At 47.7% G+C, this 121,896-nt stretch overlaps 1 protein-coding gene across 2 annotated transcripts; it reads right to left on the bottom strand.

Moving 5' to 3' along the window:
• Positions 1 to 208: 208 nt before the first annotated feature.
• Positions 209 to 117,820, bottom strand: LOC140211963 (atrial natriuretic peptide receptor 1-like). Of its 2 annotated transcripts, XM_072282258.1 has the most exons (23): positions 117,528 to 117,820; positions 116,284 to 116,991; positions 98,350 to 98,537; positions 82,567 to 82,680; positions 81,603 to 81,738; positions 79,369 to 79,463; positions 77,903 to 78,038; positions 77,219 to 77,306; positions 70,798 to 70,918; positions 69,467 to 69,541; positions 65,385 to 65,462; positions 50,760 to 50,864; positions 50,512 to 50,583; positions 44,588 to 44,747; positions 41,871 to 42,023; positions 39,881 to 40,043; positions 37,373 to 37,519; positions 33,904 to 34,027; positions 31,204 to 31,272; positions 23,135 to 23,309; positions 16,143 to 16,241; positions 15,038 to 15,129; positions 209 to 2,582 (listed from the first exon to the last, which is right to left on the bottom strand). In XM_072282258.1, exons 2-23 carry the CDS (start codon positions 116,984 to 116,986, stop codon positions 2,520 to 2,522), a joined length of 3,156 nt encoding a protein of 1,051 aa, XP_072138359.1. In that variant the 5' UTR covers positions 116,987 to 116,991; positions 117,528 to 117,820; the 3' UTR covers positions 209 to 2,519. The 2 variants fall into 2 exon arrangements, with proteins under 2 accessions (XP_072138359.1, XP_072138349.1); XM_072282248.1 differs by lacking the exon at positions 117,528 to 117,820 and having other exon boundaries at positions 116,284 to 117,315.
• Positions 117,821 to 121,896: the final 4,076 nt, after the last annotated feature.

The following is a 121,896-nucleotide window of genomic DNA, read 5'->3' as shown; positions in this document are numbered from 1 at the left end:
AACATGTGGAGAATGGATGGATATGGACCCTGCGTAGGCATTTAAATACTAGTTTAACACACAACGTGCTGAAAGAACTCAGCAGGTCAGGCTGCATCTATGGAGAGGAATAAGCCGTCGATGTTTCAGGCTGAGAACCTTCCTCTCCAGTCCTTACAAAAGGTCTCAGCCTGAAATGTCGACTGTTTCTTCCTCTCCATAGATGCTGCCTGACTTGCTGAGTTCCTCCAGCATTTTGTGTGTGTGGCTCTGGAATTCCAACATCTGCCGAATCTCTTGTGCTTTTAGGTACTTCCCACAATATCATGGGTCGAAATCTATATTTCACATCCCCCTACATGTGGTTCTAAACTACTGACCCCTCAATTCCAAAGAGCACCATAGGCCAAAACCAACAACTTTCAGCTAGTCCCCAATCTCCTGTTGACCCCTGTGCCCCTCCCAATCACAAGTGGGTGGCTCCAAACCTCTTGCCCCGTCTGCTTGCTATTCCCCACCTCTCTTCTCCCTCTGCTGCAAGGACTTAGCTCGCACTAACCTTCCTCCTCCTCAGCCCAAGGGTGTGTTGGAGAGAGTTGTGGGGATTTGTGGGAGGGAGTTGACGGGGTATGTGGTTTGCAGGGGTTTCTAGGAGAGAGTGGTGGGAGTATGCAGGAAAGTGTTGTGGGGGGATATGGGGGACTGTTGTGGGGAATGTGGGAGAGCGCTGTGAGTGTATGTGGGAGAGAGTTGTGGGGGAATGGCAGAAAGAACTGTGGGCAATGGGGGAGAGAGTTGTTAGGGATGTCAGAGAGAGTTGTTGGGGTAAGTGGGTGTGAACTGTGGAAATATGTGGAAGAGTTGGGGTATTTGGGAGAGATTTGAGGAGTTGAGGGAGGGAATTGTTGAGGTATGTGGCAGAGCATTGTTGGAGTATGTGGGACAGAGCTGTAGGGGTATATGAGAGAGTTGTGAAGGTCTGTGAGAGAGGGTTGTGGGGGTATGTGGGAGATTGTTGTGGGGGTATGTGCAAGATTGTTGTGGGGGTATGTGGGAGGGGTTGTGGGGGTATGTGGGAGATTGTTGTGGGGATGTGTGGAGGGAGTTGGGGTATTTGGGAGACTGTTGTGAGGGTATCTGGGAGAGAGTTTTGGGGTTATGTCAGAGTTTTATGGGGGCATGTAGGAGAGAGTTGGGAGGTATATGGAAGAGAGATGGGGATGTGGGAGAGAATTTTGGGGGAATGATGGAAAGAATTGTGGGGCAATGGAGGAGGGTGTTGCTGGGGAATGTGGGAGATGGTTGTGGGGGTCTGTGGGAAAGAGTTGTGGGAGTAGAGAATTGTAAGGGTATGGTGGAGCGAGTTGTGGGGTATATGGGAGAGAATTGTGGGAGATTGTGAGAGAATTGTGGGGATATGTGTGAGTGGTTTGTAGAGGTATGTGGCAGAAAGTTGTGGGGGTCTGTTGGAGAGTGTGGGGTTTTGTGGGAGAGATTTCTGAGGGTATGTGGGAGGGAGTTATGGGTTTATATGGGAGTGAGTTGTGGGGGTAAGTGAGAGAGGTGTGGGGCTATTTGGACAACATTTGTGGGAGTATGTGGGGAAGATTTGAGGGGTATTTAGGAGAGAGCTGTGGGGTATATGGGGGAGAAAGTTGTGGGGGTATTTGGACAAGAGTTGTGGGTAATGAGGAGATGATTTGTTGGCGCATGTGGGAGAGAGTTGTGGGGTAAATGGGAGAGTTGGGTGGGAATGTGGAAGAGAGTTGTCGTGGTATATGGGAGAGAGTTGTTGGGTGAGAGTTCCGGCAGTATTTGGGAGAGAATTGTGGGGGTATTTGGGAAATTGTGATGGGGGTATGTGTAGTAGAGTTGTAGGATTATGTGAGAGAGAGTCTTGGGGATCAGTGGGAGGGAGTTGTGTGGGTATGTGGGTGAGATTGTGAGGGTATGTGGAAGAGATTTCTGGGGGTATGTTGGAGTGAGTTGTGGAGGTTAGTGGGAGAGACTTGGGGTATATAGGAGAGAATTTTGGGGGTATGTGGGAGAGAGTTGTGGGGATTTGTGAGAGAGTTGTGGGGGTAGGTGGGAGAGAGTTGTGGGGAGAAATAGCTGGCTTTGAGAAAGGATGGGAATTGGAGAACGTAGACATGGGCACAGGAGGAGTTTGAGAACAAGGTGAGAAGAGAGTGTGATAACACAGGTGTGGTGGGTGGTGATAGAGAGGCTGTGACACACCTTGTTGACAGATTCATTTCGCTGGTTTTAATATCAACAAAAGCAAACAGGATCCACTCGTCGACAGTTGCGAATGCCTGACCAACACACGTAGAGCCACGACAACAATGATGAGTCTGAGAGAGTCAGAATTGAACGGAGGGGCATCTGTGCCTTCTGCCCCAGAGCAGTACCAACTGCACTCCTGAGATGGGGCACAGAGACGGGCTCCCCATAACACCGAGATTCCCAGTCACAGGCTGTGTGAGACCCAGAGGCGGAGGGAGGGTGGTGGGGGGGGGGGGGGAGGAAGCAGCGAGCTCTCAGCCCTGGCCACTGGCAGGGCGCTCTCCCAGCAGCCAGTACGTTCTCATCTTCCCTTTCCCCTGAAAAACAAGAGCACATGGCTTTAGGCTTCGCTTGCCCCAGGATGAACCGGGTTATCCCACCTGGCTGCATCACAGCTGGTAATAACAATTTCAAAACACACAAATGCAACACGGATAATATGAAGGGAACTTCACTCTGTGTCTGACCCCGGGAGTGTGTGATGGGACGGTGTAGAGGGAGTTTCACTCTGTGTCTGACCCCGGGAGTGTGTGAGGGGACAGTGTAGAGGGAGTTTCACTCTGTGTCTGACCCCGGGAGTGTGTGGTGGGACAGTGTAGAGGGAGCTTCACTCTGTGTCTGACCCCGGAGTGCGTGATGGGACGGTGTAGAGGGAGCTTCACTCTGTGTCTGACCCCAGGAGTGTGTGATGGGATGGTGTAGAGGGAGCTTCACTCTGTGTCTGACCCCGGGAGTGTGTGATGGGACGGTGTAGAGGGAGCTTCACTCTGTGTCTGACCCCGGGAGTGTGTGATAGGACGGTGTAGAGGGAGTTTCACTCTGTGTCTGACCCCAGGAGTGTGTGATAGGTCAGTGCAGAGGAAGTTTCACTTTGTGTCTGACCCTTTTTTTAAACAAAATATCTATATTATAAATACCGCAAATATCTCTACTTAACAGTGCCTAACACAATTATTCAACAAACTGCATTAGACTTAAATATTCTCAGTGATGGCACTAATCCCCGAGGAGCCCAACAGTCCTGGAACTGTGGTAGCCATGGACAGCACATGTTCCCTCTCATCGGTTACCCAGGCATGGATATACCCCCTAAACATTGCCAGGCAGACCTCCCGGGCAGATCTCTTTGCCACCCACTTCTAGGACCCACGGATAGCTGTTTTAGCCAGCCTCAGGAGCAAGTGCACAAGGACATCCTCATCCCTCCCTGCCCCCCCAGCCCCTGCTTATATACATGGGGTGGGGCTAAAATGAATTGAATTAACTTTATTTCTTACATCCTTCACATTCATGAGGAGTAAAAATCTTAACGTTACATCTCCATCTAAATGTGCAATCATCGTAATTTATAATAAATAGAACAATGTAACATAGAAAAACACTCAAATCAGTCAGAGGGCCTGCTGGAAGAAGCTGTCCAGGAGCCCGCTGGTCCTGGCTTTTATGCTGTGGTACTGTTTCCCGGATGGCAGCAGCTGGAATAGATTGTGGTTGGGGTGACTTGGGCCCCCAGTGATCCTACGGGCCCTTTTTACACACCTGTCTCCGTAAATGTCCTGAACCGTGGGAAGTTCACAACTACAGATGCGCCGGGCTGTCCGCACCACTCTCTGCAGAGTCCTGCGATTAAGGGAGGTGCAGTGTACCCTTAGGATCTGGGGGCCCACACCAAACTTCCTCAACTGTCTGAGGTGAAAGAGGTGCTGTTGTGCCTTTATCACCACATAGCTGGTGTGTACAGACCACGTGAGGTCCTCCGTGATGTGGATGCCAAGGAACTTAAAGCTGTTTACCACAACCCCAGATCCATTGATGTCAATCAAATGTAACCAGGTGAGGAGCAACCCTTGTGGATATGGGGCATCGAGTCTGCTCCACCAGTCCGTCATGGCTGATCCCAGATCCCACTTAACCCCATACACCTGCCCTCTCACCATATCCTTTGATGCCCCATCCAATCAGGAATCTATAAACTTCCACTTTGAATATACCCTCGGACTTGGCCTCCACCGCAGTCTTTGGCAGAGCATTCCACAGATTCACCATGCTTTGGCTAAAAAAATCCCTCCTTTCTTCTGTTCTATAAAGTCGCCCCTCAGTTTTGAGGCTGTGCCCTCTAGTACTGGATACCCCCACCAGAGGAAACATCCTCTCCACATCGACCTTATCTAGTCCTTTCAACATTCAGTAGGTTTCAAAGAGATCCCCACACATTCTTCTAAATTCCAGTGAGTACGGGCCCAAAGCTGCCAAACGGTCCTCATATGTTAACCTCCTCATTCCTGGAATAATCCTCATGACCTTCCTCTGGACTCTTTCCAAAGACAATATATTCTTTCTGAGATAAGGGTCCCAAAACTGTTGACAATACTCCGTGCAGCCTGACTAGTGTCTTATAAAGCCTCAGCATTATCTCGCTTTTATATTCTATTCCCCTTGAAATAAATGCCAACATTATATTTGCCTTCTTTATCACTGACTCAACCTGTTAATTAACCTTCTGGGAGTCTTGCACAAGGACTCCTAAGTCCCTCTGTGCCTCCGAAGTTTGAATTTTCTCCCCATTTAGCTAATAGTCCGCAATATTGTTCCTTTTACCAAAATTTTATCATACATTTCCCAACACTCTATTCCATCTGCCACTTTTTTGCCCATTCTTCCAATTTCTCTGTCCTGCTTCAATTTCATTGCTTCCTCAGCACTACCATCCCTTCCACCTTATCTACATATCATCTACAAACTTTGCCACAAAGCCATCAATTCCATTATCCAAATCATTAACAAACAATGTGAAAAATAGTGGTCCCATTACTGACCCCTGAGGAACACCACTAGTTAATGGTAGCCAGCCAGAAAAGGCCCCTTTTATTCCCACTCGCTGCCTCCTGCCTGTCAGCCATTCCTCTACCCATGCCAGTATCTTTCCCGTAATGCTATAGGATTTTATCTTGTTAAGCAGCCTCATGTAAGGCGCTTCATTAAATGCCTTCTGAAAATCTAAGTAAATGACATCCACTACCTCTCCTTTGTCCACCCTGCTTGTTACTTCCTCGAAGAATTCTAACAGATTTTTCAGGCAAGATTTCCCTTCACAGAAACCATGCTGACTTTGACGTAGTTTATCATTAGTACCCAAACTAAGGGACTTGCTACAGGGCACCGCTCTGTGCAGCACTGGGGTCCCCTCTTGACCCCAGGTGGAAAGACAGCCCACCATGGCATGTCGGGACGGTGGCCAAGGGTTAGGAAGTGGAGGGTGTAGAGCAGCAGCCTGAACGGGATTGTAGGTGTCATTGAGAGACGGCTCAGATTGTGTGGGCTCGGCTCCCAGATAAGATTCCGAGGCTTGGGTCCGACAAGCAGCTCCGGTGGAGCAGAGGTGAGTCCGGCTGGAGTTACTCCACTCACCTGAGCCGCACTGATATCCGTTGAGGTAGAGCAGGGGTCGCCCAGGATTCTGCCCTCTGCCAGAGGAGGGGATTCCTGGCCTGAGGCAACCATGTTCCAGACTCTCAGTAGGTCCTGATAGAAGCCGGGCAGACTCCGCAAAGCAGCATGGCTGATGCCCGGTGGTGGTAGTCGCATCTCTTCGTGAAGACAGCAGCCCCTCCGGAGAAAGTGCGTCGCCAACACGTGCCACCTGGGAAGGTGCTCAGTGTACAGGAATCTCTGTGGGGTCCTGAGGCGGAGAGCCGCCAAATGCATATGGACACACACCAGAGGCTGTCTGCCCTCTCCCACTGGGAGACTCTGGACTACTGCAGCGACCCAGTATTTCCTGTTGCCCTGGAAGAAGTCCACTAACTTCCTCTGCATCCTGGCGACAAAGGGGGCAGGTGGGGCTAAGGTGACCATCCGGTACCATAACCACCACCAGCCTGCCCCGATAGGAAAGCACCTTGAGAAGGCCTGACCAGCGCCCCAGCCGGGCCATGACTTTCATCTCCAGGTCCTGCCAGTTCGCCAGCCAGGTCTCCCCAGAAGGACTCAGGTAGACTCCCAGATAAAGGAGATGCCTGGTGCTCCACTCAAAAGCTCTCATCTCCTCCGGCAGGGAGTCCACCTGCCACTGACCCACTAAGAGTCCGGAACATTTTGCCCAGTTGATCCTAGTGGAGGACGCTGTGGAGAAAACATCCAGGCACTTGTGTGTCCTCTGCAGGTCACTGGGATCTGTCACCATCAGGAGAACATTGTCGTGTGTAAGCCAAGAGGACGACATCCATGTCCAGTTCACACAGAACCAGACCCGTTAACCTCCACCGAAGAAGGCACACAGATGGCTCTACACAGATGGCATACAACTGGCAGGTCATGGGGCACCCCTGACCTACTCCTCTTCGAAAGGAAACGGGCCTTGCCAATGATCTATTGACCTTGACAAGGCTCTCTGTGACAGAGTATAAGAGACTAAGCTCAGGCTACAAGGTGTAGTCCGAGGCCAAATGCTTGCAGAGTGCCCACCAGGAAACTGTGGTCTACCTAGTCAAATGCCTTCTCCTAGTCGAGAGAGAGAAACGCTGCTGGGGACCCAGTCTCCCGGAGCAGGTCTGGGATGAGATTGACATTGACCTGAATGGAATGGCCCAGGACTGTGTAAGATTGGTCTGGATGGATTGCCTGCCTCAACACCAAGCGAAGATGACTGGTCATTGCCCAGGTGAAGATCTTGTAATCCGCACACAAGAGAGAACGGAGGCCAGTTCTTCAGCAGGTGGAGGTCTCCCATCTTGGGCAACAGGACCATGACAGTTCTCCGCCATGTGGCTAGGCTAGGCTGTTCTCTAGGGCAAGACTGTAGTAGTTCCCCAGGGCGTCCCAGAAAGCAACTCTATGGTCAGGTCTTCTAGGCCAGGGGACTTGCCCCTCCAGAGTTGCCAAGCAGCTGCAGACAGCTCCGTCCGAGTCAGGAGAGCGTCCAGCCACTCTACGTCCTCTGGGTTGACCATCAGCAAATCTTTCCAAATCTCACCGCATGCATCCGCAGTTGATGGGTCTGGCGAGAACAAAAACCCTTGGAGTTGGTTTCATCAGGATCTGTGACGGAGGAGCCTTCAGCAGCTAGTAACTCCACCCCCTGCTTTTGGACTTCTAACCACTTCTCCAAAGAGTAGAAAAAGGGTGAGCCATGGGCTAAATCCTGCAGTGTTTGGATCCGTGACCTCACGTATGCACCTCGGGAGTGCTGGAGCTGCAGCTCCCTCAGTGAGTCCTTCTCCTGACGTTATTACCATACCAGTGGCTCCCCAGCAGTCGGTTCAAGACAGGACTCGAAGTCATGCAACTCTCTCTCAAGCCACTCAATCTCAGGGCCTTGCTTTTTTGTTGACCCCCTAGTGTACTTCCAACATAGAAACTGGATGTGGGCTCTGCTCACATCCCATCATAGCTGCAGGGAGCAGATATCCTCCCGTCTCTCCATCCAGGTGACCCAGCATGCCTGGAACGAATCTCGGAATCCGCTTTCTTCCAGCAGCCAGTTGCTAAAGTGCCAGTACCCAGGTCCCACCCGAGGGTGCAGAGGAGCAAATTCCATCCACGCAAGGTGATGTTCCGAATACAACACTGGCTGCACGGAGGATGCCGACACAGGGAAGGTGCCTGAGAGATATAGAGGCGGTCTGCGGGGGCACTAGAGTCAGGGTGGAGATTCCACCAGGAGCTCCTTTAACTTCTGCTGTGTCATACTGGAGAAACGAACAATGCTCCACCTCGAGAGGACAGTTCTAATCTCCCCAGAGGGTCGATGGAGCTTATCAGAGTGGACAGCTGACAGAATACACACGTCTGCAACACCTGTACTAGGGGCCTACATGTTAATGAAGTGCAGCGGTACACCATCCAAGCCCACGGCCAGGTGGAGCACACGGCTGGGAACTATATTTTGGATTTTTGTGATTTCCAGCTGGAAGGTAGGGGTCAAAAGGATTGCCACCCCACTAGAGTTGGTGTGGAGGTGGCTCATATAGACCCCTTCTTGCCACCCCAGGAACCAAGTCTCCTGGCATGGTATGGGTTTCCTGCAGGAAACTTACTGCATAACTCCCGTCCATGAGGACTGGGAGATTGTTAAACCTGCGGAGAGAAGCCCTGCTACCATTCACAATGTCGTTGTGGCTATCCCTCGAGGTCGAGGATGATGGTCTTCATTCTGAAGAAGTGGCCCACAGAGCGAAGACGCCTGTGTGTGTATTTGTTTAACTTGTACCCGACGTTGCACTCCAAGAAGCACATGATACTTCACAGATCAACCAACTGATTCCAGTGGCATGGAAACCACGACGATTGGAGCTGATGGATTTGTTGCAGTCTTTATCCGCCTTCTGAGTTCGAAGTAACTTCGTCCGCCTGTTCCACCGTTGAGGTCTTGGTTGGATTGTTCTCTGTCAGGGACCTCACCCTCGACCTTACCGCCATGGGTGACCCTACCAGGAGCATAGCTCCAGACAGCATCACTCTCGGGATCACAGGACCACGCAAGCTTCTCCACCGCGACAAGGTGACAATCCACGGAGAAGCCATTCACAATGAGACTAACTATGGTAAGCTTCATGTCGGGAGTACACTACGTCCCTGCACCAGCACCCAACCCAGGGAGAGTGGAGCTGCCCTCAACCTTACTCTCCCCAAAAAGAGGAAAAGTGCTCTTTGCTCTCCGGGTTCGAGTGGTGCCAATACCACCTTGTGACCTGCTGTCCCCTGAAGGAGGGGAGGCTGCTTCCCACTCTGACGTCTCCCAGCAGGTCATCCAAGGATTTAAGCTGCTGCCTATCATTCCTCTTCCCCTTCCCCTTCCATCCGAGGATGACACACAAGGACTTAACCAGTGCAGGAAGGCTATCTTCAGTGGATGCCTCACCCTCAAGGGTGAGAACAATCTCTTTGATTTCCTTGATGGGTATCAATGGGGACATCTCAGGAGGGGGTGATTTCTTCTTGCCCCAAGGAGTCATTCCATGTCTGACCCCGGGAGTGTGTGATGGGATGGTGTGGAGGGAGTTTCACTCTGTGTCTGACCCCGGGAGTGTGTGATGGGACAGTGTAGAGGGAGCTTCACTCTGTGTCTGACCCCCGGAGTGTGTGATGGGATGGTGTGGAGGGAGTTTCACTCTGTGTCTGACCCTGGGAGTGTGTGATGGGACAGTGCAGTGGGAGCTTTACTCTGTGTCTGACCCCTGGAGTGTGTGATGGGACGGTGTAGAGGGAGCTTCACTCTGTGTCTGACCCCTGGAGTGTGTGATGGGACGGTGTAGAGGGAGCTTCACTCTGTGTCCGACCGCGGGAGTGTGTGATGGGAGGGTGTAGAGGGAGTTTCACTCTGTGTCTGACCCCGGCAGTGTGTGATGGGACGGTGTAGAGGGAGCTTCACTCTGTGTCTGACCCCTTTTTTTTTACAAAATTCTTTATTACAAGTATCAGTGCTATACAATATATACAAAACAGTGACTGACACAATTACTTCACTACAAATAGGCAATACACATTAAACTAAAATGTTTCCATCTCTATCAATGAAGGCATTTACACCTCGCAGAGCCCAACAGTCCCGGAACACCTCTATGGTCACCGTGGACAGCGCGTGTTCCTTGTCAATATTTACCCGGGCATGAACGTACCCCCTAAAGGTTGCCAGGCAGTCTGCCTGGGCAGATCCTCCTGCCACCCTTTTCCAGGAGCCACGGATAGCTATTTTTGCCAGCCCCAGGCGCAAGTTGACAAGGACATCCTCATCCCTCTGTGCCCCCCTCCTTACTGGATGACCATATATGAATAGGGTGGGACTGAAATGCAACCAGAAGGCGAGAAGCAGCCCACGCAAATACACAAAAAGGGGCTGCAGCCTCACACACTCCACGTACATATGGTACACGGTCTCCTCCAGCCCGCAGAAGTGACACGCGGCTGGGAGATCCGTGTACAGACTAAAGAACTTATTGCAGGGCACCGCTTTATGCAGCACCCTCCAGCCGAGATCCCCAAGGTGCATGGGAAGGACTCCCTTGTAAAAGGACTTCCATTGGGGACCCCCCCTCACCTCGAGGTGGAAAGACAGACCGTCATGGCATGTCGGGCCGGTGGACAAATGCTAGGAAGTGGAGGGTCTGGAGCAGCAGCCCATACAGATACCTCCTACTTGCATCCCTGAATGGGATTGTGGGTGTTGAGGAGAGGCAGTTCAAATTGTGTGGATTCGTCTCTCGGGTAAGGCTGTGGGGTCCGGGCCCGACGAGCAGCTCAGCTTGAGTCGATCCACACACCTGAGCCGCACTGACATCCGTTGAGGCAGGGCAAGGGTCGGCCAGGACCCCGCCCTCTGCCAGAGGAGGGGATTCCCGGCCTGAGGCAGCCATGTTCCAGACTCTCAGTAGGTCCTGATAGAAGCCGGGCAGACTCCGCAAAGCAGCATGGCCGATGCCCGCCGGTGGTAGCTGCATATCTTCGTGAAGACAGCAGCCTCTCCAGAGGAAGAAAGTCACCAACACCTGCCACTGGGAGGGTGCTTGGCGTACAGGAATCTCTGCAGAGTCCTGAGGCGGAGAGCCGCCAGTCGCATACGCACACACACCAGCGACTGTCCGCCCTCTCCCACTGGGAGACTCAAGACTGCTGCGGAGACCCAGTGTTTCCTGTTGCCCCAGAAGAAGTCCACTACCTTCCTCTGCATTCTCGCAACAAAAGGGGCAGGAGGGGCCAAGGTGACAATCCGGTACCACAACATGGAGGCCACCAGCTGGTTTCTGACCACCACCCTGCCCCGATAGGAAAGCACCCTGAGAAGGCCTGACCAGCGCCCCAGCCGGGCCATGACCTTTGTCTCCAGGTCCTGCCAGTTCGCCAGCCAGGTCTCCCCAGAAGGACTCAGGTAGACTCCCAGATAGAGAAGACATCTGGTGCTCCACTCAAAAGCTGTCATCTCCTCCAGCAGGGAGTCCACCTGCCACTGACCCACTAAGAGTCCGGAACATTTTGCCCAGTTGATCCTAGCGGAGGATGCCGCCAGAAAACTTCTTGGCACTCGCGCATCCTCTGGCCCTTTCGGCCGCACTGCCCCAGCGACCCGACAACATAAAAACAGAAATCGTAAGAGTCCAAGATGTTGTGCCCAGCCGTCTGCTCCACCTGGCTGTGCGCCTGGATGGTGAACCTTTGCATTTTATCAATGTGTACGCTCCGAAGCGCGGTGTGATGCACACGCGCCTTTTCTGTCAGCTGTCCACTCTGCTGAGCTCCACCGATCCTGGGGACTGCGTCATCCTCGGGGGAGACTTCTATTGTACCCTCAAGGCAGAGGACCGCTTGGGCCTCCAGCGCGACCCAGCATCGGCAAAAAAGTTAAAGGAGCTAGTCGGCTCCTTTGACTTGGTGGACAGCTGGCAGAATCTTCACCCCGACTCTAGCACCTTCAAAGGAGTCTCCCTCCAACCCCTCACTGCAAATAGATCCCCCATCTTCCTACTAATAGGTGGCTGCACTTGTAACCCACACTGCGCAGCGGGTACCTCCCTCACACCTGCTCACTCCACCGTCGCATCAGTCTTATCCACAGTTACGACAATGGAGGGATAATCCCCAGGGACTCCCTGCAGTTGATGGGGCCGGCATGCAGAGTATACCACCCTCCCTAGGAGACAGGTATGAAGGGGACCCCAGCATCCCTGGTCCAAGGGATTCACCGGCAGCCTGATGCTGACAGTGAGAGAGCTTGGTCTCCTCCCCTCTCATTTTATTCAATACACTTGCCTCTAGGGAGGTGCCTACTACTGAGTCCTGGGTGGAGGGCTCCAGGTCTGTCTCATTTGTGCAAACAGGCTCGGCACCAGCTTTCTACACAACCACACCACCTACCACAGGACTGGTGGCTACATCTGGGGGTTCAGGGTTAGAACCAACCTCTACCTGGATTCCCACCTCTTCCTGGGACTCCCCCGCATCTACATCCCCTGCCCTCTTTAGGGAACCTTCCCTTCTCCTCTTCACGCCGGAGGAGCATACAGGTGCAGGATTCACTGATGGGGCGGCACTCTACACTTCCAACACCCTGTCCACCTGCGCACCTCCCCGTGCCTCCCGCTCCACTTTAGGGCAAACGGGCGTGAGCTCTGTGTTCTTGGGGGCCAACTTCTTAGGGTGTTTGGATTTCTTCTTTGCTTTCTTGCTCCGCACAGGCTCCTCCCCGTCCCCCACCTGAATCATGGGCAGGAGCAGGGACTGAAACAACCGTAGGAGTAGGGACAGGGGTAGGGGCAGGGTGAGGGGTCGGGGCAGGATCAGGATCAGGGGCAGGTGCACGCCCATGAATAGGGTCAGGGGCAGAGGTAGCTGGGACACTGGTGCCCGAAGTGGACTCCCTCGGGTTCCGGGTGGTAGGACAGTCCCTCCGAAAGTGCCCCACCTCCCTGCACGCGTGGCACCATGGGCGTTCGGAGCTCCAATACACCTGATAATCCACCCCCCCCACCCCCCGTGCTGGACGGTAAACCAGCCTTCAACATCGTCCTCCCTTTCCAGCTGCATGAATACCTGACGCTGGAAAGAGATTACGGTGTGGACGGTGTGTCTCTTAAGTTTGTGTCGGATAGCAGTTATCTCCGACCTTCTTGTCCCAAATGGGCCAGTGGGAGAAGCAGATCCTCACTGGTGATGAAAGGCTTAATGTGACCGAGGACGATGCGTTGCGTGGGGGCCGTCACCAGCTCCACCTGTAAAAAGATGTTTTCTACCGTGACCCCCCTGCTTAGAGCCCGGTGCACTAACTCATCATTCTCCAGATAAAACACTGCTTTCCCGAACTCTCTTGGTGGCCAAAATACCACATTTCCCAACCAGGTCCTCCATGGCCTCCACACACTTTTCTAGAGTCATTCCAGGGTGCAAAATACATTGCACCCCACGTTCCACCTTCACCGACCGAAACAGGGCGTTGTCCGAGGCCGGGGAGGCAGCCGCCCTTGCGTAACTCCCCGAAGGCCCACGACTCCCTGGAGACCGGTCCGGTATGCTGGCGCTCTTTCCAGTCTGCGACTTTTACAGCGGTGCCGGTTAGAAGACATGGAGCGAGTCGAGTAACTGGCCGGAAAAGTTTGTCCTCGACAATACCCTGCTGGCTTGGCGCCAGAAATTCCAACGCCAGGAAAGGCTCCATGGGTCCCGAAGAACTCCCAGACCATGAGAGGTCGAGACGTCTCAACAGATGCTCCGGCTCCTACACCGAACGAGAATCCAGAAGATAAAGCAGGGGGGACGTTGCCCCGATGTTAGTGCGGGAACAATGGTGTTTGCCACCGGATTTTGGAGTGAACCGGTTTCCTGGCGAGTTGCCAGTGGCCGCAGCTGGGAGCTACGCAGTTAGCAGCCGCCAATGAACCCAGTCCAAACTGGCAGAAAAACTCCATACGAAGCTTCCACACTAACCCAGTCACTCACTTAGATGTCCAAGAGACTTTTTGAACCACCTCCAAGTATCTCACGAAACTTTATGCAGTACTTTTCCTCGGATTCCTCCCAGCTGAATCAGAACAGCTCCTCGCTATGTCTGACCCCGGGAGTGTGTGATGGGACAGTGTAGAGGGAGTTTCACTCTGTGTGACCCCGGGAGTGTGTGATGGGACAGTGTAGAGGGAGCTTCACTCTGTGTCTGACCCCGGGAGTGTGTGATGGGACAGTGTGGAGGGAGCTTCACTCTGTGTCTGACCCCGGGAGTGTGTGATGGGACGGTGTAGAGGGAGCTTCACTCTGTGTCTGACCCCGGGAGTGTGTGATGGGACAGTATAGAGGGAACTTCACTCTGTGTGACCCCGGGAGTGTGTGATGGGACAGTGTAGAGGGAGTTTCACTCTGTGTGACCCCGGGAGCGTGTGATGGGACAGTGTAGAGGGAGCTTCACTCTGTGTCTGACCCCGGGAGTGTGTGATGGGACAGTGTAGAGGGAGTTTCACTCTGTGTCTGACCCCGGGAGTGTGTGATGGGACAGTGTAGAGGAAGTTTCACTCTGTGTCTAACCCCGGGAGTGTGTGATGGGACAGTGTAGAGAGGCTTCATTCTGTGTCTGACCCCGGGAGTGTGTGATGGGACGGTGTAGAGGGAGTTTCACTCTGTGTCTGACCCTGGGAGTGTGTGATGGAACAGCGTAGAGGGAGTTTCACTCTGTGTCTGACCCCGGGAGTGTGTGATGGGACAGTATAGAGGGAACTTCACTCTGTGTGACCCCGGGAGTGTGTGATGGGACAGTGTAGAGGGAGCTTCACTCTGTGTCTGACCCCGGGAGTGTGTGATGGGACGGTGTAGGGGGAGTTTCACTCTGTGTCTGACCCCGGGAGTGTGTGATGGGACGGTGTAGAGGGAGCTTCACTCTGTGTCTGACCCCGGGAGTGTGTGATGGGACAGTGTGGAGGGAGTTTCACTCTGTGTGACCCCGGGAGTGTGTGATGGGCCAGTATACAGGGAGCTTCACTCTGTGTCTGACCCCGGGAGTGTGTGATGGGACAGTGTGGAGGGAGTTTCACTCTGTGTGACCCCGGGAGTGTGTGATGGGACAGTATAGAGGAAGCTTCACTCTGTGTCTGACCCCGGGAGTGTGTGATGGGACATTGTAGAGGGAGTTTCACTCTGTGTCTGACCCCGGGAGTGTGTGATGGGACGGTGTAGAGGGAGTTTCACTCTGTGTCTGACCCCGGGAGTGTGTGATGGGACAGTATAGAGGGAACTTCACTCTGTGTGACCCCGGGAGTGTGTGATGGGACGGTGTAGACGACCCTGGGTTCAAGGCACTCACCTTCATTTCAATATCGCCTCGCAAATCAACCACAAAACAGCTGAACTGTTCCAGCACATCCTTTGTGGCGGAGGAAATGTGGATCTTCAGGGCTGGAGAGAAAGAGATGAGACTGCGTTAAAGGAATTACCTCTGTCTCTGGCGAGCTGGGTGTCTGACTGGAAGGACACTGGATCAAGCCTGGTTCCAGAGGAAGGAGCTCGCACACGGCGTAGGAGTGAGGGATCATTGCACTGTGGGAGGGGGTGAGGGGGGAACACTGGGTGAGGGAGGTGAGGAGGGAACGCTGTGGGAGAGGGTGAGGGGCGAACGCTGTGGGAGGGGGTGAGGGGGGAACGCTGTGGGAGGGGGTGAGGAAGGAACGCTGTGGGAGAGGGTGAGGAGGGAATGCTGTGGGGGTGAGGAGAGAACACTGTGGGAGGGGGTGAGGAGGTGAGGGGGGAATGCTGTGGGCGGTGAGGGGGGAAGTCTGTGGGAGGGGGTGAGGGGTGAATGCTGTGGGAGGGGGTGAGGGGTGAACACTGTGGGAGGGGTGAGGGGGGAACACTGTGGGAGGGGGTGAGGGGGGAAACGTGGGAGGGGGTGAGGAAGGAACGCTGTGGGAGGGGGTGAGGAAGGAATGCTGTGGGAGAGGGTGAGGAGGGAATGCTGTGGGAGGGGGTGAGGGGTGAACACTGTGGGTGAGGGGGGAACGCTGTGGGAGGGGGTGAGGGGGGAACTCTGTGGGAGGGGTGAGGAGGGAATTCCATACTGCAAGGGGCAGAGAAGAGGGAGGACCATGCTGTTAAGAGTGAACTCTCTGGGAGGGGCAGAAAGACGGGTAAAATACTGTGAAGTGGACCTGCCGAGGGAACACTGCCCTGTGTCTTCAGAGGGCAGCACCATGTCACCACTGTACCGACACCGAGGGAGAGGGTATCTCATTCCTGAGACCGTACGTCCCAGCCAACCCCCACCCGGACTGAATGGCACAGGTTCACGGAACGGGAAGGAAGACTGAGGGAGCTCAGCACAACTGGGTGGGGGCAGTGCAGTGGTAAATGGCGGGAGACGCTGTGTGTGGGGGAGACAATGTGCTGGTGGGCACCGTGACCGATTGCCGTACCTTCGCCGTTGGATTCCATGCGAGAGGCCGTGTTCACCGTGTCCCCAAACAGGCAATAGCGAGGCATCTTTAACCCCACCACACCTGCGCACACTGGCCCTGCAAACAGAACACAGGGGCTTGAACAACCTTTAAACACCTGACTAATCAATAACCCATCAGCCTCTGCTTTAAATGTACCCAATGACTTGGCCTCCACAGCCGTCTGTGGCGATGAATTCCACAGATTCACCACCTCTGGCTAATGAAATTCCTCCTCATCTCTGTTCTAAAGGGACGTCCACATCCACTCTATCTAGATCTTTCAGTAGCTTTCAATGAGATCATCCCTCATTCTTCTAAACTCCAGCAACGGCCTGGAGCCATTAAACCCTCCTCATACATTATCCCTTTCATGCCTGGGATCATTCTCATAAACCTCCTCTGGATTCTCCTATGAGATAGGGGCCGAAACTGCTCACAATAGACCAAACGTGATCTGACCAACACCTTAGAAAGTCTCAGCACTACTTCTTGCTTTTATATTCTAGTCCTCTCGAAGTGAATCCTAACATTGCATCTGCCTTCCTCACTACCGACGGAACCTGCAATTAACCTTCAGGAAATCCTACACGAGGACACCCAAGTCCCTTTACACCCATTTAGAAAACAATCTATGTTTTCTGAAGGGAGATGATACTGAGTACAGGGCTACGGTAGGAAACTTTGTCACATGGTGTGAGCAGAATTATCTGCAGTTTAGTGTGAAAAAGACTAAGGAGCTGGTGATAGACCTGAGGACAGCTAAGGTACTGGTGACCCCTGTTTCCATCCAGAGGGTCAGTGTGGACATGGTGGAGGATTACAAGTACCTGGGGATACGAATTGACAATAAACTGGACTGGTTGAAGGACACTGAGGCTGTCTACAAGAAGGGTCAGACCCGTCTCTATTTCCTGAGGAGACTGAGGTCCTTTAACATCTGCCGGACGATGCTGAGGATGTTCTACGAGTCTGTGGTGGCCAGTGCTATCATGTTTGCTGTTGTGTGCTGGGGCAGCAGGCTGAGGGTAGCAGACACCAACAGAATCAACAAACTCATTCGTAAGGCCAGTGATGTTGTGGGGATGGAACTGGACTCTCTGACGGTGGTGTCGGAAAAGAGGATGCTGTCCAAGTTGCATGCCATCTTGGACAATGTCTCCCATCCACTACATAATGTACTGGGTGGGCACAGGAGTACATTCAGCCAGAGACTCATTCCACCGAGATGCAACACTGAGCATCATAGGAAGTCATTCGTGCCCGTGGCCATCAAACTTTACAACTCCTCCCTTGGAGGGTCAGACACCCTGAGCCAATAGGCTGGTCCTGGACTTACTTCCTGGCATAATTTACATATTACTAATAACTATTTATGGTTTTATTACTATTTATTATCTATGATGCAACTGTAACAAAAACCAATTTCCCTCGGGATCAATAAAGTATGACTATGTCTTTATTCCTTTTACCATAGTTTTGCACAGCTTCCCAGCTCTGCCTGCCCATGAGAGTGACCGAGGTGAATGAGGCAGTGACCAAGACCGTGAGAGGGCTATTCCCGTGACTGCCCGCTCACACGATGAGCTCCCCCAGGTGATTCCAAGGGCTCTTGGCAGCTACTGGGAATCCCTTCAGTTGGTTGGTGGTGTCATCTACACCAGACTTTGAGGCGAGTGGTCCTGGGTTCGAATCCGGGCAGCTCCTTGGACTCTTTCCATCCGTGCTGGGTTGAATGTCGAGCTAGCAGCTCGGCCTCGTGTGAAACAGTCAAATACCAAAGAAACAGCAAGGTTGCAGTCACAAGGTGTGGAAAGGAACAACAACTGAGAATCCCCCCGAGAGCCTGGGCTGAGCTGAAGGGAACTTCAGCTGAACTACAAGGAGAACAGCCAAGAGGGGTACAGTGGCATGCAAAAGTTTGGGCACCCCGGTCAAAACTTCTGTTACTCTGAATAGTTAAGGAAGTAAAAGATGACCTGATTTCCAAAAGACATAAAGCTAAAGATGATACATTTCTTTAATATTTTAAGCAAAATTACTTTTTTATTTGCTCATTGCGGCCAAAAAGTCCTAATTTAACTTCATCAGTCCACAGGATTTGTTTCTAAAATTCATCAGGCTTGTTTAGATGTTCCTCTGCAAACTTCTGATGCTGAATTTTGGCTGCAATGAGCAAAGGTATGTTTGGAGAAAAAAGGGTGCAGAATTTCATGATAAGAACCCCTCTCCAACTGTTAAGCACGGGGGTGGATCGATCATGCTTTGGGCTTGTGTTGCAGCCAGTGGCACGGAGAACACTTACTGGTAGAGGGAAGAATAAATTCTATTAAGTACCAGCAAATTCTGGAAGCAAACATCACACCGTGTGTAAAAGAGCTGACGATGAAAAGAGGATGGTTTCTATAACAGGATAATGGTCCTAAACATACCTCAAAATCCACAATGGACTACCTCAAGAGGTGCAAGCTGAAGGTTTTGCCCTGGCCCTCACAGTCCCCCGACCTAAACATCATCGGGAATCTGTGTAGAGACCTCAAAAGAGCAGTGCATGCGAGACAGCCTAAGAATCTCACAGAACTAGAAGCCTTTTGCAAGGAAGAATGGGCGAAAATGCCCCAAACAAGAATTGAAAGACTCTTAGCTGGCTACAGAAAGCATTTACAAGCTGTGATACTTGCCAAAGGGGGTGTTATTAAGTACTGACCATGCAGGGTGCCTAAACTTTTGCTTCTGGCCCTTTTCCTTTTTTGTTATTTTGAAACTGTAAAAGATGGAAATAAAAAAGTAATCTTGCTTAAAATATTAAAGAAATGTGTCATCTTTAACCTTATGCCTTTTGGAAATCAGGTCGTCTTTTACTCGCTTAGCTATTCACAGTAACAGGAATTTTGACCGGGGCGCCCATATGTTTGCATGCCACTGTAGAGGGGTACATTGATGGGAACAGAGGGAGTGGTGTCAAGGCTGGAGAACCTTACTGCCTTAAATCAATATCTAATTTCCTTTCACTTTAAGCAACAAACGCTCTTCTGGAGGAACTTGTCAGGGCAAGCAGCTTCTCTGAGAGAATCAATGATCTCTTTGACCGTATAAAGTCAATCCTAGTCCACAAGTGTAAAGGAGAATGAAATAATTGTTACTCCAGATCCAGTGCAGCAGCACAATAAGATAAAGAACACAACCATAATAATAGTGGTAGAGACAGATACATTTGGGATGTGAGGGGATCCAGGAGTGCCCCTATTAACTGTTTGAAGAGAGACAGAGAGAGACATTCATCATTGATGGGTTGTTTGGAAAGGAGAGAGAGAGACGAAGATTGATGGTTGGACTGACATGGGAGTTAACTTTGGATTTTTACTGAGTTTGGAGTTGGAGACAGCACCAAGCAGCTCGTAAGTTGCTATGGTGACCGAAGGCGGTGTTATTTAATGGACACTTGATGTTGTGATTTTCAGCAGGTTGTTGTTCAAGGACTTGTTGCCTGCTTGCACTCCTTTACAGACAAAGGAGGGGGGGACTCTTTGAATGACAGGTGATGCTCAGCCTGGTGGGATAAATGGGAGGACAGATGATACAGACCTCAGACACGTGATCTGGACACTGAATGAGCATTGTTGTGCCCGCAGAGAAAGTGGGTTTTGGAGGATCGATCAGGCGGATCGATTCCAAACTGCTATTCCAGTTTGAGGGGAAGGGGTTGACAGGTGGGGAGTTGTCTGTGTGTCCACCCTTGCTGGGGTGATAGCTCCACCACAGGGAAACCGATCCCCCTGGTTAAAGTCACAGTCGGTGACTTGTGAAGGATTTCGGAGGACGACGAGAAGATCGACGGCATCAGCTCACCTGAGGACTCAACTCACTCTCTCTCCATCACTACTCAACTACATACCACGAACTGAACTGAACTGAACTTTACTCAACATCGTAAGACTGTATCTATTTACCCCTAGACTTAAAGAAGCTTGGTTTTCACACATATATATTCCACACTTACTTTTATATATAATTATTGCTAACCTGTGTGACTTATTTACATTGATATTACTGTATTGCATAGTTACTAATAAATATTAGTAGTTTATAGCAATTCTGGACTCCAAAGTGGTTTCTATTTCTGCTGGTCTCTTTATCCCCGTCACGGGGTACGTGACAGGGACATTTAAGAGACTCTTTGATAGGCACATGGAAGAATAGAAAATAGGTTGAAGAGCCAGCACTGTGCTGTACTGTTGCAAGTTCTGTGTCACAGCTTCCATGCTCATTTCCCTGACCGATGAAAGGCCCTCCTCATCCTCCTGTCTACCTGGGACACTACCTGACCTTGCTCTGCAAACAGAAAGCTTCAGGATTCAACATTCAGAATTGTTTAACGTCACTTCCAGCAGAAAGGAGTGTAAAGGAGAACGAAGTAATTGTTAGTCTGGATCCGATGCAACACCAAGGATACAATAAGATAAAGAACACGATAATAAAAACACAATAAATATAAATACATAAAGATAGTTTATATACATTGATCAGCTTTATGTCCATAAAGCGACACTAGACACAGGAGTGTCTGTACATTAAGGTGACAGGACATGACAAAGGTTGAGGGTGTGAAGGGATGGGTTGTGGGTGGAGATGTTCGGGGAAATAATTGTTTTTTGAGTCTGGTGGTCCTGGGTGGATGCTACGTAGCCTCCTCCCTGATGGGAGTGGGACAAACAGTCCACGAGCAGGCTGGGTGGGATCCTTCATGATGTTACTGGCCCCTTTCCGGCATCTTTCTGTACCTCCGTCCTTGATGGCTCCAACACCCCCCTCCCCCCATCAGGCAGGAGGTACCAAGCACGAGGACGGGGACTGTTAGGATGGGAAACAGCTTCTTCCCCACCCCACCAGGCCCTGAGACTGTTGAACTCCCTGACACCACCTGGGTCAGATCATGTATGAAATGCCAGTAGTGTTTTACCATTTACTTTTTAACTTGTGTCATAAATGCACCTTACTATTTGTTGAGTTATTTGTGTTAATATTACCTTAAGTGTTGTGTGTGGGTTATCTGTACAGTGTTGTGCACCTTGGTCCAGAGGAACACTGTTTCTTTTGGCTGTCTACATGTGTACGGTCAAATGACAATAAACTTGGACTTGATTTGTGTCCCCCCACACCACCATGAACAGATGCTGTTTGACACACTGAGTTCCTCCAGCAGATTGTCGGTTGCTCTGGATTCCAGCGTCTGCGGACTCCGATGCCTCTAATTCTTCTTATTGTCTATTCAGAGCGCTGTAAACACTTTAAACCACTGTTTATAATGCTGTTTATATTGTAAACAGGCGGGAGGAGAAGATGGCGGCGCGCCTGCGTGTGCGCAGCCCTCCAGTGAAAAATGATATCGTATCTGTTAAATAGGGGCCGTGGACAATTCTGATTTGATGGAGAATGGACGTGAAAGCACAGAGGAACATCTGGAGAAATTTCTGAAACGCCCGTTCGCTGCTGTCGTTACTGTGTGGTCGGGAATCTTTCGGAGGGTTGGCCTCAAAATCCCCGGCCTTGCCTGCTTTTGGCGACCGAGAAGGAGGTCGAATCGTTCGGACAGAGATGGCGCTCAGTACTCGGTGTCGGAGAGCTGATCAGAGCTCGAAGTTTTCGGATGACTCAGAGTCGGATTGTGGTCGGGCATGGCAGGGAGAGTTTTTCTTCCTTCTCCCGTCTGTGTGAGATGTGGGGCATTTGAGAGACTTTGAACTTTACTGTGCTCACGGACTTCTTCATCAAGTTATGGTATTGTTGCACTGTTGTAACTATATGTTATAATTATGTGGTTTTGTCAGTTTTTCAGTCTTGGTCTGTCCTGTGTTTTGTGATATCACACTGGAGGAAATAATGTATCATTTCTTCATGCATGCATTACTAAATGACAATAAAAGAGGAATACAGTCTTCATAATCTAAATACATGTTGGTGTTTATGCCTTGTAAGGCATGAAAATGCCCGACGCTGGCCTCTCAGGCCTGAGTCAACGTCGTCAACATTACCATCATGACTTTATTCTTTATCAATGTTGATTGTTTTTTTCATTGCATTTCACAGCCCGACCAAAACACCACAGCTAATTTCCAAACACAAGAGATTCTGCAGATGCTGGAAATCCACAGAAACTCGCGCAAAATTCTGGAGGAACTCAGCAGGTCAGGCGGCACCTGCAGTGATGAATAAGCGGTCAACGTTTCGGGCTGAGACCCTTCATCAGGACTGGAAAGGAGGGAGGGCGGGGAGAGGATGCCAGAACGGGAAGTGGGCAGAGGGAAGGAGTACCCTCCAGACGGTGGCAGGTGAAGCCAGGTGGGTTGGGGAGGGGGGATGAAGGTAGACGCTGGGAGGTGATAGGCCAAGAAGTTAAAGGGGCTGGAGAAGAAGGAATCTGATAGGAGAGGAGAGTGGATCATGGGAGAAAGGGAGGAGGAGGGGCACATGGGGTGAGGAAATGAAATAAACAAATAGCAAGTTACTAATATATGTAAATAGACGTGGCAAATGAAGTTGGTCCTTGATTACTGTTACTGACACTACCAGCACACTCTCTGGCCCTCATCTAGAACATAGAACAACATGGGAAGATGCCCAATACGTCCATGAAGTTGTGGCAAACTATTTAAACTAGTAGTCCCATTCCCAAACCAGAGCACCAGCAGGATACCCACACGTTCATGGGGAGAGTGTACAAACTCCTTACATGCAGCAGTGGGAATTGAACCTAGGTCGCTGGGACTGTAAAGCGCCGTGCCAACCGTTACTCTACCGTGCACGGTCTCACGGTACAGTGTGATAAAATGATTTGTATGGATGACAAAGTTTTTCACTGTACTTCAGTACAGGTGACAATAATTAGCCAACTTACTCAGCCTTCCCTGTTGCTGTGTTCCCATTTCCCTGGTCTGTCCCAGTCTGATGCTATCATGGCCTGTGCTCCTTACCTGTATGGATTCCAATCCTGAGCCTCAGCTGCTGGTCTGGCCGATGGCGAGTCTTGAACGTTTTGACAGCCTCCAGCAGAGCGAGGGACATCCGGGCCACTTCCCGGGCATGGAGCTTCCCATTCCGCTCTGGCAGGCCAGACACCACCATGTAGGCATCTCCAATCGTCTCCACCTGGGCATCCCACAGAGGAGGAGATAGATAGGTAGATAGATAGAGAGAGAGAGATAGAGAGAGAGAAAGATAAAGAGATATAGAGATAGATAAAGAGATATAAAGATAAAGAGATAGAGAGAGATAGAGATAGAGAGATAGAGAGAGAAAAAAATAAAGAGATATACAGAGATAGAGATAGAGAGATAGAGAAAGATAAAGAGATAGAGAGAGAGAAAGATAAAGAGATATAGAGATAGATAAAGAGATAGAGAGAGAGACAGAGAGAAAGAGAGAGAGGGAAAGAGAGAGAAAGAACATTATTTTCAGTGGGTGAAAATGGGGAGGATGAGAGAACAGGAAGAGAAGGAGAAAGGAGAAGGAGGGGATAAAATAAAGGGGAAGCTCTAGTGGGAAGGGAAAGGAGAGCAGGGGAGAGAGGGCAGCAAAGAGAGGGGAGGTGAGAGAGATAAGAGGGAAGAGGGGTTGAAACCGTCACTTCCGGTTGATGGGAGAATGGAAAATTTCTGGAGAGAATGGGGAGAGGAGGGAGAGAGCTGGACTATCTGCTGGGAAGGGAAAAGGACAGACAGGTTGGCAGAGGGGATGGGGTGGCTCTGTTGGTGAGGAATGAAATTCAGTCCCTTGCAAGGGGGGGGGGACATAGAATCAGGAGATGTAGAGTCAGTATGGATAGAACTGAGAAATTGTAAGGGCAAAAAGACCCTGATGGGAGTTATCTACAGGCCCCCAAACAGTAGCCTGGATATAGGGTGCAAGTTGAATCAAGAGTTAAAATTGGCATGTTGCAAAGGTAATGCTACAGTTGTTATGGGGGATTTCAACATGTAGGTAGACTGGGAAAATCAGGTTGGTACTGGACCCCAAGAAAGGGAGTTTGTGGAATGCCTCAGAGATGGATTCTTAGAGCAGCTTGTATTAGAGCCTACCAGGGAGAAGGCAATTCTGGATTTAGTGTTGTGTAAAGAACTGGATTTGATAAGGGAACTCGAGGTAAAGGAGCCATTAGGAGGTAGTGACCATAATATGATAAGTTTTAATCTACAATTTGAGAGAGAGAAGGGAAAATCGGAAGTGTCAGTATTACAGTTGAACAAAAGGGACTATGGACACATGAGGGAGGAGCTGGCCAAAGTTGACTGGAAAGATACCCTAGCAGGGATGACAGTTGAACAACAATGGCAGGTATTTCTGTGAATAATACAGAAGTTGCAGGATCAGTTCATTCCAAAGAGGAAGAAAGATTATAAGGGGAGTAAGGGGCGACCATGGCTGACAAGGAAAGTCAAGGATAGTATAAAAATAAAAGACAGGAAGTATAACATAGCAAAGATGAGCAGGAAGCCAGAGGATTGGGAAACTTTTAAAGAGCAACAGAGGATAACTAAAAAGGCAATACGGTGAGAAAAGATGAGATACGAAGGTAAACTAGCCAAGAATATAAAGGAGGATAGTAAAAGCTTCTTTAGGTATGTGAAAAGGAAAAAATTAGTTAAGACCAAAGTTGGGCCCTTGAAGACAGAAACAGGTGAATTTATTGTGGGGAACAAGGAAATGGCAGACGAGTTGAACAGGTACTTTGGATCTGTCTTCACTAGGGAAGACACAAACAATCTCCCAGATGTAATAGTGGCCAAAGGACCTAGGGTAATGGATGAATTGAAGGAAATTTATATTAGGCAGGAAATGGTGTTGGATAGACTGTTGGGTCTGAAGGCTGATAAATCCCCAGGGTCTGATGGTCTACACCCCAGGGTACTTAAGGAGGTGGCTCTAGAAATTGTGGACACATTGGTAATTATTTTCCAATGTTCTACAGATTCAGGATCAGTTCCTGAGGACTGGAGGGTAGCTAATGTTATCCCACTTTTTAAGAAAGGAGGGAGAGAGAAAACAGGGATTATAGACCAGTTAGCCTGACATCAGTGGTGGGGAAGATGCTGGAGTCAATTATAAAAGATGAAATAGCAGCACATTTGGATAGCAGTAACAGGATAGGTCTGAGTCAGCATGGATTTACGAAGGGGAAATCATGCTTGACTAATCTTCTGGAATTTTTTGAGGATGTAACTATGAAAATGGGCAAGGGAGAGCCAGTGGAAGTAGTGTACCTGGACTTTCAGAAAGCCTTTGATAAGGTCCCACATAGGAGATTAGAGGGCAAAATTAGGGCACATGGTATTGGGGGTAGGGTACTGACATGGATCGTAAATTGGTTAGCAGACAGGAAACAAAGAGTAGGGATCAACGGGTCCCTTTCAGAATGGCAGGTGATGACTAGTGGGGTACCACAAGGCTCGGTGCTGGGACCGCAGCTATTTACAATATACATTAATGATTTAGATAAAGGGATTAAAAGTAACATTATCAAATTTGCAGATGACACAAAGCTGGGTGGCAGTGTGAAATGTGCGGAGGATGTTGAGATAATGCAGGATGACTTGGACAGGTTGGGGTGAGTGGGCAGATGCATGGCAGATACAATTTAATGTGGATAAATGTGAGGTTATCCACTTTGGTGGCAAGAACAGGAAGGCAGATTACTATTTGAATGGTGCCAAGTTAGGAAAAGGGGAAGTACAACGAGATCTAGGTGTCCTTGTTCATCAGTCACTGAAAGTAAGCATGCAGGTACAGCAGGCAGTGAAGAAACCTAATGGTATGTTGGCCTTCATAACAAGGGGAGTTGAGTATAGGAGCAAAGAGGTCCTTCTGCAGTTGTACAGGGCCCTGGTGAGACTATACCTGCAGTATTATGTACAGTTTTGGTCTCCAAATTTGAGGAAGGACATTCTAGCTATTGAGGGCGTGCAGCGGAGGTTCACGAGGTTAATTCACGGGATGGCAGGACTGTTATATGTTGAAAGATTGGAGCGACTGGGCTTGTATACACTGGAATTTAGAAGGATGAGAGGGGATCTGATTGAAACATATAAGATTATTAAGGGATTGGACACGCTAGAGGCAGGAAACATGTTCCCGATGTTGGGTGAGTCCAGAACCAGAGGCCACAATTTGAGAATAAGGGGTAGGCCATTTAGAACGGAGTTGAGGAAAAGCTTTTTCACCCAGAGAGTTGTGGATCTGTGCAATGCTCTGCCTCAGAAGGCAGTGGAGGCCAATTCTCTGGATGCTTTCAAGAAAGAGTTAAATAGAGCTCTTAATGATAGCGGAGTCAAGGGATATGGGGAGAAGGCAGGAACAGGGTACAGATTGTGGATGATCAGCCATGATCACAGTGAATGGCGGTGCTGGCTCGAAGGGCCAAATGGCCTACTCCTGCACCTATTGTCTATTGTCTAAAACTCAGGAGAAAATGGGGAGAGCAGGAAGAAAGGGAGAGGGGATGGGGAGAAAGAGAGCAAGGCATAAGGAACAGGGATGGAAGGCAACAAGGCAGGAGATGACAGACCAATCGAATCGCAGAGAGAGAGAGAGAGAACTTTGCACAGATCAGGGAGAAGAGTTTTAAAAAGGAGCATTTTGCAGGGCTCAGCGCATTAGTGGCAGACCAGTTGATTTGCAGAGAGAGAGAGCTTTGCACAGGTTGAGGAGAAGAGTTCTAAGAAGGAATGTTTCGCGGGGCTTGGCGCATTAGCAGCAGACCGATCAATTCGCGATTCATCAGCAGGAGCAAATAAAAGTAAAGCAGGGTCAAAGCGGAGCGGCCACTGTGTGAGCGGACCAGTGTAGGAGTGGGAACTTGAGGCTTTGACTCAAGAGGCTTCGGCGAGGTGGCACAGGTGAGTAGCAGGTAAGGCTTTTGTAGTGGTTGAATAACAAGTCACTGAATTACAGCTAACTAAATAAAGGGATGACGCAGCATCATGTGGGAGCTGGTGGACCTCATTGTGGTCCCTGGTGACCACATCTGCAGCAAGTGTTGGCTGCTCGAGGAACTCAGGCTCAAAGTTGATGACTTGGAATCTGAGCTTCAAATACTGCGGCACATCAGGGAGGGGGAGGGTTACCTGGATTCTCTGTTTCAGGAGCTAGGCACACCCATTAGATTAGCTGCCTCAAATTCGGTCTGTGGTCAGGGACAAAAGGGTGTGACTATGAGCGAGGCGGGTTGTGGGATCCAAGAGACAGTGCTGTAGGAGCCTCAGCCCTTGAGCTTGTCCAACAGGTCTGAGATTCTTGCTCCCTGTGTGGATGAGAGTGGGGGCTGTAGGAAGGATGAGCAGCCTAACTGTAGCACCATCGTTCAGGGAGCCATTCAAGAGGGGGAAGGGAAGAGAAATGTAGTGGTAATTGGGGATAGTACAGTCAGGTGAATAGACAGAGTTCTCTCTCGCAAGGATAGAGCATCCCAAAGGCTGTGTTGCCTGCCTGGTGCCCGGGTTCGGGACATCTTATCTGAACTGCAGAGGAATTTGCAGTGGGAAGGGAAAGATCCGGTTGTCGTGGTTCATGTGGGTACCAACGACATGGGTAAAACGAGGAAAGAGGTCCTGCTGACGGAATTTGAGCAGCTAGGGACTAAATTAAAAAGCAGGACCAAAAAGGTGGTAATCTCTGGATTACTACCTAAACCACGTGCAACTTGGCACAGGGTCAAGAAGATTAGAGAGTTAAATGTGTTGCTCAAGGATTGGCGTGGGAGAAGTGGGTGTGAAATGGGAAATTGGCACCAGTATTGGGGAAGGAGGGGGCTGTACCAATGGGATGGGCTCCACCTGAACCGTGATGGGACCCAGATCTTAGTGAATCACATAACTAGGGCTGTGTAGTAGGGGGATGGTTTCAATAGATTGAGAGGTATGGATAAAGTAAAAGAGAAAAGTGTGGATAAAGATAAAGAAAAAGTAAAAGATAAAAGAAGAGAAAAGTAAGAGTGGAGTAGAAAACAGTCAAATGCAAAAGAGAAAGACTCCAAGATTTTAAAAGCACAATGAGTGTAAGGGCACTTTATTTGAATGCCCATAGTATTTAAAACAAGGTCAGTGATTTGTGGCACAAATCAGTATAAAGGGGTATGATTTAGAGGCCTTTACAGAGAAGTGGTTGCAGAGTGGAGAGGATTGTGAATTAAATATCCGAGGATATCAGGTAATACGGAAGGACAGGCAGGAAGGTAAGGGACATGGGATAGCGCTCTTAATTAAGGATGAGATCAGGGCGACCATGAGAGATAATATAAGATCTAAGGAGCAGAATGTTGAATCCACCTGGATAGAGATTAGGAATAGTAAAGGGAAAAAAATCACTGGTGGGAGTTGTCTATCGGCCACCAAATAATAACATTACAGTGGCAGAGGCAGTAAACAAAGAAATATGTGAGGCATGTAAGAATGGAACAGCAGTTATTGTGGGGACTTTGCACATAGATTGGGTGATTCAAGTTGGTCAAGACATTCTTGAGGACGACTTCATAGAATGCATCCGTGAAGGCTTTCTTGAACAGCATGTTACCGAACCTATGAGGGAACATGCCATCTTAGATCTGGTCCTGTGCAATGAGACAGGTAAAATTAGCAATCTTGTAGTTAGGGATTCTCTTGGAAAGAGTGATCACAGTATGATTGAGTTTCTCATGTAAATGGAGGGTGCAATTGTTTGATCTAAAACCAGTGTATTATGCCTAAACAATGGAGACTACAATGGGATGAGGGAGGATTTGGCTAGTGCAGACTGGGAACACAGGCTATGTGGTGGGACAGTCGAGGAACAGTGGAAGACGTTCAAAGAGGTTTTTCACGGCGCTCAACAGAAGTATATTCCAGTGAAAAGCAAGGACAGTAACGATGGTGAGAGCCAGCCACAGATAACTAAGGAAATAAAGGAAGGCATCAAACTAAAAGCTCGTGCATACCAAGTTGCCAAGATCAGTGGGAAACTGGAAGATTGGGAAAATGTTAAAAAGCAGCAAAGAACCACTAAGTGAGTAATAAATAAGGGAAGATAGAAAATGAAAATAAAATAGCACAAAATACAAAAACAGACAATAAAAGTTTTTATAATTACAAAAAGCAGAAAAATGTGGCCAAAGTGAACATAGGTCCCTTGGAAGACAAGAAGGGGGAATTAATATTGGGTAATGAGGAAATGGCCGAGGCTTTGAATGATTATTTTGTGTCGGTTTTCATGGTGGAGGAAACATCTAAATGCCGAGGAGAGATGATATGGATGCGAAGGGAGGTGAGGACCTTGATACACTAAAGAGGCAGTGCTGAGCAAACCTGTAGGCCTAAAGACAGACAAGTCCCCTGGTTCTGGGAATCCATCCCAGAGTAGTGAAAGAAATGGCAGAGGTTATAGTTGAGGCTTTGATGATAATTTGCCAAAATTCTCTAGACTTTGGGCAGGTCCCAACAGATTGGATGAAGGCAAATGTCACACCACTGTTCAAAAGGGGATGTAGGCAAAAGGCAGGTAACTATAGGTCAGTTAGTTTAGCATCTGTAGTTGGGAAAGTGCTTGAAGCTATCATTAAAGAAGAAATTGCAAGGCATCTGGAAAGAAATGGATCCATCAGGCAGATTAGCATGGATTCAGCAAAGGCAGGTCCTGTTTGATAAACTTACTGGAGTTCTTTGATGATATAACAAGTGCAGTGGATAGAGGGGAACAGATGGATGTTATTTATTTGGATTTCCAAAAAGCGTTCGATAAGGTGCCACATAAAAGACTTTTCCATAAGATAACAATGCATAGAGTTGGAGTGATGTATTAGCATGGATAGAGGATTGGTTAACCAATAGAAAGCAGAGAGTTTGGATACATGGGTGTTTCTCTGGTTGGCAATCCGTGGTGAGCGGTGTGCTGCAAGGGTTGGTGCTGGTTCTAAAACTGTTCACGATATAGGTTAACGATCTGGAACAGGGGACCAAGTGTAGTGTATCTAAGTTTGCTGATGATACTAAATTGAGTGGAAAAGCAAATCGTGCAGAAGTTACGGAGAGTCTGCAGAGAGATATATGTAGGTTAAGTGAGTGGGCAAGGGTCTGGCAGATGGAGTTCAATGTTGGTAAATGCGAGGTCATCCACTTTGGAAGGGAAAATGAAAGAGCAGATTATTATTTAAATGGTTAAAAGATTGCAGCATGCTGCTGTGCAGAGGGACGTGAGAGTGCTTGTGTATGAATCACAAAGGCTGTTTGCAGGAGCAGCAGGCTATCAAGAAGGCAAATGGAATGTTGTCCTTCATTGCTAGAGGAATTGAATTTAAGAGCAGGGAGGTTATGCTGCAACTGTACAGGGTACTGGTGAGGCCGCACCTGGAGTACTGCATGCAGTTCTGGTTTCCTTTCTTGAGGAAGAATATACTGGCTTTGGAGATGGTGCAGAGGAGGTTCACCAGGTTGATTCCAGAGATGAGGGGGTTAGACTATGAGGAGAGATTGAGTCGCCTGGGTCTGTACTCGCTGGAATTCAGAAGGATGAGAGGAGATCTTATAGAAACATATAAAATTATGAAGGGGATAAATAAGATAGAGGAAGGAAAGTTATTTCCACTGGTAGGTGAGACTAGAACTAGGGGATTTAGTAGATTTAGGACAGAGTTGAGGAGGAACTGCTTTTCCCAGAGAGTGGTGAATCTGTGGAATTCTCTGCCTAATGAAGGCTACCTCAGGAAATATATTTAAGACAAGGTTGGATAGATTTTTGCGTAGTAGGGGAATTGAGGGTTATGGGGGAAAGGCAGGTAGGTGGAGATGAGTCCATGGCCAGAATACCCATGATCTTATTGAATGGCAGAGTAGGCTCGACGGGCCAGGTGGCTGACTCCTGCTCCTAGTTCTTATGTTTTTATGTAATGTTCTTTTGAGATAGACAGGGGGAGAGAGGAGAAAGAGGGTGAAAGGCAAGGAGAGAGAGGAGATTCAAGGTGAAGTAGGGGAGGCAGAGGGTCTTATGACAGAAGGAGATGTAAGTAGAGCGGTGTACTTACCTTGTAAACATCAAAGTTGTCGATAATAGCATCAAAGCAGGTGTAGAGATCATTGAGTAACGTCACCACCTGCAGCCAATTGGAATCACACGGGTTAGACGTGGAGGAACTTTCATGCCGGCATTCAGCTGAAAACTAAGACGCCCACCAGGAGCGAACAGGACCACAGATAAAACCATTAGAGATTCAACAAGGTTACGGTGGTGTGTCCGAGACCTAGAAGAAGGTGTGTGTGTGTGTGGGGGGGGCGGTGGGTGAGTCTGGGTCCCAGCAGCCATCAACGGGACAGGAAACAAGGCCTGACTCAGGTCATCCATTGGCAAATTGACACATTATTTGAGATTTCAACACATGACATTTGTCTGGCATGAGTTTGCCACTGGTTGACTGTCATCATGGTGCCTCATTCAAAGATTGCCCATCGTCAAAGGTCCCCACAGTTGGTTACTCTTAAACATGATGTCCTACAATTGGTTGTCCTTCTTCATGGTGTCCAATCATTGTTTGTCCTTTGACATGGTGTCCCACCATTGGCTGCCCTTCAACATGGTGTCCCACCATTGGTTGCCCTTTGACATGGTGTCCCACCATTGGCTGCCTTTGCCATGGTATCCCACCACTGGCTGCCTTTTTCCATGGTGTCTCACCATTGGTCGTCTGTCACCATGTTGTCCCACCTGCCCACATGGTGTCCCACCTGCCCACATGGTGTCCCATCATTGGTTGCCCATCAACATTGTGTTGCACCATTGGTTGCCCATGACCATGAATTCTCGCTATTTGTTACCTTTTTTTTAACAAAACTACAAAAGTTTATTTACACAAAAAATACACAAGGTACAAACATTACGTATTTATAAGGCAGTGAATAAATTCAAACTAAACTATGGTTTTTCTGTGTATAAAACAGCGTGGCTGATGCTTGCTGCTGGAAGCCTCGTGCCCCAGCTGGGTGTGCACGCACATCAAGGACTGACGTACCCTCTCCGCCGGTGACACTAGCTGCAGGGGGGCACGCAGCTTCCAGCAGCAAGCATCAACCACGCCGCTTTGAAGGAATTGCCTCGGTTTCACCGAGAGCTGTTGAGTTTGATCTCCTCCAGACAGGATGCCCCTGTGCCGGTGGGGGACGCTGCTCTGGCTGTGAGTGGGACTGGTCCCCATCCTATCACGGTGGGTGTCGAGGGGGCTTGGGTAGTGAAGCAGTTCTGGATGCACCAGCGCCTGGTCGGCCAAACAGCCGCCAGCTGGGCACGCACGCACATCAAGGACTGACCGCCCTCTGAAATCAGAAAACTCAGGACCGCAGCACAGACCCAATGCCTGCTGTTGCCTTAGAAGAAGTCCACCAGCCTCTTCTGGGTCCTGGAGACAAAAGCTGATCTCCCCCTGCCCATGGAGGCGCCCAGCTGATTTATTACCAATGCCCTACCCTGGTATGAGATTGGATAAAGGAGAGCTGACCTGCGTCATAGCTGGGCAGAGATCTCTGTCTCCAAATCCTGCCAGTTCGCTGCCCAGGCCTCCTCCGATGAGCTCAGGCAGACCCCCAAGTAGCGGTGGTGTGTGGTGCTCCACGCAAAGGTCTCAACCCCTCCAGCAGGGAATCCACCTGCCACTGACCCACCAAGAGGTCCACACACTTTTCCCAGTTGACCCTTGCAGTGGACGTGGCCGAGAAGATCTGCTGGCCGTCTTGCATCTTCTGCAAGTCAACAGGGTCAGTGACCATGAGGAGGGCATCATCAGCATGAGCCAAAAGGATGACCTCCATGTCTGGGTCGCACAGAACCGAACCCGTCAATGTCTTAAGGAGAAGGCACAGGAATGACTCCACACAAACAGAGTACAACTGCCCAGACATGGGGCACCCCGAAGCAAACCCATCCCAAAGCACAGGGGCACGGTCACAGACCCATTAACTTTAGTGAGGTTAACAAAATTAACAAAATGTGGCCCGAGCATGAATGCTTGCAGAGTCCAAAAAAAGGTACTTGTGGTCTACGCTGTCAAACGCCTTCTCCTGATCAAGGGAGAGAAAGGCAACTGACAGACCAGCTTCTCAGCACGGGTAAATCAGATCCCAGATGGGGTGGATATTGTCCTGAATGGACCGCCCTGGGACCTTGTAGGACTGACCTGCGTGGTCCACTTGACCGAGCACGGAGCCCAGACGATTGGCCATTGCCCGGGCAAAGATCTTGTACTCTGCACTGAGGAGGGATACTGGGCACTAATTCTTTAGGCAACGGAGAACCCCTTCTTTGGTGCAGCACGCCAACAACGGCTCAGCACCTTCCCCACAGTGTCTCATCACTGGTTGCCCATTGACATGGTGCCTCACCATTACTTTCTGTCCCCACCATGTCCTGCCACTGTGTCTATTGTCACAGAGTCCCAGCTGCCCACAGCCAATCAGGAACAACCGATCTCTCTCAATTACTTGATTGGCTGATTCTCCACCTCAAATATTTTTTAACCAATGGACAGAAATATTCTTGGTAAAGAAACACCGTTTGATGGTTTGAGTGACCTGAGCTGCTCCTTCCTGGGTTCAGACTGGAGGCTGGAACCTTTCGGCCCATGCTGGTGTTTGGCATCAGCTGCTCCCATGTTAAAGCACGTCCTTGGCCGGCTGTCCTCAGGGAAGGAAGTCTGATATGCCCAGACCTTCCCAGTCACTGTGTGTTTCAGTCTTACCTGCATGGGAGTGCTCTCGGCAGACATGGCTGTGAACCCCACGATGTCGCTGAAGTAGATGGTGACACTGTCGAATGCCTCTGCTTGGACCGTCTCGCCCCTCTTCAACTGCTCGGCCACCGAGCTGGGAATGGGAAGGGGGAAATGGGTTAAGCCGTTAGTAAGCTATGCACTGAAAATCCTCCCTGAAACCCAAAGGGCCCTCAGGGCTCCTGGCGGTTGCAGTGGAGTAGTGGGCCCTCCATCCATGACTTCACTGAGTCTCTACCTTGGTTGCACTACACATCTCCTGCGTCCCCGTGTTGTTGGGTCCTTCCATGTCATGTTTCCTTCATCCTCCCACCTTCCACTGGGTCTGAAGATATCTCACACAGTCACTTTTCGTCACAGTGCTTAGTGATCTCAACTGGGACAGCTCAAAGTGGGAATCCTACACCCCTCTCTAGCTTAACACCCCTGCCTGTCTCTGTAAACCCCTCTAAGCCCCTACACTCCTCCCCCATTGCTGTAATCCCCCTCTAGCCCCACATCTCACACCATCCCTATAACTCCCCTCCGGCCCTACACTCTTCCCTGACCTGTAGCCCTCATTGGCCCCAACACCCCTCCCTGTCTCAGTGTCCACCTTTGGCCCCTACACCCCCCCCCCCGCCCATCTCAGTGTCCACCTTCAGACCTACACTACTCCCTGTCTCTGCGAGTGTGTGTGAGTGTGTCTGTGTGAGAGAGTTAGAGAGTGTGTGTTGGTGTTTCTGTGAGAGTGTGAATGTGTGTGTGAGAGAGTGATGTTGTGAGAGCGTGTAAGAGTGTGTGTACGAGAGAGTGAGAGTGTGTATGTGAGTGTGTCTGTGAGAGAGAGACTGAAAGAGTGTGTTGGTGAGTGTGCGTTAGTGTGTGTGTCTGTGTGTGAGTGTGAGAGAGAGTGACAGTGTGTGTGAGTGTGTGCGAGAGAGAGAAAGTGAGAGAGTGTGTGAGAGAGAGAGAGAGTGTGTGTGTGTAAGTGTGTGAGTGTGTGTGAGAGAGGGAGAGAGAGTGTGTGTGTGTGAGAGAGAGAGGGGAGAGGGTGAGAGTGAGGGTGAGAGTGTGAGTGTAAGTGTGTGAGTGTGTGTGAGAGGGTGAGTGTGTGTGTTTGCGTGTGAGAGAGAGTTTGTTTGAGTGTGTCTATGAGAGAGAGTGAGAGTGTGTGTTGGAGAGCGTGGGTGTATGAGAAAGAGGGTGTGTGTGTGGGAGAGAGAGAGACTATGTGTGTGAGAGAGAGTGACAGTGTGTGAGAGACAGTGACAGTGTGTGTGAGAAAGTGAGTGTGTGTGAGCATGTCTGAGTGTGTGTATATGTGAAAGAGAGATTGTATGTCTGTGTGAGAGAGAGCGAGTGTGTGTGAGTAGGTCTGTGAGAGAGAGTGAGAGAGCGTGTATGAGAAAGAGTGATTGTGTGAGAGCGTGAGAGTGTGTGTGTGTGTGTGTGAGAGTGAGAGTGTGTCTGAGAGAGAGTGCAAGAAAGATTGTGTGTGAGAGAGAGTGATTGTGTGAGAGCATGTGAGTGTGTGTGTGAGTGTGCTTGTGAGAGTGAGAGTGAGTGAGTGTGTGAGTGAATGGGTAAGTGAGTGACTGGGTGGATGAGTGGGTGGGTGGGTGAGTTTGTGGATGGGTGTATGGGTGAGTGGGTGGGTAGATGGGTGACTGGGTGAGTGTATGGGTGTGTGGGTGTATGAGTGGGTGAGAAAGAGGGTGGGGAGTTGGTGACTGGGTGAGTTGATTGGTGGGTGGGTGAGTGAGTGTGTGAGTGGGTGGGAGAGTGGGTGGGTGGCTGAATGCACGGGGGAATGGGTAGGTGATTGGGTGAGTGTGTCAATGAGTGGGTGAGTGAGTCAGTGTGTGGGTGTGTGGTTGAGTGGGTGTGTGGTTGAGTGGGTGTGTGGATGGATGGGTGACTGGGTGCATGAGTAGGTGAATGGGTGGCTGAATGAGTGGGTGAATGGGTGGCTGAATGGGTGGGTGAATGAGTGGGTAGATGAGTGGGTGAATGGGTGGGTGTGTGGGTGTGTGGGTTAGAGTGTGGTTGGGTGAGTGAATGGGTGGATGGATGAGTTGATGGGTGTGTGTGTGTGTGTGTGTGTGTGTGTGTGGATGGGTGACTGGGTGTGTTGATAGGTGGGTGGATGAATGGGTGAGTGTGTGGGTGAGAGATTGGTTAGGTAGGTGGGTTGGTGAGTAGGTGGTTGGGTGGGTGAGTGAGAGAGTGGGTGGGTGTGTGATTGGGTGAGTGGATGGGTGGGTGGGTGGGGGTGTGAGTGGGTGGATGGGTGGGTGAGAGAGTGGGTGTGCGGGTAAGTGGGTGGGTTTGTGAGTGAGTGAGAGAGTGGGTGGGTGGTTGTGTGGGTGTCTGGGTGGATGGGTGGGTGAGAAGTGCAAACACGAGGAAATCTGCAGATGCTGGAAATTCAAGCAACACACACAAATTGCTGGTGAACGCAGCAGGCCAGGCAGCATCTCTAGGAAGAGGTGCAGTTGACGTTTCGGGCCGAGACCCTTCGTTAGGACTAACTGAAAGAAGAGCTAGTAAGACATTTGAGAGGGGGAGGGGGAGATCCTAAATGATAGGAGAAGACAGGAGGGGGAGGGATGGAGCCAAGAGCTAGACAGGTGATTGGTAAAAGGAATGTTCATTTAGCTGTTGTTTGTATTATTCTGTTGAACATTGTGAGCACGCTACGTTGGCTCTGGTATGTATGTTGACAGTTTTGTGCTGCCCCAACACACCCTCAGGTGTGTTGGTTGTTAAGCAAAGGTTGCTACGGTAGCATAGCGGTTACCGGACGCTGTAACAGCTCAGGATGTCGGAGTTCAGAGTTCAATTCTGTAAGTCTGTAAGGAGTTGGTATGTTCTCCTTTTGACTGTGTGAGTTTCCTCTGGGTGCCCTGGTTTCCTCCCACACTCCAAAGGTGTCTGGATTAGGAGTAGTGAGTTGTGGACGTGTTATCTTGGTGCTGGAAGCGTGGAGACACTTGTGGGCTGCTGCCAGCAAAATCCTCAGGAGTGTTGGTTGTTAAAGCAAATGACGCAGTTCATGATGGATTTTCTGTGTGTTTTAATGTACTGTGATTAATAAATCTGAATCTGGCTTCTCTGCACAATTCACTGTGGAGTTACAGAGTCAAAGCGCAATCCAACACACTTACTGGCCCTTCAGCCCAACTTGGCTACTGTACTGTTCAATGTGCTACATATTCTAATCCATACGTTGTTGGAATGTGCGAGGAAACCCACACGATCACAAGGAGAGCGTACAAACTCCTCACAGACAGTGCTGGTTAATTGGCTGGTCTGGGCATAAGGGCCTCTAAATTTAAAAAAAATGAAATAGGTCCCTCAAATTTCATGCCCGAAGGCACCATTGACACACGGACTGTCACAGGTAATGGGCGTGAGCCACGGGGCCCTCGGGCGTCGGTGAGGGCAGGTTACGTACTGCGGCAGGATCTGGTAGAGCAGTGCCTCGGCCTTCCGCTTCTCCTCCAGGTATGCCTGCGTCCGGTCCTCCACCAACTCCTCCAGGTTGTTGGCGTACTGCTCCATCCTCGACAGCAGGTTGTTCAGGATGTTGGAACTGTTCTCCCTGTGGGATCCAACCGGACAGAGGGAAGTTCTGAATCATTATCAGGTTTATCATCACTGGCATATGTGGTGTAATTTCCTGTTTTGTGGCAGCAGAAATTAAAAAAAAACCTACAAATTACAATAAGAAATATATGTAGATAAATGTTTTTTTAAAAATAATGCAAAACAAAAGCAAAAATAGTGAGGGAGTGTTCATGGGTTTATGGTGCCTTCAGAAATCGGATGGCAGAGGAGAAGAAGCTGTTCCTAAAATGTTGGATGTCAGTGTTCAGTGCGATCTCAAGTTAAAATTCAAGTTTATTGTCATTCAACTGTACACCTGTATATCACCAAGCGGAAAAACGTTCCTCTGGACCACGGTGCACAACACAGTACATATAACACACACACAAACAACACCTAAAGTGATATTACCACAAATAAATTAACAAATAATAAGGTGCATTTACGACACAAGTTTTAAAAAGTGAACAGTATAATGCACTGATATTTCATACATGGTGAGACCTGTTTGGTGGCGGTCTCACGGCCTGGGTGGGGGGAAGACGCTGTTTCCTATCCTACAGTCCCTGTCCTAATGCTTCGGTACCTCCTGCCTGATGGTGAGGGGGGGTCAAACAGATTGTCGGACAGGTGAGAAGGATTATTGGCAACACTCTGGATAAATATCTCTGATGTGTGGAAGGACGACCCCCATGATAGTAACGAGAAGAGGGCATGACGTGGGTGATGAGGGTCCTAAATGATGGATGTCACCTTTTTGAGGCATCGCCTCAATTGGGGTGGGAGGGGAGGGGCGACTAATGGCCACGACGAAGTTAGTTGAGTCTGCAGCCTTTTCCAATCCTGTGCAGTGGCCCCTCCGTCCCAGGTGGAGATGCAACCAGTCGGAACGATGTACCAAATCTCCTCATGAAATATGACCACTGGCGTGCCCTTGATTAAGTGTGCCGACGTTAATGAGGACAATTTTACTTTCACCACCTCACTTGATCTGGGCACCTAACTGGCAGTGCTGGCATCTGCTCACCATCACATATTGCCCCCCTCCCCTGCTTACTGTGCCATTGTTGGTAGGACCGTTTCTAGGGGCTGGTAAGGGTCTGCCAAGCATATTGCAGTTACGTAGAACATAGATCATTATAGCACAGTAATGCCCGTCCATCCACGATGCTGTGCCAACCTTTTAACTTGCCCCAAGATCAATCTAACCCTTCCCCCCTACGTAGCCCTCCATTTTCCTATCATCTGTGTGCCTATCTGAGGGTTTCTGCCTCTACCAGCACCCCCCGGGCAAGTCGTTCCACACACTCACCACTCTCTGTGTAAAGAATTTATCTCGGACATCACCCCCCCCCCCGAGATTTTGCTTCAATCACCTTAAATTGTGCCCTCCCACATTAGTCCATTTCCGCCCCGGGAAAAAGTCTCTGACTGTCCACTCTATCTATACCTCAGATCACCTTGTACATCTGTATTAAGTCACCTCTCATTCTCCTTTGCTCCAAAGAGAAAAGCCCTAACTGGCTTAACCTATCCTCATAAATCATGCTCTCTAATCCAGCCGGTAAATCTCCTCTGCTACCCCCTCTAACGCTTCTATGGTTACAGTTGGGTGTGAAGGCATAATCTGCCTATAGCCAGAATAAACCTTGTTTATAATAAAGTAGTATTTACAAGTGTAACATCCTGGTAAAGCTTTTACTGCTAACGTTGTAGGGCGTTTCATGCAATGGTCTTTCTATGGAAGATAGGGGATGCTTGGGAATGTGGGCCATCCAATCAGGAGAATGGAATGGGTGGTGGGTCTTTGTCTTTGTTTGGCGGGAGATGAAGAGTGAAGATGCTGGAGAGAATCGGTCGTAGGATTCGAACCGGTGGGGAAACACAATTCGATGGAGCCGAGAGGCAGAGGTCTGCCGAGGATCGGTGACTATGGGTTTTGGAAGGTTTGAGCACCAACCTGTCCACAATTGACTGATTATTAATTATAATGGGTCCTTTTGTTTTTTTTTCTTTTCTTTACTCTTTAGCTAAGTTAACGTTCACAAATATACATCCTTATAATTGTATGCAGTGTGTGATCTGTAGTTTTATACTGACTGGGGGACGTCAGCCCCTCCAGTTCACTGCCAAGCCATCCTGAGCTGGAGGTAGAATGTTATTGCTGGGTCGAAATCCTGGCAGTGCTCCCACCCCAACCTCATCCAGACAGAGAGCTGGATCTTCCCAGCAGTAATCCGGATCCGGGATGGTCCTTAAGGACCAGCATTGGACATGGACCAAGGAAGCAAAGGGACCAATGAGATGGGAAAGGCGGCCAATCTCTGATCTCTGGGCCACGGACACGCAGACACACCTGTTGAGTTTGCGCAGGAGGTCTTTGATCTGGTTGAAGTCGGGCCTCTCCAGGACATCCTCGGACCAACAGCGCTGCATCAACAGACTGATCTCCTCCATGCTCGTGTCTGTGCTTGGGCGGAAGGGGGGCCGCTGGTGACCCTTCACCTTCTCGATAATTTCTGCCACATAAGGGAACAGTTACCACAAAGCAGAGAGAGGGGTATTGGGGAGGGTGGGGGGAGAGATGGAGAAAGGAACAGATGGTTTCATTGTCAAGACAGAAGGCAGTGCTTTCCTCACTCACAGTCAGGGACGGATCCAGAGAGAAAGTGTGAAGGAACTCCCAATCTTCCCATCGGTCCTGTCGCCGAGTGAGGATCAGTGAGTGTGGGACCCGTTCCCAGTGAGGGTCAGTGTGTGTGTGTCCCAGTGAGGGTCAGTGTGCGTGTGTCCCAGTGAGGGTCAGTGTGTGTGGGACCCGTTCCCAGTGAGGGTCAGCGTATGTGGGAGCCATTCCAGTGAGGATCAGTGTGTGTGGGACCCGTTCCCAGTGAGGGTCAGTGTGTGTGTGTGTGTGTGTGAGAAAGAGAGAGAGAGAGAAAGAGAGAGGGAGAGATAGTGAGTGTGTATGGGACCCGTTCCCAGTGAGGGACAGTGTGTGTGTGTGTGTGTGTGTGTGTGTGTGTGTGTGTGTGTGTGTGTGTGTGTGTGTGTGTGTGTGTGTGTATATGTGTGTGTGTGTGTGTGTGTGTGTGTGTGTATGTGTGTGTGTGTGTGTGTGTATATAACCCTTCCCGTGATAGCGAGTGTGTATCAGACCCATTGCTGGTGAGGATCAGAGTGTGTGGCACCTGTTTGCAGTGAAGGTCAGACCCGTTCCAAGACAGATTGAAATAAACAAGGCATTTTAGAACTTGCTGAAAAATTATGTATATTAATCTTTCAAAAATATTTACAATAGCAGCAGTTCTGAATAGTATTGTTATTGTAGCTATTTGCTATCAAATGTGTACACCAGGTCTGTGAGAATTTCAATGTCATTAAATGTCATGTGTTCTCAAAGCCATCCAGCATGAGACGTTTCCTGCAAAAACATCTCACTGCTCCCTGGTTGTAAAGAAATCATTTGTTGCTTTATTTGGCTGTAAAGAGAATCATTATTTTTGTTTTTATTATGGGTTGGGTTTAAGGAATCAAGGGGTACCACATGCTGACAAAATCTTTGCAAGTGCCGTCTTGGGCACGTGTGCCACAGGTTCACCACCTCTGAGTTATCGAGACTGAACCAATGTTCTGAGACCCATTTGCTGCCTCCAGTGAAACTGCTGATAGGATGGGTCACCTCAGCACCAAATCCTCCCAGTACAACTATCAATTCCTATTTTAGTTAAGAATTATCCCAGGAACGAAAGGGTTAACGTACAAGGAGCGTTTCGTGGCTCAGGGTCTATAGTCACCGGAGTTTGGAAGAATAATGGGGCTTTGGATCTCACTGAAACCTATCAAACATTGATAAGCCTAGATAGAGTGGACGTTGAGAGGATGCTTCCCATCGGTGGGGGGCGGGGGGGGGGGAGAGTCTCGAACCAGAGGATACTCCCTCAGAATAGAAGGACCTCCCTTTAGAACAGAGATGAGAGGGATTTTTATAGTGGTGAATCTGTGGAATTTATTGTAACAGACAGCAGTGGATGCTAAGTCATTGGGTATATTTAAAGCAGAAGTTGGTAGGTTCCTGATTTGTAAAGGTGTCAAAGGTTACAGGGAGAAGGCAGGAGAATGGGGTTGAGAGGGATAATAGATTAGCCATGATGGAATGGTGGAGCAGATTCGATGGGCTGAATATCTGAGTTATGTTCCCTTATCTTATGGTCTTATTATGGGTGAGCACTGACACCAGGACATCAAGAACAGCTCTTCAGTTCAGTGTAACGTTTCACATAATGGACAACCCCGTTCTCTCCCCGTCTGTGGTGTGGGAGTCTCCGCGTTGACGGCGGGCTCACCCTTGGGACTCAGCTCCGTGCTCTCGATGTAGAAGGGCCCCTTCCGGAGTCCGACCTCCTGCAGGATGATGCCGAAGCTGTACACGTCTCCCTTCTGTGTTCCCGTGGAGGGACTCTCCATCCGCAGGATCTCCGGGGCGGTCCACAGCTTCTCTGTCACAGGAAACAAGGTCAAGACAGTCAGGTAACAAGCCTCCCTCCGAGTTCACTCAAGACAGTGAGGTAACAAGCCTCCCTCCACATTCACTCAAGGCATTTGGACAGAAGCCCATGAGGTAGAAAAGAATTAGGCCATTCAGCTCACCATCTGCTCACCCATTCAATCACAGTCAACTATTTTTCAGTCCCACTCTCCCACCTTCTCCCCGTAACTCTTAACCCTGTCACCAATCACAAATCTGTCAATCTCTGTCTTAAATATACCCAATAACTTGGCCTCCACAGCTGCCTGTGGCAATGAATTCCACAGATTCACCACACTCTGGTGAAGAAATTCCTCCTCAGCTCTGTTATTCTGAGGCTGTTCCCTCAGTCTTTGACTCTCCTCCTGATAGAAACGTCCTCTCCACATCCATGCTAGTGGCTTCCAGTATTCAGTAGGATTCAATAGATTTCCTTCCCCCCTCCCTCTCCCCACTTTACCTTTCCGAACTCCATTGAATATGGGCCCAGAGACGTCAAATCATCTAACAAGTTTTTCATTCCTGGGATCATTTTCCTGGACCCCCTCCAGGGCCAGCACATCTTTCCTTAGATACAGGGCCCAAGATTGCTCACAATATTACAAATTTGCAGCTCTGCTTTTTTGTTTAAAATGGGATATGGGCCTGGTAGATATTTCCTTATTTCAGAAGGCAGGTCAGAGCTGACGACGTAGCCACGAGGGTCACCTCTAAATGGGAAGATCTCCCACCCTGCGACATTTTTACAACAATCCTGGAAACAAACAGGTTAGGTAGCAACACACACACACACACACACACACACACACACACACACACAAGACATCCCGTCTCTCCCAGAAGTTCTGGGAGTCTCCCGCATATGAATAGTGACTCCCTGATGCCCGCAAGTTATATACAATATCACGGAAATCAATTTTTTTGAGACCGAGAGAGAGAGGGAAAGCAAGAGAGAGCATGAGAGTGACCACGAGAGAGAGTGAGAGAGCTTGCGAGCGACGACGAGAGAGAGAGAGTGCGAGTAAGAGAGAGAGCAAGAGCACGCCGTGGCAGAGTGTTCCAAAAAAAAAGAAAATATAAAATGTATGTCACCCCAGACTACACTAAAGTGTATGGCTGCCTAATAAGGGTCAAAAATAATGACAGTGTTGCTCGCTGCACTGTTTGCAACAGTGACTTTTCTATTGCCTATGGTGGGTTAACACTGTAAAAGACGTGTTGAGGTGAGTTTAACAGGTGTCATTCGTTCATTAGCATAGCTAACGTTATTTAAACTAGCTGGCTAGCTGCTAAGGAGCTACTCTATTGCAGACATCCCACCTCTCCTGGAAGTCTCCCGCAAATTGATGGTGCTACCTCCCTGAAATGAGTTTTGCAGGGTGGGATGTCTGAGACACACACACACACACACACACACACACACACACACACACTCTGGAAGAACTCAGCGGGTCTGGCAGCATCTGTGGAGGGAAGTGGACAGACACGGTTTTAGGCCAAGACTTTTGCTTCCCTCTCCACAGCTGCTGCTTGTTTTGCCGGGTACTTCCGGCTTTTTGTTGGATTCTATTATCTGTCGACCCCCACCCACCACCTCCCAACTGCTGCCGCTACCCCCACTCTCCCCTCTTCCACCTCTCCTCGCTGGGGTCCACCCATTGTTTGTTCGCTCTAACCCAAATGTTGACTGTCCATTCCCCTGACCTGCTGAGTTCATAGAACACAGTGCAGTACAGGCCCTTCGGCCCACAATGTTATGCCAACCCTTTAACCTGCTCCTAGATTAATCTAACCCATCCCTCTCACATAGCCTCCATTTCACTTTCATCCATGTGTCTACCTAGAAGTCTCTTAAATGTCCCTAAGTTATTTTTCCTTTAGATACACACATATCCGCACCCACAGTTAACATAGAACTTAGAACAGCACAGCACAGAACAGGCCGTTTGGCCCAGGGTGTTGTGCTAATCTTTTAACCAACTCTAAGATCAATCTAACCCTTCCCTCCCACATAGCTCTCCATTTTTCTTTCGCCCATATGCCTATCAAGAGTTTTTTAAAATGTCCCTTATGTATCTGCCTCGACCTCACAACACTGTCTGTGTGAGGGTTTGTGTGTGTTACTCCACATTTCCAACATCTGCAGTCTCTCTTGCGTTACCCTGTTATACTTGCTATCTCCCCTCAGTCTGGATGGAGGCTCTTGATCTGAAACACTGGAGCCCATTTCCCCCTCACAGATGCTGCCTAACCTGCTGAGTTCCTCCAGCCTCTTGTTTTCCTGTTCCCGCACCTGCAGTCTCTTGTGCTTCCATGAACATTCCACGAAATTCATCTTTCTCTCCTGGACATTTTCCCCACTGATTTCCCCAGTGGAGCAAGTCCGGGACAGGAAGTGGAATTCCACGGTGGCAAGCAGAGAGTTAACAGCGTGTTGGGGGGGGTGACTTTCAACGGCCACCCTCCCCCCCTCCCCTCGCCCACCCACAAAACGCGAGCCGATAGGCGGAAGGTAGCGGCCATCAGGCGACGCACTGGCATAGAGCAAGTGCTGGTCCTCAGAGCTGAGCGTGCACCGGAAGGTGGCCAGTCCGTAGTCTGCAATCTTCAGCACAAATCTGCTGTCCACTACGCAGTTGGAGGACTTGAGGTTCCCGTGGCAACCGATGACGCTGTTGTGGAGGAACGCCATTCCCTGCGAAGGGACGGGAAGAGTCATTGCGTTATACAGTAGGAAAACAGGCCCTTCGGCCCACTGAGTCTGTACTGATCATTAACCAATGTTGGGTCTGGTGACTTTTCATCCAGAGGGTCTCCAGAAGTCAAGAATGAGAAATAAAACTGGTTTATTGAGTATTATAGGAAAAGAGATGAAAAAAAGGACAAGAAAAAAACAAGAAGCCATTCAAAGTTCAAAGTAACTTATTATCAAAGTGCGTATATGCCACCATATACAACCCTGAGATTCTTTTTGAGTGTTTATTTTGAGTGTTATTAAAAAAAAGACCAAACAAAAGGAAAAGACAAGAAGTCATGGTTACATTTTTATAAAAGCTATTATAGTAAAAATACACCTGTATCTGGAAGGTCCAACTGCTAGTCGCAAGAATTGCAAATCAGGGAGGTCAGGTAAAATCTCTATGGGTTCCAGCACATGTAGGGGTGAAGGGGAATGAGAGGGTGGATGAGTTGGCAAAGAGGGCGTTAAAGAAAGAAAATATAGAAATACACATCAGTATCAGTAAAGCAGAGGTTATGTGTGTAATCTGGGAAAAAAATCAACCAAATGTGGCAAGAAAGATGGGACAGGGAGGGGAAAGAGAGGCATTTATATCAAATACAAAAAAGTGTTGCAGATACTAGGGTAGGTAGTGGATACAGAAGAGAGGAAACTGTGAACTAGGTTAAGGCTGGGGCACTGTGCATTAAACAAAACATTGAAAATGATCGGGAAACACCAGACAGGATTGTGTGAGGAATGTCAGGACGAGGAGTCAGCAGAACATGTAGTTCTGAGTTGCAGGAAGTATGGGATACAGAGAGAGATGATGAGAATTAAACTAAGGGAGATGGGGGTGCAGGAATTCACATTAAAAGGGTTGCTGGGCATGGGTGAGAGAGCACAGGTCAGGATATTTTTAGCTTTCTTAAGGGGTACAGGGGTTTTTTATAGGATATGATGGATAAACAGGAATAGGGTACTCGGATGGCCAAAGAGGGGAGGGTAAAGTGTGGGTTAGGGTGTGTGTGTGTGTGTGTGTGTGTGTGTGTGTGTGAGAGTGACTGGGTGAAGGGATTTAGAATGCACGTCTATTGCACACTCCAGAGCAGAAGGTGGCGGTAATGCACCATTAAGCTGGATGCCAACCGCCGTAAAACAAGACGGAGAGAGAGGTCCAACTGCTGGTGAGTCAGTATCCTGACAAAAACTACACCATGAAGACAAAAGGACACTCCAAGCAATTCCACAAAAAGGTTATTGAAAAGCACAAGTCAGGAGATAGATTCAAGGAAATTTCCAAGTCACTGACTATCCCCTGGAGTACAGTTAAGTCAATCATCAAGACATGGAAAGAATATGGCACAGCTGTAAAATCTGCCTAGAGGAGGCTGCCTTGAAAAATAGAGTGACCATGCAAGAAGGGGACTAGTGAGGGAGGCCACCAAGAGACCTGTGACAACTCTGGAGGAGTTACAAGCTTCAGTGGCTGAGATAGAAGAGACTGTGCGTACTACAACTGTTGCCCAGGAGCTTCACCAGTCACAGCTTTATGAGAGAGTGGCAAAGAGAACGCCACTGTTGGTTAAAAACTCACATAAAATCTCAGCTAGAGTTTGCCAGACGGCATGTGGGAGACTCTGAAGTCAGCTGGAAGAAGGTTCTATGATCTGATGAAACCAAAACTGAGCTCTTTGGCCATCAGTTTCAGTGCTATGTTTGGTGTAAGCCAAAAACCGCACATAATCAAAAATACACCATTCCTACCGTGAAGTACAGTGGTATCTGCATCATGCTGTGAGGATGCTTCACTGCAGCAGGCCCTGGAAGGCTTGTGAAGGTAGAGGGTAAAATGAATGCAGCAAAATACAGGGAAATCCTGGAGGAAAACCTGATGCAGTCTGCAAGAGAACTGTGATTTGGGAGAAGATGTGTTTTCCAGCAAGACAATGACCCCAAGCATAAAGCCAAAGCTACACAGGAATAGCTTAAAAACCACAAAGTTAATGTCTGGGAGTGGCCAAGTCATAGTCCAGAACTCAATCCAACTGAGAATTTGTGGCTGGACTTAAAAAAAAAGGGCTGTTCACTCTAGGTCTCCATGCAATCTGACAGAGCATGAGCAGTTTTGTAAAGAAGAAAGGGGAAAATTGCAGTGTCCAGATGTGCGAAGCTGATGGAGACCTATCCACACAGACTCAAGGCTGTAATTGCTGCCAAAGGTGTCTCTACTAAATACTGACTTCAGGGGGTGAATACTTATGCAATCAATGATTTTGTGTTTAATAACTGTAATAAATTTAGACCAATTTGTAGAAATTTGTTTTCACTTTGACATGAAAGAATCTTTTCTGTTTTTTCAGAGTCAATAAAGCCAAATTAAATCCGCTATTATTCAATAAAACAGGTAAACTTCTTGGGGGGGGGGGTGAATTCCTTTTCTGGGCACTGTATACACTGTCACTGTCACTCAGTGTTTCTTTATTATATATTGCATTGTACAGCTGCCACAAAGTCAACAAATTTCATGACATTATCCTGGTGATATTAAACCTGATTCTGGTTCAGAGAATAATTTATGGATGTGACACATGCTGCACAGGAAAACTAAAAAACTTGCAGAAAACTTCAGAACCAGCTATACTGTAGTTACTGGAATAATTACATGCAATTAGATAAAAACGCAAGCATAAGAGAAGTTAAGCTACAAGAAAAATAATCATTTTACATTCTAATCCAACCCCACCCGTTTATAGTAATCCTCTTGCTGACAATCAGCACAGGAGCGTCTCACAGCTGTGCGTGCTGCTTTCTGCTGTGCTCACTGTACACACGCCAGCTCTAATGCCAGATACAAATTCACCAAGGCAGCGCTGCTGTTGAATCACAGGTGCTGGTGAGTCATCTTACAGGAGAGGCATAGGACACCTGGCTGAGCCATGCCACGACAACTAGTTCACGCTCAACATCAGCGAACCGAAAGAGCTGACTGGTGACTTTGGGAAGGGGAAGGGGAAGGGGAAGGGGAGTGACAGTCTGCAGACAGACAGACAGACGTACTTTATTGATCCCGAGGGAAACTGAGTTTCGTTACAGTTGCACCAACCGAGAATAGAGTATAAATATAGCAATATAAAACCATAAATAATTAAATAATAATATGTAAATTATGCCAGATAGAAATAAATCCAGGACCAGCCTATTGGCTCAGGGTGTCTGAGCCTCCAGGGGAGGAGTTGTAAAGTTTGATGGCCACAGGCAGGAATGACTTCCTATGACGCTCAGTGTTGCATCTCGGTGGAATGAGTCTCTGGCTGAATGTACTCCCGTGCCCAACCAGTACGTTATAGACAGACAGATAGATGGCATGCAACTTGGACAGCATCCTCTTTTCTGACACCACCGTCAGAGAGTCCAGTTCCATCCCCACAACGTCACTGGCCTTATGAATGAGTTTATTGATTCTGTTAGTGTCTGCTACCCTGCAGTGGGGGTAATCAGCAGAGAGCAGAGGTAGCTTTAAATTCCTGGGCTTTAACATATTGGGTGATCTGTCCTGGGCCCAGCACATTGATGTGATCAACAGGAAGGTCTGCCAGTGTCATTACTTTCTTATAAGTTTTGGTTTGTCACTGAATACTCCAACAAGTACCTATGGATGTATTATTGAGATTATCCTGACTGTAAAGCATACAAACTCTTGTTGGGCTTCCAGCCGGGTCCTGGTGTTGATTTTAACCGACGTTTGGATGACAAACTCCACCATTTTCATCAGGGATGTTGCCTCGACACGCCTGGTCCGGTGGTATATGTACTCAACTCCCATCGTCCATCCCTCTTCATTAGTCCTCAACCAGTCAGGTTTCTGCTGTCCCACCTTATTTGAAACCATACACCAGTTCTTGCTCGAGAGTAACCAAACAGGAGGGACGGACGATGGGAATTGAGTATGTTTACCACCGGATGAAACATGCCCAGGCATCATCCTTGATGAAGATGGTGGAGTTTGTCACTGAAACTTTGGTTAAACCCGACACCTGGGCCCAGCTGGAACCGAGAAGAGTTTGTGCGTCATCTGTGCCAGGAAAGCACAGTCTGGTATGGCAATTCAAATGCACAGGAACGGAAGAAGCTGCAGAGGAGTGGACTCAGCCCAATGCATCACGGGCACATCCTTCCCCACTATCGGTCGTATCTACAGGAGACACTGCCTTAAGAAGGCAACATCCATCATCAAAGATCCACACCATCCTGGCCATGCCATCTCTCACAGCTCCCATCGGGCAGGAGGTACAGAAGCCTGAAGTCCCACACCACCAGGTTCAGGAACTGCCACTTCCCTTCAACCATTCAGTCCCTGAACCAGCCGGCACAACCTAATCAACCACCTCACTATAGCAAAACTTTGATTACTTTGCACTACAATGAACTTTTTTGTTCTAATTTTACTCTTCCTTGAAAAAATTTGTGAAAATATTTTGTTTATAAGGCCATTAGATATAGGGGGAGAGTTAGGCCATTCGGTCCATCCAGTCTGCTCCACCATTTCATCATGACTGATCCATTTTCCCTCTCAGCCCCAGTCTCCTTCCTTCTTCCTGTATCCCTTCATTCCCTGATCAATCAAAAATCTATCAACCTCTGCCATAAAGACTTGGCTTCCACAGTCAGCTGCGGCAACGAATTCCACAGATTCACCAGCCTCTGGCTAAAGAAATTCCTTCTCATCTCTGTTCTAAAAGGATGCCCTTCTATTCTGAAGCTGCCCCCTCTGGTCCTCGACTCCCCCACCGTAAGAAACATCCTCTCCGCATCCACTCTATGGAGGGCTTTCACCATTCGATAGGTTTCAATTAGGGCATCCCTCATTCTTCTGAGTTCCAGTAAATATGGGTCCAGAGCCATCAAACGCTCTTCACATGACAAGCTGTTTAATCCTGGAATCATTTTCCCAAACCTCCTTTGAACCCTCTTATGGCCCTACATGGCCTGGATGGCAGTGGTCTTTGATGGTAAATTTAAAAACGCAAACACGAAGAAATCTGCAGATGCTGGAATTTCAAGCAACCCACATAAAAGTTGCTGGTGAACGCAGCAGGCCGGGCAGCATCTCTAGGAAGAGGTACAGTCGATGTTTCGGGTCGAGACCCTTCGACAGGACTACTAGCTCTTCTTTCAGTCAGTCCTGACGAAGGGTCTCGGCCTGAAATGTCGACTGTACCTCTTCCTAGAGATGCTGCCTGGCTTGCTGTGTTCACCAGCAATTTTTATGTGTGTTGTTTGATGGTAAATGTTGTCTTCTTGAGGCAGTACCTCTTGTAGACTCTGAAGAAGGTGGGGAGGGATGTGTGTGCCTGTGATGTAGTGGCCTGAGTCCACTTCTCTCTGTAGCTTCTTCCATTCCTGACTATTAATGTATTTCTTGTGAATGCTGCTTGTCTGATGCTCTGTGCCTGTGACACTGCTGCATGTTTTATTTTACACCTGTATGTATACAGTATTTATCTGTATTGTACAAGAGGGACTCGACTCTGATGGGAGAAGACTGTGGGACAGTCGTTCTGAAACCACTGTCCCAACCTCTTACTCTGCCTATATCTCTTGAAGAGGTAGATGGAGAGAGATAGAGATGGAAAGATAAAACGTTAATTCTGTTTCTCTCTCCATGGATGGAGCCTGACCTGCATTTCCTGGTTTTACTTCAGATTCTGGGCTATGAAAGAAACCTCCCATGCCTTACCTTGACAATGTCATTGATCAGGGAATATCGGAACATCCAGTCCAGGGTAATGCTCTCATTTTCCAGAATGTCCTGGAATACAAGAATGAAAGTTATCTACGCTTGTACCTTCGGCAGGGTCACTGAGGTCTCTGAGGGGCTGCCACGTTCATTGGAAGGAGACTGCAGGGGTCACGGGGAGGAGAGCAGGCAGACTCTGCGATGTTGGGAATGTGCAGGCTAAGCTTTAATGGCGCCGGACTCCATACCTGTAAACTCCCCCGGGGGCAGTACTCTGTGACGATGCAGATGTTCGGGAGATCAATGCAGACCCCGATGAATCGCGTCAGATGCTCGTTCTGCACATCCCTCATCTGCGGAGGGCCAGAGGAAAAAGAGCAGGATCAGAGGCAGGCTCTGAGAGGAAGTCCAGCCTTGTGTCGCATTTGTCCGAGCTCATGGGTGTATGCTGCCGACACCAGAATAATGAGGAGTGGCACACTGAAGATGAACATCCTAATTGACCAAATATTCGCATGCACTCCCTCCCTACACAATCCCAATGGATCCAACCCTTCCCAGTTACTTGCACCGCGCACGATTCCAATGGACACAATGCAAGGCGACACTGTAGTATAGTGGTTGGCACAACACTTTACAGTACAGGCAACCTGGTTTAATTCCTGCCTGCCTCTGCCTGTAAGGAGTTTGTACGCTCTCCCTGTGACCGCGTGGGTTTCCTCCAGGTGCTCCGGTTTCCTCCCATAGTCCAAAGACATACCGATTTGTAGGTTAATTGGTCACTGTAAATTGTCCCGTGATTAGGCTAGGGTTAAATAGTCATAGTCATACTTTATTGATCCCAGGGGAAAAGTGGTTTTTGTTACAGTTGCACCATAAATAATAAATAGTAATAAAACCATAAATAGTTAAATAGTAATATGTAAATTATGCCAGGAAATAAGTCCGGGACCAGCCTATTGGCTCAGGGTGTCTGACCCTCCAAGGGAGGAGTTGTAAAGTTTGATGGCCACAGGCAGGAATGACTTCCTATTACGCTCTGTGCTGCATCTCGGTGGAATGAGTCTCTGGTTGAATGTACTCCTGTGCCCAACCAGTACATTATGTAGTGGATGGGAGACATTGTCCAAGATGGCATGCAACTTGGACAGCATCCTCTTTTCAGACACCACCGTCAGAGAGTCCAGTTCCATCCCCACGACATCATTGGCCTCGAGGGATTACTGGGCAGCGTGGCTCATAGAGCCAGGCCTGTTCTGCACTGTATCTGAATTTTTAAAAAATCCCCTCCCAACTGTACAAAATCCAAATGGACCCGACATCTTCCTCTTAAGTCCAGCCCAAAACAGCCAACACCTATTTGGCAGCAGACAACCAATTCCAGGCTGACTTTCACAAATTGGTCATTGTCTAATCAACATCTTGAATGTTCTTTGGGTCAACCTATTTTGGGTAAATAGTCATGCTCGGGATGTACAGTTTTGGGTTTGAAATTTGTAGTTGCAGGATTTTACTGAATAAAGGCATGTTCAGAGTTCCGGCGTTGTCCTATCTCCTGGCTTTGGGTCTCATCAGTAGTTCTTGGTGAGCAAACACAAGCAACTGGCAGTGAGGAGCTGTATATCAACACAGCAAGTTCAGAAGTCTTGCACGCAATTCTACAACAGCAGAAAGCTCAATCTGAGGCGGCCTAGCTGAAGTTAATCAAAACCTTGACCAAGTTATCAGTGAGTCCAACGATGGCGGTGTCAAACACAGATCACATGTGGATCAGTTGTTGTATCCATTTCCAACTTCCAGTTCAAATCTGCTTCGGGAGTTACACGTGAATCACAGTTTAAACATTATGAAGTTGTTTCCCTGGTCGAGTTCACCAGTAAATAACCATGGAGAACATTTAAGCTGGCTGCATCACTATCTGGTATGGAGAGGGGGGGTGTGGTTGACTACTGCACATGATCGAAATAAGCTGCAGAGAGTTGTAAACTCAATCATGAACACTAACCCCTATAGTATGCAGGACACCTTCATGGAGCAATGCCTCAGAAAGGCGGCGTCCATCACTAAGGACCCCCATCACCGAGGACATGTCCTCTTCTCAAGGCTACCATCAGGAAGGAGGTACAGAAGTCTGAAGCCACAAACTCAACGATTCAGGAACAACTTCTTTTCCCTGCCATCCAATTTCTGAATGGATATTGAACCAATAAACACTGCCTCACTACTTTTTAAGTTCTGTTTTTGCACTATTTATTTCATTTAACTGTTTGATATACATCTATATACTTACTGTGTGGGCACGTGGCCAAGTGGTTAAGGCATTGGACTAAGGTCGCTAGTTTGAGCCCCAGCCGAGGGAACGTGTTGTGTCCTTGAGCAAGGCACTTAATCACACAGTGCTCTGCGACGACACTGGTGCCAAGCTGTATGGGTCCTAATGCCCTTCCCTTGGACAACATCAGTGTCGTGGAGAGGGGAGACTCGCAGCATGGGCAACTGCTGGTCTTCCATACAACCTTGCCCAGGCCTGCGCCCTGGAGAGTGAAGACTTTCCAGGCGCAGATCCATGGTCTCGCAAGACTAACGGATGCCTTTTATTATACGTACTGAAATTGACACTTTTCTTTATCTCTGTTATCATGTATTGCATTGTACTGCTGCTGCAAAGTCGACAGATAATAAATCTGATTCTGATAAGGACAACCCGTGGAAGACACACACTTGGCTCTGAAAACTGGGTACTGTTGAACATAAATGTTATTTCAACGTCATTCTGCCCAAGAACCCCCGTGACTATTCCATTGACGAAACTGTCTGACAGCTAACAAGCATCTTTGGAGAGCAGTCATCTCTTGTCAGTGTTCGCTGCTAATGCCTAAGACTCATTAAACACATTGCTAATGACTTTATCACATACGCCAGTGTCGTTAATCGTGAATGTGAAAAGTTCAAGCTGGGTAACATGACTGAATCACAGTTGAAATGTCTGATTTTTACTTGTGGACTTCAGGCGCCTGGCGATGCAGACATTTGTAAACGGTTCCTGGCCAGACTGGAGCAAGACCCTGATTTGACTCTACAATCTGTCACTCAAGAATTTCAGCATTTGACCAGCCCGAAATACGATTCCAACCTGGTCGAACAGAACCCTGTCAAAGCAGTTTCCAGTGGCCCAGGCATCATCACTCAGCAAGTCTCCAAGCAGCCAAACACAGCTTGATGAAACTGCATTACGCAGGAAAAACTGCCAATACAAGAAACACATTTTCAACAAATGGCAATGTCACGGTCACAAAGGTTTTTGCCATCCTTCACTCACTTCTAGACCAGTGAAACACAAATCAAAAAATTTTATAGTCCTGTTCAAAGTTGATTTTTTTCCCCCCAGGAGATAGTACGTCAAATTATTTATCAACAACCGGTTAGTTCAAGCTACAACTCAATACTGTGTCAGACAACACCATTGTCTCCAAATGCATGTGGCGGGCACCAGTCGATCAACTCATCACTCTGCCTGCAGCGCAGTGGGAGGAAAGCTCCAGCTGACTGGTGAAGTGCACTGCACGGCACGGTGAAGCTAAACAGTAACCAGATCTAACAGACCAGCCAGATCCAACTGGGTGGACAAACTTGGTCTCCAGAACATCCCTCTGGATCAGATCTGTACGAAGACACTGGCTGTTCTCGCATTACCATCATCAGTACATGAGATCATGCAATAACTGCAACAGTGCTAGGCCGCAGTGTTTCAAGAGTTGCTGCACCAAACTGCAAGCAGAACTCCATCTCCTACCAGATGCAAACCTGTCTTTTGTCCCAAAAAGACCGGTACCATACACTCTTTTACCAATTGTGCAGCAAAATCTGGATTGCCTGCAACAAGCTGGTGTGAACAAAGCTGTCAACTACTCACGTCGGGCAGTTCCTATAGCCATTATTAATAAAATCAATGGTACAGTGAGGTTGTGTGCACACTTCTCTGGATAAGTTGTCCAGGTAAGTTTTGGTTAAGTTTCCCTTTGTTTTTACTGTGTCAGGGGTACTTAGTGTAGTTTAAATGGCTGTTGTGTGTTCTTCATGCCAGATGTTGGGAGTTCTGGGAGACCCAGAGTCTCCCAGGAAACTACATCTGCGTGAAGTGCATCCGGCTGCAGCTCCTCGAAGACCGTCTGGGGATCTGGAGCTGGATGATCTTCAGCTTGAACAGGAGAGTGAGGAGATCATCTGCTGGAGCTACAGGGAAGTAGTCTCCCTTAAGTTGCCGAAGACGGGTAGCTGGGTGATTGTCAGGAGAAATGGAAATGTGAATAGGCAGTTAGCGCAGAGCACCCCCGTGGCCACTCCCCTCAATAATAAGTATACTGTTTTGGATACCGTTGTGACCTCCCGGGGAATGCCACGGAGACCAGATTACTGGCACTGAGCATGAGCTTGTGGTGCTGAAGGGAAAGAGGGAGAAGAGGGGAACGGTAGTGACAAGAGACTCAACAGTCGGAGGAACAGACAGGAGATTCTGTGGATGTGAACTGGACACCCAAATGGCCAGGGTCAGGGACTTCTCGGATCGCTCTCACAGCATTTTGGAGGGGGAGGGAGAGCAGCCAGGTGTCTTGGTACCAATGACATCGGAAAGAAAAGCAAAAGGGTCCTGAACAGAGAAATTGTAGAGCTAGGCAGAAAGCCTAGCAGGACCTCCAGGATGCATCAAAGTTGCAGTCAGCAGGGTGAGTATCAGTGCATTGGGAACGCAGAATCAAAAAAGGGTAGCAAATACTCAGTGTGATATCTCAATTCACGGAGTATAAGAAATAAGGTGGTCTTGTTGCACTTTTACAGATTATCGGGTATGATGCTGTGGCCATCACAGAATCATGGCTGAAGGATGGCTGTAGTTGGGAACTGAATGTCCAGGGTTACACACTGTATCAGAAGGATAGATAGGTATGCAGAGGGCATGGCGTGGGTGGCTCTGTTGGTAAAGAGTGGTGCTAAATCAGCAGAAAGATGTGACATTGGAAGATATTGAATCCTTGTGGGTTGAGTTTAGAGGCTGCAAGGGAAAAAGGACCCTGATGACAGTTATATACAGGCCTCCCAACAGTAGCTGGGATGTGGACCACAGAGTACAACAGGACATGGAAAAGGCATGTCAAAAAGGCAATGTTATGATAGTCATGAGAGATTTTAACATACAGGTAGATTGTGAAAATTAGGTTGCTCATGGATCTCAAGACAGTGAATTTGTTAAACGCCATGAGATGGCTTTTTAGAGCAGATTGTCATTGAGCCTACTAGGGGATCGACTATACTGGATTGGGTGTTGTGTAATGAACTGGAGGCGATTAAGGAGCTTAAGGTAAAGGAACCCTTAGGAGTCAGAGATCACAATATGATTGAGTTTAACTTGAAATTTGATGGGAAGAAAGTAAATTTTGATGTAGCAGTATTTCAGTGGAGTAAGGGAAATTACAGTGGTATGAAAGAGGAGTTGGCCAAAGTAAATTGGAAAGAGATGCTGGCAGGGATGACAGCAGAGCAGCAATGGCTTGGGCTTCTGGGAAAAATGAGGAAGGTGCAGTATAGATGTATTCCAAAAACAAAGAAATGCTCAAATGGCAAAATAATACAACCATGGCTGACAAAGGAAGTCAAAGCTAAGGTAAAAGCAAAAGGGAAAGCATATAACAAAATAAAAATTGGTGGGAAGATAGAGTATTTTGAAGCTTTTAAAAAATCTGCAGAAAGCAACTAAAAGAATCATTAGGAGGGAAAAGATGAAATATGAAAGCAAGTTAGCAAACAATATCAAGGTGGACAGAAAAAACTTTTTCAAGTATATATAAAAAAATATATACTGAGATGAGAGTGGATATAGGACCACTAGAAAATGAGGCTGGGGAAATAATAATAAGGTTGGTGGTGTTGCAGATAGTGTAGAGGATTGTTGAAGATTGCAGAGAGACATTGATAGGATGCAGAAGTGGGCTGAGAAGTGGCAGATGGAGTTCAACCTGGAGAAGTGTGAGGTGGTGCACTTTGGAAGGACAAACTCCAAGGCAGAGTACAAAGTAAATGGCAGGATACTTGGTAGTGTGGAGGAGCAGAGGGATCTGGGGGTACATGTCCACAGATCCCTGAAAGTTGCCTCACAGGTAGATAGGGTAGTTAAGAAAGCTTATGGGGTGTTAGCTTTCATAAGTTGAGGGATAGAGTTTAAGAGTCGCGATGTAATGATGCAGTTCTATAAAACTCTGGTTAGGCCACACTTGGAGTACTGTGTCCAGTTCTGGTCGCCTTACTATAGGAAGGATGTGGAAGCATTGGAGAGCGTACAGAGATTTACCAGGATGCTGCCTGGTTTAGAGAGTATGCATTATGATCAGAGATTAAGGGAGCTAGGGCTTTACTCTTTGGAGAGAAGGAGGATGAGAGGAGACATGATAGAGATGTACAAGATATTAAGGTGAATAGATAGAGTGGATAGCCAGCGCCTCTTCCCCAGGGCACCACTGCTCAATACAAGAGGACATGACTTTAAGGTAAGGGGTGGGAAGTTCAAGGGGGATATTAGAGGAAGGTTTTTTACTCAGAGAGTGGTTGGTGTGTGGAATGCACTGCCTGAGTCAGTGGTGGAGGCAGATACACTCGTGAAGTTTAAGAGACTACTAGACAGGTATATGGAGGAATTTAAGGTGGGGGGGGTGGTTATATGGGAGGCAGGGTTTGAGGGTTGGCACAACATTGTGGGCCGAAGGGCCTGTAATGTGCTGTACTATTCTATTTGTCATAACGGAAAACAAGGAGATGGCAGATGAACTAAATAAGTATTTTGCATCAGTCTTCACTGTGGAACACACCGACAGTGTGCTAGATGTTGAAGGGTGAGAAAGAAGAGAAGTGAGCACAGTTACTATTACAGGGGAGAAAGTGCTCAAAAAACTGAAAGACTTAAAGGTGCATAAATCACCCGGACCAGATGAACTGCACCCTAGGGTTCTGATAGAGGTAGAGATTGTGGAGCCATTAGTAATGATTTTTTAAAAATCATTAGACTCTGGCATGGTGCCAGAGGACTGGAAAATTGCAAATGTCACCCCACTCTTTAAGAAAGGAGGGAGGCAGCAGAAAGATAATTATAGTCCAGTTAGCCTGACCTCAGTGGTTGGGAAGATGTTGGAGTCAATTGTTAAGAATGAGGTTACGTAGTACTTGGTGACACAGGACAAGGTCGGGCTGTCAGCATAGTGAACCTATTGGAACTCTTTCAGATTACAAGTACGATAGATAAAGGGCATGCAGTGGATATTTGACTTTTCACAATGTCTTTGACAAGGTGCCACCTGTGAGGCTGCTTACCAAGTTAAGAGCCCATGGTATTGCAGGAAAGTTACTGGCATGGTTAGAGCATTGGCTGATTGGTAGGAGGCAGCGAGTGGGAATAAAAGGAACCTTTCTGGTTGGCTGCCAGTGACAACCGGTGTTCCACAGGGGTCAGTGTTGGGACCGCTTCTTTTTGTGCTGTTTATCAATGATTTAGATGATGGAATAAATGGCTTTTTGCCAAGTTTGCAGATGATATGAAGATTGGAGGGGCAGGTCACGTTGGGGAGACAAGAAGGACTTAGACAGATTAGGAGAATGGGCAAGAAAGTGGCAAATGAAATACAACGTTGGAAAATGGCTATGCACTTTGGTAGAAGGAGTAAATGTTCAGACTATTTTATAAATGTGGAGAAAATCCAAAAATCTGAGACACAAAGGGACTTGGGTGTCCTTGTGCAGAACACACTAAAGGTTAACTTGCAGTTGAGTTGGTGGTGAGGAAGGGAAATGCAATGTTAGCATTTCAAGATGTCAAGAATACAAGAGCAAGATGTGATGCTGAGGCTTTATAAGACACTGGTGAGGCTTCACTTTGAGTATTGTGAACAGTTTTGGGCTCCTTATCTAAGAAAGATGTGCTGGCATTGGAGAGGGTCCAGAGGAGGTTCACGAGGATGATTCCAGGAATGAAAGGGTTATCATATGAGGAACATTTGGCTTTGGGCCTGTACTCGCTGGAATTCAGAAGGCTGAAGGGTGATCACAATGAAACCTTTTGAATGTTGAAAGGCCTAGACAGAGTAGATGTGGAAAGGATCCTTCCCATGGTGGAGGAGTATAAGATAAGAGGACACAGCCTCAGGATGGAGGGGTGTCCAGATAAAACAGAGAGGCAGAGAAAGTTCTTTAGCCTGGGGATGGTGAATTTGTGGAATTTGTTAGGACAGGCAGCTGTGGAGGCCAGGTCATTGGGTGTATTTAAGGTGGGGATTGATGTTCCTGATTATCCACGGCATCAATGGTTGTGGGGAGAAGACAGAGGAGTGGGGCTGAGGAGGGAGAAAAATAGGATCCGCCATGATGGAGCAGACATAATGGGCCAAATGGCCTGCTTCTGCTCCTTTGTCCTATGGTTTTCTGAAATGGTCTCAATGCAGATATAGGGACACACCAGTATACATTACAGGTACCACCTCTTTAGAAAATTGAACTGAAGTCGCTACTTTGCAAAGTTGGACTTGACTGAAGCCTACCTCCAGGTAGAAGTGGCAGAAAATTCACAGGATTTTCTGACCCTGTCAACACAAAAAGGTTGTTTTCCTTTTGCTGTCTGCCTTTCCGGGTAAAGGCAGTTCCTTCAACTTTCCAACAGCTTATGGACACAATGAGATGGGCATGGATTAGACAGAACTATGCCAACACCTGGTCCATGTTTTGAAAAAAAAACTACAAAACTTTAGATTGTGACTCTGGGCAGAAAAATGTAACCCCCTTATGTCATCAATTTAGTATCCGGTATTAGTCATAGATGAGCACAGTTGTCACCCAGATCCTGAAAACATCACTGCTATCTTTAAAAAAAAATGCTCCATTATCAGATGCCAGCACTTTATGATCATTCATTATTCAGCACTTTTCCTAGCGGTGCACCAGCTGAAGCAGCCATCCAATGCCCTGCTCCGTGAAAATGGTCCGTGCAATGCCAAGAGGCTTTTGATCAGGCGAAGAATATGCTGTCATCCAACCTTCTCTTGATGCTTTTCAACCTAGAGTTGCCAATCGCCATCACAACGGATACGTCCGACTACAGAGTGGGAGCTGTCGAATCCCGTATCTTCTCTGGTTCATAAAAAGCTGTCATTCATGCAGCCAGATCACTGACCACAGCTGAAATGAACTATGAACTATGGACAAATTGAGGAGGAAGCCTTGGGAATCATCTTTGCTGGGAAGAAATTCCGCAGGACGATTTGTGGCAAAAGCTTCACTTTCCTTACTGATCACAAACCACTGTTGTTCATCTTTAGGCCCAAGAAAGGCATCCTGGTGTATACAACCCATTTCCCCCTAGGATCAATAAAGTATGACTATGACTATGACTATAGCCAACCATCTACAAAGGTGGACAACAACGTTATTAGCCTATGATTTTGAAATCAAGTGCGCATCAGCCCAGGAATCTGCTCAGGCAGACTCCTTCTCCAGATTGATGAATCAGAAGGTTACTGAAAACCGAAAACTCGTTCTTGGCTGGAATTCCGAAGTCTACCAGGTTGTATGGGATGCGGCTGAAGTCTTCCGGTCAACAAGATCAGAGCAGAAACAGCTGCAGATCCTCTTCAGCCTATCTCCAGATACCTCCACTAATGGATGGCCAGTCGAGATTGAGGAAGACGTTGTATCCTTCTACCAACGTCACACATCAACTGTGGATTTCTGTTTGGAGACGGAATAATGATTCCACAAACATCTCAATCAAGAGTACTGAAACAATTCCACCATGGTCACCCAGACATCAACTGAATGAAAGCCCTGCAAGAAGATGTGAGTACTGGCTGGGCCTAGATGAAGATGTCATAACCATATGTGGGCAGCGTACTCAGTGCTCTACGGCAGCAAAGAATCCAAGTAGAGCTGATCCACAACCATGGCCACAGGGCTACCAGGCCTTGGAGTCAAGTACATGACTTCTCTGGCCCAGTCAATGTGTGTACCTACCTTATTCTGTTGACACCTATTCCAAATGGCCAGAAGTATTATCTACAAAGCCAACAATGACAAAAATCACCACTCAACCATTGCTGCAGATCTTTAGCTGCTTTGGGATGCCAGAAACCCTCGTTTCTGACAAACCAGTTGCTGAATTCTACCATAAGAGAAATTAAACACATCTGGTCACCCTCACAGTTCAATGGCCAAGCAGAGGGGCATGTAGTCATCTAAAAACAGTTGCTTCTGGAATCAAGAGGAAGGAGCATCAGCAGAGACCCTCAACATATTTCTGCTGACATACTGAATGACACCACGTCCAGGCTTCAAGACAAAGTTTGAAGCGCTTTTAGGAAGAAAACTGTCCAGTGTTAGATGCAATGGCATCACAGCCTCCAGCATCCAAGAATGTAGATGGTCAGGTGCACAAAGACAGCCACACAGACCTCGTTCCACAGGTGAAATCTCAATGGGCAAGACCCCTGGGTACCAGTTCAGATTGTCAGATGAATGGGGAAGGTGGTCTACAAAGATGGGATTCACTGGTGTCACCACATCAACCAGTTGTGGCCACACGCTCCCAAAGGCACAGCATGTTTGTCAGGGAAGGCAAGTTTATTTGTTCAGCACTTATCAAACACAAGGCTGTTCAAAGTGCTTTAGATAGAACAAGATATAAAAATCAAACATTAAATTTCAGACGCTATAAAGAGAACAAAATCATACAAAAATAAAGAAATGAAAGTTACAGTGCAGAAGATTCTAAATAAAAGCTACAGTTAAAAGAGAGGTTTTAAGCCTCAATTTAAAATAGATTAAAGTTGGGGCAGACTTTAGATCCTCTGGAAGATTATTCCAGATATGTGGAGCATGGTAACTAAAAGCTGCCTCACCACGTTTAGTCTTGGTAAGCAGACGCGCCCAGATGACCTGAGAGCTCAGCAATCTATCTGCGGGAGGAGAAGATGGCGGCGTGACGCAGCTCACAGCGGCCACTCCGGTGGTGATGTCTGTTATCTGTCAAGTAGGGTGCCGTGCACAATCCTGATTTGATGGAGACGGACGTGAGAGCACGGAGAAACTTCTGAAATGCCCGCTTCGCTGCTGCTGCTGCTGCTGTGTGATCCAGAATCTCCGGAGGGGAAGACCCCGAGTCCTCGGCTTTGCTTGTTGCTCGGCGGCCGGGGCAGGGTCGAAGCGCTCGGCAGAGATGGTGCTCAGTGCTCGGTGTCGAAGGGCTGGTCAAAGGCTCGAAGTTTTCGGACGGACTCAGAGTCTGCTGCAGTTGGGTGATTCCAATGGTGCTACATCGGCAAGTTTGCGGCGCTTGGAGGTTCATGGCAGGGAGAGTTTCTCCCTTCACCGTCTGCGTGAGATGATGAGGCTATTGGGACTTTGAGACTTTTTTTTTAAACTGTGCCCTGCTCTTTATCAAATTATGGTATTGCTTTGCACTGTTGTAACTATGTGTTATAATTATGTGGTTTTGTCAGTTTTAGTCTTGGTTTGTCCTGTGTTTCTTGTGATATCACTCTGGAGGAACATTGTATCATTTTTAAATGCATGCATTTCTAAATGACAATAAACGAGGACTGAGTGTCCTCATAATCTAATCTAATATGGTTGTTTAATGCCTAAAAGCTGATAAACAACCTTTTCAATGATTTTACTTAAACATGGTAAGTTTGATATGGGCCTTTAGCTATTATTTAGAGACATCTAGGTTATTCTTTTTCAAAAGAGGCTTAATAACTGCAGTTTTCAGGGCTTTTGGGAAACAGCCTGATAGAAGAGAAGTGTTGACTATTTGTAGAATGAGTGGTGTCATGCAACTAAAAACATTTTTTAAAAAGATTGTAGGTAGAAGAAAAAGACTTTCAGGATGTATATTGTATACATTTCTCCGACATTAAATGTACCTTTTGAAACCTATTGGAGGTAAAATGTCAAGGGAACAGGAGGAGAATTTCAGGTGTAGCATAATTTCTTCTAAAGTTTTATAGTCAATAGGTTTGAATTGTGTCATTTTAACTAAATTAGTTCCAAGTGAGTGAAACAATGACACTGCCTTCTGACCAGAGGGCTGTGGAGGCCAAGTCTCTGGATGCTTTCAAGAAGGAGATGGATAGAGCTCTTAAAGATAGCGGCATCAAAGGTTATGGGGATAAGGCAGGAACTGGATACTGATGGTGGATGATCAGCCATGATCACAGTGAAAGGCGGTGCTAGCTTGAAGGGCCGAATGGCCTACTCCTGCACCTATTGTCTATTGTCTGATGCAGAAACACTAACAGCATGTCTAATCTTCTGAATTTTGTCAGTAAAAAAGAATACAAGGTCATTACATGACTGCGGATAGAAGTTCAGGTGCTACTGATACAGGAGGATGTGTGAGTTTATCAACTGCAGTAAGCAAGTCATGTGCATTATTGCCATTTTTGTTTATCAGAGAAGAAGGACTGCCCTGAACGTCTCAATTCTAAGTTATAGATGTGAAGAGTTCCATTATAAATTTCAAAATGGACCTGGAGTTTTGTTTTCCGCCCTCATGCATTCAGCTTTTCCACGTTCTCTTTTTCGGAGTTTAACCAGTGAGGTGTTTCTCCATGGGCTTCCTTCTTCCCAGAAACTACTTTTACTTACATCAGCGACACCTGCAGTTTTAGAGTTGAGATGGTCTACAAGATCATTGACAGAGGCCGGAGAGAGGGCAGGTGTGGGAGAAAAGGGCTGCGTGAACAATACCTTGGTTTTTCCAGTGATATACCATTTTGTGATGACCTCAGTTTGAGCGCTAGTGAATAGAGATATAATAATTTCAAAGGAAACACAGAAATGATCAGAAAGAGAAACCTTGGAAGTGTTAAGACCTTTGGAAATGACTCTGTCAAGGGTATGGCCCTGTGTGTACATTGTGCCAGTCCATAATTGCCTATGCTGCAGAACAGTTCATTAGCATTATTGTCCTTGGGGTTATCACCATGAATATTAACGTCACCAACAATGACTACCCAGTCAAAGTCAATAGACAGTAGTTCAGTGCACAATATTTGGGTGGCCTGTATATAGTCAAAAATAAAGCACGATGGGAGGATTTCAGCTGAAGAGCAGGATATTCAAAAGATGCAAATATTCCATATGATATATGCTTATTTTTAAACAGAATGGTTATTCCTCCCCCTGGTTTCTTTATCCTGGTCTCATTTATAAAACTGAAATTAGGAGGAGCTGATTTGATGAGAAATGCTGCTTTGTTGTTTTGGTCTAGCCAAATCTCTGTTAGAAACATAAAATCAGGGCAGTGCCTGATAATTAAATCATTAATTAAAAGTGATTTGCCAGCCAAAGACCTGACATTTAACAAGGCTAGGTTTAATGAGTTAAAGACATCTTCTGGATTTGATAATCAAACACAGCTGGATCTTCATCTTCTCCCTGGAAGAGTTCAATTTACCCCAACCAAACAAGCGCCCAGCGGTAGCATAGCCATAAGCGATGCTGCGACAAGAAAGTAACGGCTGATCGTTAGGATAAGCAGTTGTTCCTATCCAACTCCTACAGGTAATTGTTTTCAAGAGGGAGTGTTACGGCGAGCCAAAGAAACCAACGCCTATTGGTCAGCTGGCAACCAATCCCAGGCTGACCTTCACTAATTGATCGTTGTTCCGATCAATATTTTGAATGTTCTTTGGATAAACCATTTAAATAGTTGTGCTTTGGGATGTACAGTTAAGTTTTGAGTTTGAGATTCGTAGTTGTGTGGCTTTACTGAATAAAGGAGTATTTCTGAGTTCCGGCTTTGTCCTAAATCCTGGCTTCGGGTCTCATCAGTATTTCCACGCGAGTGATCACAACTCTTCCCCAATTTAAAAAAAAAATTCAAATATACATCCCGGTAACAAGCCTGCATTGTCCAGTTAGACCCATGTAATCAATCAACTTACTAACCCATCTTCGGAATGTGGGAGGAAACCAGAGCACCTGGAGGAAACCCACATGGTCACGGGGAAAACGTACTAACTCCTTATGGGCAGCAGCAGGAATTGAACCTGGGTCATTGCGTTAACTACCCACAATACTACTGAGCCACCCCTGATTCCTGTTATGCACCATCTCCCTGGACATAACCCCTTCCCTTTCCCTCCCACCGTACATAATCTTAATGGATCCAAACCTTTCCCGTTTATTCCCATTACACACAATCCCAATAGACACAACCCTTTCTCAATCACTCCCTCTCTCCACAATCTCATTTGTCTGAATCCATTCCACCCCCCACCCCCGTTTTACACAATTTCAATGAACTATACCCTCCCCCACCAATTGTATGGAATAAATCCTTTCCCAGAAGTCGTTCATAAACCTGGCATGTTGCTAAAAAGAGATTTCTTGCTATAGATATCTCCAAATTGGGTCCATAATCCTTGCCACAAACTGTACCTGAACTTAATCCAAGGGCATGCTAATTATCCAAACAAGAGACAACCTGCAGATGCTGGCAATCCAAGCAACACACACAAAACACTGCAGGAACTCAGCAGGCCAGGCAGCATCTACAGAAAAGAGTAAACAGTCAACATTTCGGGCCGAAATCCTGCTGAAGGGTCTCACGCCTGAAATGTCAGCTGCACTTTTCTTCCATAGATGCTGCCTGGCCTGCTGAGTTCCCCCCAACGTTTTGCGTGGGTTGCTGATCATCCAAACCCCTTTCTCCAAACCTGACCTCCACTTGTGCACCTAGAGCGATTGGGGTGAAACCCAGTCCGCGAGGAGGAGGGGGTTGCACAGGAAGAAAGCCCCAGCAGAGAGAGGACCACTAAGAAAATTGGATGCCAACGTACGTGCTTGAGTTCGAAGAGGACATTCCGGGTCAGCTCCACTCTCCTCCGGTTGATGTGTTTAATGGCCACTATATTTCCCTTGGGGTAGAGTATCCAGAGAAGATATATTAGTTACCAACAAGATATAGATATAGAAAGCTTCAGAGTGCCACCCTGACCTTACTCTGGATTTGAGCTTAACCCAACCGCATGCTGCACTAAGCTCCATAGATAACTCCTGCAAATGTTATATTTGCCATCCTGTATGGTCAGGGACTATTAGAGCATCTATCCCAGGATAATGAAGGGAGAAAGACACAAAGAAGAGGGGAAGAGAGAAGATATTCTCTCCTCTACATTTTCCCATCAGACAGAAGATGCAAAAACCTACACAACAAAAGATACATAAGATAAGAAGAAATGGAAAAATCCTACACAAAGTTGTGGATACAGCCCAGTCCATCACAGGAAAAGCCCTCCCCACCATCGAGAACATCTCCAGGGAATGCTGCTACAAGAAAGCATCTCCCATCATCAAAGACCTTCACCATCCAGGCCATGCTCTCTTCTCACTGCTGCTATCGGGACGGAGGTACAGGAGCATTAGATCCCACACCACCAGGTTCAGGAACAGCTACTTCCCTTCAACCATCTGGCTCCTGAACCAGCATGGATAACTTCACTCACCTCAACACCGAACTGATTCCACAAGCTAAGGACTCTACAACTGTGTTCTCAGTATTATTTCTTATTTATTTATTTATCTATTTACTTATTTATTACTATTATCTTTTTTTGCAATTGCACAGTTTGTTTTCTTTTGCACATTAGTTTTTTCTGTCTTTGTGTGTAGTTTTTCACTGATTCTATTCTGTTTCTTTATATTTACTGTGAATGCTCATAAGAAAATGAATCTCAGGGTAGTATATATGTACTTTGATAATAGATTTAGATAGATAGATAGATAGATAGATATACTTTATTGATCTCGAGGGAAATTGGGTTTCGTTACAGCTGCACCAACCAAGAATAGAGCATAAAGATAGCAATACAAAACCACAAACAATCAAACAACAATATGCAAACTATGCCAGATGGAAATAAGTCCAGGACCAGTCTATTGGCTCAGGGTGTCTGACCCTCCACAGGAGGAGCTGCAAAGTTCGATGGCCACAGGCAGGAACAACCTCCCATTACGCCCAGTGTTATATCTCGGTGGAATATGGCCGGAGTCCAACAGTAAAAAGTTCAATATCCGGTCTACAAACACGTTCCTCGATCGTAATATGACCCGGATTGCACCATCCGTTGTTAACCAGAACAGCAAGCCCCCAACTCCTTTACGCTTACCACTCTCAGTGCACTTCCGGTCAGCCCGAACGGTCTGGAAGCCATCCATGGAAAAGTTTTGGTCGGGTATGTCCTCGTGCAGCCCCGTTCCAGTGAAACACATAACACTGCACTCCCGAAATGTTCTCCAACCCCTGGCTAGCACCGTGAACTCGTCCATTTTATTACCCACTGAACTCCTCTTCTCCATAAATCTCTGTTGTCTCAACCCGGTCCTCTTTCCTCGCCTTTGTGATCCCCCTCTGCATCCTCTGTGTGTTTTCCTCCAGATTTCAGCAGGGGTGTCCGCCGCTCTGCTCGCTAAACCGGCCGGCATAAGCGCAATCAGCTGGTCCCTGGAATAAACAATGCAACCATGCTTCTGTCCCGCTAATGAGACGTGTCCGAATGTAACTATTTCCAGCACTAAAAACCAAAATAAAACTCTCCACCAGCATGTTACAGAGGGTGCAGCTTCGACACTTTAGCCCCAGTAAAAGCTTCAGCTTTTACTTTGAACTTTGAAAGTACATACCACTGGGTCGAGGACAGCTTCTACCCCGCTGTTATCAGACACTTGAACAGACTTGTCCGATAAGATGGACTTTTGACCTCATTATGACCTTGCACTTTATCATTTACTGCAATACATTTTCACTGTAGGTTTTACACTTGATTCTGTACTACTCTAGCTCAATACACTGTGTAATGATCTGATCTGTATGAACAGAATGCAAGTCAAGATTCTCACTGTATCTCAGTCCATGTGACAATAATGAACCACTACCAAAACCAATATTTCCAGAAAGTCCTGGAATGAAACTAGCGGAGTGTTTGCTTGCAGGGAATCAGTCAAGGTCAAAGAAAGTCAGAGTAAAGTTATCATGAAAGTACAAATATGTCTCCATACACCTCCCCCTGTGTTTCATTTTCTTGCAGGCATTCACAGTAGAACAAAGAAATACGATAGAATCAATGACAACTGCACACAAAGACTGACTAACAACCAATGTGCAAAAGTAGACACATTGTGCAAATAACAAAATCCTAGGAACATGAGGCGTAGAGTGCTTGAAAGTGAGTCTGTAGGTTGTGGAATCAGTTCAGTGTTGGGGAAGAGTGAAGTTATCCACACTGGTTCAACAGCCTTATTGAACATCATCGATCAACGACTTCCAAGGTCAACTCTTAGCCGTTCCTCCTCTGTGGGAAAATAGGCCGACTCCATCTTTCGACCATACATTCCAGCAGAGCGCAGGCCCTTCCGTTCACTGATGACTGAAGGTCATCCTTGAGTGTGGTGGTACAAGCTTTTGTATCTTTTGGCCGACAGGAGAGGGGAGGGGGGGTAAAGGGAGAATGATGAGGGTGGGAGGGGTCATTGATCATGTTGGCTGCTTTCCCATGGCAGCGTGAAGTGCAGAGAGAGTCCATGGAGGGGAGAATGGATGTAGAAGTGATTAGGAAGTTAAGTAACACACGTCAAAGTTGCTGGTGAACGCAGCAGGCCAGGCAGCATCTCTAGGAAGAGGTACAGTCGACGTTTCAGGCCGAGACCCTTCGTCAGGACTAACTGAAAGAAGAAATAGTAAGAGATTTGAAAGTGGGAGGGGAGGGGGAGATCTGAAATGATAGGAGAAGACAGGAGGGGGAGGGATGGAGCCAAGAGCTGGACAGGTGATTGGCAAAAGGGATATGAGAGGATCATGGGACAGGAGGCCCAGGGAGAAAGAAAGGGGGAGGGGGGAAGCCCAGGGATGGGCAAGGGGTATAGTGAGAGGGAGGGGAGAGGAGGAATGAATGAATGAATGCATAAATAAATAAATAAATAACGGATGGGATACGAGGGAGAGGAGGGGCATTAACGGAAGTTAGAGAAGTCAACGTTCATCCCACCAGGTGTTTAAAACTAGCTCTGGGTTAAAAATGGATTTTTGCTTTCTCTCTGACCCAAATGTTAACTGGTTTCTCTTTCAACAGATGCTGGTTGATTGACTTGAGTTTTGCCAGCATTTCTGACTTTGCTTCAGATTATACACAATCATGAAAGCTCACCAATGCTTCTACTTTCTGAGGAAGCTCGAGACCTACACTATGCATATCTGTACTCACGTCCTTCTACAGATGGGCTGTAAAGAGCATCCTAACAAGCTGCCTCGCCTGCATGGCACAGAAACTCCACTGCGGTGGACATGACAGCTCTACCATGGGTAGTCAGAACTGCCCAACGTGTCATCGGCACTCGCCTACCCCCTTCAAGGACATATATACAGAAACATGCCAGTAACATCATGAAGGATCCCACCCACCCTGTTCTTGGACTATCTGTCCCACTCCCACCAGGGGGAGGGGGAGGCATCCATACCAGGACAGTCAGACTCGTAAACAGTTACTTTCCCCAAGCAGTAAGGCTGATCAACACCTCCACTCACTTACGCACTCATCCACACCCTGGACCACTGCTATTTTACTGTTTCCAGTCAGTCACCTCATGTGCAGACACTCCAGTGCTGAGCGTCACTTTATGGACATACAATCAATCCATGTGTATAAGCTGTTTATGTACTTATATTTATTTTGTTTCATTATTAGTATTGTGCTCTTCATCTTATTGTGTTTTTTTTGTGCTGCATCGGATCTGGAGTGACAACTATTTCATTCTGCTTTACACTTGTGTACAGGAAGTGACATTAAACAATCTCGATCCTGACAGTCCCACATCGGCAGTTTTACTTCTTTTGCATCTTTTTTTAAAGCTTGTCTCTGGTGCTTACCTTGTAATATCCTGTCTTGGCATAAACCTGGTACTGGCCTTCATTCGAGAGGAAAGAACCGAAGTTTGAGCCTCGCTGGCAGAGAAAGAGAATCTCTATCAGTTACTACAATTTCTCAAAAGGATCTCACCCAAGAGATTATATTCAAAGGGGAAACTATTGGACTGAAAATTCACAGGGCACAATGGAATGACTGAATGCAAAAGAAACTGGAAAGTCTCTCTCCCTCTACACTGTCCCATCACACACTCCCGGGGTCAGACACAGAGTGAAACTCCCTCTACACCGTCCCATCACACACTCCCAGGGTCAGACACAGAGTGAAGCTCCCTCTACACTGTCCCATCACACACTCCTGGGGTCAGACACAGAGTGAAGCTCCCTCTACACCGTCCCATCACACACTCCCGGGGTCAGACACAGAGTGAAGCTCCCTCTACACCGTCCCATCACACACTCCCGGGGTCAGACACAGAGTGAAACTCCCTCTACACCGTCCCATCACACACTCCCGGGGTCAGACACAGAGTGAAGCTCCCTCTACACTGTCCCATCACACACTCCTGGGGTCAGACACAGAGTGAAGCTCCCTCTACACCGTCCCATCACACACTCCCGGGGTCAGACACAGAGTGAAGCTCCCTCTACACCGTCCCATCACACACTCCCGGGGTCAGACACAGAGTGAAACTCCCTCTACACCGTCCCATCACACACTCCCGGGGTCAGACACAGAGTGAAGCTCCCTCTACACTGTCCCATCACACACTCCTGGGGTCAGACACAGAGTGAAGCTCCCTCTACACCGTACCATCACACACTCCTGGGGTCAGACACAGAGTGAAACTCCCTCTACACTGTCCCATCACACACTCCCGGGATCAGACACAGAGTGAAGCTCCCTCTATACCATCCCATCACACACTCCCGGGGTCATACACAGAGTGAAGCTTCCCCTACACTGTCCCATCACACACTCCCGGGGTCAGACACAGAGTGAAACTCCCTCTACACTGTCCCATCACACACTCCCAGGGTCAGACACAGAGTGAAGCTCTCTCCACATCGTCCCATCACACACTCCCGGGGTCAGACACAGAGTGAAGCTCCCTCTACACTGTCCCATCACACGCTCCCGGGGTCAGACACAGAGTGAAGCTCCCTCTACACTGACCCATCACACACTCCCGGGGTCAGACACAGAGTGAAGCTCCCTCCACACTGTCCTATCTCTCTCACACACACCACATGCACACACACTGATAGATACAGACACACACGCACACACTCATACACACCACACGCACGCACGGTTGTACTGAGCTCCTGACCAGTGAGAGGGTCAGCCTGCTGCCTGCACTTCGGAGGTTCTTCTCCAGGTTACTCAGTTGGATGTCCTCCCAACGGATGCGCCACAGCTCACCGGCCAGCTCCTTCTCCAGCCGAAACCTCCTGTGGGGAAGAAGGTAAATGTCAGGGTCTGCAACAGACTATCCAGGAATCTCAAAGGCTGATCATCTACCTCAGGACCTCCTGGCCCAGTCGCTGAAGAGCTACCATTGAATCTACACCTACTGGCCTATAGGATGATGGCTACCAAATCCCAATGGGAAGAATGAAAAATGATTGAAGCAATTGAGCGAACAGATTCTTTTTTTCAAAAAAAATCCCATAATCTCCATCAGCACAGGTGGACTGAAAGGTTGTGTGCTTAGCCCCCGACCTATTCGTAGACTTACTAGTCACAGACTTACGATTCTGTGGCTAAGCACAGTTCCAGTGCCATATACAGGTTTGCTAACAACACCACTGTCACTGGCCGAATCAAAGGTAGTGATGAGTCTGCACGTCGGAGGGAGAATGAAAATCTGGCTGAGTGGTGCCGCAACAACAACCTCTGACTCAGTGTCAGCAAGACCAAGGGGCTGATTATTGACCTCAGGAGAAGGAATCCAGGGGTCCATGAGTCAGTCACCATTGGGAGATCAGGGGTGGAGAGGGTCAGCAACTTTAAGTTCCTCAGTGTTATCGTTCCTGGGCCCAGCACACGTGCAGCTACGGAGAAAGCACAGCAGTGCTCCTACTTCCTTAGAACTCCACAAAGATTCACTACAACGTCTAAGATTCACTTTGACAAACTTCTATAGCCGCATGGTGGAGAGATTGCTGATTGGCTGCGTCACTGCCTGGTATGGAAACACCAATGCCCTTGAACAGAAAATCCTACAAGAAGTCATGGATACAGCCCAGTCCATCACAGGTAAAGCCCCCCCCACCAATGTGGAGAAAAGGAGGAATTCCATCTCTTGGAAGGTGAAGAACATTTGGAATTCTCTGCCCCTTTATATTCAAGGGAAGTGCTCAGATAACGGGGATAGTGAAGAATTAAAGGGGAACAGGGAGGAAAGTTAACCAAGACCACAATCAGATTGGTTATGGCATGACTGACTGGTGGGGCAGGTACGAGGGGCTGCTTGGATACTTGTAACTCCAGACCCTCTGGAGTTGTGGAGGGGTGCTGAACAGGAGCAGTAAGCAGGCTGCTATGGAGCAGAAACGCGGACATGGAAGAGCAGGTACAAAAAGCACAGCTCTGCACTGACAGCAGGGGGTGCATAGTTGTTTGTCAGTGAGAGATGAAGAGAGGAGACGCCAGTGGAGAGAGTTGGTAGACCGCCAGATGGCGTGGACTTGGAATGGGGTCGGGAGTTGATGCCAGAGGGGAAAATCGATGGGGAACGAACAGACGGGAAAACGACGAGCTCCAATGTTGCGCATTAGACTGTTATTTCGTGGTACTGATTTGTAACGGGGAACTCGTCACGCAGCATCCACCCAAACACGATTTCTCAAGTCTGGCCGGGCTGGAGGCCGTCTTCCCCTAGATTTAGCTGCTAGCCGAACTGAGGGTTACATATAGAACTATGGGACACATATAGAACTATGGGACATAGAACAGTACAGGCCCTTCAGCCCACAATATTGTGCTATCCTACTCTAAGATCAATCTAACCCTTCCCTTCCACATTGCTTTCCATTTACTTTCATCTACAGTCATGTGCAAAAGTCTTAGGCACATATATATAGCCAGGGTGACTAAGCGTTTTGCACAGTACTGTATTTGTCAACGTGAAACAGAGACAGAGTTTGTAAACCTGGCAGGAGCAAAGGATATTGGGAATGGGCGGAGCGCTGCGGGAGGGGTGTGGGACAGGTGGCAGAGGAGGGGTGCCCGGGTGAGGGGGTGGCGTGGATGCAGATTCACTCAACCCTGAGACACCAGGCAAGGTGACTTGATTCCAAACAATTGGTTTATTGATTGTTACAGAATGTCTCTCCAGTGCTTCCCTCTCCCTTCCCCTTTTCCCAACCAGAAATCCCCTCTCCCTGCCCCTTTCCCATTCTCAATCCACAATAGAGACCCATATCAGAATCAGAAAAGTACAGAGCAATACATAAAATCATTAGAGTACTATGAGAAGGTCTTAGACAACCTTGCTCTATACCTAAGACCTTTGCACACTTGTATTTACATATTTATGCACATTTTATTCTATAGTCATCGTCATAGTCATACTTTATTGATCCTGGGGAAAATTGGTTTTCGTTACAGTTGCACCATAAATAATCAATAGTAATAAAACCATAAATAGTTAAATAGTAATATGTAAATTATGCCAGATGGAAATAAGTCCAGGACCAGCCTATTGGCGCAGGGTGTCTGACCCTCCAAGGGAGGAGTTGTAAAGTTTGATGGCCACAGGCAGGAATGACTTCCTATGACGCTCTGTGTTGCATCTCAGTGGAATGAGTCTCTGGCTGAATGTACTCCTGTGCCCAACTAGTACGTTATGTAGTGGATGGGAGACATTGTCCAAGATGGCATGCAACTGTATCTGTACTTTAACCTCTAATGTTATTTTTTAATGATTCTTTATTCTTTATCCTTTATCATTGTTAAATGTTGTTTTTTTTTGTTTCACATCTCACCCTGACCAACACACCATAGCAGATTCCTAATACATGTCCTTGTATATGGGGAATAAAGTTGATCCTTTGTCCTACAGTGTGAGGACCAGAACTCCACTCCAATACTCCAGCTGAGATCTGACCAGGGTTTTACTACACTGGAGTACATTATCCCTACTTTTGTATTTAGTGCCACAACTAGTGAAGATCAATATCCTCAGTGCCTTCCTCACCACATTGCCTACCTGTGTTGCTATCTTCAAGGACTTGTGGACTTGTACACAGAGGTTTCTCTTTTCTTCCACATTCTCCAAGACCCAGCCATTCTGTGTCCTAACCTCATAGCAAACTCCACCTGCCGTTTTCAACCCACTTCATTGCGGTTAGCACAACTTTTTACAGCGACATTCCCCGCTGCTGTCTGCGAGGAGTTTGTACGTTCTCCCCGTGACCGTGTGGGTTTCCTCCGGTTGCTCCAGGTTCCTCCCACATTCCAAAGACGTACAGGTCAGGGTCAGTAAGTTGTGGGCTTGCTTTGCTGGTGCTGTAAGCATGGCGACACTTGTGGCTGCCCCCAGCACATCCTTGGACTGTGTTGTTCATGTAAAATGATGTATTTCACCGCATAAACAAGAAATTCTGCAGATGCTGGAAATCCAAAGCAACGCACACGAAATGCTGGAGGAACTCAGCAGGCCGGGCAGCATCGATGGAAATGAATAAACAGTTGATGTTTGGGACTGAGGCCCTTCCTCAGGACTGAAAAGGAAGGGGGAAGATGCGAGAATAAAAACGTGGGGGAAGAGAAGGAGGACCGTATCCAACAGACGACCCCACCAGATTCACAGGTGAAGTGTTGCCTCATCTGGAAGGACTGTTCGGGGCCCTGATTGGAGTTGAGGGAAGAGGTGAATGGGCTGCTTGCAGGGTTAAGTGCCAGGAAGGAGATTAGTGGGGAGGGACAAATGGACAAGGGAATCACAGGGGGACTGATCCTTGCAGAAAGTGGAGAAGGTGGGGAGGTCATTGTATGTTTCTATATACATTTAACAAAGCTTATCTTTAAAAGGTACTAGCCTGTGCACCACCAAACTTAAGGACAGCTTCTATCCCACTGTTATGAGACTCTTGAACAGATCTTCCAAGATGAACTCCTGATCTCCCAGCCTGGCACGTTGAGGTCCTTGCACATTATTGTCTGCTTCCACTGCACTGCCTCTGCAACACAAAGCTGGGTGGCAGTGTGAAATGTCAGGAGGATGTTATGAGAATGCAGGGTGACTTGGACGGGCTGGGTGAGTGGGCAGATGCATGGCAGACACAGTTTAATGTGGATAAATGTGAGGCTATCCACTTTGGTGGCAAGGACAGGAAGGCAAATTACTATCTGAGTGGTGTCAAGTTAGGAAAAGGAGAAATACGAGATCTATGTGTCCTTGTTCATCAGTCACTGAAAGTAAGCATGCAGGTACAGCAGGCAGTGAAGAAAGCTAATGGCATGTTGGCCTTCATAACAAGGGGAGTTGAGTATAAGAGCAAAGAGGTCCTTCTGCAGTTGTACAGGGTCCTGGTGAGACCACACCTGCAGTATTGTGTGCAGTTTTGGTCTCCAAATTTGAGGAAGGACATTCTTGCTATTGAGGGAGTGCAGCATAGGTTCACGAGGTTAATTCCTGGGATGGCGGGACTGTCATATGTTGAAAGATTGGAGCGAATGGGCTTGAATGGGCTCTGGAATTTAGAAGGATGAGAGGGGATCTGATTGAAACATATAAGATTATTAAGGGATTGGACACGCTAGAAGCAGGAAACATGTTCCCGATGTTGGGGGAGTCCAGAACCAGAGACCACAGTTTAAGAATAAGGGGTAGGCCATTTAGAACGGAGTTGAGGAAAAACTTTTTCACCCAGAGAATTGTGGATCTGTGGAATGCTCTGCCTCAGAAGGCAGTGGAGGCCAATTCTCTGGATGCTTTCAAGAAAGAGTTAAATAGAGCTCTTAAAGATAGCGGAATCAAAGGTTATGGGGAGAAGGCAGGAACGGGGTACTGATTGTGGATGATCAGCCATGATCACAGTGAATGGCAGCGCTGGCTCGAAGGGCCAAATGGCCTACTCCTGCACCTATTGTCTATTGTCTATTGTAACTGCAACACTATATTCTGTTCTCCCTTTCACTACCTCATACTGCTGTGTGGATGGCAGGCAAACAAAAGCTTTTCACTGTACATCGGTACATGGGACAATTACAAAAACAACCCTCCAAGAGGACCACAATCTTATTATGGTTTAGAGGATTGCGTGCCTCAATGACCTGGAGAGCTATGCTGGCTGGAGTCAGGGCTTCATGCTTTGGCTGTTGCTAGGGTCACCCATGCCAAACAGGTCAAAGGATAGAGGCCAGACCAAGAGTGGTCCACTGGTCCTCCAGGTTCGGGGGTTCAGCTCAGGGCTAACAACCCTGACTGGTCAAACAAAACTGTTATGGAAACAGCAATGAAGTATCATTCTACATCTGGATGTGACAGTATTCCTGAGTCACCACCCGGGACTTGCATGGCTGACAGTGAAAACCCAGTGGAAGCTACGGATACGATGAAGGAAGCCCTGAACACCACCAGAGACAGGGAACCTTCATTGCTGCCCGAAATGCCAGCAGCATAACGGGCAGTAAATAAGTAAGATGAGTATTATCCCAAATGCAAGAGCTTCTGCAGATGCTGGAAATCTAGAGTAACACACACAAAATGCTGGAGGAACTTGGCAAGTGCAGAAGACCGAGAGACATACGCTTATCTCTCTGCGTTCTACACAATTAACAACTCAACCTACCGTCTGCACTATCGACTTCATATTAAATGGCAGAGAAGGCTGGAGAGGCTGAGCAGTCTGCTTCAGCTCTGATTCACATGGTCACAAGAACAGCCAAGAGGTAACATAGAGAGGCCCTCTGTTGGTCAGGGTTGAACCTGGATGTTGCATCAACACACAAGCCAGTGCAGTACAATATGGAGAGTAAGCTGCTGCCCCTCTCTACATAGTGATGAATCCAAAGGGATGGCAGAGACTGACAGAGTTGCCAGAGAGTGTTGAACTCAACCTAGGACTGCCTTAAGGACTCCAGCTCCGCATTTTTCCTTGGGGTTTACTCCCGAAGTCTTCCCCATGAGCAGGTATAGCTGTAATGCAGTAGTCATAGTCATAGACATACCTTATTGATCCCGGGGGAAATTGGTTTTTATTACAGTTGCACCATAAATAATTAAATAGTAATAAAACCATAAATAGTTAAATAGTAATATGTAAATTATGCCAGGAAATAAATCCAGGACCAGCCGATTGGCTCAGGGTGTCTGACCCTCCAAGGGAGGAGTTGTAAAGTTTGATGGCCACAGGCAGGAATGACTTCCTATGACGCTCTGTGTTGCCTCTCGGAGGAATGAGTCTCTGGCTGAATGTACTCCTGTGCCCACCCAGTACATTATGTAGTGGATGGGAGACATTGTCCAAGATGGCATGCAACTTGGACAGCATCCTCTTTTCAGGCACCACCGTCAGAGAGTCCAGTTCCATCCCCACAACATCACTGGCCTTACGAATGAGAGATTTGAGATCAAAATTTTCCTTCTCCTAGATGAGCTGCCAGCCACGGCTGACAAGACTCATTTGCCCGGACTGGTTTTAAGATGGCAGTAACCCACCTTTGCCCCGTCTGGGGCTGAGTAGCTAAGCCCCACGTAAAGGCCAGGAACTCTTCCTGAAAACTCCTCTAAACCTGGTTACCTGTAAGCCAGAATCGAGCTGCTTGTAATGATGAGAAGAATCAGAATGACGATGATGGATAGGACTTCAAGCATCGAGAATGCTCTTCCTAAGGAGAAAAGAAACAAGAATTAGCCAAGGGTTGGCACAGTAGCACTAAGCTATTAGGGTGCCAGCGACCCAGGTTCAATTCCCACCACTGTCTGTAAGGAGTTTGTTTGTTCTCCCCGTGACTACGTGGGTTTCCTCCCGGTGCTCTGGTTTCCCCTCAATTCCAAATACGCACGGGTTAGTAGGTTAATTGGTCACATGGGTGTGATTGAGCAGGTCAGAGAGCATCTAGTGAGGGAAATGGATGATTAATGTTTTGGATTGAGATCGTTCAACTATGTTGACTGTGCATTTCCCTCCATTGATGGTGCCGGTCCACTTGCGTTATTCCAGCAGATGTGCGGGTGGGTGGGAATGGAATGCAAGACAAATCTCAAGATTGTGTATGGTATACATACTTTGATAATAAATGTACTTTGAACTTGGCAAGTAGCTGTTGGCTCTAGAGGGGATGTTGGAATATGCAGTAACAGGGAGACTATCCACTCTCCAGGCTGGATAGCAAATCCAAGTCAGGGGATGAAGGGGGAGGGGACTGGGGGGTGGCTGGGCGTTCAAAGCCTTCACCAACTCCGAAGGTCAGTGAGCTCAGACCTTTCTGACAGGCAGGATTTTCATTGTCGAAGCCGCAGTGAGGAACGTCCTCAGGCACCGCGTTCCCAGGCCAGTGAATCTCCAACCCAGAGACGGGCAGGATCCTCTTCACGGTCCCATTGTAGTGCTCTACCACCTGGAGAAAGAGGGAGAGGGAGGGAGAAGGAAAGAGAATGGGGGGGCAGGAGGGATGAGGGAGGAGAAAGGATGAATGAGGGGGTAGGGGAGATGTGAGGGTGAAGGGGAGGAGGTGGGGAAATAGGAAAGGGGAGAGTGGAGGGGAGGAGAGGAGGAGGGGGAGGAGAGGGGGAGGAGAGGGGGAGGAGAGGGGGAGGAGAGGGGGAGGAGAGGGGGAGGAGAGGGGGAGGAGAGGGGAGAGAATTGAGGCAGAGGTTATTATTTTCCCTTTATTCGTTGAGCCATTGAATTCAAGAATCAAGAAGTTATGTTGCAGCTTGATAAACCTTGGGTAAATTGGTAAAGTGTGGGCACGTGGCCAAGTGGTTAAGGCATTGGACTAGTGATCTGAAGGTTGTGAGTTCAAGTCCCAGCCGAGGGAACGTGTTGTGTCCTTGAGCAAGGCACTTAATCACACATTGCTCTGCGATGACACTGGTGCCAAGCTGTATTGGCCCTAGTGCCCTTCCCTTGGACAACATCGGTGTCGTGCAGAGGGGAGACTTGCAGCATGGGCAACTACCGGTCTTCCGTACAACCTTGCCCAGGCCTGCACCCTGGAGAGTGAAGACTTTCCAGGTGCAGATCCATGACTAACGGATGCCTTTAAGTTGGTAAATTTATGACAGCTGTGGCAGGGTTTGAATTCCATTACTTCCTAAGAGGTGAAACCTAACAACATAAAATGGCAGTGATGTTGCACTTGCTGATGAGCTGATGCTTTTGAAAGGAAAATAACACTATGACTATGCCCACAGCACCTGGCAGCTGTGTGACGTCTGTCTTGGAGGCAGATGTAAGAGGTCAGGCCATGGTGGTACTGGGCAGGCTACTGAAAACTTGTGCCGACTAATAGGCGGGAGCGTTCAAGGACACCGTCAATCTCTCACTGCTGTGCTTGGAGGTCCCCACCTGCTTCAGAAGGGCAACGATCATACTGGAGCTCAAGAAGAGCAAGAAAGACTATGTAGACTATTTTCTAAACGGGCAGAAAATTCAAAAATCAGAGGTGCAAAGGGACATGGTGTGCTTTCTTGGCAAGTTATTGGTAATAATTAGAAATATTTGTTCAAGGAGAAAAATGACTACTCTGTGAGGCAGCAATTGAGAGATCTTGACCTCCATGTGACGATGAAGACAGCAGCTCAGGTTCAAGGTTCCACTGGAAAAATCTCTTCCTCTGGACCCTAGCTTTTCACTGATCCAAGGACTGGGGAGATGAAACAGTGTCAAATACGCCCCCAGTGAGATGAAGGATATTGAGGCAAAAGGGAAAGAGATTTCCTGACCTGGAAAGTTCCAGAATCCGTGTCAGTCATGTCCCAGAGTGAGTAGTCATTCTCTCGATCCCCATTTTCATCCATCTTCAGAAATCCTGTCACTCCTGCAGATAAGGACGCAGCAGATGGGTCTTGGAATACTCCACATGGGTGTCTCTCAGGGGAGATATATAACATTAACTAGAGTTTCTGTCCCCAGCTCTCAGGGTGAGACCTATACACTGACTAGTGTCTCTCAGTCCCCCTCTCTCAGGGTGACATCTATACACTGACTAGTATCTCTTAGTCCCCCTCTCTCAGGGTGAGACCTATACACTGACTAGTGTCTCTCAGTCCCCCTCTCTCAGGGTGACATCTATACACTGACTAGTATCTCTTAGTCCCCCTCTCTCAGGGTGAGATCTATACACTGACTAGTGTCTCTCAGTCCCTCTCCCTCAGGATGAGATCTATACACTGACTAGTGTCTCTCAGTCCCCCTCTCTCAGGGCGAGATCTATACATGGACTAGTCTCTGTCGATCTCCCTCTCTCAGGGTGAGATCTGAACACTGACTGATGTCTCTCAGTCCCTGTCTTTCAGAGGATATCCACACACCTAAGAGTGCCTCTCAAGCCCTCTCTCAGGGTGAGATCTGTATTCTGACTAGGGTCCATCAGTCCCTCTCTCTCAGAAGGAGATCTGTACACAGACTGGTGTCTCTCAGTCCCACTCTTTCCCATGGAGGGATCTGTACACTGACTAGTGTGTCTCAGTCCCTGTCAGGGTGAAATCTGTACTCTGGGTAATGTTCCTCTGTTCCTCTCTCTCAGGTGGAAATTTGTACACTGACCAGTGTCTCTCAGCCCCTCACTGTAAGGGAGATCTATACACTATCTATCTAGGGGAGATCTCCCCCTGAGGTGTCCCTCTGTCTGTCTCCCTCAGGGAGACAGCTGAACTCTGACTTGTGTCTCTCAGTCCCTCTCTCTCTCAGGGTCAGATCTATACTCTGACAAGTGTCTCTCAGTCCCTCACTCTCAGGGGATACCTGTACACTGACTGGTGTCTCTCAGTCCCTGCAAGAATGAAATCTGTACTCTGACTAGTGTCTCTCAGTCCCTCTCTCTCAGGGGGAGATCTATACACTGACCTTTGTCACTAAGGAGGATACCTGTACGCAGATTAGTGTCTCTCAGTCCCTCACTCTCAGAGAGAGAACTATACACTGACCTCTGTCACTCAGGGGGACATCTGTACACTGACAAGTGCCTCTCAGTCCCTCTGTAGCAGGGTGAGGTATGTATTCTGACTGATGCTTCACAGTCCCTCTCCCTCAGGGTGGGATCTGTACTCTGACTAGTGTCTCTCAGTCCCTCACTCTCAAGAGATACCTGTACACTGACTGGTGTCTCTCAATCCCATTCTCTGAGGCAGAGATCTGTACACTGGCCGCTGTCACTCAGGGGGATATCGGTACACTGACTGGTATCGCCCTGTCTCTCAGGGTGAGACCTGTACTCTGACTAGTGCGTCTCAGTCCATCTCTCTCAGGGTGAGATCTGTACACTGACTGGTGTCTCTCAGTCCCTCACTCTCATGGTGAAATCTGTACACTGATCAGAGTCTCCCAGGCAGAGTTCTGTACACTAACTGGTATCTCTCAATCCCTCACTCACAGGGGATATCTGTACACTGACCAGTGTCACTCAGTCTCATTCCCTCAAAGGGAGATCTGTACACTGACCTCTGTCACTAAGGGGGATATCGGTACGCAGACTGGTGTCTCTCAGTCCCTCATTCTGAGGGTGAGACCTGTACACTTACTGACGTCTCTCAGGCGCCTCTTTCTGCAGGATATCCATACCCCTACCAATGTCTCTCAATCCCTCTCTCTGATGATGAGATCTGTACACTGACAAGTATCTTTCAGTCCCTCTCTCTCTCTCTGGATGAGTGTCCTCTGTCACTCAGGGGGATATCTGTATGATGACTGGTGTCTCTCAGTCCCTCTCTCTTAGGGTGAGTAACTCTGTCATTCAGGGGGATATCTGTACACCGACCAGTGTCTCTCAGTCGCTCTCTGTCGGTGTGAGTAACTGTCATTCAGGGGGATATCTGTACACTGACCACTATCCCTCAGTTCCTCTCTGTGTGAGTGACTTCTGTCACTCAGGGTGAGATCTGTACACTGATATCAGCTCCTCTCACTCTGGAAGGGATGGGAAAGCTGGGAGATGGAGTTTCTGCCGAACTCTGCTTACCTCGGAAGGTTCGATTCCACATCTGCTTAGTGATTGCCAGGGCATCCCTGGTCGTGCCTCCTCGTGCCAGCGTCTCGTTGAGAGCGTGGGCATACAACATGATGCCGTCATAGAACGAGCCCGCAATGTAATTCATCTGGAATGTGGCGGAAGAGGCTCTGGTGAGACCAAGGTACCTTTACAAATTTCCAACCGTGGCTCTGTTTGGGATTAGTTGGGGATAACGGAATATCCTGGAAGTGAGGGGTGGGGGAGAGGGAGTGTGCGGAATTATGCTATAAAAATCTCCAATTTAATATGAAGCAAACGGATTTGTCGACAGAACTTGAAAGAATCCACCGGGCAATACCCCTCCCACAGTGTCACTCCATCAGCACTGGCTGCCAGTCCAGCACTCGCCCACTACCCCTCCCACAGTGTGACTCTCCCTCTACTCCCCTCCTACAGTGTGACTGTCCCTCCTCTACTCCCCTCCCTCAGTACAGACCCTCCCAAAGTGCAAAGCTCCCTCAGTACCACCCTCACTGAATGATGCTCCCTCAGTATCACCCCCACAGTGTGACTCTCCCTCAGTACTGTGCCTCAATACTGTGACTCTCCACAGTGTGGCGCTCCCTCATTACTATGCGAGTCCAGCCTGGATGATGTTTGAGAGTTGGGCTCCGATGACCAGTGTGGTGTCAGAGTTCTGGTGGACCACAGGTGTTAAAGGTGAGCAGGCTCACATGGGGGCAATTAGTGCCCCTGCCCAGGTGCCCACCCGTGGGGGTGATCAATGCCCCTGTCCAAGTGTCTGAGGGGGTGAATGGTGTCTCTGTCCAGGTGCCCGTGGGGGTGAATGGTGTCTCTGTCCCATTGCCATGGGGGTGAATGGTGGCTCTGTCCAGGTGCCCTTTGATCAGTGCCATTGTCCATGTGTTGGTGGGGGTGAATGGTGTCTCTGTCTGGACCCATTCTAACTCACCAGTGTATCCTCAATGGTGAAGTTGAAGAACTGTGCCGCGTAGTGTTTCAGGTCCTGTACGAATTGCCCGTACTCAGGGTTTTCCGGTTCCCTGTACGTTATAATCATCACAGCCTGGCGACAGAGAGAACAGAGGTGTCACCCTGTCCCTGACCCGGTACACAGAGGTGTCACTTTATCCCTGTCTTGTCACACAGAGTTGTCACCCTGTCCCTGTGTCATCACACAGAGGTGACACTCTGTCCCTGTCCTCTAACCTTGACCCTGTCTCATCACACAGAGCTGTCACCCTGTGCATTTCCCATCACACAGAGCTGTCACCTTGTCCCTGTCCAATCACACTGAGGTGTCACCCTGTTCCGTCACAGAGAGTTGTCACCCTGTCCCTGTCCTGTCACACAGAGTTGTCACCCTGTCCCTGTGTCATCACACAGAGGTGTCACCCTGTCCCGTCACATTGAGTTGTCACCCAGTCCATTTCTCATCACACAGAGGTGTCACCCTGGCCCATTCCTGTCACACACAGGTGTCACATCCTCTTTATACCAGCCATCTCCCCTCCTCACTCCCAGCCCTGATGAGAGTCTCAGCCCGAAATGTTAACAATTGCTCTCACTCTCGTGGATGCTGGTTGTCTTGCTGGATTAGAAAACATAACAGTAGAGCACAGTACAGGCCCTTCAGCCACAGTGTTGGGCCAACCGTTTAACCTAATTGAAAATCAATCTTACTCTTCCCTCCCTCTTAGCCCTCCATTTTTCTTTCATCCATATACCTCACCGAGAATCTCTTAACTGTCCTCTTCCACCGCCCCTAACAGCATATTCAAAGTGCCTATCGTTCAGTATAATAAAATCTACCTCTGACACTCCTCGATATTCTCCTCTCAACACCTGAAAGTTTTGCCCCCTTGTATTAGCCATTTCCACCCTGGGGAATAGTCTCTGTCTGTCCACCCGATCTACACCTCTTACCATCTTGTACACGTTTATCAAGTCATCTCACGTCCTCCTTCTTTCCAAAGGGAAAAGCCCCAGCTTGCTCAATGTTCCCTCATTAGATACACTCCCTAATCCAGGTAGCATCCTGGTAAATCTCCTACGCACCCTCTCTAAAGCTTCCACACCCTTCCTATAATGAGATGACAGAACTGAACACAGACCTCTGAGTGTGGTCTGACTGGAGCTGCAACATTATCCTGTGGCTCTTGATCTCAATCCCCTGACTAATGAAACCCAACACACTGTATGCCGCTCATCAACTTGTGCTACAGCTTTGAGAGATGTATGGATGTGTACCTCAAGATCCTTCTATTCCTCCACACTGTTAAGAATCCCTGTATTCTGCCTTCAAGTTCAAACTTCCCCCTGAAGTTAGTAACCAGCTCCTGGTCTTACTGACATTGAGCAAGAGGCGCCACTCAGCCAATCTCCCTCCTACTTCCTGATTCATCACCACCTTTGATCCAGCCACTCTCTGAAAATCACCTTCCATTTAACCACTTTCTCAGTAAAAATCCCACCCCAAGCATCCCCCTATACTCTCCTCCGCTCACCTTAAAATTATCCCCTTTGTATTAGCCATTGCCACTCTGGTGGGGTGGGGGAGGGTGGAGAACTGTTGCTGTCCACTCGATCTTTGCTTCTTATCATCTTATACACCTCTACCAAGTCACCTGTCATCCACCTCTGCAAAGAAAAAAGCCCTAGCTCACTCAATCTGTCCTCATAAGACAAGAAGCATTCTGATAAATCTCTTCTGCACCCTCTCTAAAGCTTGTACATCCTTCCGAATGAGGCAACCAGAACTGAACACAATGCTCCTAGTGTGGTCTAACCAGAACAGCCACAACATTACCTCAAGGCTCTTGATCTCAATCCCCCAACTAATGAAAGCCAACACATCACAGACATTGTTAACCACCCATCAACTTGTGCAGCAACTTTGAGGGATCCATGGATGTGAACCCCAAGATCCCTGTGCTCCTCCACACTGCCATTAACACGCATTCATTTATATTGACTAACATTTGCATTCGAACTTTCAATGCGAATCACTTCACACTTTTTCAAGTTGAACTCCATCTGCCACTTTTCAGCCCAGCTCTGCATCCTGTCAATGTCCTGTTGTAACCTACAACAACCCTCCACACCATCCACAACTCCACCAACCTTTCTGTAACCTGAAAGCTTATTAACCCGCCCTTCCACTTCCTCACCCAAGTCATTTCTAGGAAACACAAAGAGCAGGGGTCTCAGAATAGATCCTTGCAGAACACAACTGGTCACTGGCCACCAGGGAGTATATACTCCAACTACAACCAGCTTCTGCTTTCGAGGGGCAAGCTAATTCTCAGAACTTGCCTTGTCATTGCCTTGCACATTATTTGTCTGCCTCCAATGCACTTTCTCTGTAAACAAAACATTATTTTGCATTCTGTTATTACTTTTCCCTCTGTAATGCATAACGTACTTATATTTCAGAATGATCTATCTGCATGGTGTGCAAAACAAAGATTTTCTTTGTACAGCAACACACATCAAATTTGCTGGTGAACGCAGCAGGCCAGGCAGCATCTCTAGGAAGAGGTACAGTCGACGTTTCGGGCCGAGACCCTTCGTCAGGACTAACTGAAAGAGGAGCTGGTAAGAGATTTGAAAGTGGGAGGGGGGAGGGGGAGATCCAAAATGATAGGAGAAGACAGGAGGGGGAGGGATGGAGCCAAGAGCTGGACAGGTGATTGGCAAAAGGGATACGAGAGGATTAAGAGACGGGAGGTCTACGGAGAAGACCTAAGGGGGAGGGGGAAAAAAACAGAGGATGGGCAAGGGGTATAGTGAGAGGGACAGAGGGAGGAAAAGGAGAGGGAGAAAAAGAATATATATAAATAATAAATAACGGATGGGGTATGAGGGGGAGGTGGGGCATTAACGGAAGTTAGAGAAGTCAATGTTCATGCCATCAGGTTGGAGGCTACCCAGACGGAATATAACCTGAGTGTGGCTTCATCTTTACAGTAGAGGAGGCCGTGGATAGACATGTCAGAATGGGAATGGGACGTGGAATTAAAATGTGTGGCCACTGGGAGATCCTGCTTTCTCTGGCGGACAGAGCGTAGGTGTTCAGTGAAATGGTCTCCCAGTCTGTGTCGGGTCTCACCAATATACAGAAGGCCACATTGGGAGCACCAGACGCAGTATATCACCCCAGCCGACTCACAGGTGAAGTGTCGCCTCACCTGGAAGGACTGTCTGGGGCCCTGAATGGTGGTGAAGGAGGAAGTGTAAGGGCATGCGTAGCACTTGTTCCGCTTACAAGGATAAGTGCCAGGAGGGAGATCAGTGGGGAGGGATGGGGGGGACAAATGGACAAGGGAGTCACATAGGGAGCGATCCCTGTGGAAAGCGGGGGGGGGGGGGGGTAGAGGGAAAGATGTGCTTAGTGGTGGGATCCCATTGGAGGTGACGGAAGTTACGGAGAATAATATGTTGGACCTGGAGGCTGGTGGGGTGGTAGATGAGGACAAGGGGAACCCTATTCCTAGTGCGGTGGCGGGAGGATGGAGTGAGAGCAGATGTGCGTGAAATGGGGGAGATGCGTTTGAGAGCAGAATTGATGGTGGAGGAAGGGAAGCCCCTTTCTTTAAAAAAGGAGGATATCTCCTTTGTCCTGGAATGAAAAGCCTCATCCTGAGAGCAGATGCGGAGACAGAGGAATTGCGAGAAGGGGATAGCACTTTTGCAAGAGACAGGGTGAGAAGAGGAATAGTCCAGATAGCTGTGAGAGTCAGCAGGCTTATAGTAGACATCAGTGGATAAGCTGTCTCCAGAGACAGAGACAGAAAGATCTAGAAAGGGGAGGGAGGTGTCGGAAATGGACCAGGTAAACTTGAGGGCAGGGTGAAAGTTGGAGGCAAAGTTAGTAAAGTCAACGAGTTCTGCATGCATGCAGGAAGCAGTGCCATTGCAGTCGTCGATGTAGCGAAGGAAAAGAGGGGGACAGATACCAGAATAGGCACGGAACATGGATTGTTCCGCAAAGCCAACAAAAAGGCAGGCATAGCTAGGACCCATACGGGTGCCCATAGCTACACCTTTAGTTTGGAGGAAGTGGGAGGAGCCAAAGGAGAAATTATTAAGAGTAAGGACTAATTCTGCGAGACGGAGCAGAGTGGTGGTAGAAGGGAACTGATTAGGTCTAGAATCCAAAAAGAAGCGGAGAGCTTTGAGACCTTCCTGGTGGGGGATGGAAGTATAGAGGGACTGGACATCCATGGTGAAAATAAAGCGGTGTGGGCCAGGGGACTTAAAATCATCGAAAAGTTTAAGAGCGTGAGAAGTGTCACGAACATAGGTAGGAAGGGATTGAACAAGGGGGGATAAAACCGTGTCGAGGTATGCAGAAACGAGTTCAGTGGGGCAGGAGCAAGCTGAGACAATTGGTCTGCCAGGACAGGCAGGTTTGTGGATCTTGGGTAGGAGGTAGAAATGGGAAGTGCGGGGTGTGGGAACTATAAGGTTGGTAACAGTGGATGGGAGATCCCCGAGCGGATAAAGCTGGTGATAGTGTGGGAGACAACGGCCTGGTGCTCCTTAGTGGGGTCATGATCGAGGGGTAAATAAGAGGAGGTATCCGTGAGTTGTTGCTGTGCCTCGGCAAGGTAGAGGTCAGTACGCCAGACTACGACAGCACCCCCCCCTTATCGGCGGGTTTAATAGTAAGGTTAGGATTAGTGCGGAGGGAGTGGAGAGCAGAGCGTTCGGAAGGAGTGAGGTTGGAATGGGGACAAGGTGTGGTGAAGTCGAGATGGTTGATGTCCCGTCGGCAGTTAGCAATAAAGAGATTCAGAGCAGGCAGAAGACCAGAGAGGGGTGTCCATGAAGAGGAGGAGGGTTGAAGACGGGAGAAGGAGTCATCGGTGGGGGTGGGAAAGTCCTTGCCGAAGAAGTAGGCTCGAAGACGGAGCTGGCGGAAGAATATTTCAGCGTCATGGCGAATGCGGTACTCGCTGAGGTGTGGGCGAAGGGGGACAAAAGTGAGGCCCTTGCTGAGGACAGAGCGCTCTGCCTCAGAGAATTGAAGGTCGGAGGGGATGGTAAAGACCTGGCACGGATGAGAAGCAGGATCAGAGGGGGGAGGGGGAGGGAGGCTGGTGGTGTCAGTGGAGAGGGGAGGGTTGGGGTGAGAGGAAGAGGGAGCCTCTGAGGGTCCAGGAGCAGCTGATGGAAGGTGAGGGAGATGGGTTTGCAGAGTGGTGGTGGGGGAAGAGGCAACTTTTATGTGTTGCTTGAAATTCCAGCATCTGCAGAGTCCCTCGTGTTTGTGTTTTTATTTTCTTTGTTCCTCAATATATGTGACACCAATAAACTAACAACAAATTAGAATGAAACTCTAAGAACTCATTAAATGGAAGGTGGGAAACATGGCTCCAGTGCGTTTTAACAGAATGTGAGAAAGAGTCAGTCGTGAGTTTACAAGGAAACCGGTAACGGAGTTTTCCAGGGAAGGTGGGACCTGTTCCGGCAGGACGGTTTACATCTGAACTGGAGGGAGACAAATATTCTTGCAGGTAGGTTTGCTAGAGAGGCTCCAGTGGATTTAAACTAGATACAAGGGGGGAGGGGAACCAGAGTGTAGGAACAGATGTAGGTGAGTAGGAAGAAAAAGAAAATAGTAAAGTTGTTTTGCACCGTTAGTGATAAACAGAGAGTAAGAGTTGGAAAATTTCTTAAATGCTTTTATTTTAATGCAAGGAGCATTATAAGAAAGGTGGATGAGCTTAGAGCATAGATTGATACCTGGAAGTATGATGTTGTAGCTATTAGTGAAACATGGTTGCAGGAGGGGTATGATTGGCAACTAAATACTCCTGGATTTTGTTGCTTCAGGTGTGATAGAATTGGAGGGACAAGAGGGGGAGGTGTTGCATTGCTTGTCAGAGAAAATATAACAGCAGTGCTCTGGCAGGATAGATTAGAGGGCTCGTCCAGGGAGGCTATTTGGGTAGAATTGAGGAATGGGAAAGGTGTAGTAACTCTTAAAGGGGTGTATTATAGACCACCTAATGGGGAACAAAAAGTAGAGGAGCAAATTTGTAAGGAGATAGCAGATATTTGTAGTAAGCACAAGGTTGTGAATGTGGGAGATTTTAATTTTTCACACATAGACTGGGAAGCCCGTACTGTAAAAGGGCTGGATGGTTTGGAGTTTGTAAAATGTGTGCAGGATAGTTTTTTGCAGCAATACATAGAGGTACCAACTAGAGAAGGGGCAGTGTTGGATCTCCTGTTAGGGAATGAGATAGGTCAGGTGACGGAGGTATGTGTTGGGGAGCACTTTGGGTCCAGTGATCACAATGCCATTAGTTTCAATATAATTATGGAGAAGGATAGGTCTGGACCCAGGGTTGAGATTTTTGATTAGCTAACTGTGAGGAGATGCGAAAGGATTTAGAAGGAGTGGATTGGGACAAGTTGTTTTACGGGAAGGATGTAACAGAGAAATGGAGGTCACTTAAAGGTGAAATTTTGAGGGTACAGAGTCTTTATGTTCCTGTTAGGTTGAAAGGAAAGGTTAAAAGTTTGAGAGAGCCATGGTTTTCAAGGGATATTGGAAACTTGGTTCGGAAAAAGAGAGATAGCTACAATAAATATAGGCAGAATGGAGTAAATGAGGTGCCGAGGAATATAAAGAATGTAAAAAGAATCTTAAGAAAGAAATTAGAAAAGCTAAAAGGAGATACGAGGTTGCTTTGGCAAGTAAGGTGAAAATAAATCCATAGGGTTTCTACAGTTATATTAATAGCAAAAGGATAGTGAGGGATAAAATTGGTCCCTTAGAGAATCAGGGTGGACAGCTATGTGTGGAACCAAAAGAGATGGGGGAGATTTTGATCAATTTCTTTTCTTCGGTATTCACTAAGAAGAAGGATATTGAATTGTGTAAGGTAAGGGAAACAGGTAGGGAAGTTATGGAAACTATGATGATTAAAGAAGAGCAAGTACTGGTATTTTTAAGGAATATAAAAGTGGATAAGTCTCTGGGTCCTGACAGGATATTCCCTAGGACCCTGAGTGAAATTATTGTAGAAATAGCAGGGGCTTTGACAGAAATATTTCAAATGTCATTAGAAACAGATGGTGCCGGAGGATTGGCGTATTGCTCATGTTGTTCCATTGTTTAAAAAAGGGTTCTAAGAGTAAACCTAGCAATTATCGGCCTGTGAGTTTGACGTCAGTGGTGGGTAAATTGATGGAAAGTATTCTTAGAGATGGTATATATAATCTTCTGGATAGACAGGGTCTGATTAGGAACAGTCAACATGGATTTGTGTGTGGAAGGTCATGTTTGATAAATCTTACTGAATTTTTTGAAGAGGTTACTAGGAAAGTTGACAAAGATAAAACGGTGGATGTTGTCTATATGGACTTCAGTAAGGCCTTTGACAAGGTTCCACACGGAAGGTTAGTTAGGAAGGTTCAATCATTAGGTATTAATATTGAAGTAGTAAAATGGATTCAGCAGTGGCTGGATGGGAGACGCCAGAGTGGTGGTGGATAACTGTTTGTCAGATTGGAGACCGGTGACTAGTGGTGTGCCTCAGGGATCTGTACTGGGTCCAGTGTTGTTGTCATATACATTAATGATCTGGATGATAGGGTGGTAAATTGGATTAGTAAGTATGCAGATGATACTAAGATAGGTGGCGTTGTGGATAATGAAGTAGGTTTTCAAAGCTTGCAGAGAGAGTTAGGCCAGTTAGAAGAGTGTGTTGAAAGATGGCAGATGGAGTTTAATGCTGATAAATGTGAGGTGATACATTTTGATAGGACTAATCAAAATAGGACATACATGGTAAATGGTAGGGCATTGAAGAATACAGTAGAACAGAGGGATCTAGGAATGATGGTGCATAGTTCCCTGAAGGTGGAATCTCATGTGGATAGGGCGGTGAAGAAAGCTTTTGGTATGCTGGCCTTTATAAATCAGAGAATTGAGTATAGGAGTTGGGATTTAATGTTAAAATTGTCCAAGGCATTGGTAAGGCCAAATTTGGAGTATTGTGTAGAGTTCTGGTCACTGAATTATAAGAAAGATGTCAACAAAATAGAGAGAGTACAGAGAAGATTTACCAGAATGTTATCTGGATTTCAGCACCTACAGAGAAAGGTTGAACAAGTTGGGTCTTTATTCTTTGAAGCGTAGAAGGTTGAGGAGGGACTTGATAGAGGTATTTAAAATTATGAGGGGGGATAGACAGAGTTGACGTGGATAGGCTTTTTCCATTGAGAGTAGGGGAGATTCAAACAAGAGGACATGAGAGTTAGGGAGCAAAGGTTTAGGGGTAACATGAGGGGGAACTTCTTTACTCAGAGAGTGGTAGCTGTGTGGAACGAGCTTCCAGTAGAAGTGGTAGAGGCAGGTTCGATATTGTCATTTAAAGTAAAATTGGATAGCTATATGGACAGGAAAGGGATGGAGGGTTATGGGCTGAGTGCAGGTAGGTGGGACTAGGTGAGATTAAGAGTTCAGCATGGACTATAAGGGCCAAGATGGCCAGTTTCTGTGTTGTAATTGTTATATGGTTATTATATGGCTATAATGGGGGCCACAGTGAGTTTACAAGGGGACTGAGAATGGGGACCACAGTGAGTTTAAGGAGACTGGGAATGGGGGTCCTGGTGATTTTAAAAGGAGATTGGGAATGGGGATCCCAGTGAGTTTATGAGGAGACTGGGAATGGGGATCCCGGTGAGTTTATAAGGAGACTAGGAATGGGGATCACAGTGAGTTTATAAGGAGACTGGGAATGGGGATATCGGTGAGTTTATAAGGAGACTGGGAATGGGGATATCGGTGAGTTTATAAGGAGACTGGGAATGGGGATATCGGTGAGTTTATAAAGAGACTGGGAATGGGATTGCAGTGAGTTTATAAGGAGACTGGGAATGGGGTCTTAGTGAGTTTATAAGGAGACTGAGAGTGGGGATCCTGGTGAGTTTATAAGGAGACTGGGAATGGGGTCCCAGTGAGTTTATAAGGAGACTGGGAATGGGGGTCCCGGTGAGTTTATAAGGAGACTGGGAATGGGATCGCAGTGAGTTTATAAGGAGACTGGGAATGGGGATCCCAGTGAGTTTAAGGAGACTGGGAATGGGGATATCGGTGAGTTTATAAGGAGACTGGGAATGGGGATCCCAGTGAGTTTAAGGGGACTGGGAATGGGGATATCGGTGAGTTTATAAGGAGACTGGGAATGGGGATATCGGTGAGTTTATAAGGAGACTGGGAATGGGGATCCCAGTGAGTTTAAGGAGACTGGGAATGGGGATATCGGTGAGTTTATAAGGAGACTGGGAATGGGATCACAGTGAGTTTATAAGGAGACTGGGAATGGGGATCCCAGTGAGTTTAAGGAGACTGGGAATGGGGATATCGGTGAGTTTATAAGGAGACTGAGAATGGGATCGCAGTGAGTTTATAAGGAGACTGGGAATGGGGATCCCAGTGAGTTTAAGGAGACTGGGAATGGGGATATCGGTGAGTTTATAAGGAGACTGGGAATGGGTATTCCAGTGAGTTTAAGGAGACTGGGAATGGGGATATCGGTGAGTTTATAAAGAGACTGGGAATGGGGATATCGGTGAGTTTATAAGGAGACTGGGAATGGGGATATCGGTGAGTTTATAAGGAGACTGGGAATGGGGATCCCAGTGAGTTTAAGGAGACTGGGAATGGGGATATCGGTGAGTTTATAAGGAGACTGGGAATGGGGATATCGGTGAGTTTATAAGGAGACTGGGAATGGGGATATCGGTGAGTTTATAAGGAGACTGGGAATGGGGATCCCAGTGAGTTTAAGGAGACTGGGAATGGAGATATCGGTGAGTTTATAAGGAGACTGGGAATAGGGATATCGGTGAGTTTATAAGGAGACTGGGAATGGGATTGCAGTGAGTTTATAAGGAGACTGGGAATGGGGATTCCAGTGAGTTTAAGGAGACTGGGAATGGGGATCCCAGTGAGTTTAAGGGGACTGGGAATGGGGATATCGGTGAGTTTATAAGGAGACTGGGAATGGGGATATCGGTGAGTTTATAAGGAGACTGGGAATGGGGATATCGGTGAGTTTATAAGGAGACTGGGATGGGATTGCAGTGAGTTTATAAGGAGACTGGGAATGGGGATTCCAGTGAGTTTAAGGAGACTGGGAATGGGGATCCCAGTGAGTTTAAGGGGACTGGGAATGGGGATATCGGTGAGTTTATAAGGAGACTGGGAATGGGGATATCGGTGAGTTTATAAGGAGACTGGGAATGGGGATCCCAGTGAGTTTAAGGAGACTGGGAATGGGGATATCGGTGAGTTTATAAGGAGACTGGGAATGGGATCGCAGTGAGTTTATAAGGAGACTGGGAATGGGGATCCCAGTGAGTTTAAGGAGACTGGGAATGGGGATATCGGTGAGTTTATAAGGAGACTGAGAATGGGGATTCCAGTGAGTTTAAGGAGACTGGGAATGGGGATATCGGTGAGTTTATAAAGAGACTGGGAATGGGGATATCGGTGAGTTTATAAGGAGACTGGGAATGGGGATCCCAGTGAGTTTAAGGAGACTGGGAATGGGGATATCGGTGAGTTTATAAGGAGACTGGGAATGGGATCGCAGTGAGTTTATAAGGAGACTGGGAATGGGGATCCCAGTGAGTTTAAGGAGACTGGGAATGGGGATATCGGTGAGTTTATAAGGAGACTGGGAATGGGTATTCCAGTGAGTTTAAGGAGACTGGGAATGGGGATATCGGTGAGTTTATAAAGAGACTGGGAATGGGGATATCGGTGAGTTTATAAGGAGACTGGGAATGGGGATATCGGTGAGTTTATAAGGAGACTGGGAATGGGGATCCCAGTGAGTTTAAGGAGACTGGGAATGGGGATATCGGTGAGTTTATAAGGAGACTGGGAATGGGGATATCGGTGAGTTTATAAGGAGACTGGGAATGGGGATATCGGTGAGTTTATAAGGAGACTGGGAATGGGGATCCCAGTGAGTTTAAGGAGACTGGGAATGGAGATATCGGTGAGTTTATAAGGAGACTGGGAATAGGGATATCGGTGAGTTTATAAGGAGACTGGGAATGGGATTGCAGTGAGTTTATAAGGAGACTGGGAATGGGGATTCCAGTGAGTTTAAGGAGACTGGGAATGGGGATCCCAGTGAGTTTAAGGGGACTGGGAATGGGGATATCGGTGAGTTTATAAGGAGACTGGGAATGGGGATATCGGTGAGTTTATAAGGAGACTGGGAATGGGGATATTGGTGAGTTTATAAGGAGACTGGGAATGGGGATCCCAGTGAGTTTAAGGAGACTGGGAATGGGGATATCGGTGAGTTTATAAGGAGACTGGGAATGGGGATATCGGTGAGTTTATAAGGAGACTGGGAATGGGATTGCAGTGAGTTTATAAGGAGACTGGGAATGGGGATTCCAGTGAGTTTAAGGAGACTGGGAATGGGGATCCCAGTGAGTTTAAGGGGACTGGGAATGGGGATATCGGTGAGTTTATAAGGAGACTGGGAATGGGGATATCGGTGAGTTTATAAGGAGACTGGGAATGGGGACATTGGTGAGTTTATAAGGAGACTGGGAATGGGGATCCCAGTGAGTTTAAGGAGACTGGGAATGGGGATATCGGTGAGTTTATAAGGAGACTGGGAATGGGGATATCGGTGAGTTTATAAGGAGACTGGGAATGGGATTGCAGTGAGTTTATAAGGAGACTGGGAATGGGGATTCCAGTGAGTTTAAGGAGACTGGGAATGGGGATCCCAGTGAGTTTAAGGGGACTGGGAATGGGGATATCGGTGAGTTTATAAGGAGACTGGGAATGGGGATATCGGTGAGTTTATAAGGAGACTGGGAATGGGGATCCCAGTGAGTTTAAGGAGACTGGGAATGGGGATATCGGTGAGTTTATAAGGAGACTGGGAATGGGGATATCGGTGAGTTTATAAGGAGACTGGGAATGGGGATCCCGGTGAGTTTATAAGGAGACTGGGAATGGGGTCCCAGTGAGTTTATAAGGAGACTGGGAATGGGGATCCCGGTGAGTTTATAAGGAGACTGGGAATGGAGGTCCCGGTGAGTTTATAAGGAGACTGGGAATGGGGGGTCCCGGTGAGTTTACGAGGAGATTGGGAATGGGGGGTCCCGGTGAGTTTACGAGGAGATTGGGAATAGGGATCCCGGTGAGTTTACAAGGAGATTGGGAATGGGGATCCCGTTGAGTTTATAAGGAGACTGGGAATGGAGATCCCATTGACTTTATAAGGAGACTGGGAATGGGGATCCCAGTGAGTTCTTAAGGAGACTGGGAATGGAGTCCTGGTGAGTTTATAAGGAGACTGGGAATAGGGATCCTGATGAGTTTATAAGGAGACTGGGAATGGGGATCCCAGTGAGTTCTTAAGGAGACTGGGAATGGAGTCCTGGTGAGTTTATAAGGAGACTGGGAATGGGGATCCCAGTGAGTTTATGAGGAGACTGGGAATGGGGTCCCGGTGAGTTTATAAGGAGACTGGGAATGTGGGATCCCAGTGAGTTTATTAGGAGACTGGGAATGTGGGATCCCAGTGAATTTATAAGGAGACTGGGAATGGGGGTCCCGGTAAGTTTATAAGGAGACTGGGAATGTGGGATCCCGGTAAGTTTATTAGGAGGCTGGGAATGTGGGATCCCAGTGAATTTATAAGGAGACTGGGAATGGGGGTCCCAGTGAGTTTATAAGGAGACTGGGAACGGGGGTCCCGTTGAGTTTATAAGGTACACGACCCCTGTGGGTTAATACTGAGTGTGGCAAGTGGGCTGTGGTGAGCTTACAAGGAGCATTTGGAGGACCTCATCCTGAATCACGTGTTGAACGATCAGGATATCAGAACAACTCATTGATTATTAGAGTTTTATTACAAACTGTCTGTCTTACTGTTGTCTAGGTCTATATGCAACTGTGATTATCATAATATCATATAAATCCTCTATCATTTCTCTATCAATTTTATTTGAACTACACTTTGCTTAAGTAATATATAAATCTTACATAAGTTTTGGTGACTTACATAATTACATACATGGTATAATTCTATAAAAGTTTCATATAATAAATGTAGAGCGGCAGATTCTTGGTAAACTCCAGATAATCTATACAATTACATGTAAATTCATGTTAGTTTTTATTCAAATTTGATTTGATTCAAAGAAACTTTCACATGAAGTATGATATTTGTCCAATGAATTTGACTTTAAAAGTAATTGTGTGACTCTCTGCCATGTGTCCATGCTTACAGCTGAGGAGGAGGCCACTTGGGTCCCCAATGGAGCAATCCCCTCTATTCTGATACCTCTCTTTATTTATCATACAATCTATTCTCTCCCACCTGACCATCATGGTCCCTTTGATCCTTTTACTATTTACCTACACAAGGTGTAGTTTACCAACGCCGAGGTCTCCAATGGGATCGTCGGTGTGATCAAGATAGTGTGACCAATCAAGAACATTAAGGTGGATTGGTCCCCAGAGCGTGATGGGATCCATCCCAGGATATCAGCAGAAACAAGAGAGGAGTTTGCTGGGAACTATCACCTCCCACCTTGTCCTTCTTCCTCCCTTCCCCCCACCTTCTTGTTCTGACTTGTCACCTGTTTTTCCAGTCCTGATGCTGTGTACATACATCTATTGATGCTTCTGGACACATCTTCAGTGATGTTCCTGGAATCATTGGGTGTTTCGGGTCTTTCAACATCATACAACCTCCTCCAGGTGACCCAGCCGGGGCTGATCAGACCCCAGCTTGTGTCCAGATGGCTAGCTACTTATGACTCCATGGCTCCCCTCTTTTGAGCCACAGCCATCTTGAGGCCCTCTCTGCCGCATCGGTGGTACTGCGGATGGCTCTCCTCTTCCTCTCTCCCTCGATGCCCAAAATGCTGAAGGCTCTAACTAAGGAACGGGCTGCGAATCCCCTACAACCAACCTCCACTGGGAGACACCTTGCTCTCCATCCAGCCTGCTGACAGTTGCTGACCAGTCCTGCGTACTTGGAGAGCTTCCTTTAAAAGGTCCTGATGAGGAATCTCGGCCCAAAATGTCGACTTTTCCATAGAAGCTGCCTGGCCTGCTGAGTTCCTCCAGCACCTTATGTGTGTTCTCAGAGGACTGGAATGTAGCCAATAATGTTCCTGTGTTCAAGAAGGCCGCAGGGACAAGCAACGAATTACAGGCTGGTGAACCTCACATCAGCGGTAGAGAAGCTATTGCAAAAGTTTATCAGGGATAATCTTTACTCCCATTTGGAAAAGCTTGAGCTTATTAAAGATGGTTTTACATGATTTACTTTAGCTTTCGGGGGTTTTAAGGAGGTGATAAAGATGAGTGATAATTGGGGATGGCACAGTGGATATTGTCAACGTGGACTTTCGGAAGACGTTCAGCAAGGTCCGCATGGTGTGCTGTTCCAGAAGTAACATGCATGGCATCCACAATGACTTGGTAGGTTGTCCATTCAGCCCATCAAGTCTGCTCCATCATTTGATCACAACTGATTTATTTTAACCCTCAACCCCATTCTCCTGCCTTCTCCCTGTAACCTTAATTAGTCAGGGTATCAAAGAACCTATCAACCTCGGCTTTAAACATACCCAGTGACTTGGCCCCCACAGCCGTCTGTGGTGCCATCAGATTTCTGAACAGCCAATGAACCAACCCATGAACACTACCTCACTATTTCCACTCTTTTCTCTCTCTTTGTCCACTGTACATACATATAAATATATACATGTAATATATATTACATATAGTATATAGTATATTTTATATATTGCACTGCACTGTTGCTGAAAAACCACAAATTGCACAACATATGTCAGTGATATTAAGCCTGATTTTGACTCCAATATATATGGGTTTAGTTTAATTAGGCATCATGGTCAGCACAGATACGTTGGGCTGAAGGGTCTGTTCCTTTGCTGTACTATTTTATGCTCTACGTTCATACTCTTACCAACCCTGTCATGTCAGGGTTCATCTACACACTGGGGAAAATTATCTGGGTTCGTTTAATATACTGCCTTTCAATAAGCACAAGAAACAGAGTGAACATTTCAGGCCAAAGATCTTTCATCAGAACTGGTAATGACATGAAACATTAACTCTGCTTCTCTCTCCACGGACACTCCCTGACCTGCTGAGTGGTTCCAGTAGTTCATGGTTCTATTGATGCTGGTCGTCCAGACTAACCTTTGATAGACATCCCTCTAGAAACCTCACACAAAATGCTGGAGGAACTGGATGCTGGATTACGGATACATTAGGGATATGTTGGTAGGCACGTGGATGATAAAAAAAAATGGAGGACTGTGTAGAAGGGAAGGATTAGATTGATTTTAGAATAGGCTATAAAGTTGACAAAACAGGCCAAAGGGCCTGTACTGTGCTTAATGTTCTATGTTCTCAGCAAGTCAAGCAGTATCTATGAAGGGAAATAAATAGACCACATTTTGAGCTGATGCCCTTCACTGTGAGTCTGGATGAAGGATCTTGGCCCAAAACATTGTCTGTTCTTTCTCCTCCACAGATGCTGCCTGACTTGCTGAGTTCCTCGATCATTTTGTGTGTGTGTGGGGGGGGGGGGGCTCAGGATTTCCACCGTCTGCAGAATCTCTGGCGTTTATTGCAAGGAAAACCACTGCAGTTTCCTACTCCCCATGACCCTGGTGCGTGCCTTACCGCATAGGCCTCCTTGCTCTCAGGGTCGTCCTCATCCCATCGTCTCCACGGCAACAGCGGCACCCTCTGCAGGCTTTCCCCAAATACGTCCACGTGGAAGAAGGCAAAGTCCCCGCCCGTCATGCCTGCCCGCCTGGCGTTCAGGATCAGCTGGCGAAAGGTGTTGGGAGAGCAGCAGACGTACACGACTGCCCAGGAGCAAGAGGAACAAAGGCAGATATCAGCTCATTTCTGAAAAAGGGCTGTGGGGGTGGGTGTTGGCCATTTAGACCCTTAAGTCTGTTCCATCTTTCATCACAGCTGATCTACCCACACCCTCTTCCTGCGCTTTTTTCACCGTAGGCAGAAATCTTTCAGACTCTGAGTGGAGTCTGGAGTAGAGAATTCCAGAGGTTCAAAGACATTTCTTCATATCTTAGTCCTAAGTTGGCCCGTTACTCGGGGTCTCCTAGTGCAAGACACCTCTAAGTCCAGAGCACCCAGTCTGTGAGCTGCATAAGTTTTAATGGGGTGTGCCTCACTGCGGGAGGGCTGGTGAGGAGGGAGCACCTCACTACAGGAGGGCCATTGAGGAGGATATACCTCCGTGTGGGAGGTCTGGTAAGGAGGGTGTGTCTCACTGCGGGAGGGCTGGTGAGGAGGGAGCACCTCACTACAGGAGGGCCATTGAGGAGGATATACCTCCGTGTGGGAGGTCTGGTAAGGAGGGTGTGTCTCACTGCGGGGGGGCAGTGAGGAGGGAGCACCCCACTAAGGGTGGGCCAGCGAGGAGGGAGCACCTCACTAAGGGTGGGCCAGCGAGGAGGGAGCACCTCACTACAGGTGGGCCAGTGAGGAGGATATACCTCCCTGTGGGAGGGCTGGTAAGGAGGGTGGGTCTCACTGCGGGAGGGGCAGTGAGGGGGGAGCACCTCACTACAGGAGGGCCAGCGAGGAGGGAGCACCTCCCTGTGGGAGGTCTGGTAAAGAGGGTGTGTCTCACTGTGGGAGGGGCAGTGAGGAGGGAGCACCTCACTAAGGGTGGGCCAGTGAGGAGGGAGCACCTCACTACAGGAGGGCCAGTGAGGAGGATATACCTCCCTATGGGAGGTCTGGTAAGGAGGGTGTGTCTCACTGTGGGAGGGGCAGTGAGGAGGGAGCACCTCACTGCAGGACGACCAGTAAAGAGGGTGCGCCTTACAGTGAGAAGGGTAGTGAGGGAAGAGGTCAAAATAAAGAGAGCTGGGGGAGAGAGAGAGACTCAATAGCTGGTGGGTGGTAGGTGAATCCAGGGAAAGGGGGAGAAGGTAGGAGGGTGGGAGAGGAGGAAATAAAAGGGTGCAGTGTGAGAAGCTGGGAGATAATAGGTGGAGGAGTTAATGGGGTAAATAAGGTACCTGATAGGAGAGGATAGTAGACCATGGAGGTGGGGAACGAGGGGGGTGGAAGGTGAAGGTGATGGGCTGGTTGCAAGGCCAGGAGAGGGAAAAGAGAACGGGTTATGGGGCCACAAGATAACGGAGGGAGGGGAGAGGATACCAGAAGCTAGAGAAATCAATGTTGATGCCATCTGGTCGGAGATTACCAAGACAGGATTTTCTTAGTAATATGGAGGAACAGAGGGGTTGTAGGTTATGATGGGATATAGACAGGATGCAGAGCTGGGCTGAGAAGTAGCAGATAGAGGTCAATCTGAAAAGTATGAAGTGATGCATTTCGAAAGATCGAACATCAACACAGAGTACAATGGCAGGAGTCTTAACTATGTGGAGGAACCGAGGAATCCAGAAGATCCACAGATCCCTCCAAGATGCCACAGAAGTTGAGAAGGTGCTTAAGAACGCCTATGGTGTGTTGGCCTTCATTGGTTGGTGGACTGAGTTCAAGAACCATGAGGTAATGTTGTGGCTGCATAAAATTGTGCTTAGACCACACGGAGTATTGTGTTCAGATCTGGCTGATTCATTATAGGAAGGATGTGAAAGCTTTTGAGAGAGTGCAGAAGAGATTGATTTTGAAGTATGCTGAGAGGTTGGTACAACATTGTGGGCTGAAGGGCCTGTACTGTTCTGTGTCCTTAGAGGAGATGTTGCTCCTCCAGTCAGCGCCTGGTTTCAACAAAGCAGTAGAGAAGGTAGCGGGAATGAGCAGTGGAATCAAAATAACCACCTAAAAATCCTGGCAACACACATCAAAGTTGCTGGTGAACGCAGCAGGCCAGGCAGCATCTCTAGGAAGAGGTGCAGTTGACGTTTCAGGCCGAGACCCTTCGTCAGGACTAACTGAAGGAAGAGTGAGTAAGGGATTTGAAAGTTGGAGGGGGAGGGGGAGATCCAAATGATAGGAGAAGACAGGAGGGGGAGGGATGGAGCCAAGAGCTGGACAGGTGATTGGCAAAAGGGGATACGAGAGGATCATGGGACAGGAGGTCCGGGAAGAAAGACGGTGGGGGGGGGGACCCAGAGGATGGGCAAGAGGTATATTCAGAGGGACAGAGGGAGAAAAAGGAGAGTGAGAGAAAGAATGTGTGTATATAAATAAATAACGGATGGGGCACGAGGGGGAGGTGGGGCATTAGCGGAAGTTGGAGAAGTCGATGTTCATGCCATCAGGTTGGAGGCTACCCAGACGGAATATAAGGTGTTGTTCCTCCAACCTGAGTGTGGCTTCATCTTTACAGTAGAGGAGGCCGTGGATAGACATGTCAGAATGGGAATGGGATGTGGAATTAAAATGTATGGCCACTGGGAGATCCTGCTTTTTCTGGCGGATAGAGCGTAGATGTTCAGCAAAGCGGTCTCCCAGTCTGCGTCGGGTCTCGCCAATATATAAAAGGCCACATCGGGAGCACTGGACGCAGTATATCACCCCAGTCGACTCACAGGTGAAGTGTTGCCTCACCTGGAAGGACTGTTTGGGGCCCTGAATGGTGGTAAGGGAGGAAGTGTAAGGGCATGTGTAGCACTTGTTCCGCTTACACGGATAAGTGCCAGGAGGGAGATCAGTGGGGAGGGATGGGGGGGACGAATGGACAAGGGAGTTGCGTGGGGAGCGATCCCTGCGGAATGCGGGGGGGGGGGGGGGAGGGAAAGATATGCTTAGTGGTGGGATCCCGTTGGAGGTGGCGGAAGTTACGGAGAATATGTTGGACCCGGAGGCTGGTGGGGTGGTAGGTGAGGACCAGGGGAACCCTATTCCTAGTGGGGTGGTGGGAGGATGGAGTGAGAGCAGATGTACGTGAAATGGGGGAGATGCGTTTAAGAGCAGAGTTGATAGTGGAGGAAGGGAAGCCCCTTTCTTTAAAAAATGAAGACATCTCCCTCGTCCTAGAATGAAAAGCCTCATCCTGAGAGCAGATGCGGTGGAGACGAAGGAATTGCGAGAAGGGGATGGCGTTTTTGCAAGAGACAGGGTGAGAAGAGGAATAGTCCAGATAGCTGTGAGAGTCAGTAGGCTTATAGTAGATATCAGTGGATAAGCTGTCTCCAGAGACAGAGACAAAAAGATCTAGAAAGGGGAGGGAGGTGTCGGAAATGGACCAGGTAAACTTGAGGGCAGGGTGAAAGTTGGAGGCAAAGTTAATAAAGTCAACGAGTTCTGCATGCGTGCAGGAAGCAGCGCCAATGCAGTCGTCGATGTAGCGAAGGAAAAGTGGGGGACAGATACCAGAATAGGCACGGAACATAGATTGTTCCACAAACCCAACAAAAAGGCAGGCGTAGCTAGGACCCATACGGGTGCCCATAGCTACACCTTTAGTTTGGAGGAAGTGGGAGGAGCCAAAGGAGAAATTATTAAGAGTAAGGACTAATTCCGCTAGACAGAGCAGAGTGGTGGTAGAGGGGAACTGATTAGGTCTGGAATCCAAAAAGAAGCGGAGAGCTTTAAGACCTTCCTGATGGGGGATGGAAGTATATAGGGACTGGACATCCATGGTGAAAATAAAGCGGTGTGGGCCAGGGAACTTAAAATCATCGAAAAGTTTAAGAGCGTGAGAAGTGTCACGAACATAGGTCGGAAGGGATTGAACAAAGGGTGATAAAACCGTGTCGAGGTATGCAGAAACAAGTTCGGTGGGGCAGGAGCAAGCTGGGACAATAGGTCAGCCAGGACAGGCAGGTTTGTGGATCTTGGGTAGGAGGTAGAAACGGGAAGTGCGGGGTGTGGGAACTATAAGGTTGGTAGCAGTGGATGGGAGATCCCCTGAGCGGATAAAGTCGGTGATGGTGTGGGAGACAATGGCCTGGTGCTCCTTAGTGGGGTCACCATCGAGGGGTAAATAAGAGGAGGTATCCGTGAGTTGTCACTGTGCCTCGGCAAGGTAGAGGTCAGTACGCCAGACTACAACAGCAACCCCCTTATCGGCGGGTTTAATAATAAGGTTAGGATTAGTGCGGAGGGAGTGGAGAGCAGAGCGTTCCGAAGGAGTGAAGTTGGAATGGGGACAAGGTGCGGTGAAGTCGAGACGGTTGATGTCCCGTCGGCAATTAGCGATAAAGAGATCCAGAGCAGGCAGAAGACCAGAGCGGAGTGTCCATGAAGAAGAGGAGGGTTGAAGACGGGAGAAGGGGCCATCGGTGGGGGTGGAAGAGTCCTTGCCGAAGAAGTAAGCTCGGAGACGGAGATGGCGGAAGTAAAGTTCCGCATCATGGCGAACACGGAACTCGCTGAGGTGTGGGCGAAGGGGGACAAACGTGAGGCCCTTACTGAGGACAGAGTGTTCTGCCAACGACACTTTGACTCAGGTCCGCCTAAAAATCCTGGCTATTTTTTGCCCAGTTTTTAATAGCAGAATTTTTTGGCATCTTAACTGGTTCAACACAACATTGTGAGCTGAAGGACCCTTTCCTGTGCTGTACTGTTCTATGTTCTATCTGTGGGATTATCTTGCTGTTTGGGTTTTGGCAGTGAGTGTTCCTTTTGCTCCTTTGGGGCTAGGGTGGTAGGCTGCCAACAACCCCCCCCCCCAACACCCCTGGCAATGGGACTCTCTTGGTGGGTCCTTAGATCAATCTCTCAGCACTTGCTAGCACACCAGATCCTGGGAACACTGTGCATGTTGGTCCCTGAAGAGTGAACAACCAACCGAGCAGTAAATTTCCATCTCAGCAGCCCACGCAGAATGTTCGGTTCTTTAGCATGATGAGTGCTTGAAACACTAATGATGTTGTCAGAGGCTATTATTAAAGTCCTCATAGCAAGGTACTTAACAAATTTCATGGTAAGCAGGCAAATTCAACAATGTTTTGTGAAGTGGAAATCGAGTTTGGACAATTTACTACAGTCCTTTGCAGAAATAGGATGTGCTTTGGATAAAGGGGAAATGGGGAGCTATATCCAAGCTCAAGTTGAGTTTATTGTCATTCAACATGTATATCACCAAATGAAACAACATTACTCTGGACCAAGGTGCACAACACAGTACATCTCACACAACACATGAAGTGCATTTATGACTCAAGTTCAAAGGTAAACAGTATAACTGCCACTTCATACATGATGAGACCTGGCTGGTGGAAGGAAATTCAGTGGTCTCACTGCCCGGGAGAAGAAGCTGCTTCCTATCCTAACAGTCCTTGTCCCAACTCTATGGTACCTTCTGCCTGATGGGAGGTGGGAGAGATTGTTGGAAGGACTGGAGGGATCATTGACAATGCTAAGGGTCCTGAGTACACAGCGCTCGGATAAATATCTCTGATGCGTGGAAGAGAGACCCCCATGTTCCCCTCAGCATTCCTCACAATCCTTTGCAAGTAGATATATTCTACTTAGATTTCCTCAAGACAAATTTATTTATTTATATAGCCCTTCGAGCCCCAGTGCCCAGCAACCCCCAATTTAATCCTAGCCTAATCACGGGCCAATTTACGATGACCAATTAACCTACCGACGGGTATGTCTTTAGAGTGGGGGAGGAAACCAGAGCACCCGGAGGAAACCCACGGGGGTCACAGGAAGAACGTACTAACTCCTTATGAGCTGTGGTGGGAATTGAACCCAGGTTGCTGGTACTGTAGAGCATTCTGCTAACCACTGTGCTACCGTGCCCTCTCTGTTGATGAGACCGCTCCTCAAAGGGGCATCTGTTGTACAAAGAAAAAGCTCAGGGTACAGGGGTAACATTAGAATTAGACAGACGATTGGCCAGCTAGCAAGCTAGGAAACTAGTGAGCTTCAGCAAGCTGAATGGTGAATCTAAACAGTGAATGGTCTAAATGGGCCCTTTTCTTGTCAGTGAGATATACAGTAATGAATGGTATCTTGATGTGGAGTCTCATCAATTGTTTTACAGATTATATATCTGACTTTGCTAAAGACACCAAATATCCGGTTGTTAAATTTGCAGACGATACGGAGGGAGATTATTAAGGAGATGGCATAAGAAACCTCTGGACGAGAAACGGTCTGTGCTGAACCGTCATTCTGCCTAGTCCCATCAACCCGCACCTGGACCATCACTCTCCATACCACTCCCATCCACGTACTTGTCCAAACCTCTCTTAAATGTTACAATCGAACCCACATCCAGCACTTGCACTGGCAGCTCGTCCCACACCTGCACCATCCCCTGAGTGAAGAAGTTCTCCCTCAGTTTTCCCCTTTCACCCTCAACCCATGACATCTAGTTGTCGCCTTACCCAACCTAGAAGAACAGTCTAGGATCTGAGGGTACAGCCACAGAATGAAGAGATGTCCTTATCAAACAGAGGAGGAGGAATTCCTTCTGCCAGAGATTGGTGAATCTGTGGAACTCTTCGGCTGTGTAGTCATTCAATTTATTTAGAGCAGAGATTGATAGGCTTTTGATTAGTATGAGGTGTTATGGCAGGAGAATGGGGGTGAAAAAAAATCAGCCATAACTCAATGGCAGAACAGACTCAATGGGCCAAATGGCCTAATTCTAATCCAATGTTTTATGGTCTTATTTTATGTGCAAAGTCCGATGTGGTACAGAACCATGAAAAGCAGGTGGTAGCATCATAGCCGCATAGGTATAGACAGAATATAAATTACACATAGATCATACTTCAAATTATACTATACAATGAAAAAACTGTGCAAAAGCAACAAAAAAAATGAAAGACATAGTTGAAAACAAGTGGAGGACAGAACAAAGAGGGGTAGTGTGAAGAGGCAGTACTGACTGTGGTGCTACGCTGCTGGAGGGACATGGTTGAAGAACTACCCTGTTGCCGGGGGCAACGCTGAGGGAGTGATGCCCTGCTGAAGGGGCAGCAGTGAGGCAGTGCCACCCTGTTGGGGGGACAGTCCTAACAAAGTGTCATATGTAGGAAGGGCATTCCTTTAGCAAATAGTACACTGAGCCATGGAAATAAACATCAGGAAAAGGGACTAAAAATTCAGTCACGCCACCAGTTGTTGGACCCATAAGACACAGGAGCAGGGCTAATCCACCGGGCTCATCGAGTCTGCTCTGCCATTCAATCATGGCTGGTTTATTATTCCCTCTCAACTGTAGTATCCAGGACATCTTCACAGAACGATGCCTCAAAAAGGCAGCATCCATCATTAAGGATCCCCATCACCCAGGTCATTGCTACCATCAGGAAGGAGGTACAGGAGCCTGAAGGCACACACTCAGTGATTCAAGAACAGGTTCTTCCCATCTGCCATACAATTTCTGAATGGACATTGAACCCATGAACACTACCTCACTACTTTTTTATTCCTATTTTTGCACTACTTATTTAATTTAATTATTTAATGTATATATATTTACTGCAATTCAAGTTTTTTCTTTTCTATTACTATGTATTGCTGCTGCAAAGTCAACAAGTTTCACGACAAATCCCAGTTATATTGAACCTGATTCTGATTCTTTTTCCTGCCTTCTCTTACAACGTTTGACACCCTTACTAATCAAGAACCTGTCAACCTTGTGACTCCCTCTAGCATTTTGTACAATTACTGATGATAGTCATAGTCATACTTTATTGATCCCGGGGGAAATTGGTTTTCGTTACAGTTGCACCATAAATAATAAATAGTAATAAAACGATAAATAGTTAAATAGTAATATGTAAATTATGCCAGTAAATTATGAAATAAGTCCAGGACCAGCCTATTGGCTCAGGGGGTCTGACCCTCCAAGGGAGGAGTTGTAAAGTTTGATGGCCACAGGCAGGAATGACTTCGTATGACGCTCTGTGCTGCATCTCGGTGGAATGAGTCTCTGGCTGAATGTACTCCTGTGCCCACCCAGTACATTATGTAGTGGATGGGAGACATTGTCCAAGATGGCATGCAACTTGGACAGCATCCTCTTTTCAGACACCACTGTGAGAGAGTCCAGTTCCATCCCCACAACATCACTGGCCTTACAGATGAGTTTGTTGATTCTGTTGGTGTCTGCTACCCTCAGCCTGCTGCCCCAGCACACAACAGCAAACATGATCGCACTGGCCACCACAGACTCATAGAACATCCTCAGCATCGTCCGGCAGATGTTAAAGGACCTCAGTCTCCTCAGGAAATAGAGATCAGCCTCTGTTTTAAATATACTCAACGACTTGGCCTCTGTCTGGGGCAAAGAATTCCACAGATTCGCTGTCCTCTGGCTGAAGAATTTACTCCTCATTTCGGTTTTAAAGGAACATCCTTCTATTCTGTGGCAGTTACCTCCGGTCCTAGACTCTCCCGGTTGTTTTTAAGGAGTCCCTCACAGATAAAGACAGTGAAGGAATGTGAATTTACAGCCTAACCCTTAGAGTGAAGGGAATGTGAAATAGTCTCACAGGGTGCAGTTGGGGGTTCAGGGGAAGACTGGATAGAGATGGGAATAACAGGAAGTGGTGCTAGTGGGGAATAGAGATAGTATTTGGTATTGGCATTGGTTTACTATTGTCACATGCATTGAGATACAGTGAAAATATTGTCTTGCATACTGTTTATACAGATCCAATCATTACACAGTGCATTGAGCTAGAATAAGGTTAAACAACAGCAATGCAGAATAAAGTGTAACAGCTACAGAGTAAGTCCAGAGCAGGTAAACGATAAGGTGCAAGATCATAACGAAATAGATTGTGAGGCCAAGAGACCAGCTTATTGTAGAAGAGGTCCATCCAAGAGTCTAATAACAGCAGGATAGAAGCCGTCCTTAACTCTGCTGATATGTACTTTCAGGCTTTTGTATCTTTTGCCAAGTGGGAGAGGGGAGAAGAGAGAATGTAATGAGTGGGAGGGGTCTTTGATTCCGCTGGCTGCTTTACTGGGGCAGTGAGAAGTGTAGACAGAGTCCACAGAGGGGAGGCTGGTTCCTGTGATGTGCTGAGCTGTGTCCACAACTCTCTGCAGATTCTTGTCGTCACGTGCAGAGCAGTTGCGAAACCAAGCTGCGATGCATCCAGACAGAATGCTTTCTGTGGTGCATCGATAAGAGTTGGCAAGGCTCCACAAGGGTGATGTAGAGTCCAGGATCCGAGGGCACGGCCTCAGAATACAGGATGCCCCTTTAGAACTGAAATGAGGAGGAATTTCTTCAGACGGAGTGTAATGAATTTGTGGAATTCATTGCCACAGACGGAAGTCATTGGGTGTATTTAAGGCAGCGGTTGATAGGTTCTTGATTGGTCAGGGGGTTAAGGGTTACAGGGAGAAGACCACCAGCAGCAGAGCAAAGCAAACCCGATGTCATGCAAGTGTCAGGGGCAGTGTGCCCAGAATTTGGAGGAGAACTTCCAAAGCCTCCACCCTGATTGCTTAAGGTGGTAGAACCCCGGCCAAGAAATCACAGGGGACAGGCTGATTCAAGAAATACTTAGCAGTGGAGCACAGTGCCGCTGTGGAGATGGAAACTTTTCCCAGATCAAGTTTAGTTCCACCCACAGACATGGAAACTTTTCCCAGATCAAATTTAGTTCCACTCACATACATTAAGAGGAGCAAGAGATATTTTCTATGGGGTTACCCTGGATTGATGTATTGAAGCAACACCACAAGACCTGCAGGTTAATTGATTCACCTTGTGGCATTTACAGAACTGGGAACATGGAAAAAATGCTTCTTCACCAGATTAAAGTAATATTTTCAAAAGTGAATTGAGGGTGAAAAATCATTATGAATTCCGTCAGGGTAGCCTCCAATCTGATGGCATGATTATCAATTTCTTCTCTCAGTAAAAAAAATTCCCTCTCCTTTTTCTTCTGTTCTCCACTCAAGCTTCTTACCTCATCTCACTTGCCTATCACCTCCCCCCGGTGCCTCTCCTCCTTCCCTTTCTCCTATGGTCCACTCTACTTCCCTGTCAGATTCCTTCATCTCCAGCCCTTTACCTTTCCCACCCACCTGGCTTTGACTATCACCTTCTAGCATGCCCTCCTCCACCCCCTCCCCGCCATCTTTGTATTCTGGCTTCCTCCTCTTTCCTTTCCAGCCCTGAAGAAGGGTCTCAGTCCAAAACGTTGACTGTTTGTCCATCTCCATGGATACGGCTTGACCTGCTGAGTTCCTCCAGCATTGTGAGCACGTTGCTCTGGATTTCGAGCATCTGTAGAACTTCTTGTGTCTATGAATTTTGCTTGCCCCTATCAAGGTCAGTTCTTGATCTCTGGGTGGCACAGTGGCGTAGCGGGTGGTACATCGCCTTACAGCACCAGCGTTAACGATCGGTGTTCCATTCCCGCCCCTGTAAGGACTTCGTTTGTTCTCCCTTTGACCGCGTGGGTTTCCACTGGTGGCTCTGGTTTGCTCCCACATGAAAGGGTTGGGGTCAGTAAGCTGTAGGCATGGCAACCCTTGCAGGCTGCCCCCAGCACATCCTCAGAACGTGTTGATCATTGACACAATCCATGCACTTCACTGTATGTTTCAATGTTCCTATGACAAATAAAACTAATCTTTAAGATCTGTCCTCTTTAATTGATTCAAGGAAGGAATTGTTTGTTGACTTCAGAAGGAGTAGCGGACCGCACAACCCAATTTATATCGGTGGTGCGCAAGTGGAACAGGTCAAAAGCTTTAAGTTCCTCGGGGTCAATATCACAAATGACCAAGCAGAGTCCACTGCCAAGGAGGCCCACCAGCACCTTTACTTCCTGAGAAAACTAAAGAAATATGGCCTGTCCCCTAAAACCCTCACTAATTTTTATAGATGCACCGTACAAAGCATTCTTCTAGGGTGCATCTCAACCTGGTATGGAAGTTGTCCTGTCCAAGACTGAAAGAAGCTGCAGAAGATCGTGAACACGGTGCAGCACATCACACAAATCAATCTTCCGTCCGTGGACTCACCTTACACCGCACGCTGTCGGAGCAGTGCTGCCAGGATAATCAAGGACACGACCCACCCAGCCAACATACTTTTCGTCCCTCTTCCCTCCGGGAGAAGGCTCAGGAGCCTGAAGACTCGTACGGCCAGAAATGGGAACAGCTTCTTTCCAACTGTGATAAGACTGCTGAACGGATCCTGACCCAGATCTGGGCCGTACCCTCCAAATATCCGGACCTGCCTCTCGGTTTTTTTTGCACTTCCTTACTTTCCATTTTTCTATTTTCTATTTATGATTTATAATTAAAATTTTTAATATTTACTAATTTTTACTATTTTAAATATTTTTAATATTTAATATTTGTAATCCAGGTAGTGGGAAGCACAGAATCAAATATCGCTGTGATGATTGTACGTTCTAGTATCAATTGTTTGGCGACAATAAAGTATAAAGTATCTTCTGGCATTTATAGAATCTGAAAATTGGAGAAGGAATGACTGGAGGAAGTCTTTCCTCACCAGATTAAAGTATATTTTCCAAAGTTGATTCAGGATGAAAAGTGATCAAGAGTCTTGCCTGTCTCCATCAAGTTCTCCCTCAGATTCCTTTAAATATTTCACCTTTCACCCTAAACCTATGACCTCTAGTTCTAGTCTCATCAGCTTGTGCCTTCACCCTATCTATACCCCTCATAATTTTGTACACCTCTCTCAAATCTCCTCTTAACCAGCTGCGCTCCAAGGAATAAAGTCCTCATCTATTCAACCTTTCGCTATGACTCAGGTTCTCAAGACCCAACAGATTCTTTAAAAACGTAAACACGAGGAATTCTGCTAATAGAAACATAGAAACATAGAAAATAGGTGCAGGAGTAGGCCATTCGGCCCTTCGAGCCTGCACCGCCATTTATTATGATCATGGCTGATCATCCAACTCAGAACCCTGCACCAGCCTTCCCTCCATACCCCCTGATCCCCGTAGCCACAAGGGCCATATCTAACTCCCTCAATTCAAGCAACACACATCTTATATTCCGTCTGGGTAGCCTCCAACCTGATGGCATGAACATCAACTTCTCTAACTTCCGCTAATGCTCCACCTCCCCCTCGTATCATCCGTTATTTATTTATATACACACATTCTTTCTCTCTCTCTCTCCTTTTTCTCCCTCTGTCCCTTTGACTATACCCCTTGCCCATCCTCTGGGTCCCCCCCCCCCCGCCGTCTTTCTCCCTGGGCCTCCTGTCCCATGATCCTCTCATATCCCTTTTGTCAATCACCTGTCCAGCTCTTGGCTCCATCCCTCCTCCTCCTGTCTTCTATCATTTTGGATCTCCCCCTCCCCCTCCCACTTTCAAATCTTTTACTAGCTGTTCCTTTAGTTAGTCCTGATGAAGGGTCTCGGCCTGAAACATCGACTGTACCTCTTCCTAGAGATTCTTTAAAAATGTAGTTTACACTCTTTCAAAGTCACCTGTAGGGATGTGACCAGAACTGCACACAACACTCCAAATCTGGTCTCACCAGTGTCTTGTGCTTCAACATAACATCCCAATTCATACATTCAATGCCCTGATTTATGAAGGCCAATTGTCACAACCAGGGATCATTTATATTTTTTAAAAAAAGATTTGTTTTTATCAGTAAGTACGTGGAGTGTATTTTCTCAGTCACCTCATGGGCTGTTTACCATTTGTTTGTCTTTGAACTAGCTCTGGGTTTTCACTTTGTGCTGCAGGTGTCTCATGTGGTATCATGAGGGTTGTTAAGTTCTCTTTGCATTTATCACTTTTATTCATTTTGGGATAATTTAGTTAGCATAGTATTTTCAATGCCTGGTATTGCAGTTTTTGATTTGGGGATTGTGGTAAACCATATATATGTTGTAACTGGGTTAACTGACTGGACACGGCCCTCTGCTGACTGCCCCTGTGGCTCCTCCCACAGATCCCTGAATAAAGGTGTTTCGCCTTGCCCCTCCCCTTCAGTCCCGGGGCAGACACTCAGCATGGAAGTCGTATTGTACAGCGAATAAAAGCCTTTCGGTATTTACCCTACTTCAGTCTTTTGGAGTTATTGAAGGTGCTTCAAGGATTATTGCTTTATCTGGACATCAATGTTGGCTGACTGGACCTGAATTCCTGTGTGCTCCAGGGTGTATTTCAGGTGGGCTTGCCAGCCCCTCTTTGCAGGGCCATTATAGTTCCTTCTCTGGTGAAACTCAGATCAAGTTCTTCTGTGTATTGTCAGTGATTACAGTTCATCGAGATTTTGTATTGTTTTGCTGGTTAATTTCTGTAATAAGTCTTCATTTTTGTTTCAATTGCTGAAGTCTCTGTGATTCCTGTACTTGAGTTTGCTAGTGACCCTCACACCAATGTGCCAAAAGCCCTCTTTATCACCTCCTCAGTCCCATACCAGTCATTATGTAAATCTTACCCTGATTCGTCCAACCAAAGTGCAACACCTCACACTTATCTGCATTAAATTCCATCTTCCATCATTTTAGCCCATTTTCCCAGGTGGTCAGGATCACACTGCAAGCTTTGATAGCCTTCTTGTCTGTTCTTGAATATGCTTGGTGTCAATTGGCTACAAACCCTCAGGTGGCTGAAAGCTGCTGCTGGTTAGGGCATCGCATCCTAACAACTTAGGATTGACGATGCTGAGGATGTTCTACGAGTCTGTGGTGGCCAGTGCTATCACGTTTGCTGTTGTGTGCTGGGGCAGCAGGCTGAGGGCAGCAGACACCAACAGAATCAACAAACTCATTCGTAAGGCCAGTGATGTTGTGGGGATGGAACTGGACTCTCTCACGGTGGTGTCTGAAAAGAGGATGCTGTCCAAGTTGCATGCCATCTTGGACAATGTCTCCCATCCACTACATAATGGACTGGTTGGGCACAGGAGTACATTCAGCCAGAGACTCATTCCACCGAGATGCAGCACAGAGCGTAATAGGAAGTCATTCCTGCCTGTGGCCATCAAACTTTACAACTCCTCCCTTGGAGGGTCAGACACCCTGAGCCAATAGGCTGGTCCCGGACTTATTTCCTGGCATAATTTACATATTACTATTTAACTATTTATGGTTTTATTACTATTTATTATTTATGGTGCAACTGTAACAAAAACCAATTTCCCCCAGGATCAATAAAGTACGACTATGACTATGAACTTGGGACTTGTTCTCAATTGGGAAGTTAGTACGTATTTGCCAGAGTGGACTTCAACACCCAGTGAACTTCACAGACTTCATTTAGTGGATTAAAAGTTGATTTGAATGCAATGTCCATGATATAAAAAGGAACTGACAGGCCAGACAGAAAGAAACACTTTCCACTGCCAGGCTCCCTAGTGGTTTAAGCGTCAGTGAGACTTTCACCGCCACTACCCAGGTTCCATTCCCGGTCAGGTAAGAGTGTTTGGGAGGTGTATGGAGGCCTATGGTCCAGTTGTAGGTCAATTGGATGAGACAGAATAATAGTTTGCCACAGACTCGATGGTTTGAAGGGCCAGTTTCCATGTTGTAGTGTTCTATGACTCTAAACACTGGCTGGGAACAGAGATGGGATTTCCATTGGACCATGAGACTTAGAAGCAGAACCAGGCCATCCTGCCTATTAAGTATGCTCCACCACTTGATCATGGCTGATTTGTTTTCTCTCTCAATCCCATTTTCCTGCTTTCTCCTCGTAATCAAGTCATTGGGTATATTTAAGGCAGAGGTCAACATGTTCTTGATTAGTAAGGGTTGCAGGGAGAAGGGAAGAGAGTGGGATTTAGAAGGAAATCAAATCAGCCATGATGGAATGGCAGCACAGACTCGGTGGGAGAAAAGCCCCAATTCTGCTCCTCATGGAAAAGAATGATTCATGTGTGAGGTCAAAGTCCTCGATCAGGACTCAGGAATCCTGATGAAGGGTCTCGACCCAAATGACAATTCCTACCCTGCTCCAAAGGTGCTGCCCAACCTGCTGAGTTTCTCAGCAGAGTGTTTGATGGCACACGAGTCGAGACTAGGAGCAGCTATAATCATGTGCTGGTGGATCAGTGTGAGAACAACACAAACCTGAACATAGAGAAGACAAAGGAAATCATTATGGACTCCAGGAAGGTGCAGACAGACCATCCCCCTCTGCGTAACCATAGAGAGAATTAGGTGCACCGTGTTCCTGTGAGTTCACATCACCGATGACCTCACCTGGTCCTTTAACATCACCTCTCTGAACCAGAAGGTGCAGCAGATTGAGGCAAGGCAGGCTTCCACATCCCCCCCCCCCCCCCGCCAATCTTAACTGTCTATTACAGGAACACCACTGAGAACGTCCTGTCAAGTTGCATCTCCATCTGGAATGGGAGCCGTCGAGGATCAGACCAGAAGTCTCTACAATGGACTGTGGGAACAGCTGAGAGGATCATGGGGGTCTCCCTACCATCCATCGGGGACATTTAACAGGAGCACTGTGTATGTGGGGGCCTTAGTATTATTAAGGATCCCACCCATCCATCCAGCATCCTCTTTGATTTCCACCATCAGGAAGGAGACCCTGAATCATAAAAACAAGAACAGTCAGGATGGGAAACAGTTTCTTCCCTCAGCTCGTTAAGCTTCTGAACTCCCTGCCGCATTGTAGTCAAAGTGTCACTGGTTAATCTGTTCTGTACCTTACAATATTTAATTTATGCACTTTAGTTTGTTATTTATAAGTGATTTATCTGTAGATTTTATCCTTACCTTCGTAAGTTATTGTGTGTTATGTGTACTACTGTGCTTTACACCCTGTCTCAGAGAAATATTGTTTTGTTTCTATGTAGGTTGTATGGTTATGTACATCATATACATGTATATAGTTATATGACAATAAACTTCACTTGACTTGAAAGGTGAGGGACCTGGTGGCTATTTTCTTGTGCCTTTGTGGAAGATTTTTGTTATCCAAAGGCCTTAAGGAAACAGAGAGAAGATGGAAGACATTGAGGATCCTCGAATGCGGAGTAACATTGCAGTCCACATGAAAGATCTCGACCAGTAAGATTGACTATCCATTTCCCTCTGTAGATGCTGCATGACCCACTGGGTTGTATTATGAGAACAGGTGAAGAGATGGGAGTGAGCTCAAAGACTAATCACAATCCCATTAAATGGCAGTATTGGCACAGAGGGCTGAGTGTACTAGATAGTCTAGTCTAGATTTTGGCAAGGGAGAAATCAGAGGAAACTATTGATCCCTCCTCCCTTTCTCTCATGTATACACTACATGTGGCGCGCTCTCTCTCTCTCTATATATATATATATATATATAGAGCTACAGAGAACAGGGGGCAGCTGTGAAAGGAGAGACTGAAAAACCAAACCTAACCACTAAACACAGCCACCACTTATTCTTGTCCACACTGTGCCAGAATATGTGGCTCCCAGATCAGCCCCTACAGCCTCCTGAGGACCCATCAATAGACAACCCCGTACTTGAAATAGTAGTGCGATCTCCAAAATTTTTTATTCTGTAAAACATCCATTTTAACACACACACACATATATATATATATATATATACACACACTAAATGCATATATATAGTGTGTGTGTGTGTGTATAATATTTTATTAAAATGGGTATTTAATGGAACACCTGGGGATTATAACATAGCTCCTGGTAAATATGACAGAGAATTAAGGGGCAAACATGAGAAAATCTGCAGATGCTGGAATTTCAAGCAACACACACAAAAAATGCTGGTGAACACAGCAAGCCAGGCAGCATCTCTAGGAAGAGGTACAGTCAACCTTTCGGGCCGAGACCCTTCGTCAGGACTAACGGAAAAAAGAGATAGTAAGAGATTTGAAAGTGGGAGGGGGAGGGGGAGATCCAAAATGATAGGAGAAGACAGGAGGGAGAGGGATGGAGCTAAGAGCTGGGAAGTTGATTCACAAAAGGGATACAAAGCTGGAGAAGGAAGAGTATCATAGGAAGGAAGGCCTTGGGAGAAAGAAAGGGGGAGGGGAGCACCAGAGGAAGATGGAGAATGGGCAAGGAGTTAATGTGAGAGGGAAAGGGAGAGAAAAAAATTAGGGATGCGGTAAGAAGGGGAAGAGGGGCATTAACAGAAGTTACAGAATGTTGAGGGAATTATTTTCCCTGTAGAGTGACAGGAATGTGAAACAGTTCCACGGGGAATGGTTGAATGGAAGAGAAACTGGAACTGGAAAGGCATGGGAGAGAGGGGAATAGAAGGGGTGGAGGTGGAGGAATAGAGGTGGTAAGGATGGGGAAAGGGAGGGGGAGATGGAGGGGATGTTAACAGTGAGGTGGGGGATGGAGATAGCGAAAGGAGACGGAGAATGAGAAGGGAATTTTGCCAGAGGGAGGGCAATGGAGGCAGGGGGGGCGGAGGGCGATGCAGGCAGTGGGGCGGAGGGCGATGGGAAGAAGATGGTTAAGAGGGAGTTGGATGAGTTAGGAAAATAGCTTAACCCATAGAACCCTTACTTACATCGATGAACAAGAGATGTATTATGGGAAAGATGGACAAAGTGAGGTAAATATGAACAGAGATGATCGGGAACTCGCTACCTATAAGTGTCGGTGGAAACAAAAATCACTAAGAGCTCTCAGATGGATGAAAACAAATCTCGGGGCCGTGGGAAAGGAATAGTGAGCGGCCGGTGCAGAGCTGACGGGCCGAATGGCTGCAACCGCTCCCACAAAGGCGCGCGTACTCACTGCGGCCTTTCTGTATGATCTCCTGGATGAGGTAGTCGTAATCGACGGTCTTGCTTTCCTTGAAGGGGATGTAGACCACGGTTAGGTTCTTGAAGGCCAGCACCTCCTGGTAGAGGCCCTCCACGGCGAAGAAGCAGGGACGGTCGTCGACCTTCTCGTCGTTGTAGATGATCAGGGCTCTCCTGGTCCAGTTGAAGCGCCGGTGGAGGTGGGCCACGTACTCGCCCAGTTTGCCGTGCGAGGGCCCACTCCTCGTCAGCAGCGGGTACTCGCGTGACTTCTGGGTGAAGCCATAAGCCGGGGCTCCCGCCGTCACCATTGGGATCTTCCAGTGGCCGGTGAAGCGGGCCACCGGGGCTGCCGCGTAGACGCAGCCCGGCCCCACGAAGACGTCGGGATCGTTGGTGAACTTGAGCTCCATGGCCACCAGCGGGGCGATGCTCTCGGAGCAGATGCCCTGGTTGTCCTCGCAGTTGCCGAAGACGTAGCGGAGGCGGTGGCCCGGCAGCAAGGCGGGGTCGCGGTTGATGGCGTCCCGGGCCAGGCGGATGGCCGGGCCCACCCGCTGCCAGGTCCAGGGGTAGGCAGTGTTGTTCTGGGGCAGGACCACGGCAATGGTCAGCGTTTCCAGCCCAGGGGCGGCGTCCGGCTGAGACGCGCCGCGGACAGTCCAGAGGAGCGCGGCGGCAGCAACCCACTCCATCCCAGCTGGGGAACAGACGGGAACAGTGCTCACCTGGAACTCACCATTGCCCTCCACAACCACACTCCCTCGGCCCCCTCTCTCTGCTGTCGCCTTCCCCTTTTCACACACGCATGCACCTCTTCTCTTCCTCTCTCTCACACTCCTCCCTCCGACTTGACCTCCCTCTCGTTCCCTTCTTCACACACATGCACCTCGTCTACTGTTCTCTTCACCCCTCTCACATACTCCCTCTCCCCTCCTTCCCCCTTTACAAAATCGCCCGCTCCGTCTTCTCTCCTCACTTGGCAAGCACGCACCTCGTTTGCCTTCTTATTCTCCCTCAGAAACACATCCCCCCCCGTCTTCTCTCCCCTCCCTTCACTCCTTCTTCCTTTTCAGACTACACACACGCGAGCGTTCTGTCCGCCTTCTCTCCCCTCTGTTCCTCTCTTCTCCCTCCCGTCTCACAAGCGCGGCTGAGTTCTCCTCGTCACATGCATGCCTTCATTTGCTTCTATCTCGCACACTCTCTCTTCCTTTAACCTCCTCTCTTACGTACTTTCCCCCTCCTCCTCTCCAATCTCCAGCTGATTTCCTCTCTGATAAGGGGAGTCTACAAGCAGTTCAAAATGATGCTTCCAGTCCCTTTAAGTCCGAGGGACCTCATTCCACCGGTCGGGCGCTCGTTCTCGCTCTCTCACAGGAAGCCCGTGCACTTATGCAAGCCCAGTCCATGGTTTTTATGCAGGAAGGGGCTGCGGATTTTCATTACACAGGACAGACGCACAGTTTCAGCTCGCCGGTTCCGTCTCCTCGAATAATGCCAGGCTCAGCTTGGAATAGCTCGGCCCCGTGATCGCTTGGCATTTACTGTTAGACGCTTCTAATGAGAAAGGGAGCGGGGTGGGGGGGGGGGTCTGAGTGACAGCGTGAGCCTGGATGGAAACAAGCGCTGGTAACCCTTTCAGTGCCAAATGTAGACCCTCCTCGTCCCACGCACAAATTGGCAAACGTCTGCAGTATTAATACAGCTTCTTAACTCCGAGAGTTTGAATTCCAGAGTTTACCGAAATGCAGATTAATCCTTAAAGTGCTGCGTCTCACTATTCAACAGCTCCTCTGCAGCCCAGGTGACCGAAGTGTCGCCTGTCCTTTTCCCTCCGCAGATGCTGCCTGACCCGCTGAGTTGCTCTGGCATCTTGTATGTGATTTTTTTTTTTGTTATCTGTTTCTACTGCATCATAACCTGACGGGATTCAGTAATAAAAGGGAATAAATTCGAGGCGGTTTAACAGCAGAATCTGAAAAGACACAAGGAAGCTATTTTTAATGCGAAAGGCTGCGACGGGAACTGTACACAACCCTAACGAACTCACAGCTGGAATCGTGCGTATTGTTTTGGGAACTGCGATGCAGGAACGACAGATAGCTGGACAGAGATTGCGGGGCTGATTTATGACACCATAACACAATAAGACATAGGAGCAGAATTAGGAAGATGTGGCCAGGGTCAAAGAATTTTACACACGAGGAAAGATTGGCCGGGTTTAGCTTATGTTTGCTGGAACAGAGGCGGCTGAGGAGAGATTTAATTAATTTATGCGAACGGTCCAACATAAAACAGGATATGCTGGAAATTCTAGCGTGAAGCAGGATCTTTAGAATGAGAAGCAGAGCGATCAACCCCAGCAAATGAGCATCATAAGCACATGAGGTTCTGCAGATGTTGGGAATCCATAGTGACACTCACACTCACACTCACACTCACACTCACACTCACACTCACACTCACACACACACTCACACTCACACACAGACACTCACACTCACACACACTCACACACTCACACTCACACACACACTCACACTCACACTCACACTCACACACACACACACAGACACACACTGACACACAGACACACACACACTCACACTCACACTCACACACACACTCACACACACTCACACTCACACACACACTCACACACTCACACTCACACACACTCACACTCACACTCACACACACACACACACACTCACACACTCACACTCACACACACACACAGACACACACACTCACACTCACACACAGACACACACACACAGACACACAGAGACACACAGACACACACACACAGACACACAGAGACACACACTCACACTCACACACTCACACACACACACTCACACTCACACACAGACACACACACACTCACACTCACACACACACTCACACACACACTCACACTCACACTCACACTCACACACACACACACACTCACACTCACACACACACACACACAGACACACACACTCACACTCACACTCACACTCTCACACACACACAGACACACACTGACACACAGACACACAGAGACACACAGACACACACACACACACAGACACAGACACACTCACACAGACACACACTGACACACAGACACACACACACACACACACACACAGAGACACACAGACACACACACACACAGACACAGACACACTCACACTCACACACACACAGACACACACACACACACACACTGACACACAGACACACACACACACACACACACACACACACACACACAATGCTGGAGGAACTCAGCAGGTCAGGTAGCAACTATAAAGGGGAATAAAGAGACGATGTTTCGGCCGAGTCCCTCGAAACGTCAACTCTTCATTCCTCTCCATAGATGCTGCCTGACCTGCTGAGCTCCTCCAGCATTTACTGGGCACACTGGTGTGCAGCTGTACAGGGCCCTGGTGAGACCACACCTGGAGTACTGTGTGCAGTTTTGGTCTCCAAATTTGAGGAAGGATATTCTTGCTATTGAGGGAGTGCAGCGTAGGTTCACAAGGTTAATTCCTGGGTTGGTGGGACTGTCATATGTCAAAAGATTGGAGAGACTGGGCTTGTATACACTGGAATTTAGAAGGATGAGAGGGGATCTGATTGAAACATATAAGATTATTAAGGGATTGGACACGCTGGAGGCAGGAAGCATGTTCCCGCTGATGGGTGAGTCCAGAACCAGAGGCCACAGTTTAAGAATTAGGGGTAGGCCACTTAGAACGGAGTTGAGGAAAAACGTTTTCACCCAGAGAGTGGTGGATATATGGAATGCTCTGCCCCAGGGGGCAGTGGAGGCCAAGTCTCTGGATGCTTTCATGAAAGAGATGGATAGAGCTCTTAAAGATAGTGGAATCAAAGGTTATGGGGATAAGGCAGGAACTGGATACTGATTGTGGATGATCAGCCATGATCACAGTGAATGGCGGTGCTGGCTCAAAGGGCCGAATGGCCTACTCCTGCACCTATTGTCTATTGTCAAACACTAATGCTCATGAGCAGAAAAACCCACAAGAAGATGAGGATACAGCCCTATCCATCGCAGGAAAAGCGATGAACGTACACAGTTTGTCTTCTTGTGAACATCGGCTGTTTGTCAATCGTTGTATGTAGTTTTTCATTGAGTCTATTATATTTGTCCTACTGTGTATGCCCACAAGAACATGAAGCTCAGCGTAGTATATGGTGACATTGAATTAACATTGAACTTTGAGCACGAATCGGTTAGGAAGGGTTGAGATTTGACGAATAATGAGGACCTCTCTCCCCTAACAGGGGGGCCAAGCACTGGTGGCAAACATTCCAGCGGCAGAAGGCAGTTTTTTTCCTTGTCACCAATGGGGTACTGACCTTTGTCATTCAGAGCCTGAAAATGACGTGGAGTCAAACTCCCGCTGTGTTTGAGAAGCTCTGGGAATGCATGTGATATCCAACAGGGCTACCGACCAAGAGCTGGGAAAGAGGACCCGGGACACAGGGCTCTGCTTTGGCGCACATGGACTCTAAGATTCAAGAGCGTTTGTTGTCGTTCTTCAGTACATCAGTGTAAAGGAGAGCGAAAAGGTTATTACTCTGGATTCGATGCATAAGACGATAAGATACAAGATCAGAGTTAGGCCATTCGAGTAGAATTGAGTCTGTTCCACCATTCCATCATGACTGATTTATTATCCATCTCAATCTCATTCTTCTGCTTCCCACCCATAACTATTGATGCCCTGATCAATCAAGAACCTATCAATATCCACATTAAATTACTCAATGGTGGCATCCACAGACATCTCTGGCAATGAATTCCACAGATTCATTATCCTCTGACTGAAGAAATTCTTCCTCATCTCTGTTCTAAGTGGATGCCCTTCTACTCTAAGGCTGTGTCTCTGGTTCTAGACCCCCATACACTATAGGAAAAATCCTTCCCAAATTCACTCTATCCAGGCCGTTCAATATTCAATAGGATGACTTAAATGAAATTCCCCTCATTCTTTTAAATTCCAGTAAGTATAGGCCCAGAGCTATTAAACGCTCCTCAAAAGTTAAACCTTTCATTCCCAGAATCATTCACGTAAACCTCCTCTAAACCCTCTCCAATGCCAACACATCTTTTCTCACATATGGGCCCAAAATTGCTCACAATACTCCAAGTATGGTCTGACCAATGCTTTATAAAGCCTCAGCATTACATTCTTGCTCTTATATTCTAGTCCACTAGAAATGAATGCCAACATGCATTTGCCTTCCTTACCACAGACTCAACCAATGAGTTAACCTTCAGGGAATCCTCCACGTGGATTCTCAAGTCTTTTTGCACCTCGGATTTTTGAGTTTTTTCTCCTGAGTTAGAAAACAGTCAAGGACTTTATTCCATGTAACACTTTACCCATTCTCCCAATCTATGTCCTTCTGCAGACTCCCTGCTTCCTCAACCCTACCTGACCCTCCACCTATCTTCGTATTGCCTCAAAGAATTCCAACAGATTTGTCAAGCAAGATTTTCCCTGCCCACTTAGGCCTGTTTTATCATGTGCCTCCATGTACTCTGAAATCTCATCCTTAATAATGGACTCCAACATCT

The sequence above is a fragment of the Mobula birostris genome, chromosome 2 (assembly GCF_030028105.1).
Source record: "Mobula birostris isolate sMobBir1 chromosome 2, sMobBir1.hap1, whole genome shotgun sequence".
Taxonomy (NCBI): Eukaryota; Metazoa; Chordata; class Chondrichthyes; order Myliobatiformes; family Myliobatidae; genus Mobula; species Mobula birostris.
This window is presented reverse-complemented; position numbering and strand designations above follow the sequence as displayed.

Bases quoted from the DNA above. Each gene is read 5' to 3' on its own strand.
- LOC140211963 (XM_072282258.1), bottom strand. From the start codon at position 116,986: ATGGAGTGGGTTGCTGCCGCCGCGCTCCTCTGGACTGTCCGCGGCGCG. The intron at 81,739-82,566 runs GTGAGTTAGAAT...GCCACATTCCAG, and splicing joins TCACCATTGAGGATACACTG to ATGAATTACATTGCGGGCTC. The intron at 42,024-44,587 runs GTGCGTCGCCTG...TTCCTGTGACAG, and splicing joins CCAGCACTTGCTCTATGCCA to AGAAGCTGTGGACCGCCCCG.